Source organism: Artemia sp. Qi Xiang Cuo, chromosome 3 (genome assembly GCF_049724085.1).
Source record: "Artemia sp. Qi Xiang Cuo chromosome 3, ASM4972408v1, whole genome shotgun sequence".
Classification (NCBI taxonomy): Eukaryota; Metazoa; Arthropoda; class Branchiopoda; order Anostraca; family Artemiidae; genus Artemia; species Artemia sp. Qi Xiang Cuo.
In genome coordinates, this window is record NC_142796.1 from 8,428,635 (window position 1) to 8,562,620 (window position 133,986).

At 36.1% G+C, this 133,986-nt stretch overlaps 1 protein-coding gene across 1 annotated transcript; it reads left to right on the forward strand.

Moving 5' to 3' along the window:
• The first annotated feature begins 28,907 nt into the window (after window positions 1-28,907).
• Mtap (Methylthioadenosine phosphorylase) lies at window positions 28,908-98,963 on the forward strand. The gene is made up of 6 exons (XM_089086795.1): window positions 28,908-29,047; window positions 57,052-57,197; window positions 59,553-59,720; window positions 76,502-76,757; window positions 88,527-88,736; window positions 98,804-98,963. The coding sequence occupies exons 1-6, from the start codon at window positions 29,036-29,038 to the stop codon at window positions 98,855-98,857; spliced, it is 846 nt and encodes a 281-aa protein (XP_088942921.1). The 5' UTR covers window positions 28,908-29,035; the 3' UTR covers window positions 98,858-98,963.
• Window positions 98,964-133,986: the final 35,023 nt, after the last annotated feature.

Sequence of the window (133,986 nt, forward strand, 5' to 3'; positions counted from 1 at the left end):
ACTAGTGAAAGTTCCACCCTGGACAAAATGTGCAAAACTATTGAGTAACCATGTTCAATGTGCTGTAACATGTTTCCCTTTTTCCTTCTTGCAAGGAAACTCGTATTTACCTCACGTCATCCAGGCCAATGGTTGAACTAAACCTATTCTGAAAGTAAATAGAAAGTAAATATTTAATTTCATCTTCTTGATGTAGTAGAACTTATGCGAAGTTTTAACCCAAAATCCTTATGAGTTTATGTGGGTGTTTCTTTCCCTGTCGGCCATGCAGCTTCGGAAATCAAACCAAGCAGAGATCAATCGACTTTGCGTTTACTTTAAGGTTAAATTTGAGCATCAACTTTAATAAAAGAAGACACATTAATTGACCTTTAATGACAGCTGAATTTAATTTATATTATTTAGGCTATTTTCAACCTTTATTCGCAATTCTGGTGATTGACCATTCGAAGTGAAGATTTAAGTCAGGTATTTTTAAATTAGAAGATATGGAAGCATAGTGATTTTAGTCCTATATGCTGAAAGGTTACAAAGGACTAGTAAAAGTAGAAAAAAAAAATACTCGAGGACAAATTGGTACTAATATAAGTTTCTCAAACTATGCTTCAGGATTTTCAGTTTCTCCCTTCTGTAATTCAAGTGTGGCGTTAAATCAAGGAAAATTGCGGCTTATTCATAAATCTTGTTTTTTATTGATAGATATGACTGTATTGTGGCGGGGAGATTAGAAACATTTTTTTCAAATTATAAGTGAAATGCTTGAAAGACTATTTAAAGGTGCCAAAAAGTCCAGTAACAATGGAAGACTTGAAAAACCAAAGGCAACTAACAAATATATTCTACGAGGATAAAAAATTGTACATGTTTTCTATTTTAAAAAAATACGAGATAAAAAAATAGTACCAAAAGCTTTATAGTACCGAAAACAAAATTTCTAACATTTCTAACATTCTGAACTCATCTCCTTTGTTGGAGACAGAAAAATCACAAATTATTACTAGTTTAAGCTGGTGTGCGGCTACATTACAAGGAGTCGCCTTATATAATTCCTATAATTCGTATCCTGTATTTGACGGATATCCTCCTATAGGTAGTGTGTTTTAATCTCAACAATATTCTAAATCCTATGGGCAGTGCCTTTTTATTTCAAAATATTCTAAATCCTAGGTGCAATTAGTGTGTGTGCAATTATAGTGTTTTTTAATCTCAACAATATTCTAAATCCTATGGGCAGTGCCTTTTTATTTCAAAAATATTCTAAATCCTAGGTGCAATTCGTTTTACTCACATCAATGTTCCTTAGATGGTGCTATTACCATATTTTTACCAATGTGCATTGGCTACCATTCGCGCTAAGTTGCAATTTTCCTGTGGTATCACTTGACCGAATATGAAAGGGGTCGCGAGAGAAAATATTTTCTCTAAAAGTGGGGTAACTAGCACTAACTTTATACCTTATGAAACAGAGGTCATAACTCTTTACTGCCTTTTCAACCCGGCAATACTTATTTCCAAAGACACCACATTCTCTTAACTTATTTAAGGTTTTGACAACTCTCATTTGGGACCCTAGAAAAAGACCTGAGTGTATGAAAAGGATGACTTCACTAACTATTTTATTTTGGTAAAATAATCTTAAATTGACATGTCTATTTTCTTTTGCTGGTCCTTTCATTTGCTGGTTTCATTGTATACAATAAGCCAACCACGGGAACCAAATGGAGATCTCCTAGCCTTTTACAAAAAAGACTCTTTTCTTTCCTAAATTCGAGATTTCTGGTTCTGAGCTTTACCCGAAATATCAAATCTTGGAAACTTTTTCAAATATCCTTCGGCTCACCCCTCTTGGCGTCTAGATCCGTGGGTGTTCCGGACCCAGCCGAATTCTCTGTGCCAGCAATTTCTCCCCGAGTGCTGGTCTTTACAGGTCCCACCGCCAGAACTTGTGTTCCGTAGGACTCAGTTTCACTCCCCTCCAAAACTGTGCCGCCTTCGGTTCCACATGTGTTTGGACCAAATCTTCTTACTCTGGCCTCACCCAGTTTGCCATGAGTAGATCCTGAGGTCAAATATCTAACCCTACTGTGCCTTTTCCCTCTCATAGAAGGAAGATCCCCCCCTCAGCAGTCTTAGTACTGAGCTCATCCCTTTCCGGTCTTTTGTTAGTCCCTGGAATGCTTGAACTAACGAAAATTGACTCACATCCCTCAAAGAGCCTAGCCATCCCCGCCAGGCTTGACTGTTTTTATAACTTCCCCTTTTTATAACTTGCCCTTTTTCTTTGACTAGGAAGTAAGTCTGGTTTTTGCTTTAAGCAGACTCTGGGTAAACCTCTCGTTCTAAACGCCCCTTCTGAACGTATTAATTTCTATTTATAAACTTCTTTAGCCACAGTTTTTAAAGTAATAATCAATCAACTGGTAGCGCTATTAACGGAAGCAAATAGTTCAAATTGGTACTCAGAATTCGGTGACAACTTAATTTTATTATTAAATTCGATAAAAGAGGAGAAAACGTTGTAATTTCAGTTATAATATAAAACCTTCCCAATGGCTTCAGATTTGAATAGTCTTATATTGTGTGTGTGTCTATTGCTCCAGGAGGTTGCCTCTATTGTCCAAGCGACGTCACCGAGGAAAAGGATTATTTTAAGTTTAGGGGTACTGATATTGTAATTGAATAAATTACACTTAGGCACCTAGTTAAGGCCTGGGTCTGTGGTATTAGAAGATTTAAGTCTAAAGTATCAAATTAGGTAAAATCCTCTAATTTTGTTTAGAAATGGAAGTACCATTATTACGAGTTTTATTTGAATAGCTAAGGTACTTCGAAAAAAAAAAATCAAAGGCTAAAAAGTAAATCTTAATAAAAGGTGATTCAAAGATTCCTTCCTCATTTCTGCTCAAATCACTTCGGACATTGTATCCAAGACGATCGATAATATTAAGGGCAATGCCACCTCTTGCCATCTGTTTTTGGTTAAGCGTCTCCATCTTATATCTTGGAATATCTAGAAGAATATCTTTATTTGAATCCAGGAATGTTTAACATAATCGAATAATATCAGGATTTCAGCCACAAACGATCTGTTTCAGCTCATCAATAGACGAGCAAAGTCCCTGAATGTTAAGGTGAAGCACTTAGAAAATACCATCTTCTTTAGAGGAGGCAGAACCATTTAATTGCCAAACATACTAACCTTTAATAGCCGAATGTGGAATACTATTCTTCTGATTTCTACTTCCAACTGAATTAATAGTTATGCTTTAAATATGTGAAGGATTATTTTGTAACTCAACAAAACGTTCCCCCACAGAGTTGATACCGCCCAACCAAAAGAAGTTGTCATTTTACTTATGGTGGACGGTAGATCCGCTCTGAGAGCAAAATCAAAAGATCAAAGGCTGTCAACATCACAGCAGAGCTATGGTATCTCTGCAGAGGTAACGCTGAACACTTTTCTGCACACACGAAACTGAAAAACAAAAAAGAGAAACCGGAACAACTGAATCTGAAATAAGGAATAGTGGAGAGGAAAAAAATAAGGAAAAAAGTATAAAAATAATACAATAGCAATAAGAGAAAGTGAGAACAAGTAAGGAAAGATAAGCCAAAAAGGACAAACTAAGAGACAAACAAAATAAGGAAAGAGGATCACCAATTGATTCATTTGAAGATTAACGCACACACACACGCGGGAACATAATCATATTATAATAAATATAGCAATAGATATACCAAAAGGATACTAAAAACAAAGAAGGAACCAGATGAGATAATATGAGGAAATCCAACAACAAAAGTCAGGTTTCATTCCCAAGTTAAGGGATGATAGCGTTAGACGCACTAACAGAGATCTTAAATGGATCAAAACCGATACACTCCACACGCGTCAAGTTTTCGCTTTCAAATTTTTCTTAGAATCAAGCCAAATCTTAATCCCTTTCAAAATAACTGGTGGTTTTAGCTACTTTCAGTAATGGAATAGCAGAAGTGCGTAGGCTATATCCGTATACTAAAAGTTTTTTCCGGCGACGCGCTAGGTCTCGAGGTAAATCGTAACCGATACTTTTACGAGAGTTTTTGAGCTTTCCACAGTTCCGCATAATATTTATTATTATCAGTAATGCTTGTCAACGTGACAACAATCGTGTCAAACTTATTCATATTAGAAGACCTAGTAGAAGCCTCTGTCTGTCTGTAACTTTTTAAGCGATATCACTTCCCAAATGGAATAGTGTCAGTATTTGCCAACTTGATATTAGTCAAAAGCTCGCGAGCAGCAGTTTTAGCACTTTGCCCAAACACAACGAGAATCCCATAAAGTAGAATATTCTGACTTCTACTAACGAGCTCAGAATGCAGGCACATTTTTTATATCAAGTAACTCTGATTTCAAAACATAATTTTCCTGCCAAAATTGGGAGTTTTCCTGGGGGAGAGCACCAATTCCTTGTTTCAGACTCGCCACCAACTGCACTCGCTCTTGAAGTTTCTGATCAAAATAATCCTCCGTAATAGCCGTCAACTTCAGATTGCTTTATACTAACAATAAATTCCTGCAAATACGTTAAATCTCTTCTGAAAAAAAAACATTGACCAAAAACTTACTTACAAGGGCCCCTTGCAAGCCACTTCTTCTAAGAAATAAAAATTCAGAGGATGCTTTCAGACAAAGCGAAAAAGCAGCAATCACCTCTGATTACATTCATCGTTATTTCACTTGAAAAATATCCATAAACAGGTAATACATATGTAATTGGCTAATCACGTGCTTAGTCGAGCGTTGAAATATAGTTTAAATTAAGCCAATTCTTAATATTTTAGTTACTGTCATAAATAATTAATATAATCCATTTTTGATATTAACTTGATGAAAACAGAATGGATATGATAAATGAGAAAAATTTAGATGGAATATCTTAGGAACGGCTAACGCTATTAAGAGGAAAATGTCAGGAACTGCTGAGGGAGATATTACACTAAATCGTAAGATACCAGGTCCATCTGCAAAGATTGTTGCTAGGCCTAGAAGAGTTAGAAATCAGAAAGTTTTTGGTATTTAATGTTTTGGTGCTTTGAGACTTTTTGTTGTTTCTGCATTCATTTCACTTCCCAGTAGATGCTGACTGTGACCTTGACCCTCATGCCAATGAGGGACAATTTTGGGGATCGTAGAACCGGTAAGAATGCCAATGCCTTAGACTTTTAGGAGAAGAAGGGGCAAAAGATACGAGTCGTTGACAGCTCAGCCTAGAACCAACTGCGGCAATAAGTTTTTAGAGGATTGCCGTGGGAGATTTCTAGTAACCTTTGCTATCCAATCATAAACGGGGAGCTGGGAGACTTAGCAACAACCTCCAAATCATCTGCCATTGGAGAGTTCTAGTAGCCTCTACTATCCAATCTTAGACGATGAGCTTGGAGAGTTTAGCAGTAATCTCCAAATCAACTGTGCCAGCCCAGTGCAAGTTGGATATAGCTCTAATTCTCTGCAACTTCCCCAGAATTTGACAACGGAGAAGAAAAATACTGTGCCATGACTGAATATTAGTATCGTATATCAATTATTTCTTGAATAAAGTAGTTTTAGTGGCATCTTGAGTAAATACGAACTCTGCCTACCACGTTACCCAAGGTTTTGTCCTCATCGATACTTGATCACCCCCATTGGGTACCTATTAAACGGTATTTTCTGAGAAAAGTACCGCACATTTAAGATGGGCAGATGCTACCCACGGTGTTGTTGACTAATTTTCTTGGAAAATTTGCTTTACTAGCAGTTTGCTAAGCTGTCTCTATTTTCAAGACTTAAATTTATAACCGTGTCAGCCAACCTAGAGGCCCGTGCTAAAATTCTTGAAGCTTGGCAGGCATGATAAGTTCTAATATTTGCAAATGAGCTTCTCCTGTGCCTATTAACAACTAAATAAAACAATACCTATACTCGCTTACTCTCCACCATTTACTATAATTTCACATCCAGCCGACATTCATTCCTGGAGTTTAACTCTACAACATGGGTATCTTCAAACAAAAGCACAAAAAAAGAAAAGCAAAAAAAGACACAACATCAAAAAACACAAATGATGAGTCATCACCTCGACTTCAGGGCACTATTGTTGTAACACATTGACGTAGTAGGGCGCAAAGGAGTTCCAAAATCTTCGTCAAGTCAAGGAGTTTCAGATGTCAAGTGTGTAGGCGGACATTCTAACAGTTTTCTTCCCTGGGAGATTCAGGGATTTCTGTATAATAATAATCCAGATAATATGGAACATCGTTCTGACCTTGATAGAACGCTTAAAGTTGTCTTTTGCCCAGAAAGAAGTGTAGGACAAAAACTTCAACAATTGGTTGGAGAAAAGCCAAATGAGTCACACTGCCCTCAATTGATTGTAGAGTAGTTGGCAAAGCGAATGACTATTGCAAATCAGCCAACCAGATTGAGGTCAGTCACTTATATCTAATATTTTTTAAATCTGGTATCGTGAGCCGAGTAATAGAGCAACCATTACCTGATTGTAATAACGATGAACTACTATTGAACAAATTTGAACGTCCTATTGAAGTTTTAACTGCGGCAGTCAGCGGTCAAAATAATAGCCGAAACTTGTTACAAAGCCGAAGTCCCGTTACGTTCGAACAAACTAGAAGTCGTCATTCCAGGAATAAATTTAATTGTAGAAATAGCAATCGCCTTAAATGCTGGAATTGTAGGGGGTCTAAATAGACAATGGATTTTATAAGCCTCCAATGTGCGTCCACTGTGGCAAAACAGGGCACATATCGAAATATTTCCTAGCTTCCGCTCTAATAAAGCAACCACAAGTAAATCCTAAAAACTAGGTCATTCAACTTTACCGGTGGTCGAGTTAGATTTTACACTAAATCCTTCAAAAAACAGTACTTGTTGTGTGCGTTTGAGCTATTTTGATTCACAAATTTCCTATTTGAGTCAAAAACTATATTCGCTTTCTTACGACTCCTTTTCTTTTATATATGACTTAAAATTAAACGAGTCTGTTAACGTTTCGGCATGGGTCGATTTGGGTTATCAAATGTCATTTTCATCCGAAAACCTCTTCAACGGGTTACCTGGACAAATCTGAAAGAGAATTAAAACGTCATTTTCAGCTTTCAAATCACTTAGTAGAAACGTTTTGCCTGTTCTGGGAAAAGTCGGAATTCTAGCTGATATATCTGATGGAGTAAAGCAAGAGGAAACTCATTGCGAATTTCTTGTTATTAGTGAAACTAAGTTTTCTATAAAATTAGGCTAAGATCTCCAAAACTGCTTGGAAATTACTCTTGATACACGCCTGAGCCAAATCAATCTAGGCTTTGATAATCCACCACAAGAAAATTTTAGTTCATTTTTTTTCCGATAGCATTGGTGCTGCTTGTGAAAGAAATTTGTATATAGCTAAACAGATAAGAATATCACCAAACTCTTTAAGGGTAGCCAAAGTTCAGCCGAAATCTATTAATCCATTGTCTGTCGCTCATGGAGATTCTCTAATGTTCAATCCAGAATTATCTCTTACTACTAAATGTCGAGTGAAGTCAATAAGCGAATTGAATAATACTGAATTCTTAAAATACGCCAAAACTGAAAATTTAGTGGATGAGAATATTGATAAATTTAAAACTTTTATTTGTGAATTCGAAGATGTTTTGCTCGTACAGCTTATGCTATCAGTGACAATGATTTACATGAATTTGTTTTCCCATTTGATAAAACAGTTCCAATTAAAATCAAAACATAATTTTATGGCCATTTTCAATGTAATAATGATATATATGAAAGAAAAACATTGAGCTAAGATTATTGAATTGGGTAGATCACCATTCATCTCACCTGTTTTTTTCATTGACAAATCCAGTAAAGATGGAAAAGTCTTTTCAAAAGATCTTTGGAGTTAGGAAAACAGTAGGTTTCAGTTTATGTTAGCGAAGTCAATAAAGGAATCAAATATAGTCAGTGGAAGATCCGGAGAATCAAATAAGTTATTATTGAATGGCAGGAAAAGAAAACAATTTTCTACATTAGATATTAAACACTTTTTTTGTGCATATAATTTATCTGAAGAAAGTCGTCAAATGTTGTCTTTCAATGTTAAAGGTATATTGTACCGATTTTTAAAAGCATCAATGGGAGCTAAAAGCAGTCTTGGACAATTTTTTTAATTTTTAGGAACAGTTTTCAGAGATGTCCCTAGTAAAACAAGTGATTGAATAGACTCCACTGATTTTCTCAGTTGGTATGTAGATAACTTAAATATATATATATACAGAAAGTGATAATTTTAAAGATGATCTGTGAATTTTAAAGATGTTTTTGAAACTATTCAGAAATTCAACCTAAAACTCAATTGTTCAAAATGCTGTTTCTTCGCAACTTCTGTTAGCCTATTAGGATTCAAAGTCTCATACAAAGGAATCTCTCCTCAGGAATCGAGAATTGGACCGACTCGGGCGATGACGACATCTAAGGACGTATCAGACGTTCGTAGTTTCCTTGGGATGACTTCATTTTAAGTAATTTTTACTTTACCTTAACTAACAGACTAACAGCTTAACTAACATCTATAACCTATTAAGGTAATAGCTCATTACCTTAATGAATGAGCTATTGTCTAAGGGAAAGGACATGCGTGATTCGGGTTCGGTTCATCTTACGCGTATTAAACAAAAAGGGAGTAAATTATGGCTCGAGTGTAAAAAGTCTCCGTCTTCACAGTGGTTTAAGATAACATTCGTTTGGTGAGATTATTTTTATTACTTTATGTAATGTTTCTCCGTTCATAGGATCTATTATTTTTATTTCTTGTGAGGTTTTTTGTCCCTCTGTAGACTTATTATAAGTTTGTTTTATGTATTTTTTGTTTGTTTCTATTATTTTTATTTCTTGTGAGGTTTTTTGTCCCTCTGTAGCTTATTATAAGTTTATTTTCTTTCTTTTTTGCGTGTTTCTATTTATATGAAGTAATTGAGTACAATAATATTTTCTGTATCCGAATTTCATGTTACAATGAATAAGTTCAGTTTCTTTCTCTTGTTTCTATCTATTTTCAAGCAGTTTCGTTTTCTTTCATCATTATTTTCGAGTTCTTGCTGGTTCAGTTGTTTTTGCTACGTTAAGATACAGACGGTGTGCATTTTGCGTAAGTTTCTGCTAGTCCTGATCATAATTCTGATTATTTACATTGGATGATAATTGTATTTGGGATAGACTAAGAGACCAAGAGTCCAACCCTTTTGACTTTTCCATTTTCCAGAGCCATGATAATTTTTTTCGAAATGAGATAAATGATGGTGGGCTAATTAATTTTCCAAAAGGTAAATATAAATTACCTTCCGAAGTTTCTGATCTTCCCAGTACCGGTGTTGTGAGAACAGGATTTTTAAATTGTAGAGGTTTTTTTAGTTCACAGGATGATCTTGTCGATGTACTTCATAAGCTATCTTGTCATGTCGTTGGATTCTTTGAGACTTTTCTTATAGACACGGCTCCTCATGCTGCTTTTCCTGGATATCAATTTACTTTCAAAAACCGACTGACAAAGCGCCAAGGTGGTTTGGCAGTATTAGTTAAAGAAGGTATCTCTTTTCGACGCCTTGCAAATCTAGAAGGTTCTCATGATGAAATGCTTTTTGAAGTAACGGTAACTGAAATTAGTCTTGGAAAAAAAGATATAGTTTTTTGCGTAGTATACCGACCTCCTTCTCCAGTCAAGTCTTTCCTCTCTAAACTCCATGATTTTTTGCATCAACCTCATTTTCAAAATAAAGATGTTATCCTCTCCGGAGTTTTCAACATTAACCTTCTATACGCTTCAAATGACGCTTCTGTTTATTTATTGTCTTCTTGCTTTTCTGCATATCTGCTTCCTACTTACCTGATACCTTCAAGAATTTCACCTAGTTCTGCTTCTCTCATTGATAATATTTTTACATCCTTACCAATTAAAGCAAATTTTGCTGTTTTAAGTGATATTCATTTCCTGCTGGTTTCAGATTTAGCTTTTACTTATAAAATACCGCAGGTAAGTAAGGAACGTCAAGTACGGTTAATAAATAAAATAACAGTAAACCACCTGAATGAAAGCCTTGGTCTATTGGATTGGCAGGATGTAATATCCACGGAGGATAAATTTGTGGCAACTGATACTTTCCTAAGAAATTTCAATTGCTACTTTGATTCTAGTTGCCCATTTGTTACGAAGAAAATTTGCAGAGAAAAATTTCCTATAAGGCCCTGGATAACGTCTGGAATTTTGATATCAGTTAATAAAAAAAACCAGTTATTGAAAAAGCAGTTAAAGAATCCAACTGATTATAATATTACAAATTTTAAAATCTTCAAAAATAAATTAACCGCACTGATACGATTGTCGAAACATAGATATTATAAAGAGTCTTTCGAAGAAGTTCAAAATTCTCCTCGCTAAACGTGGTCTTTAATTAATTCTATTATAAAAAAACAAAGGAATTCTAAGTTTCCTGAAGTTATTAGTTTAGAAAATGGATCGACTACTAATAAATTGGAGAAAGTGGCTGATATTTTGAATACTTATTTCGCTAGTATAGGAGAGGAAATTGTTTGATCAGTAATGAACCAGTTTGATTCACGTAGTAATAAACAATTTTCTTCATACCTTCCATCTCCTCAAAGTAATTCAATTTTTCTTGCGCCTATTTCTCGGTCTGAAATAAAAAAAATAGTGTGTGATCTAAATCCAGGTAATTCAGCAGGAATTGACGGGTCTAGTTCTATAATTGTTAAAGAAATATTGTCTGCAGTAACTTTGCCATTACAGCACATAATTAATCTTTCATTTAAAACTGGAGTTTTCCCGTCTGCTTTTAAAGAAGCGAGGATAATTCCGATTCACAAATGTGATTTTCCTGAAAACCCATCAAACTACCGCCCTATTTCTATTTTGTCAGCATTTTCTAAAATATTTGAGAAGGCAATTTATAAGAGGTTCTATGACTTTCTTAAATCGTTAAATTTTTTCACAAATTCCCAGTTTGGTTTTAGGTCTGGACACAATACTGAACACGCTTCCATTGCTCTCATCCAATATATTCATGAATGCTTAGATAGAGGTGAAATTCCAGCAACAATATATTTAGATTTTAAAAAAGGATCCCACACAATATTCCATTGTATTCTGCTTCGTAAAATTGTGATAATTGTGAAGTGCGTGGACCGGCGTTGGATCTAGTTAAATCTTATCTTGGTAAGAGAAAGCAACGAATAAATGGAGGTAATTTTCTCTCTTTGCCTGTTCCTCAGTCCTCGACGGTTGGGTGCCTCAGGGCTCTGTCCTAGGTCCTCTGGGTTTTCTAGTTTATATAAATGATTTTCAACGCACTTTGGCAATCCCATGTCTCAGCACACATTTTACTGATGATACGGCGGTTTCAGTTTCTGAGAGGAATGATGAGGAGTTGGAGGCAAAACTTGATACTGCATTTTCTAATGTTCTTTAATGGTGTTCTGCAAATTTTATTGCTTTGAATTTATCAAAAACTAATTTCATAATTTACGGCAGGAAGTCAAATATATGCCCTCGCATTACCCGAGTTACTTCTTCAAAGTATCTATTATCAATATCTCGAGTGAAAGTGATAAAGTACCTTGGACTTATGATTGATGAAAGCTTATCTTTTAAAACACACATTCAAAATATACGCAAAAGATTTCAAGGTATGTTGGTTTAATACGGAGGTTGAAGCATTATTTGCCCTACTCTGCTTTACGAAGCATTTATTTTGCTCTGATTCAGTCTAATATTAATTATTGTTCTCTAGTATATTTATCTACATTTAAAATCCATATTAAATCAATACGGATTTTACAAAATAAAGCAGTAAGAATTCTCAACCATTTTATTTCATCGCCTATTTCACTTCCAAATAAGTCTTCTACAGCATCTTTATATACTTATCTAGATATACTTCCAGTTTCTCAACAATTTACTTTTGGAGCAATTATTTTCTAATTTAATTATGACATTAAGAAATTACCGCCACATTACATCCATTAAAATTTGTTCTCCTAATCACAAGATTTACTTCGTCACAACAGACGACAAAAAAAGAGTATGGACATTGACAAGTATAGTACTGAGAGATCTAAATTCGCCCCATTCAAGTTAATCGCTCGGTACTGGGATGCTAACAAGGATTTTATTGATAAATTTTCTTCTGTCCATTTAATAAAAAGGAATCTTAAATTTCATTTAGTTCAGGATTACTTTTAATTAAGCGTCTTTTTAATATGACTAAGTTATTTGTTTGGATTGTTGTTATAGGTGAATGTGGGCCTCTCGGCTATCTTTTAGTATGAATTTATATTTAATAATATTGATTTTTTTTATTTATATTTATATTTGGATCCTGGGCTAGGTACTACTTTCATATTATTGTTGTATTATTGTATCTTTGCCGTCGTAATTATCTTTGTATTTTTTATTGTATCCTTTTCTAGGCCTAGTTTTTCGAGCTTGTCTCCCCATGGGCCTATGTCAATTATATACATGTATATGTTAATAATAAAATGATTGAACTTGAACTTGAACAGAAGTTTTATGTCCTTTAGATCGCTAACTCACAAAAATGTAACAATTTTTTTTGGACCAGACGGGCTCAAAGCGTGATAAAGAAATAAAAACAGCATATCAGGGTTGCCACTCTGACCTGGAAGAATCTACTAAATTGGAGAGAAAAAATTTACTAGATCGCATCTGTTTTTACTAAATGCTCAAAAAAATTTTTGCACCATCAAGCATCGATTTTTAATATAGAAGGATAATTAGTACGATTTTCAGTCTTTTTTCCTTTTTTCTTCTTTTTTTCTCTTTTCCTCTTTTCTTTCGTTTTCATAGTATGATTGAAAATTCTGGAAACCTACAAGATCAAAAATCCTTTTTTTTGGATTATCTGGATGTACTACTGGATAGGCTTCATATTCCAGATGCGGTGTTTGCAAGACGTCAAACAACAGTCTGGAATCTTGGATTCAGGAAATTCTACTGGTGAAGCCCGGCTTTAAATTTATGAATGTCCTTCAGGTCATAAAATTCAGATATATTGAAAAAGTAAAAAACAATCAACGAAGACAAACAACTACAACTCATCACGAAGCAATTCAGGCGATGAAGGGCAAAGAATCTGAGGTGTGTTTGAAAGTGACGGCTTTTGAAATTTGTCCCCCAGTCACCGTTTTTAGGTTTGAAATCACCATCAAGCATCGATTTTTAATATAGGAGGATAATCAGTACGATTTTCGAAGTTTTTTTTCCTTTTTTCTTCTTTTTTTTCTCTTTTCCTCTTTTCTTTCGTTTTTATAGTATGATTGAAAATTCCGGAAACCTACAAGTTCAAAAATCCTTTTTTTGGATTATTTGGATGTATTACTGGATAGGCTTCATATTCCAGATGCGGTGTATGCAAGACGTCAAACAATAGTCTGGAATCTTGGATTCTGGAAATTCTTCTGGTGAAGTCCGGCTTTAAATTTATGAATGTCCTTCAGGTCATAAAATTCAGATATATTGAAAAAGTAAAAAACAATCAACGAAGACAAACAGCTACAACTCATCACGAAGCAATTCAGGCGATGAAGTGCTAAGAATCTGAGGTGTGTTTGAAAGTGACGGCTTTTGAAATTTGTCCCCCAGTTTCCGTTTTTAGGTTTGAAATCTAAACCCTTACATTTTACATTTTTAGGAGGAAATTTGCCAGTTTTAAAACACTAATTAGGCTGGTCTTTAAATTAGGGATAAGCTGCTTACAAAGATGTGTGGTAGATTTTAAAGCAATTAATTTATGATTTTTTTTAACTGATTTTGTCTGGATTCTTTCTCGTTCGTATTCTAGGGAATCAAACACCAATTTAATCTATGTCACTTCAAAACGGAAACGACGTAATCGGCTCCCGATTTAGTTGTAAAACTATGTAATTTAAAAAGTACACCTCAAATTGGACTAGGGCTGCCAAGAAAAAGAAAACTTATATAACATACAATAATTAGTTTAAAAAATACCATTTTGTCAATAGTCTTCAGGTCAGGTAAATCATACAAATTTAATAGTAAAAAAAAAACATGTAGTCATAATTAAAAAAGTCTCACTTAAAAATCTTTACTCGTCCTCGTCCTCATCCGAATTTAAAGCACCAACTAGTGTCAAATTCTGACTCAAGGGATCCACCTGTTTCCATTTCTTGGTAGCCCGAGTCAAATCGCTGGGGATCACCCTGTCATGGACTCCACTTGACGACCTGAGGACAAGTTGCTTTGTTTTCATAAGGGCTGAAACAGTTGAGATATTTAGCTTATTCCGATTTTTGGTTTTTATGACGGACAAAATCGAGAACTGTCTCTCTGCACCAGCGCATGAATGGGGCAAGCTGTAGAGAGTCACAGAGAACTTTGGCAAGTATGGAAACAGTTCATTTCCAGCAGCGTCTTTAAAAGGCGACAAAGCTTTCCAAAATTTGCACGGATTTTAGAGGTCCAACTGTGAAACGTGATGGAGAATCGTTTTCCTCCGTTGTATTAACTTAAACTCGAGATTGCGTTAATTGAACTTGCTCATAACGCAAGTTTATCGGATCAACCTATTTTGCCCCCCCCCTAAAATGTTTTATTTCAGATCAACCTATTTTATGCCCCCCCCCCCTAAAAAAATCCTGGATCCGCCCCTGTGCAGACTGAAACCATATGTCATCTCATTCAGAAGAGAAGAAGCACTCAAGTTCACAGCATTCACCTAACACAGTGGACAGCAGCCATTTTCAAACAGTTCGTGGTAACGAACTGTAAGTAAGGAGCGACCCGGCTCAATGGTAACCGAAACTCTAGAAAATGGTATTTTGATACGAATAGATACATCAAAAGAATCACATTTTAATGCTGATTTCAAATATACAAGTTTCATCAAGTTTAATCCTACCCATCAAAAGTTAGACGCCTGAGAAAATTTGGCTGATTTTCGAAAAAAGGGTGAAAAACCCCTAAAAGTTATAGAACCTTAATGAAAATCACATCATCATATTCCGCGTATCAGAGAACCCTACTGTAGAGGTTTCAAGCTCCCATCTACAAAAATGTGGAATTTTGCATTTTTTGCCAGAAGAAAGATCACGGGTGCGTGTTTATTTGTTGTTTTTTTTTGTTTTTTTCCCCAGGGGTGATCGTATCGAACCAGCTGTCCTAGAATATCATGGGAGGGCTCATTGGAATGGAAATTGAAAGTTCTAGTGCCCTTTTTAAGTGACCAAAAAAATGGAGGGCAACTAGGCCCCCTCCCACGCTCATTTTTTTCCCAAAGTCATCTGATCAAAATTTTTAGATAGCCATTTTGTTCAGCATGTTCGAAAATATTATAAGTATGTCTTTTAGGATGACTTAATCCCCCAAAGTTCCCGGGGGAGGGCTGAAAGTTATGAACTTTACCCAATGTTAACATATAGTATTGATTATTTGGAAGTATACAGACGTTTTCAGGGGAGATTTTTCCTAGTAGTGGGGGGGTGGGTGGGTCAGGGGTTATGTGGGAGGATCTTTCCATGAAGGAAGTTTTCATGGGGGAAGGGACATTGCTATGAAGGGGACGCCGGTCTTCCCAGCATTATTTAAAAAAGATCATAAATTTAATATAAAAAAACAAGTATTTCAACTGCAACAGCACCAACATCGAAACTTTAAACGAACAGAAAATATTACATATATAATTGGGTTCACCTCGTAGTCAATGCCTCGCTCTTTAAGCCAAAGATTTTTTAGTACTTTCATAAGAGCTATTTAGTCTAATTAACGGCCTTTGTGATTAAGCGGTCATTTCTAAAGAATTGGAACAAAAATTGGACTTTCGCTTAAAGAGCAAGTTATTGACTAGGGGGCGAACCCCCTAATAAATGTATTAAAAATATATGAATATAGAAGTTCGTTACGTAAGTTAATTCGTAAGTTACGTATATTTATTACTAATAAAAACGTTCGTAAATAAAATTGAACAAGTTTCGAGAAAGCCATTTAACTAAATAAAAGTAAATTAATATGAAAATTTTGTTTTAATTATTCATTTTCGGTGAGCCAAGATCAAAACCTGCATTTATTCAAAAACGTTCAAAAATTAAATAAAAAAAACAAGTTTTTTAAACTGAAAGTAAGTAGCGACATTAAAACATAAAACGAACAGAAATTATTCTGTATATGAAAGAGACTGTCCCCTCCTCAACACCTCGCTCTCTACGATAAAGTTTGACTCTGTCTCACAACTTTATTTTTTAAAACAATAAAAAAACTTTAGCGTAAAGAGCGAGGCGTTGAGGAGGGGACAGCCCCTTTCATATACAGAATAATTTCTGTTCGTTTTAAGTTTTAATTTCGCTCCTTACTTTCAGTTTAAAAAACTTGTTTTTTTTATTTAATTTAGTTAAGAGACTCAAATATAAACAATGGGACGATTATTTAATATCTGACAACAATAAATATTTATTAATGTATCAAACCTATATAGCTTTAGACCTTGACTCAATTACGAGTTGCCCCTACCCACAAATATTACTATTTACTTTAGTTCTTCCCTAGGATGAAAGGATGATAAACTTTCTATCTACAAGTAGAATGAATCATGTTCTGCAATTTTGAAAAAAAAGATGACTTTCACTGCTTTCAAAGTTTGGTAACTACAATTTTTTGGCATTTTATGGAGTGATAACTGTTTCTTATCGCGTATATATATATATATATATATATATATATATATATATATATATATATATATATATATATATATATATATATATATATATATATAATGTTACTTTTCTACTTAATTTTAATTTCTCTCAGCAGGATCCTTTTTCCTCAATAAAAATTTTCAGACTGAGGAGATTCACCTAAACACCTTGGGTAGTTTTTGTTTTGGGTGGCTTTTGTTTTGATTCTAATAGATTCCCAATCATCACAAATCCAAGTGTCATTACAGCTTCATTTTTAGTTGGTAAGATTTAATTCACAGAAAGATGATTTTGTGACTGCTTGTCTGTCTCTTTAAGAGACAGACAAGCAAAATTTGTAGATTATCATATATTTACGATAATCTTTTTCCCTGAATTCATTGAAAATAAAAAAAAATTTGTTTACTATAAATCATGACTTTTTACTAGTTTTTACTAGATTTTGGGAAATTTACTAGATCCTCTAAATTTACTAGATTTTTTTTACTAGATCTAGTAAAATCCTACTGACGGTGGCAACCCTGCAATATATGTATATTTGAAAATGATATTGGAAAACATCTTGACTTTTGGAAAATGAAATCTCAGTACTCTGGCTGCCGGATAATTGCTAGGGAGTTAACGGATGGCCAGGGTCGATATTCAGTAGTTTTTACGGCTTATGATTTACGGACACGATTAATCGAAGCAATTTGGTTTCATAAGTGGAATAAGGGATTATGATTTATGGACTATATTACTGTAAGTGAAAATAATTGATCCTGGAATTTGGGCGAAAGATAAACTTTTTTATAATCCAGTGTTGAATTTCATACAGAAAAATCTCGAACAAGGGATTTCCCACGATTCGATTAAAGATCATACTTTGGATTTTTTTTCGGCTACTGATGTGTTAGATGCGAGAAAGCTTTTCCTCCAGAAAGTGTTTCCGAGTGAAGTTCCACCCAGGCGATTTGGTAATAACGCCCAACCAAATAGTATTGCCGATATTATTGCAGCGTTTGAAAGATGCGACTCTGAAGATATAGATGTGCCGGACTTCGCGATAAGGAACGCGAGTGAAATCCCGTTAATTCCTGCATCGGCATATTCCATGCTTAGTAGTAAGGTAAACGCCTGTTTTAATGAATTACGCGCTTTGTCGGAAAAGCTTCAAACCCAGCCACCTCCCCCCCGCCACTCCCCCTTTAGTTGAAGATAAACCTACATATGCAGTAATTGTGAAAAATGTTCCTACCGATTTATGTGATCCTGGTTTGCGAAAAAATAAATTGGATACGCTTGAAGGTCGTGAAGGGATTCTTAGTCTAAAACCTGATAATCAGAATAAAAAATGGATCGTAGTTATTCGAGATAGGCAGTCAGCCGTATCCCTTGCCGCCTCAGCCTCTAAGAGCCTACTTAATGTTCAAACCAAGGTCCTTGATAAAAAAGCACTTGGTATTGTTCAGGGTATCCCTGAAAATGTATCAGAATCATCTCTAAAGGAAAGCATACCGGGATTAGTACGTGCTATAAAAATAGGACATTCAAAATGTTTTCGTTTGGAATTTCTGGATCAGTTAGCACTGAAAAATGCAATTAACCATGATCTCCAACTTGGATATGAGCTTTTTCGTGTTGAAATCTACCAAGAATTACCGCGTCGTTGTTTCCGGTGCCAAGGGGTAAATCACACTATTGCTAGATGCCCACGTTCTCCTGATTTACCAAAATGTTCCCGCTGTGCTGCGGCTCACGAAAACACCACGGACAACCCTTGCTCAGTTGCTCCTAAGTGCGCCAATTGCGGAGGAAATCATGTTTCTTACAGTATAAAATACTCGGTACTGAGAAATGCGCTTGCCAAGACAACATGATGACTTCTCCTACAGCCTTAAGTTTTGTTTCTCTGAACATTAATGGTACTAAAGATAAGAATCTGCAAATTGACGAGCTGCTAAATTTTGATGTTGTATTCCTACAGGAGCATCTACTTTCCAAAGTTAATACGAACAGTTTAAGGCGGTCTGCTACACATGATATATTTATTCGAGAAGCAAAAAAGACCCGCGGTCGCCCTTCCGGCGGCACCGCTATCTTCATTCGGTCGGGATATCAGCCTATGCAAATTTATTCTGATGCTAATATTCTAGCAATCCAGTGTAATAACATGGCTTTTGTAAATATGTATCTCCCATGCAATCATCGAAACACTCAGTCATTTACTGCTTTTGCTAAAGCTTGCCATAAACTAAAATCTCTTTTCATAAAATTTGTAGATAAAAATGTTGATTGAATCCTAGCCGGGGATATGAATACTGACATATTGACCTCATCTGATCCATCTGAACTTCTGCTAGAGTCTCTGCCAAGTGTCTATCATGTCGCTGCTAAGAACCTGGCTTATACTTGCATTCATAACCGAGGCTTCGTTAAATCCAACCTCGACCATATTATTGTGTCTAAGTCCGGTCTAATTAAATCCGAGGTGTTTTGTTGATGAAGATAAAATCAATGATGACCATCTCCCTATTTCGTGCCTAGTTGAGCCTCCTGATGTTCAAGCCCACTTTAAGGGTCCCCATTCAAAATGGTATTAAAAGCCCAATTGGAGTCGGATAAACGTTGAGAGGTATATTACTACTTTATGCACTCTACTCTCAACTATTAAAGTCCCGTTTCACTTGCTCCAGACTTCGATAAAGTGCCCCGATTCTATGGAAGACCTAAATTCGTATTATTACCAGATAGTGGCATGTCTAAAGTCGGCCAAAAAAGTTGCAGTTCCGATTGAGCACGTGCGTTCTGGGTATCGCAAGCCCCTGTGGAATATACATCCAGAAGTGAAAAAAGTAAAGAACCGCGCAAAGTTTTGGTTGCGATTGTGGAACGCTTGCGATCGACCCTCCTCCGGTGCTGTGTTTACAGTCAAGCAAAAAACGAAGAAAGAACACAAATCTTGCTTACGTAATGCAAGGCTCAACGCGTGGGACGCTCCAAATAGTAAAATGACTTGGAATAGAGTTATTAATAGCAGTAAGTGTTCTCCCCCACCTCAGTCGGAATTAAACCTTATGAATTTTGTGCGCCATTTTATTGACATATTTTCCGTATTTAATCAGTGTGTTCAGAAACATTTTTCTAATCTACTTAGTTCGGTCCTGCCAGTGTCTGTGTGTCAATATAGAGTCCCTGCGATAAGTATAAGTGATTTACATTGGGCACTGAAGAAAGTAAAAAGATCAGATTCTCCTGATTGTGATGGCCTATGCTTTGGGAATTTTGCTTATGATTGCCCATTATTGTTGAACCACCTCCAGTTATTATTCCAGATTTTTGTTGCTCAATCTCTGGTTCCTGATAGTTTTCTTTCCGGTAGTGTCACGCCTATACTTAAACGCGGTAAAGATCCAGATTCATGCTCGATTTATAGACCGATTACTTTATCTTGCTTTATGAGTAAGATTTCTGAGTATGTCTTTTTGCCTGAAATAACTTCTAAGTGCGATTTTTCGTCTTTTCAACTAGGATTTAGAAGAGGGGTTGGTTGCCCCCAGGCGCATCAATGCTCAGCTGGTTGTTAAAGGAAGCTTTTGCCCAGAAGCGTTCATTGTATTGCTGCACAGTAGACATTTCCGGGGCTTTTGATAATGTTGTTCATGCCCAGGCCTTGCATTCCCTTGCTTGTTCCGGAGTCAATTATTCAGTTATTTCTACATTGCGATATTGGTATGATAATTCTTATGTGCGTATTAAGTGGCTGTCAAATACTTTTGATTCAGTAGCTGTAAGGAAAGGTGTTCGACAGGGAGGAGTTTTATCTCCTTATATATTTAAATGTGTCCTCGCTACTTGTTTAAAACATCTATCTCCTACTGTGTTTTTTTGTGATATTGGTATAAGTTATATTGCATACGCCGACGATGTCCTTTTAGTTAGTTTTTCTCGTTGAGGGCTGGCTCAGAACTTCCGTAAGCTGTCTTCTCTACTTAGTGATATTGGCCTATCTGTTAATATGGGAAAGTGTGAGTTTATGTGTTTTAATAGTAGCTTTTCTGTATCTCCATTAAACCTCGGTTCGATTTCATTACCTTGTTTGGATAAATTCAAGTGGCTTAGTATATCTTTTTGCCCGTCCATTTCCGAAACTTGCTCTGAGTTGGTTACTAATGCATTAAATAATATTCGTGTGTCATATGGTAAGATATCTCCAAATAGAGGGCGTTACAACCGTAAGGGCCTAGCTCGGCTTTATAATAGTTTTTGCTCTCCAGGAGTAAATTTTCTATCTGGATTACACCACTTACCTAGGAAAAATGATTTACCGAGACTTAGAAGCGGTTACTTTAGATATTGTAAATATCTGATGTATTTACCCGGCCGTTTTAAAAAAAGAAATATTGTATCCCGTTATGGTGTCATTGGTGCTTGCGCGCGACTGGGCAGTGTGTCTTCTAATATGATTATGAATACTAGTAATGTTGTTTCTGTCACTGACTTCTTAGTTTTTTTTTTTCTTCGTGATATCGGTTAATTTGTATTTTTTTTTTTTTTTTTGATTTCGTAATTATGTTGTTATTTTTTCTTTTATATTTTGCATTACTCCGCAGTGTCATTTATAATGTTCATATGTGGGTCATAAATAAATTATTATTATTATACTCGCAGGGTATCCATTGTCATGAGCTTAGATTAGAGTCTCCCGGGCTAAAAATTGATACCAAGGAAGAAGGCACTTAAGTGGCTTCTAAAATACTACTACTACTACTACTAACAACTCACCGAAGCACCAAGCCACCTGAGGCCAACACAGCCACGCACGCTCCTTCTCCACCCCAATCTATTCAAAGCCTCCCTTTTTACACCCGCCCACGAAGTTCCCATTTCATTTAAATCTTTCTTTTTGACGTCCTCCCACCCCAGACGGGGACGACCTCCTTTTCGTTTAGCCCAAGATGGTTGGCCAAAAAGAACAATCTTCGGCAATCTGCCATCTTTCATACGCACAACGTGCCCTAACCACCTCAACCTTTCTTTCATTATAGCCTTAGAGTGCGGTATTGAACCACATTTTTCATATAGCCTATTGTTTGAAATACGGTCAGTCAGCCGGGTACCCAGAACACTTCTTAAGCAATTTCTCTGGAAAACATCTAGCAAATCTTCATCCGCTTTTCGGAGCGTCCATGCGTCAGAGCCATATTTGACCACTGTCATCACTGTAGCTTCTAATATTCTAATCTTGGTTTGCAGACTTATCTTCCTATTCTTCCAGACTTTTTTTAACTGTGAAAAAAAAACCTAAGCCTTGGCAATTCTATTTTTAACATCTTCACTGCTCCCACCATCTCTACTAATAATGCTACCATGGTGAGTGAAGTTGCCCACCTGATCAATCTTTTCATTACCCAACGTCACCTTTTCATCTTCACTTATTCCTAGCCTTAGTGACTTAGTCGTCCTAACATTAATTTTCGAACCAATTTTAGCTCCCCGAACTCGCAAAACCTCTAAAAACTCATTCATGTTCTTCATACTTTCTTCTAGAATGCTTAAATAAGCAGTATAATCCAGCTACAGGAAACATTTTCCTTCCGATTTGATTCAGTGGTCTCCCATTGCCTTTCCTGTGCTCCTTAAAACAAAGTCCATCAAAATAATCCATATAAAGGGGGATAGAACACAATCCTGCTTAACTTCTGATTTAATACAAAACCAGCTGATAACCTCATTTCCTACTTTAACCGCAGGCTTCTAAAATATGAACTGGTAATTCGTAATGGACTTATTTATGCAGCTGATAATAGTGGGGATAAAGGACGAGTAAATTCATATAGAATTTTGTTATTAAAAGAACTTGTATTCATCATTATCGCCTTGATTCATAACAAATTAAGCACTTAAGTGGCTTCTAAAATATGAACAGGTAATTCGTAATGGACTTATTTATGCAGTCGATAATAGCGGGGATAAAGGACGAGTAAATTCATATAGAATTTTGTTATTAAGAGAACTTGTATTCATCATTATCGCCTTGATTCATAACAAATTAAGCACTTAAGTGGCTTCTAAAATATGAACATGTAATTCGTAATGGACTTATTTATGCAGTCGATAGAAGTGAGAATAAAGGACGAGTAAATTCATATAGAATTTTGTTATTAAAAGAACTTGTATTCATCATTATCGCCTTGATTCATAACAAATTAAGCACTTAAGTGGCTTCTAAAATATGAACAGGTAATTCGTAATGGACTTATTTATGCAGTCGATAATAGCGGGGATAAAGGACGAGTAAATTCATATAGAATTTTGTTATTAAGAGAACTTGTATTCATCATTATCGCCTTGATTCATAACAAATTAAGCACTTAAGTGGCTTCTAAAATATGAACATGTAATTCGTAATGGACTTATTTATGCAGTCGATAGAAGTGGGAATAAAGGACAAGTAAATTCATATAGAATTTTGTTAGTAAGAGAACTTATATTCACCATTATTGCCTTGATTTATAACAAATTGATATTAGTTGAAAACGCTAGAGCGGGTACGCAAATATGCAGTTTTTGAAAGCTTACCGGCATTTGTACAAAATGATGTTACACATTTTAGTTTACGTCTCTGTAATAATATCAATGGTCCTACATTGACCAAACCTTTGGCTGAAAATATTCCTCCTTCACATATTTCATTCTTTTCATTGGCAGCACAGGGCCCATGTCATATGAACTTGCTATCGGGAATTTGTATGTTCTAATCACGGTAGAGCATTTTAGCAATTATATAATTGTAGCAGCTGTCCCAAACACCATTGCTTCAATTATTCGTAACTTCATTTTAAAATATATTCTTTCAAAATATGGTATCTTTGATATTATTTTATTTAATATCCATATGTCCTGTAGGTCAAAGGTCCTAAGTTCTATGGCAGAAAATCTTGGATTTGAAATTGGACATAGTTCACCTAGCATCCTCCGCCCAATGCCTTTGTTGAAAATAGTGTTAAAGCAGTTAAATCTACTTTGAAAACATGCGGTAATACCACTAAAAATGAATGGAATGAAACTGCCCCCTCTATTCGTTGTTCAAGTAAAAAAACGAACGTCCTCTTGTTCATGATAAATTGTCAGTAACTGAAGTGCATGATCGTAAAACGAAACTCAACTTAACAAAATTTGCTCAGAGTCAAATTATCAACATTAGTAACCTTCACTTCGACCTTGGAACAACTGACTTCGACGAAATTCATAGGTTTCTTGATAAAGAAATGATACCTTAAGAAGAGAGTATAAATAGCCTCAAAATCCATTTTGAGCAAAACAAACTTAAAAAGAAAATGAAATCACCACAGTCCATGAGTATTTGTATCATGAGTGGCGGTGCATTTATTTTTTTGACTCCTTGTCAGTGTTTCCACTATAAACCTCCTCAAAGTATGGAAACTATGGATCGATTATAGAGAAATGAAAAAGAATGGTTTCCGAAGAGTTGAACAGGGAGAAAATGAATAATAAAAAGGAAATAGCTTAAGGAAAAAGAGAAAAAACCGGATTTTAAAAAAATTAAAAAAGGAGGGGGAGAAATGTAAAGATTGTTGCTAGGCCTAGACGAATTAGATATCAGTGTAGTTTTGGTTTTTAGTGTTTCAGTGCTTTAAAGTTTTTGGTTGGTTTTCCCTTCCTTTCTTTTCTGAATGTCATTTAGGAGCTACGTTGGAGGTCGTGAAACCGGTACAACGCCCATACATAAACTTGGAAGAGAAAAGGAGGCCAAAGATATGACTCGTGGCCAATGCAGCCTTAGAACTAAGAGTGACAACAAGTGGTGAAGGGGTCGCCCTTAGAGAGCTCTAGTAATCTCCACTATTCAGTCATATACAGTGAGCCTGGAGAGTTTAATATTAACCTGAGGGATATTCATTAAAATAAAAACATACAATATTTATCTAGGTTTTCAAAACGGCATATCTTCAGTATTTCAAGAACAAATAGTGAAGGGTATCAAGTTGAAACATTCAAAGAATATTGACAGCGGTATTGAACCTAAAGAAACTATTTGCGCCCCAGCTTTTGATGGGCATAGCTCAGAAATAGCAGAAATTATTAAGTTTAAACTTCCAGGAATTGTCTATTCGGATGTTGAATACCAGCTATTTCGGTCACTGCATATGTGACCGAAATATCTGGTATTTTCTGTGAATTTCTATCACTGTTATCATCATCACTGTGTATTAAAAGGATTTTATCCCTATTTGAACTTTTATTTATCGTCATGGAAAGGCAGTGTGGTCTCCAAAATTATCTAGTTTTGGATATTAAGTTGAAACTATTAGGGAATGCTGAGGGATCTCAAATTTAATCAAAATAAACTGTGCTCATCCCGGTTGCCTAAGGCGCGTATTCTCAGGCTACAAATTTCTCAGGATAAGACTGCGGTATTTAGTTGAAACTTTAAGGGTATGTTGACATGAATCCAAATATAATATCCGTATTTAGGTTTTAAATTAATTTTGTGTAATACTTCAGAAACAGCTAACGATATTAAGTTGAAAATTTCGGAAAATGTTGACAGGATATTGAACTCAATGAAAAGACACTTTGTGCATACCTCTTGTAAATAGGGCATACCTGAAATACATCAGGAACGGCTAATGGCATTCATTATAAACTTAAGGGGATTTATGATATCATATTGAAATAAATCAAAAGATGTTATTTGCATCCCGGTTACCAAGCGTCGTCTGTGATATATTTAGAAAACAGCCAGGAAATTAAGTTTGAACTTCCACGGAATGATAAAAGGGATGTTAAACTCAATCAAAAAACCTATTGACTTTTAAATTGGTAGAATTATAGTTTTTCCGTGCCAAAATTAACAAATCCACTCTTCACTCTCATATTCTGCTTTCAGTCATGTGCAACTTTTAGATTTTTTTCCGGGGGGATTCTTTTGAGTACATTATCTCTAATTGTTATTGAATCAAAATGTTAGTTCAAGAACAGTTCCAAACCTTGATTTCCATTTGAACGAAATTTTTCCAATAATTATATTGAACTTAATCAAAGCCAACGCTTAGATAACTATGCAACTGAAGAATTCAGATTCGAATATGATATTTGAATTTTTATGCCAAAGACCTAAGAAACTGAAGTAAAATTCACTGTAATAAACAATAATAATGCTTTTACAATAATAACAAAACAACATAAATTTAAATTTAAAGAACAAATAAAACCGAAAGGAAACAGAAATTAAAATACAGGATCAAAGCAAACACAAAGGTTGCAGGTGCAGATATAGACGAATAAATAAATATTATAATTAGCAAAAATTACATTTAATATTAAAGTCAAACTTAAAACCCTTTCCTTTGCCCTAACCGTAAAAGTTCTGAAGCCTTTTGCGTCATTAGCGTTTTTACTGTAAAAAATATATTACTAGCATCTGTTTTAAGTTCATGAAATTGAAAACGAAATTTCTTATTAAATAAAATCTTGAATTGTTAAGATTTCCAGGAATAAATATCAACATGTATGAAATATTCAATTTATTTTCATTTCTTTTATTTTTCGTTGATGCTTTGAGACATTAAAGCACGCTGTTCAGAACGCATTCAATTTTCAAAAAAAAGCAAATGACACAATAAACTTTACAAAAATTTTACTAAAATTTAATGGGGGTTCTAATCCCCAAAACAGCGTAAGTAGGGCAATAGATATTAGCTTCTATCAAGTTGTATGGAGGACCCCTTCCCAACAAAGTCGGAATCATGTCAAAACAAAAAATGATAATAGCTGCGTTCGTTGTCGTCGTTCTATGGAAATCAAATCCTCGGTTTTACAATTAAGCCGTTTGTTTTCGCCGTTCTATGAAATGTTTCGCTTATAAGCCGTTCTTCGTTCTTAGTACCGTCGTTCTTAGAACGACGAACTCAGCCTCATACTCCGTTCAACAACTTTTGTTTTACTTTTGGGCGGCCAAGTTTTAAGATAAAAAAAACATGACAGAAAACAAGTTTATTGATATTTAATTTTGTAGATTTTGTTGATGGGGTCTTTCATCTAAAAAATGGTAGTGATTTGTTTTTCGTATATGTGGGACAGTTTTGAAATCTTCAGAAAGTTCTGGAAGCATTTTTGGGATAAATTGCTTTCCAAACTTACAAAAATTCTTTAGGGGTCACTTGGAAACATCATGGGAGGGATTTCTGGATATCTTAGATTACACCTAATACTAAGAAACTCCCGCTAACCCCAGGTTTCAATACCCTTAGGAATATGTTCAATTGTTCATACATCTTAAGCTTAAAATTTAGAAAGGAAATTCGGCTGATTAAGTGTTAGGCTAAGTGCCACAACTATGAGTATTGTCCATATTATGGAGTAAAAAATATTTTCTTAACATGTGTCCCTATGTGGAGTCCACTATTTAGGATTGCACCCCCATTTCAACTAATCTAATGTCTATGCCCATTCATAAGCATTCAAAAGCAAGAGTGCCCATTTGCACTCAATAGAACGGTGCAACAGTCAGTCAACAGTCACTTTCCTCTAGTAACTCTATTGCTTGTTTTGCTACATTCACAAGTATATTTTCCATTTTTGTTGTGCTGGTTGATTGAAATTTTATCTGTGACTTTGAAATTTTATCTGGCTAAGGAAAGCTCTTATAAGCCGTTTTTTCAGTTAAAACGAAGTTCTTAGAACGGCGAAATAAAACGCAATTTAAGAGTAACCCTTCGTTCCCACATGCTACGGATTGCGGAAAAACGAAATTCGATAACCGTATTCTCTTTGCGGAAAAATCGCAGATAATTTTCCGGAAAAACGCATTTTGAATGCGGAAAAATCGCATGCGGAATAAAGTCCAAGCTAGAACAAGTTATTATTTTATATTCTTCTTGGAATGATTCTATCTCCAACTGCAGCTGCTGCTGTCTTTGTTTTGCTTTGCAGAAGGAGAAAAAGGGTAACATATTTCACTATTATGATTAATTTTCTCCCAAGAATTGTCTATGCCAATAAGACAACAGTCTATCTTGCATATAGGCCTTTTGAAATCCAGGTCTCTAGGTCCTTCCCCTCCCTTTTTAGAAATTGTTTTGTGGATAACATAGACCGTAGTGCTCAGACGAAACCAAAAATGGAAATACCAAGTTTTCCTTATATGGATAACAGTGCATCCCCAAGTAGTAATTCTTTTTTAATTTATAGTAGTTATTTTTTAAGGTATAGCAATAACTACTGCAGTTCTGGTTTATTATGCAGTTTTTTCAACTGAAAGTGATGAGCAACATTAAATCTTAAAACGGAATTTTTCTTAGAATAATTCTATCTCCAACTGCTGCTACCGTTGTTTTGCTTCGTAGAAGGAGAAGAAGGGCAAAATATTTCACTATAATGGTTAACTTTCTCCCAAGAACTGTCGATGCCTATAAAACAACAGTCTATGTTGCGTATAGACCTTTTGAAATCCAGGTCCCTGGGTCCTTCCCCTCCCTTTTTAGAAATTGTTTTGTGGATGACATAGACGGTAGTGCTCAGACGAATCCAAAAACGGAAAGACTAAGTTTTCTTTATATGGATGACAATACATCCCCAATTCTTTTTAATTTATAGTAATTATTTTTTAATGTATAGCAACAAGTATTGCAGTTATAGTTTATTATGCAAAATTACCAAATGGTTTTCAACCATTATTGTACAAAGAATGACATTTAAAAAAAACAAGTTTTCCAACTGTAAGTAAGGAGCAACATAAAATTTGAAAACGAACCGAAATTACTACGCATATGAAGTGGGTCACAAATTAAAAAGAAAAACATAGAAAGGTTAAATTTTCTGGGTATGGATCACAGTGCACCCACAATTAGCAATTCTCTTTGTTCTTTGGATTTCTGTTTTGATATATGACAACAAATATTACAGTGAAATGGTAAAAGTATATACACAAAATCATTAAACAAAAAAAAACAAAAAAGAGCCATTATTTTTCACCATTATTGTATTTAAAATTAAATATAAAACGGATTTTTTTTTTCAACTGAAAGTAAGAAGCAACATCAAATCTTAAAACGAAAAGGATAATTGAGGAGGGCAACCCCCTTCTATTCAGGAGCGGGTTCCAGCCCTCTCGCATGCTTCGATTTTTATGCTAAAGTTTTACTGATCTTGCAATTTAATGGTTACTTTATAGATGGCAATAGACCTTTTCATTAGATATAAAGATGCTACTAAATCCAAGCAAACAATTTTGAATAGCCTAAGTGAGGAGCTAGAAGAAATTCAAAAATGAAAATAAAGGTATCTCATTCCTCAGTCCTCATCAGTTTATGTGAATATCCTAAAGGGCATCTTAGGGACTGAAACTAAGCTAGATAAGCTGCTTTTAAGACCAAAATCTTAGTAAATGCTGGAAGAGCTTTGCTAATCTGAAATGTAGGCTAGTCACTGTGAAACATGCAAGGCTATGTCTACTGGGATGGATCTCAAACATATTAGAATTTCTTTCCAGGCAGTGCCTTAAAAATGTGGTAACAGTCTATATTAGCAGGTCAAATGAACAAAACACTAATAATAAAAGAAGTACTTTTAGGTTCCCTACTTAGCCTAATGCCCTTTCCAGAAATATTTACATTTATGACAATGCACCACTCCCTTGGGTTCCCAGGTATAGCTCTAAATAATATGGTAATATTAGACAAACCACATTTTACTATCTTGGAATGTTGTTAGGTTAGGAAAAATAAAACTGTCAGGGATGGATCAACAGACTACAGGGTGTAAGCCTAGGACAGCCCCTTAACATAAGGGAATGGTAAATTTCTACAAAATCATATTATTTACTTACACATAAAGTGAATATACCACTCAATGCCTTTTTTTCTGCTGATTACAAATATAGTAATCATTTCTATTGGAAATGAATTTCAGCCCCCCCCCCTATATATGCCAATTCAGGGTATATATTTTTCTACAACCTAACCCTGAATTGGCATATATAGGGGGGGGGGCTGAAATTCATTTCCAATAGAAATGATTATTATATTTGTAATCAGCATAAAAAAGGCATCAAATGGTGTATTAACTTTATTCCTTACTCAATAATATGATTTGGTAGAAATTTAGCAAGGGAACATGTTAAGAAAACAATTCTTACATCATAATATACAGAATGCCTAGTTAACATACTTTGCATGGGTGAAAATGGTAAAATTCTACTTTAGCTACCTTTGGCTATCTTGGAATGGGGTTAGGTTAGGAAAATGAAACTTGTAGGGATAGTATACAGGCTAAAATATGTCCCAGGAAGGTATTTTGAAGTACCTACCTCCACTCCTTCTGCCTCTAGAGGGTCCTGAAATTTATCTACATGATGGGTCTATACATATTGAAAATCTGACAAAACAACATTTATCTTAATTTTCAGTTATCAGTTTCTTTTACTCTGGCTTTAGTTCTGAAAATGCAATTCCTTTTATTTGAGGGGAATTTGAAGCCAAATCAATGTTTTTTTCAAAATTTAGGAAATGTATTTGCGTATCTTTAAAACCTTATAAATTGGGATAGAGCAAAGTTGTGAAGCTGAAACAATTTTGTTTGCTTCATTTAAGCAGAAGATCTATTTTGCAAGGTTTCACTTTTATAACACACAGATTTTTAAATGTCATCAAAGGTCAGGGCCCTCTAGAGGGAGAAGGAGTGGAGGTAGGTACTTCAAAATACCTTCCAAGGACATATTTTAGCCTATAGACCCATCCCTGAAAGTTTCATTTTCATAACCTAACCCTTTTCCAAGATAGCTAAAGTAGAATTCCACTTGTGAAAACCTTTATCTTTGGTAAATTTCTTGGTGGCACTACAATTTAGCTAGGATAAAAGTGAAAACATCATTTGATGCCTTTTTATGCTCTTTCATAATTCATAATTGCTTCTTGGGCTAGTTGCATCTTGAGCCCTTAAAGGGGCACCAAAGGTGTTTCATTTTTGTAACCATACAAAGAAGTTATCAACACTAGTTAGGTTATTGAAAAGTGGTTAAAAACATATACCTAGTTCATAAATAAGTTGCTCAAAAGTAATATACTCCAAAAATACTAATTTATAACAATTCAAACCTCGTTTATTAGACAACTCAAATATAAACTGTCTTCCTACTGTTTTAAGTTTTTCAAATGCTGTTGACAAAAATAGCACTAAATTTTCCAATCCAAAACTTTGCTATCAACAATTCAGGGTATATTCCAGTTAAGGGTATTTATTTGCACATTGGGGGGGGGGGTAAGTTCATTGTAAATTTGCAGTGGGCCATATAATTTAGCTAGGGTGAAAGTGAAAACATCATTTGATGCTTTTTTATGCTCTTTCATAATTCATATAATTTGTCTAGTTTCAGTGGGTTTGAAGTTTCAACCCTGTGTTTGATGCACTGGATGCACAATGCTTGATGCACTAGACAAAAACAACCCATGTTTGCTCTTTCATAATTCATATAAAATACCTTTAGGGCCCTTTTAAGGGCCCAATATGCAATTAGCCCCAGAAGCAAAATTGAATTACAAAAGAGCATAAAAAAGGCATCAAATGATGTTTTCACTTTCATCCAAGCTAAATTTTAGTTCCACCTAGAAATTTACCTTATCTTCACTTCTTTCCTTGTATTTCCAGTTTTAAAAGGTCAATTTTTGAATTAACTTACTATTTAATTAGTATTGGTTTCAAAAACAAAAATTCTGATAATGCTAGTTTTATCAGAAGTTTGATGGGGTAAGGTACTTACTTGTACTCTTATTTGAACCAGGAGACTAGCTGTCTTCTTTTACTCCTTTTACTTAGCTGTCTCCATTTGACCTATTAAGAGTCTATTTTTGTGTTTTGACAAAATAAAACAGGCAATACATAAACAAGTTTCTTACCAATTCTCATTTTTAAGTTTACTTAATCAATTACAATATTTTCAAAATTATTGGGGGGGGGAGCAACTCCCCCATCCCCCTAATAGTTCCTCATTGATTTTTAGTTGGCATGTAAAGATCCAAATGGGCTGAAAATGGGGGGGGGAACAATGACAAAAACACCAATAAAAAATTTAAAGGAGTATAAAATATGGAATATAATGGTATTACTTTGCTTTAATCAAAATTTTTCCTTGTGAAGAATCCTTGATCAGGAATGGTACCTATTTAAACAAAATATTTGTCATTCAATTCTATTGCAATGGCATAGTCTAGGCTTATTTTGCACAGGACAAGGATGTAGGCAGGCCTACCCATAATGAGAAATAGGCTACAACACATCAAGATGGAGAACAACATATACATATGCTGTTGGTAAGATTCTCAACATGCTACTTTTTGCTATTTTGGGAAGTTGTTAGGTTAAGAAAAAATAAAACTTTCAGTAATGAATCCAGGGCCAAAAACATACTCTGGGAAGGTATTATCAAGCTTCTATTTTAACTGTTTTCTGATTTATGTCTTAGAAATGTGGTTACTCAACCTGTCTATAGTTATTAGAATTTAGACAAAACAATTTTATACCTTAATTTTGAGTTTCTTTTTCTCTGGTTTTAGTTTTTAAAAATGCAATCCCTGTTGTTTGAAAAAAAACGTTAAGCCATAGGCTATCATTGTTTTTTTTATGGATTTAGGAAATGTATTTGCAGATCTTTGAAACTTCAAAAATTTGGATTGAGCATATTTATGAAGCATAAAATATTTTTCTTGTTCTTTATTTTAGCAGAGTATCTATTTTGAAAGATTTCACTTTTATAAAACAAATTTTGGTATTTGTCTAGATAGCTACCTGGAGAGAAAGAAATATGTTGAGAGAAGAATTCTTACTTCACAATATGCAGAAAAATCACAGTTAACACATTTACCCCCCCCTCAATGAGCAAATATATAGCCCAAATTATATATTTTCAATGCATTCTGCCACCCATAGCTTGTTTTTCCAGTTTTTGTTTTGTCACAGTTGATTCAACTTACAGGTACACAGGTTGAAACAATCAAAATTTATTCAATTCTATGACAACAGCAGCAGCCCTCTTATCCCAACCCTTCAATATCAACAATATGTTTGCAGAAGGCAGAAGCTCTCCTAATACACCAGCTAGAGAAGATGGAACAAGTCAGCATGGCTGCTATGATAATTTCAACGTTCAACCACCAACTTTGCAAGATAATCAGCCTGTTATCATGAGACTTGAGAACCACAAAGCCTTAGGAATTAGCTCAATCCCAAGAGAAATCTTTGAAGTAGCTCTAAAACTTCAGAATTCTCTCCCTGGTATTATGAGATGGCAGATGGTCACATTCTGTTGGGTTCAGTTATGGATCTTAATTTGCTCTGAAGTGCAAATTAAGGTAATTAATTAAAGTAATGGTCAAAGGAAAACAATTTCAAGCCAGGAGAGGTCCCATTAACAAGAATGGCATTTAAACCCTACAATTGGCTCAAGGTTGTATTTGATGGTGTTCTCCCAGGATTTTGCCATAGCTGCGTTTTCAGGCTCACAAGGTTCAAACACAGGTTGTTCTTGTCTAGTTTCAAGTTTCTAGTTCCAGTGGGTTTGAAGTTTCAACCCATGTTTGATGCACTAGATGCACTAGACAAGAACAACCTGTGTTTGAAGATGGGTTGTTTACCACTCAGTGGGTTTGAACTTGGGTTGTTCTTGTTTAGTGCATCAAGTATTGTGCATCAGTGCAGCAAACACAGGGTTGAAACTTCGAACCCATTGAAACTAGACGAAAAACTAGAAACTTGAAACTAGATGAGAACAACCTGTGTTTGAACCCGTTGAGCCTGAAAACGCAGCTCTTGTCTCCACTCGCAGCTCTTGCCTCCACTTTTAGGCTTCTGCAGTGAGGCAATACCCAAAGTAGTTATTTTTATTCAATTCAAACTTGATTTGCATATTATTTTAAGTTTCACTCGTTTCAAGATTTATTTATTCATGTACATTAATATATATTGTATGTTTGTTCACATTGATTGTTTATTTAATTTCTGTTTGTTTTAAGTTTCATTTATACTTTAATAGCAAAATATTTGTTTTCGTTTTAAGCTTGATTTTTATATTTAATCTAAGCATTACTCGCTTTAAGATCTATTTATTCATTTGTATTATTACTTGTTGTATGTTTTTTGCTATGATTGTTTATTTAATTTCTTTTCGTTTTGGGTTCCATTTATTCTTTAATAGTAATTTCTGGTCGTTTTGAGTTTGAATTTTAACAGGTATTTGTATCTGCTGAGCTTAAGTTTAAAATGGCCTTTACTTTTCTTTGAAAAACTTATTTTTCGGAAAGTTTTTTTTAATTATTTTTTGTTTGTTTTTGATTGCAAAAAATTTCAAGTTTTTATGGCATGGGGGGGGGATACTTACTGTCCGATTATACTTGACTTTAAAAAACAGATCTAGAACTTTCAATTTAAATCGAATGAGGCTTTTTTCAAAGTCTATACAATTACCTTTTTGATAAAACCTTATATATGAACAATAGACAGCTTGCATAACTTGCGGACAGCGATTAACAACTATGAATGGATTGAAAAAATAGCTCCAATAAGGGGGTGTAGACCATTTCACTTGCTGACACAAAGGGATCACGACTGTTTGGAATTGACCTTAATAAGATTTTGTGTGCCAAAGCAATTTTGCATCTATCACAGAGTATGTATTTTAAGCTTATAATTGGATAATTATAATAGATTTCCTATGTGTTCTTCCCATACAAAACCCCTTTCCATAAGCTATAAACCCCCTTAATAAAATGGCTATCTCAAAATTTTGATTGAATGTGTTTGGGGGAATGATGAGCATGGGGAGGGGGGCTAGTTGCCCTCTCAATAACTTTCGACTATTAAAAAGGGCACTTTCCCTTTGAATTTCCAATCGAATGAGCCTGTTTTGAAGTTTCTACGACAACGCCTTCTATAAAAAACCTTATATGCCCCCAGGGCATAACTTAAAACCCTTGCCCTGAGGGTTATGGGGGAGTGTCCTCCTCAAAAACATATTTTCTATCTGGAAATCAAATATGCTGAACAAAATGGCTATTTCAAATTTTGATTGGATGTGTTTGGGGGAATGATGGCCATGGGGGGGGGGGGCTAGTTGCCCGCCAATCACTTTCGACTATTAAAAAGGCCACAAGCCCTTTGAATTTCCAATTGAATGAGCCTGTTTTGAAGTTTCTAAAACAACGCCTTCTATAAAACCTTATATGCCCACAGGGCATAACTTAAAACTCTTGCCCTGAGGGTTGTGGGGGAGTTTTCTCCTCAAAAATATATTTTCAATCTGCAAATCAACTATGCTGAACAAAATAGCCCAAATAACATCACTTTCAACTATTAAAAAGGGCACTAGCTCTTTGAATTTCTAATCAAATGAGCGGTTTTTGAAGTTTCTATGACAACGCCTTCTATATAAACTTTATATGCCCCCAGGGCATAACTTAAAACCCTTGCCCTGAGGGTTGTGGGGGATTGTCCTCCTCAAAAATATATTTTCTATCTGGAAATCAACTATGCTGAACAAAATGGCTATCTCAAAATTTTGTTTGGATGTGTTTGGTGGAATGATGGGTTTGGGAGGGGGGCTAGTTGACCTCCAATCGCTTTTGACTATTACAAGGGGCACTACCTCCTGGAACGTCTACTCGATGGAGCCTTTTTTGAAGTTGCTACAGCCCTATTGCCTATAACAAATATGTATGGCCACGAGGTATTGCTTACCATTCATCCCATGAGTGCATGGGGGGATTGCCCTACAGATATACCTGCTTCTGATCTGGAACTAAACTACCCTTAACAAAATAGCTATCTCATAATTTTGATTGGATGTGTTGGGGGGAATGAGGGGCGTGGGGGGGGGGGCTAGTTGCCCCCTATCACTTTCGACTATTAAAAAGGGCACTATCCCTTTGAATTTCCAATCAAATGAACCTTTTTTGAAGTTTCTCTGATAACGCCTTCTATGACAATTTTACAGGCACCTAGGATATGACTTAAAACTCGAACCTTGTAGTTTTGGGGCAGGTTTGATCCTCAAAACACGTTTTCAATCGGGACATCAACTACTAGGAACAACATGGCTGTCTAACATTTTTCATTGGATTTGTGTGGAGGACCATTGGGTGGGGGGGGGGGGGGGTTAGTTCCCCTCCAATCACTTTCGACTATTAAAAAGAGCACTAGCTTTTTGAATTTCCAATCGAATGAGTATTTTTTGAAGTTTCTACGACAACGCCTTCTATAAAAACCTTACATGCCCCCAGGGTATAACTTAAAACCCTTGCCCTGAAGGTTGTGGGGGAGTGTCCTCCTCAAAACATATTTTCCATCTGGAAATCAACTATGCTGAACAAAATGGCTATCTCAAAATTTTGATTGGATGTGTTTGGGGAAATGGTGGCCGTGGGGGGGGGGGCTAGTTGCCCTCCAATCACTTTCGACGATTAAAAAGGCCACAAGCCCTTTGAATTTCCAATTGAATGAGACTGTTTTGAAGTTTCTACAACAACGCCTTTTATAAAAACCTTATATGCCCCCAGGGCATAACTTAAAACTCTTGCCCTGAGGGTTGTGGGGGAGTTTTCTCCTCAAAAATATATTTTCTATCTGCAAATCAACTATGCTGAACAAAATAGACCAAATAACATCACTTTCAACTATTAAAAAGGGCACTAGCTCTTTGAATTTCTAATCAAATGAGCGGTTTTTGAAGTTTCTATGACAACGCCTTCTATATAAACCTTATATGCCCCCAGGGCATAACTTAAAACCCTTGCCCTGAGGGTTGTGGGGGAATGTCCTCCTCAAAATTATATTTTCTATCTGGAAATCAACTATGCTGAACAAAATGGCTATCTCAAAATTTTGATTGGATGTGTTTGGGGGAATGATGAGTGTGGGAGGGGGGCGAGTTGTCCTCCAATCACTTTCAACTCTTACAATGGGCCCTATTTCATTTATCTTCTACGTGAAGGAGCCTTTTTTGAAATTTATACGGTAACGTCTACTTTGTAAATCTTAGATGCCCCCAGAATATTATTTAAAACCCCGACCCAGAGAGTTGTTGGAGATTGTCCTCCTCAAAAACGTTATTCCTATCTGGAAATAGGCTACAATGAACAAAATGGCTATCTCAAAATTTTGATTTGATATGTTTGGGGGAATGAGGGGCGTGGGGGGGGGGCTAGTTGCCCCCCTATCACTTTCGACTATTAAAAAGGGCACTATCCCTTTGAATTTCCAATCAAATGAGCCTTTTTTGAAGTTTCTATGACAACGCCTTCTATAAAAACCTTATATGCACCTAGAGTATGACTTAAAACCCTTGCCTTGAGGTTTTTGAGGGAGTGTCCTCCTCAAAAACATGTTTTCTATGTGAAAATCAACTACGCTGAACAAAATGGCTATCTCACAATTTTGATTGGATGTGTTTGGGGGAATGATGTCTGTGGGGGGGGGGGTTAGTTCCCCTCCAATCACTTTCGACTATTAAAAAGGGCACTATCCCTTTGAATTTCCAATCGAATGAGCATGTTTTGAAGTTTCTACGACAACGCCTTCTGTGAAAACCTTATATGACCCCAGGGCATATCGTAAAACCCTTGCCCTGAGGGTTGTGGGGGAGTGTCCTCCTCAATAACATATTTTCTATCTGGAAATCAACTATGCTGAACAAAATGGCTATCTCAAAATTTTGATTGGATGTGTTTGGGGAAATGATGGGAGTGGGGGGGCTAGTTGTACTCCAATCACTTTCGACTATTAAAAAGAGCACTTGCTCTTTAATTTCTATCTGGAAATCAACTATGCTGAACAAAATGGCTATCTCAAAATTTTGATTGGATGTGTTTGGGGGAATAATGGGCGGGGGGGGGGGGCTAATAGCCCTCAAATCACTTTCGACTATTAAAAAGGGTACTAGCTTTTTGAATTTCCAATCAGATGAGTCTTTTTTGAAGTTTCTACGACAACGCCTTCTATAAAAACCTTAAATGCCCCCAGGGTATAACTTAAAACCCTTGCCCTGAAGGTTGTGGGGGAGTGTCCTCCTCAAAACATATTTTCCATCTGGAAATCAACTATGCTGAACAAAATGGCTATCTCAAAATTTTGATTGGATGTGTTTGGGGAAATGATGGGCGTGGGGGGGGGGGCTAGTTGCACTCCAATCACTTTCGACTATTAAAAAGAGCACTTGCTCTTTAATTTCCAATCGATTGAGCCTGTTTTGAAGTTTCTACGACAACGCCTTCTATAAAAACCTTATATGCCCCCAGGGCATAACTTAAAACCCTTGTCCTGAGAGTCGTGGGGGAGTGTTCTCCTCAAAAATATATTTTCTATCTGGAAATCAACTACGCTGAACAAAATGTCTATCTCAAAATTTTGATTGGATGTGTTTGGGGGAATAATGGGCGGGGGGGGGGCTACGTTCCCTCCAATTACTTTCGACTATTAAAAAGGGCACAAGCTTTTTGAATTTCCAATCGAATGAGCCTTTTTTGAAGTTTCTACAACAACGCCTTCTATAAAAACCTTATATGCCCCCAGGGCATAACTTAAAACCTTTGCCCTGAGGTTTGTGGGGGAGTCTCCTCCTCAAGAATATATTTCCTATCTGGACATCAACTATGCTGAACAAAATGGCTATCTTAAAATTTTGATTGGATGTTTTTGGGGAAATGATGGGCTTGGGGGGGGCTAGTTACACTCCAATCACTTTCGACTATTAAAAAGGGCACTATCCCTTTAATTTCCAATTGATTGAGCCCGTTTTGAAGTATATACGACAACACCTTCTATAAAAACCTTATATGCCCCCAGGGCATAACTTAAAACCCTTGCCCTGAGGGTTGTGGGGGAGTGTCCTCCGCAAAAACATATTTTCTATCTGGAAATAAACTATGCTGAGGAAAATGGCTATCTTAAAATTTTGATCGGATGTGTTTGGGGAATTGATGGGCACGTGGGGGGGGGCATAGTTGCCCTCCAATCACTTTTGAATCTTAAAAGGGATACTATAATTCTCAATTCCAAATTAAATAAACCCCCTTTGAAGTTTATGCGACGATCCTTTCCATAAGAAGTGCCTCTGGGAAAAAAAAAAATAATAATAAATAATTAAACATTGAAGCCGTATGTCCTTTCTATAGGCAACGCTATAGCGTTGCCTCTGATAGTGTTTTGCATTTGTATTCAAGGATAGAGCAAACAAGGGATTAATGCACTTGGCTTTTAGTTGTAATACTAATATCTCCCCTTTTTTAAAGCAGTCTGAAGGGTTTTGAAAACACAGAGGAGGCTACTGATATACTGGCACTGATTTCATCACTGTATCTGTGAATAATGTCTATGATTGAGCCTAGGCATTTAAGTTTTTGACTAACTTAATCCAGCAGTGATGCAATAGTAATAATAATAATTTATTTTTTAACCCACTAAAGTAACAAAAGCAGAGTATAAATAGAAGAAAAAAACATAAAAATGCATACAAAACGACTAAATACACAGTAAAACACTAAATACACAGTAAAACCACAGTAAAGCACTAAATTAATAAAGGAGGCGGACAAATCCATGATGAGCTGGGAGAGCCTTCACTGTCTGGGGGAGTCTATAATTCAGTATTAGAGATGAGTAAGATTCATTGTAGGTCACGACTTATGTCTTCTTAATACTGATCTTTAATGCAATTGGAACAGTGGCTACAGATACTCTTTGGAACATGTCTTGCATTTCTAGGAAAGAACTGCCTAGCAGTAAGACATCCTCCACATATTCCAAATTGGTGATGTTGATATCCAAGCTTATGTTAATTTCAATGGAGCCTTCCATAGTTTTCCTCAAAATCCAGTGAATTACAAAGTCGAAAAGCTCAGGGGAGAGGACACAACCTTATCTCGCACCAAATTCAGTAATATACCAAGAAAAGAGCTCCCCATTTACATGGATGTAGGCTCATGTGTATTTGTAGCATGCCTGGATTAGATGAACAATCTTGGACACTTCTCTATTTACTTGCATGGTTATCCAAATCCCATAATATACAGCCAAGTCAAATGTGGTGACAAAATCAATGAAGACTACTGTTGTTGTTTGCTTATGTTTGGCCCTGTGTTTGAGTATCTGTCTCAGCATGTGAGCTTATTGATGCATCCCATGCCTGCTCTGAATCCAGCTTGATTAGGTTGGGTTGTTGAGTTTTTTTACAGGTTTGAAGCAATTCTGGAGAACAATAGCAAAGATCTTCGCAGCTATGCTAATAAGGGATATACTGGATTAGTTTTGTAGTCAGTTCTTTAACACTTCTTGAATACAGAGATGATAACAGAGTCTTGCCAGTTGTGGGGGGTGGTTCTTTCATCTAAATCACATTGAAGAGATTCTGTAGTCTTAGAGCTACTTTAAAGATTTCTTTTGGGATTGAGTTAATTCCTAAGGCTTTGTTGTTCTCAAGTTTCATGATAACTGGCTGATTATCTTGCAAAGTTAGTGGTTGAACCTTGACATCATCATAGCAGCCATGCTGACTTGTTCCGTCTTCTCTAACTGGCCTCTTAGGAGAGTTTCTACTCTCTGCATACAATTTGTTGATATTGGAGGGTTCGGATAAGAGGGTTGCTGCTGTTGTCATAGAATTAATTAAATGTTCAAAGGGAGACATCCATCTCTCTGTAAATATATATATGGTATCTTAGCTTAGGTAAATATGGTGTAGGGAAAGAAAACAGTAATAGTTTCAGACTGCTGGAATTAATAGGTACTGTATAACAATTTAATATTTGGTCATAAAATGGCCTATAAGGATTTGCTGAATAGTCTTGTAGTCCCACAGGTACAGGCTTTGAAAATTGATCTTGATAACCATTTAGAGAACAAAATGAAACAACTGATAGTCAAAGACAGAGACGCAAGCTGAACCTTGTTGCTTTTAGAGTGTCAGCAAAACCAGATGATGGTCAGTTTATCCTGCAGTATTTGTCCCAAGATTATAACCTCCCTAAAATTTCCATCATAAATCCCCATTGCCTAGTTAACCAAAACTAACTCAAACTCACCCATCATTTTCTCTGTTGTGAACCTTGCAAAAAAGAAGCAAATTCGTCAGAAGTCTTATGAAACAAGAGGAACTGGCAAAATTTAGTTCAGAAATGACATATCCAAAACAGGACTAAAAGAGCAAAACTGTATGAAGAGATCAAAGCTCGGCATGCAAATGGTGAGATAGATATTTTGATTTGGGGTGACAAAATAGTATGAAAAAACTTTCTAACTCATTTCCCTCATACTCAGATGGAACTTTAAGTGGGTAGTCGAAACTTGTTCATAGTTTCTCTTCTAGTGCATTATTAAATGTGAATGATACTTTTGCTAGCAGGGAGCTGGACTACAGATTTTACAGTACTAAATCTGAACACTCTAATGGGAAGTTGGACAACAGTTTTTACAGTGCTAAACCTAAACAAACCATTGAGTTGCCGGATCCTAAAAGATCATTAACCTTCTCTGATAGTAGAAGCTGTGAGAGCATTAATTGCCTTTGCGTTATCTTCAGTAATGCTGACAGTCTAACTTCTAAGTTTCAAGAAATTAAGTGTGCTGTTGCATCAAGCACTTCAGACATTTACACCTTCTGTGAAGTGAGACCCAAAAGGACTACTATTCCTCTGACACAACAACATATACAGATACCAGGATACAAAATTGTTAGCAACCTATCAAAGCAGGAAGGAAGGGGAATTGTCCTATAATCCCAGAAACTTTCCAGGTAGGAAATATTAATATTGATTATGATTATGAGCTTTATTTAGAACAAGCGTGGATATCAATAAACCTCCCTGGTGAACCGCTTCATATTGGTACAATTTACAGAAGTCCAAGTTCCCCTAATTTAGAGAAGTTCCTCTACGAAGCTGTAAAATCAATTGATAGAAAAGTTGCACTGACAGAAAACCTTCTCGTAGTTGGGGATTTTAAACATACTGTCCATTCAATGTGCAATAGACTCGTTGCTAGGTTCACGTCAATTCAATAAGTAGGTAAGTATATTAGACCCAAGCACCTGAAAACAAAAATACAAAAGAACAACAACTTCTTAAGTAGCAAAACAATCAAATCTTTTCATCTCCCTTCTTTTCTTCATGTAATTCAACAATGAATTTTGTTATTGCTCAAATTCAACCAGGTCGAGGGTTTGACCTGACGCCCAGAACGAGTGACTGTCGCGCCTCTTCTGTAGCTATCCTGTTTTGCCTGAACTGGGTCTGTGGCCTCTGCTTCTTTCTCTTTAATACCTACCCTTGGTGTTGGAGGCTCTGCTGTAACGGGGCCTGCAGTCTCATGGGGATCGTCTATAGAATCGGGCACGTTTTCGGAAGGCGATGTGCTCATTGATACCCGGTGATCTTTGGCAGGTTGGGTTTGTGCTTGGCAAATTTCACTGTCATGCAGGTACGTCACGGTTTGGTCATGTCTTGGTTTAATGTGAATTCTGTTGCGGTGGAATGTTCCTCCTTCTTTGAGACAAACATAGTATGGATGAGGGTTGTCATTGGTTTTAAAAACCGTTGCCTTCTTCAAGGGTCCCTGGTCAATCAACTGGACCCACACTTTCTGCCCTGTTTTTAGCGGTTTTATGTTCCTAGCGTCTCGATTGTAGTACTTACTTTGGGCCTCTTGGGCCTTATTCCTCTGTTGTCTGAATCTGTCAAAATGGATAACCCCTGGCTGCAAGATCTGTGTGACACTGGGCAGGAGATATCTCAATTGGAATCCCATCATTATTTGAGCAAGGGTAAAACCATTGATGGGTGCATATCAGTACTCCAAGAGTGCCAAATACGGATCACTCTTGCTCTCAGCAGCTTTCATCAAAAGTCTTTTAACTGTTTGAGCACCCTTTTCACTCATGCTGTTGGACTGGGGATAATTGGGGCTTGAGGTGGAATGGATAATTCGCCAGTCTGTCATGAACTGCTCAAATTCTTTTCCACTGAACTGGGGGCTGTTGTCGGTTGTGATTTGCACAGGAATTCCATATTAGCTGAAATGAGATTTCAGATTGGTGATTACCTGCCGTGATGGGGTGTTTGTCAGGTGATCAACCTAAAAAAACCAACTCATATAATCAACAGTGACCATGTAATCTTGTCCGTTGAGCTGGAACAGGTCAACAGCTACGTGCTGGAAGGGGTAGTCTGGTATTTTGTGTGGGATCATTGGCTCCTTCTGTTGGCTTGGGGCAAACTTGGCACATACCTCACATTGGGTGACCATTCTCTCGATATTTCGTGTGATGCCTGGCCAGAATACAGAAGTTCTGGCCCTCTCTTTAGTCTTCCCAATTCCCAAATGAGAAGAGAGTAGTTGGTCTAATATTACCTGGTCTCATGCATCTTGGAATGACTATTTACTCTTCTTTTACAACAAAGCAATCGAGTTTTGTCAGCTTTTGGTGGTAATTCCAGAAGGCCCCAAGTTTTGTGTCTAGGTCCTTTTTATTGCTTGGCCTGCCTACTTGTATTGTCTGCACCCGGAGGTTCAGTATTTCGTCTTTTGCTGTTTCTTGGCGTGTTTGGACTAGCCTTTGACTTGCTATGGGTATAGTTTGAAGGACTGAATGAACCACAACTTCCAAGCCCACTTGTGACTCCATGTCTATATCTGCAAGGTGCAGGCGAGATAGGGCGTCCGCTACAGGAGTGTTCTTTCCAGACTTGTATCTCAGCTTGATGTCATACGGCAGAACAGCCAACATCATTCGCTGCAGCCTTCGAGGTGCCTTTTGTATGGTTTCCCAAAGATCAACTCCAGAGGCTTATGGTCTGTGGTCACACAGATTGTTCTTCCGAATAGATATTGGTGGAATCTTTTACAAGCAAATGTTATTCCAAGCATCTCTTTTTCCATTTGCGAGTAGCACTGCTCCATCTCACTTAGAGAGCGAGATGCAAAAACGATCGTTGCTCTGTCTGCTATCAGTTGGGCGCCCAGACCATGCTGGGAGGCATCTGTAATCACATCGATCTACTTGGCTTCTGCGTCGAAGTATGAGAGGTTTTGACAAGTTGCATCCTGAATCCCTTGACATCCTCATGGCTTACAGTCCATTCAAACTTCTGCTGTTTTGACCGGTCTCAAAGGGGTTTATTCAGAGTTGATAGGTTGGGGATGTATCTGGATAGGTAATTATACAGTCCTAACAATGTCTGTTGTTCTTCCTGGTTTCGGGATGCAGGCATGTTTTCTAATACCTTGGATATCACTGGATCTGGGGTGATGCCGCTCGTTGTTAATCTGTGTCCAAAGTAGGTGATGGAAGTAGAATTGACGACACACTTCTCTATTGAACCTCACTCCTTTGTCTCTTGCGGCTTGGAGTACTGCTCTCAGCTTGGCCTCATGTTCAGCATTGTTACGGCCACTGCCTGTAATATCAACGATCAGTCCAATGTCCAGTTCCCTAAAGACCCCCTCCATCTTTTGCTGGTATTTGTCTTGTGCCAAAATCAGTCCAATGGTGTTGAACGTTGTCAAATTGGAGGATGGTTCGTCCAACACCATTGACCAGTATCCATTTCGGGCATCCATCTTAAAGAATTTCTTGGCGCCTTTGCACTTTGCTGTTATTTCATTGAATAAGGTTATAGGGTAATGTGGTCTCTCAATTGCTCTGTTTAGGTCAACAGGGTCCAAAGAGATCATGAGTGACCCATCTGTATTTCTTACCTAGACCAACGAATTCACCCACTATGTTGGCTTGGTCACTTTCTCTATGACCCAAAGTGACTCCAGCCTTTCCAGTTCCTCTTTGGACTTAGCTTGCAGAGCAAACAGAATTTGCTTTGGTGACTGTACAGTTGGGATTGCACCCTCTTTCAGATGTATCTTGCAGGTTCCAGGCAGTGTTCTTATGCCCTCAAAAACCTCACTGAATTCATCTAAAAGGTTTTGTACTCCTGGTCTAATAGGGGCAGGATCAGCTGAAGCTGTTCACTTGAATCGTGGCTGAGGATGGGTTCTCTATCCGTGCAGACCACATGGAAAGTATGGGTCAGGAGGTTTTAGCTCTTGTACTGAATTTTTAGGTTGACCAACCCCAGTACCTTCATCTTTTCTCCAGTATAACTGGTCAGCACATCTGCAGTAGGCAGCATTGCTGGCTTTTTTTTGCCAATTTATCAAAGTCTTTCACTGGCGAAATGTCAGCCTCTGCACTGATGTTAATCCTGAGTGCAAGTTCAATATCATGCTCTACCAGCCTTGTTGGCGCATAAGGCTTTTCTGCCTTTTCTTCACTGGAAATGGACTCAATCATGGATTCCATCCCTTCTTCAGCTTCGCTTCAAGTTTGTGTACCGCCTTACTCTTGCACATTTTGGCAAATAGGTTCATTTTCCTGCACTTGGTGAACTGCTTCCCTTTTGCTGGGCATTTGTGGCTCCTTGAATATGGGCCTCCACAGAAATAACATGCCAGGGAATTTTTCTGTCTTTGAACTGCTTCCACCTCCTGTTTTATTGGAATCTGAGACTGTTTGCTGAGCATTAGTGCTTGGGTCTCTTGTACAGTTTCTTAGCTTGACTGCACTCAATTGCTCAAGCCAAAGTAAGTATGGCTCCCTCACTGAGCAGCCGCTCTTGAATTCAGCCATTCTTGACTCCAAAGACCAATTGATCTCGAACGAGCTGATCTTTCAGAGTGCTAAATTCACAGTCTTTTGCTAGCACTTTCAACTGAGTAACATACGATTCAATGGTCTCTCCGTCCTTTTAGTTTCTCTTGTGGAAAATGTATCTGGCAAGGATGGGGTTTGCACTTGATTGAATATAGTTCTCAAACTTATCCAGATAAACTTTCGGCTTATTTTAGTACGAGCATTTGACTGCATCTGTTTTTCCACTTAGTGGACCTGAGAATATGAGCTCAGAATGTCTTTTGAATTTTCTCCATTCGGATTTGAGATTGGGGCTTGACCATTTGATTATTGGAGCTGGTGTGCTATCCATGTTGAACTCTTAAAACTTCTGTTTCTGACACCATGCAATAGACTCGTCGCTAAGCTCACGTCAATTCAATAAGTAGGTAAGTATATTAGACCCAAGCACCTGAAAACAAAAATACAAATAAACAACAACTTCTTAAGTAACAAAACAATCACATCATTTCACAATGGACATATGGCTACTCTGGACAGAAATCAGTTGAGCTATTTCTTGAGTGCCTAGCTGACAATTCACTTAAAAGCTGTAAACTTGCCATCTAGGTACCAAGATGGCCTGCCACCGCTATTATTGGACCTTCTAATAGTCAGCGATCATGAACCATTATTAAATGTAGCCCCACTACCGCTCTTTGGTGCAAGCGATCACGCTGATACACAGTGCTCCCTTAGACTGTAGCCTGAAAAATCGGTTTTTACAAAGCATGTGTATAGAGATTACCGTCTAATCAGGCAAGAGTTGGCAGGGTGTGATTGGTCCTTTATCACTGAGGATGATGTTGATAAATCATGGAATATGATAAAGAAAATACTGCTAGAGGTCTCAGAGAAAAATACTACAGTAAAATATGCTCAAAAACCTAAAACACTGCCATTTATGACCAAAGAAATAAGGAGAGCAAGAAATGAAAAGAAAACGTTTTGGAGATTATATTAGCAGAATATATATAATAAGAATAATTACACAAAATATGTCAAGGCACGAAATCAAGACAAAAACCCATTTAGGATGCTATTTGAACAGCATGAGGAGGCTATAGCAGCAGCAAGCAAGCAAATCTGAAACGCTTTTGGGATTATGCTGCAGCCCATAAACCTGGCCGACACTTGGTTACACAACTAAAAGTCAATGACTGTGTAGTAGGCAACCCAGAAGAAATTGCTAGTGCTGTAAATAGACAGTTTACATCTGTATTTACTCTACCTGATAATGCCCCTCTTCCAACCCCTGATCAGCCAATTTCAGCACCTCATCAACCAAAAGGTTGATGCAGAGACATGCTTAAAAAAGTTGAACCTAAATAAATCCATGAGACCTAATGGTGTACACCCAAGGTTTCTAAAAGAATTGTATGTTGGACTATTGGACCCGCTAGCTCTAACTTTTCAAAAATTTCTTGATGAAAACTGTATCTCACAAGATTGTGAAACAGCACATATAACCCCCATACGCAAGGGGGTTAGCAAAGAGGACGCAAATAATCATAGGCCAATAAGCAGCAATGCAGCAGCTGGGAAGCTTCTACAAGGGACTGTTAACACTCCAATCTCGAAACACTTAAAAACCAATAAGCTATCTTCATCATGTCAACATGGCTTTAAGTCTGGTCAGTCGATTGGAACAAACTTGATTGATACTTACAATTATGTCACCAATCTTCTGGACCAGGGGTTTCCTGTTGACATTATACTGCTAGATTTGGCAAAGGCATTTGACAAAGTCTGCCATAAAAGACTTCAAATCAAGCTCTAAGCTATTGGGGTGAATAGGAGGTGGTAGAGTAGGTGAAGTAGTTCCTGACAGATATGAAACATGGTTACAATATTTGGAAGGGATGGAAGGACGTTTTTCTCTGAGGTGGCTGCTGTTGGAAGTGATATGCCCCAGGGCATAGTATCGGGTCTGATTATTCAATATATGTATAAATGATGTGCCAAAAATCATTAATAGCAAAGTAAGTCTCTATGCTGATGACTCGAAACTTATTGGTTGAGCAGACACAGCAGAAAATATTGAGTCAACACAACTCGACCTTGGTGCATTCACTCACTGGAGTAATATTTGGAAGCTTGAATTCAATACAGCAAAATGCAAGACTCCACCTTGGGAAGGAAAGGCTCTACACTCAGTACCTTTTGGATTGCTCAATCAAAAGAACATTCACTTGCAGATCTCCCAATGTTATTACTAAGCTGCATAAGAGTCTAGTTCGACTAAGGCTAGAATTTGGAATGTGTGTTGCATGCCCAATAAACATGACTGACCAAGCAGCAATGGAATCAGTCCAGAGGAGGGTAACAAAATGTATAATAGGCCTCTATGATGTCCCATATTCATCCGGTCTCCGCAAGCCCAGAATACCATCTCTAACGTATAGATGCAAACAAGGCGATGAGATAAAAGCTTACAAGCTTTTGAGTGCTGAGGATTCATTCCTGACCTTTTCAAACTGGACAATTCAAAGAGGACTCGTGGTCACCCTCATGAGTTTTTCCAGAAATGAGCAAATACCAGAGTAAGGTACAAATTCTTTTTCAAATAAGAGTTGTTTGCTTTTAGAATCCCCTCAGTGAAAAAACAGTGACATCTACCAGCATGAAGGTTTTCAAGTCATCAGTGGTTAGGAAGTGGTTCAATAAACCATCGACCACTGCTTGGGACCCCACAGAGGACTAACTATCAACACTGAAGCTGGCGGGCACAGGATTCATCGTATCGCTAGTAAATGTGATTTAAGATATAAGTTAACATGCTATTCACATGATGGTAAGAAAGCAGTTTACAAAATTATCGTAAACCGAAGACTGGTAGGATCAGTACAAGATACAAGGGCATATAGAAGTAGTTGTGGCTGGGGTTAATTTAGAGCTGAAGGAAGGGTACAGTAACTACCTTTGGGGAAGCTATGATCTTGATAGACTCCAGGATGAGAATTTGAGAGTAACTTTCAAGGAACAGTCAATTACTAAACTGGAAAGTTTAAAATTTGACATTGTGGAAGATGGATGGAATACTTTACTTGACTTAATGCTCCTGCTGGTGGTCCAGCGTAGAGAGACACGTGACTCTTCGCCTTCATTCGGAACGGTCTTGTGCAAGCGTGACTGCTTCTTGTATATCAGTGCCGATCATTGAGAGGTACTGGGTGAGGCTGTCCCTCCATCTAAACTTGGGCCTTCCGCGGGGGCGCTTCCAGCCATGCGCAGGGGGATCAAAATTGAAGAGAGTGGTGGCGGGTGTTTCTGCTGGCATGCGGACCAAATGGCCAAACCACCGTAGGGTTCGTGCAGCAACCTGACGAGAGGTGGGGGTCTGATCTGTTAGTGCCAGTAGTCGGGTGTTCGAGACGAAGTTGTCCCATTTGATCCCTTCAATACGTCTCAAGAACTTTGTTTCGGCCACGTCTATGGCATCACGAGCAGAAGCAGCAGCCGGCCAGGTCTCAGCACCGTAGAGAAGGACTTGGGTTACGGTGGTGTTGTAGATCCGCATTTTTGTTTTTCGGATGATGTTGGACTTTGACCACACTGAACGGCATAGTCGTGCCATCATTGATTCGGCTTTTCCGACGAGCGACTGAACTTCAGTTTCGACTGAGCCATTTTCCTTGATGACAGATGCAAGGGAGGTGAAAGACTTGACAACCTCGATGGTGTGCCCTGATACGTTGAATGCTGGTGAGTTGGTGGTGTTACCTGCGGAGTCAACGATCATTATTTTTGTTTTCTGCCAGCTAATATGTAGTCCCACTTTCAGGGCTTCTTCCGACAGTGTGTTGAGGGCTTCTTCGAGTTCAGCTGCAGAAGTGCATATCAGAGCAATATCATCAGTGAAGTCGCAATCGGCTAGAAACTCTATCGCCATACCTTAGTCCGAAGGGGAGCCGGTTCGTGGTTCAATCCATGACATAATCATTCATCGCGTTGAACAGCTTAGGAGCAGCAGTGCAGCCTTGCCGTACACTGCTATTTATTTCGAAGAGTTAGCTTCGACGACCACTAACCTGGACAAAGCTTTTTGTACCAGTTTATAGTGCCATGAACAGGCGAAAGTGTTTGTCCGGGAGACCTGCTCGTTCTAGTAACAGCCAGAGAGACTCACGGTCGACCGAATTGAAGGCTGCTTTAAAGTCAACAAAGGCGAGGTATGCTCTACGCTGGAACTCACGAGCTTTCTCGATGACCTGGCGTACGCTGAAGATCTGCTCGGTCGTGGATCTGTTTGGCATGAAACCTGCTTGCTGAATCTGGCGGCACTTACGGATGAACTGGGTACTTCTATCTATCAAAGTCATGGCAAATAATTTGCCGGGAACCGACAGGAGGGTGATTCCTCTGTAGTTAAAGCAATCACTTCCACTACCTTTACGCTTCCATAGAGGGAGGATTATCCCTTCCTTCCATGAAGGGATAATCCTCATGGATTATCCATGATGGAATAGTCTAAGAAAAATAGTTTGTGAAGTTGCTGATGGTGTCTTTGGGAAAAAAGTTAGAAACGCAGCTTGGAATATTAGTGGAATGCTTTATGTTTAATAGAGAGGAGGAGGAGATTGTACAAGAATTATCTGAATGATAGATCATATGGAAGCAAGAGAAATGCAAAGAATGTGGAGAAAGCATCAAAATGTAAACTAAGGAGGTGTGAAGTGGACAAGAATTATTAGGCTGATAGATCATATGAAAATAAGGAACGTAAAGAAAGTTGGAAAATCATGGAAATGTGATGTTATGGCGTCGGTAGGCTCCAGGACAAGAATTTGAGAGAAACTTCCCAGTTGAATACTAAACTGGAGAGTTTAAAATTTGACAATGTCGAAGATGGATGGAATATTTTAGGAAAACAATTAGTGAAGTGGCTGATGACGTCTTAGGGAAGAAACTTAGAAAAACAGCTAGTAATATTAGTGAAAATGCATTATGTTTAACAGAGAAAAAGAGGGGCTTGTACAAGAACTATCTGAGAGATAGATCATATGAAAATAAAGGGAATGTAAAGAAAGTGGAGAAAGCATTTCAATGCATTAAGGAAATGTGAAGTGGAAGCCATGGATAAAATTGCCGAAGATCTGGAAGATGCAGCTAGATGGCATAATAGTAAAATAGTGTACTTGTTTACTAATAAATTGAGAGGGGTTAGTCAATATGGACTTGTCCCAGCTAAAGATAGGAATGGGGCCACAATTAGTGATAGTGAAAGAGTTGAAAAGAAATAGGCAGAACATTTTGAGAATATGCTAAACCAGGATAGAGCTACAGGAAAAGAAGGAAGAACTTTATGACACTTTGGATGTTAAGGAAGAATTAGTGACAGTACTAAAAGGATTTTTTAAAAATGCAGTTTCAGCTGTTGATACTGTGGTAGATAATTTTTTTTTTCGAACATGGTGATTATGAGGTTAGAGATAAGCTAATGAAGATTATGAACATTATTTTAGAAAACTCTAATTCAATCTCCTCATGAGAAAGGTGATAATAGTGAAAGTGCTGATTATAGAGACATTAGCCTAGTTTCTGTAGGAAGTAAATTACTTAATGTGATGATACTTTTCAGACCTAGAGATGCTGTAGATAAAGTTCTGAGAGAAGAACAGTGTGGTTTTAAGAAGGGTACTGGATGGTTGACAAAACTTTCATTTTTAGACTAGTAATTGAGAAGCGCCAGAGTCATCAAATGTCTTTAGTCCTCAGTTTTATAAATTATGAGCAAGTGTTTGATTCAGCTGATAGAAGAGCTTTAGCAAAGAACCTTTCCTTTGTATGGTATACCAGGTAAATGCATCAAAGTGATTAGTGCTATGTACAGGAATAGCATTGCTGCAGTTAAGGTAGGAAATATGGTTAGCAGCTAGTTTTGTATTAAATTAGGAGTTAAACAGGGTTTTGTTCTATCCCCATTTATATGGATCATTTTGATGGACCCTGTCCTAAAGAGTGGAGCAAGGACAATGAGAGAACATAGAATCAAATGGGGAAGTAAAACTATCATAGACTTAGATTATACTGCTGATTTTAGCATCTGAGATGAAAATCTTTGCAAAATAAATGAAATTTTAGAGGTTTTGCAAGTTCAGGGTGTAAGAATAGGTTTGAGAATTAATATCAAGCCAACTAAGTCACTAAGTGTAAGAACAAGTGAAGGTTGAGAGGTAATATTGGGTAATGAGAATATTGATCATGGACAGCTTAATTTACCTAGGTAGTATCAAACAGTTCGTGGTAACGAACTGTAAGTAAGGAGCGACCCGGCTCAATGGTAACCGAAACTCTAAAAAACGGGATTTTGATACCAATAGATACATCAAAAGAATCAGATCTCAATTCTGATTTCAAATATATAAGTTTCATCAAGTTTAATCTTACCCATCAAAAGTTACGTGCCAGAGAATATTTGGCTGATTTTCGAAAACAGGAGTAAAGACACCCTAAAAATTATAGAACCTTAATAAAAATTACACCATAATATTCAGCGTATCAGAAAACGTTACTGTAGAGGTTTCAAGCTTCTATCTACAAAAATTTAAAATTTTACTTCTTTTAACCGAAGAAACATCACGGATGCGTGTTTATTTGTTTGTTTGTTTGTTTGTTTTTTGTTTTTTTTTTCCCAGGGGTGATCGTATCGACCCAGTGGTCCTATAATAAAGTGGGAGGGCTCATTGGAACGGAAATTAAACGTTATAGTGCCATTTTTAAGATAACCAAAAAAATGGAGGGTAACTAGGCCCCCTCCCACGCTCATTTTTTCCCCAAAGTCACCCGATCAAAATTTTGAGATAGCCATTTTGTTCAGCATGGTCGAAAATATGATAAAAATGTCTTTTAGGATGACTTGATCCCCCAAAGTCCCCAGGGGGAGGGCTGAAAGTTATGAACTTTACTCAATGTTAACATATAGTATTGGTTATTGGGAATTATACAGACTTTTTCAGAGGAGATTTGTTCTGGTAGTGGGGGGAAGGAGAGGGTCGGGGGCTATATGGAAGGATCTTTCCATGAAGGAAGTTTTCATGGGGGAAGGGACATTGCTATGAAGGGGGCGCCGGATTTCCCAGCATTATTAAAGAAAAAGATCAGGAATTAAATAAAAAAAAACAAGTTTTTCAACTGATCAACTGATTGTGATTAAGAGGTCATTTTTAAAGAACTGGAAAAAAAAATTCGAACTATAGTTTAAAGAGCAGGGTATTGACTAGGGGGCGAACTCCCTAATATACGTGTTAAAAATTTATGAATATAGAAGTTCGTTACGTAAGTTAATTCTAAGTTACGTATGTTTATTACTAATAAAAATGTTCGTAAATAAAATTAAACAAGTTTCGAGAAAGCCATTTAACCAAATATAATATGCAAATTTTGTTTTAATTATTCATGTACGGTGAGCCAAAATCAAAACCTGCATTAATTCAAAAACGTTCAAAAATTATAAAAAAAAAACAAGTTTTTTTAACTGAAAGTAAGGAACGACGTTAAAACTTAAAACGAACGGAAATTATTCCGTATATGAAGGGGGCTGTCCCCTTCTCAACGCCTCGCTCTTTACGCTAAAGTTTGACTTTCTCACAACTCTATTTTTTTAAACAATAAAAAAACTTTAGCGTAAAGAGCGAGGCGTTGAGGAGGGGACAGCCCCCTTCATATACGGAATAATTTCTGTTCGTTTTAAGTTTTAACGTCGTTCCTTACTTTCAGTTAAAAAAACTTGTTTTTTTTATTTAATTATTAGCAAAGATGACAGGTGCAGTGAAGATGTTACTAGCAGAATAGCAAATGTGCAGGCATTTTTTTTCTCAGTTGAAAAAAGTTTGGAAGAATAGGAAGATAAATTTGCAACCATGATTATAAAATTGGAAGCTACAGTGATGACAGTGGTTAAGTATGATTTGAAGCCCTGGCCCTCTAAAAAAACCGAGAAAGAGTTGGTATATATTTTCCATAGAAATTGCCTACGGATTGTTTAGGTACCCAACTGACTGATCATATATCAAAGAGGGAGCTGTATGAAAAATGTTGTTCAATCCTGCTTTCTATTGCTTTAACAAGAGAATTGGATGAGAAGGCTAGTGATAAATAAAAGTTCAAATAGGGATAAAATCCTTTTAAAAGACAGAGTTTCACAAACAGTGATAGTGTTCAAGTTAATTGAACATTGCTCTATCATATTTTAATAAATTATCATAGATAGAGTTCAGCCCAAATTCACCTGTGTCACGATTTCAGGTGAATTCGGGCTGCACTCTATCTATGATAATTTATTAAAATATGATAGAGTAAAGTTTAATTCACCCAATGTAGTTGACCTCTGTCCAAGTGTGATATCATTGAACGCTAGTGAACCGAATCCAAGAAGGTCAAAGAGGCTAGCTTCCGCCTTTGCTTTGAAAAGAATTAGAGCATTAAACAATATGTAGTTTTATTTTATTTCGTATATAAACTGTTGTTTTAAATTGTTTTAATTAAGTTTTTACTACTGATGACGGTCACTGCATATGTGACCGAAATATCTGGTATTTTTTGAGAATTTCTATCACTGTTTGTTAAATACTGTCTATTAAAAGGATTTTATCCCTATTTGAACTTTTATTTATCGTCATGGAAAGGCAGTGTGGTCTCCGAAATTTTCGATGGCTAGGTGATATTCTACAGATGAATGATTACAGATTGCCAAAGATTGTCCTTGTTCGTCAACCATCTAAGTTCAAACAAAAAGCAGGTCGTCCCCAAATGGGGCGAGAGGATGTCACAAGAAAAGAATGAAAGGAAGTAGGAACTTCTTGTGAGGGTGTAAAGAGGGTGGCTTTGAATAGATTGGGTTAAAGGAGAAGCTTACATTGGCCTCAGGAGGTTGGTGCCGCAGTGAGTTAGTAGTAATTGTAGAACCGTTTGAATGATGACACTGTTACATTGAAACTGATGATGCTATACCATTGGAAAAGTCATTTAAAGAAGGCTTGACAAGGATTAAATAAATTAGTGAAAATAAAACTCTGTACTGCTAATTAAGTAACAGCCACAAGGAAATCTCATTGACATCAAAATATTTTTTTAGAAAGCCATTGATTGATTTTGAGTATAATATTAAAAAGTTTGGGATACTTAAAATAACACAATTCTAGAATACGAAATAAATATAACAGTTGATGTATAACTTACTGTGCAATAAAACTAAAAGCTTTCACAAAATTAAGTAAGACTCCAGTCTGCAGTTTCTGGTCTTTTTACTTCTTGGAAAGTTCATTAGTTAGATAAATGAAACTTTTAGGAATTGATATACAGCCCACTATATGGCAAGCAAAGGCTTCTTGGAGATTATCGGAGGCTGATATTTCAGCGGATTCATGTAAACAAAAAAATCAAATTAAAAATTTTATAGAAAGTAATGAAATATAAACAATTTCAAGCCAACGTCCTGGATTATTTATGTAACTCTAAGGCATTGGTAAGACCACAAGTTGAATATGGAATGTCTTTGGCATTTCCTTCTTTCAAAAAAGATGAAGTCCTGGAAAAGATGCTACACAGAGTAACCAAGATGATCAACAGATTGCAACAAATGAGTTAGAAAGACCGCCTGCACCATCTTAAGCTCTTCAGAAAATGCGAAGATATGATTTTAGCCCACAAAGTTATAACTCTTCTTGCTCACTCCTTGCACTATGTGACTAGAGGACGTTCAAATAAACTTCAAAAGCAGCATTTTACCACTTCTTCAGCTAGAAAATATCCAACCTATGGAATCAGCTCTCAGAAGACACAGTGTCTACTGAATCAACAAACAGATTCAAATGCAACATTGAGTGGGAGTGGTTATATACTTAGGTTTCCAGGTTAGTTTTTCTAAGAATCTGCGTTTTCATATGCTTTATCAGGGAATTTGATTTCTTAACAATTAGAACACTAATTGTATATTGTCAGAATTGTAATTGTAATTGTCAGATAGCATTAGGCCAGTTTTCAGTTGAAAAATCCCAAAAGTGCAAATGGTAACTATAGGCAAAATTTATTCAAAGGAAGAGCTCTGCTGAAAGATTCAGTAGATCCTGATATGATTTTGATCCCCTGCTTTGGGGGTTTTCAAGTTTATTTCAATGTTTTTGAAACTCTGGCAGATATGCACCCCTATTTTTTAATGTTGAGAACCCTGAAAACGAACTTGAGTTGTTTCAATAAAAATATACTTTTTTTGGTCTATTCACAAAATAATCGTAAAAGATAATTTGTTATCTGTAATAATAGTAAAAATAAATTTGTTTATAATAAAACACAAATAAAGTTAGATCATGAGTAATATTTATTTGGATTAATAAGAAGGATGATATTGTTTGTGCTTCAATGAAAGATTGTCATAATTTTTGCCTCTGGTTGTTTATCTTAATCTGAAATTTGATTCCTCACTCAACAGCCTGTTTCTTGGACAGTTGGGCCCATCAAGCTCTCTTCTCGGATACCTAGGGGTTCTCATTGCACATTGGTCTTTTTCATTTGTCAAAACAAATTAATATGCAAATAAAAAATTCCCGCTTGGGTTCAAACCAGGGCCATTGTGCTTGTGCAACTGAATTTGTTCTCATTTGTAGTTGAACCTATTTATGTAAAAATAATAGGAGAGTATCATCAAATAAATCCTATCTAACCTTAAAATAAGAGCCCTCCTTGCTGAGTGGTTTGCGCGCTAGACTTGATTTTCTTGTCTATGAAAATAGGGGTTTGAGTCCAGTTGTTGCTGGTTATTTGATTTTGAACGAGGGTGGTGGCCTGGCTCTGTAAGCTCAGCCAAAGTCGACTCAGCTCTAAACAGGTAGCTGGAGAAATATGGGGAAGGTAAACAGGAAGGGCGTGCAAAAGCACAGGATGGTCCCCCCCCACTGGACTTCCTGTCTGAATGGCGATAAAACGAAAATCAGCACCACCAGTAGGGAAATGTGAAGTCCAATGCCGAATTCTTTTTTTTTAACCTTAAAATCAATTTCAGTTTTTTGTGGCATAGCTAGGGGGAGGTAGGGGGTCATACATATTTCCTTGGTAGTTGAAACGCCTGCCAATTGGAAACTAGCATAGCCCCTAAGTTCTGAAAAACCTACCCGTTTCTGTTTTTTTTTATAAAGTTAATTAATATGGCAACTGAAATGCTCGATTGTGCTAGCATACACAGTCCAAAACTGATGCTACTTGTATTCTGTCATCTGTATGGCAGAAGATGGACTCCTCAGAACGTCACTGACACCTACAAGGAACCTCATTAAGAAAAAAAAAAAAAGCTTTTTGTTACCTACCTGCAGGACCTGAAAAACACCACACACAATCCACCACCTTACTGGAAAGACATTTGGGGAGCAGTACATATAAGGGATAAATGGCAGCTCTTCCTGAGTGCCTCTGGTGACCCAGGAGGAAATCAGTTCCAATAACAGTTGCAAATGATTTACATTTAATTTCTAAATTTATTTTAACTTTAATTTAGGTACGGTTTAAAATTAAAGAACCACTAGGGCTGTATTTGATAAACCATCTTCAAAAGTTGTCAAAAATCATATCTAACCCGTTCAAATTTTTAATTCAGGTTGGAATCATTGGTGGTTCTGGGTTGTATTCCTTGGATTGTCTAGAGAATGCTCAAGACATGGAAGTGTCCACCCCATATGGAAGGCCATCTGATAAGATTTCTGTTGGAACAATTAATGGTATCAGCTGTGCTGTTCTGGCAAGGTGACCTAATTTATTATTTACACAATTCTGTTTATCTCTCTTTTTTTCTCACCTTTTTTGTTTTCTTTTTAAATCCCTAGACATTTTCTTGTATTCAGTTTATCAACCAATCAGTTTATTAAAATTACTATGGGAAAGGAAATAAAAATGTTTTCTCTCACCACTAGCTTCCAACAACCGTTTTTATTGAAGTGGCTTATTATACTAAATATGGACCTTAAGGGCTTTCAGTGTTAGCCTGGAAGTCGTATTGCCACATTCATAGAGCCAGACAGAAAAATCAACAAGAACAAGGCAACAAGAAAATTATTAGTATTAGACAGAGGCCAACAGGGAAGGAAACGTACATTATTTCAAAGGTTATACGTATAACTTTTCTATTACCTGGTGCTTTTGAGCAAGGCATTTCAAAAAATCAAACACAGACCTAACAAAAATGGTGGCAATTAATGTAATCAATTATTTGGTTTGGAGAATCCGACCAAAATAATTGGTTTGGACTGCTTCAAACACCTTTGGATACTATTGCTGTTGGCACGGAAGAAAAATCTCAAAGAGTTCGCAAACCACATGCTACCTGTAATTTATGATAAATTAATACGTCTTTGTGTATACTAAGTCAAGAATTATATTAAATATTTTGATCTGCTACACGATTCTCTTATACATATATTTTCGCTATCGAAAATATGCATGTCGTTTTATTTTAATATGTGTATATCATTAAACATTGCATTAATGTAGTATTTGGTGGACACAGTATGGCACCTAAGGGGAAAGGGGGAGCAAAGAAGTTTCCTTGTGTCTCAGAGAATTTGTCCTTGAGGTGTCAAATTGCAAAAAAAAATTATTGTTGCATGATTTCTAAAATCTCTGTTTAAATTATTAGGCCTAGTAATATAATAACTTAGCAATAATGAATTAATAGTTATTCCTGCAAAATAGTTTTTAAGTGTTGGAAGGAGCCACAAGTTTATGTCCATTCCTTTCAAATAACTTTTCAACATTTGGACTGTGTAAGAAATTGGTTTTATTCATGACCAAATTTCCACTGTGAATGCATACCCTCCTAAATGTGATGTTGGCCAGGAAATGGCTAAAAGTGCAAATTATGTTCTGGTCTTGAGAAGGTATGGGGGTAGTCAGCCCTACTCACGTTAATTTTTGCATGTTTTCGGTTTGACTCGGTTATTAATTGTAATTTCTGTTCGTTTTGAGTTTCATTTTATTTATTGATGGTGATTTGTGCTAGTTTTACGCTTGAGAGGTTATTTGATTTTATTTCTGCTCATTTTTTGCTTAGTGAAGCTCTTTACTTTTCTTTGAAAAGCTTGTTTTAGGGATTACGTTTTAAAATTAATATTATATAATAAAACTACTATTATGAATCTGCTATATCTATTAATGTTACTATTAAATTGATAATTAAGTTGAGTTCAAAGTACCATATATAATAGAAATATGCTTAAAATACTTGTTTTGCATATTATAGGCATGAAAGAGGCCATAAATTTTCGCCAAGCCTTGTCAACTATAGTCTCATCATTTGGGCAGTGCCAGAACTCGGTTGTACTATTAGAGTCAAAATTTCACTTAATATTTACCTGACATTTTTAGTTCATGCCATTTCCAAATGTCATGGTAATTTTTTTGGCAATGCACCTGTCCCCATGATATCCCAGGTATAGCTACAAGTAGCCCAGCTATAACTACAGTCTTGTCATTTGGGCAGTGCCAGAACTCGGTTGTACTCATTTTTTTCTCCACTACCTATTTAGGCGCTCTTAGCTATGACATTGACAAGAAATGGATAAGAACCCCTGCACTAGATAATATATATAAAAAAAAATTTGTTTGCAATCAGTAGGCTTAGGGGCTATGGACTATGAGTTATCACAATTTTGCAATTTCGCAAAATAATTTAGCAATAATAGAATACTAAATGATAGAACAACCTTAAAAAATATAAGAGTTTTCATGAAAAACTAACAGGGTAAGGGCAATAATGGCAACAGAATGGCAGGTGTTTTTGACTGAAGTCCACACTTTGCTCTTAGTATCAAAAGCTTAAATTAAAGAAACCCCAAAAAAAGTTCTCATCAAATCTGTATTTTCTGGGTATTCAGTCTTGCTTTCTAGGTTGTTGATTTATCATGCTTCGGGTTATTAGTTTTCTCTTACTTTTCCTTTTTTGTGCCGAGATGTAACTTACATTTGTAGTATAAGCTTTTTTTGCTGGCATTGCTTTATGCTGATATTTCTTGTCTTAAATTTGAGATTTTCTTGGATTTTTCTGATTCTACATCATTTGGCAACTTTTTTTTGTTAAGCTGCAATTTATTTTGCGTTTTATAGGCATGGAAGGGACCACAAATTTATGCCTAGTACTGTCAACTATCGTGCCAACATTTGGGCACTACGTGAACTCGGTTGTACTCATATAATTGCGTCAACGGCTTGTGGTTCACTTCGAGAAGATATAAAACCCGGTGAATTAGTTCTGCTAGATCAGTTCATTGATAGGTAAGTCTGAATTTTATTTTAAAAAGTCTTGACAAGTAGACAGAGAAAAAATATTAAACTTGGTGAATTTTGGCTTCTATAATAATGCACTGAGAGGAGCATCTTGACATTCCGTCTATGTCAGGACTTTACAAGAATATGCGCCAGCGTAGCTAATGCGGGAAAATTTTACCGTTTTGATGTAATTTAGAGGCCCTGGCACAGTGAATTACATTTGGAAGTTTTTTGGTACGGTCACGGTCAAACATCTCGGTACATTTTGGTTTACTTGCTCATTTTCGACTCAGTTATCTGTTCAAGTTTTAATTTATCAAAATTTTTCCAATTGTCGTGGCAAATTTTCTAACCTACTATTTCTATGGTAATAGTTAGTCTCTGGTATACAATTTTTGTCGTCAAACCAACTCAGTTTATTTCAAAGCGTTGGGAACGCTTATGCACTATCCTCGATTAGACGAACTAACGAAGCTCAGACGTGGCAGACCTTTATCGACTAGATATACTGGTCACATTCCGACTCGTTAGGGATAGCTACAGTAGGGAGTTTCCCTCAAAGAGTGCCTAAAAGAGAACTTTGTTCTACGGGTCATTGCCGTGTGGCCATGACTTTCCATGTCCATGAGACCATTACGAACTGTTAAAATGACCTTTCAGTAGAAGCTATCCCACAAGCACCGTCTTTTGGTTGTTTTAAGAGGAAGTATATAAATATTTCAAAACTAAGCGAAAAGATTAGTTGCCAGGACTAGCAGCACATCACGGATGATGGCACTGCTTAAAAAAAAAGAAGTTATTACAGGTAGTCTGTTGGAATAGTACTTCTTGACCAGTTTATTGATAGGTAAGTCTAAACGCTATTTAGGCAAGCGTTGACAGGTAAAAAGATAGAAGATTACGGAAAAGTACACTTGTTTCAATATTTTTAATTTGGGGCTACTTTGGATTTTTTGTTTGACCCAGACTGAAACTTGACATTTGTATGTAGAAGTTTCTGATCCTGCAAAAACTAAATACCTCCTGTTCTTTTTATGGCGCCAACTGGATCCATAGATGTTTCATGGAAATTCTATTTAACTAGTGGATCCCCTTTCCCTATTGGTCGTGAGGCTGCTGGAATGGAATCCTGGACTTCCAATTGCCAAGTAGGGGGTCGATCCAGTGCGCTACCGTAAGTCGAGCTTCAGATCTGTTCAATAGTAATGGCCTTGAGCAATCAGGAAATGTAAACGCCGCTAATTTGTCTTGTAGTAAGTCAATTCTATTGGTACCATTCATGCTGCAGTCTGTTTCTTTATATTTTTTATGCTAATAAATGGATGATTGATTGTAGGAGGGATCTGTTGATGGATTTTGAATGTAAGGTTTAAACGTTTCAGTGATTATTGAAGCCAACGTTTCTTTTCTCAATAAATAATTAGACGACTGGTTGATGGAGAAATGAATTCAATATTGACTTTTCCCTTAATGACTCATTGATTTTCTGCCTATGACTGTATTTAATCAAAATTATATTTTATTATAATTTGTCCTTTAAAGCGATCGGGTACTTTAAAGGATCACCTGAACGCGATGGGTACCTATTTCGTTAATAATACACTAATAATGATTGTTGCATATATATTTAAAATTAAGTTCAATCAGTTATGGCGAGAACGAATTGTCCTTTAAAGCCATCGGCACCCCATCGGGTACCTTAAAGCGATGGGGTACCTATCTCGTCCATTATAAACTTTTAGTTTGTGTTGCAAAACTATTTAGAATTGAGTTCAATCAGCGATTGCAAGATCGAATTGTACTTTAAAGCCATCGCAACTCCATCGGGTACTTGCCAGGATCACCTTAAAGCGATGGGTACCTCTTTCGTCAATAATATACTTTTAAAGTTCGTTTAAAAAGTCAGTTGTCTAGATTGCACTAAGTTTTTGCACGACCTAATTGTACCTTACAGCCACCTGCACACCATCGGGTGCTTGAAAGGATCACCTTAAATCGATGGGGTCCATATATCTTGCATAATAAACTTTTATTTTGTGTTGCCAAACTATTTAGAATTGATTGCAATAAGTTATGGCAAGACCGAATTGTCCCTTAACGCCATCGGCACCCCATTTGGTACGTTCATGGATCACCATAAATAGAGGGGTACCTATCTCTTTCATTATAAACTTTTAGTTTGTGTTGCAAAACTATTTAGAATTGATTGCAATCAGTTATGGCGAGACCGAATTGTCTCTGCCCGCCATTGGCGACACCTCGGGCTACAGTACGGATAACCAGGTAATGTCCAGCAAAAAAATTTTTTTTGTGTTGCCAAACTATTTATAAGTTAGTTAAATCTGTTATGACACTACAGAAGTTTCACTTGAAGGCATCGGCACCCCATCGGTTACATTAAAGGATCACCTGAAAGCGATTGGGTACCTATCTCGTCCATTATAAACTTTAAGTTTGTGTTGCCAAACTATTTAATATTGATTGCAATAAGTTATGGCAAGACCGAATTGTCCCTTAAAGCGATCGGTACCCTATCGTGTACTTGAAATGATCACCTGAAAACGAGGGGGAACCTATCTCGACCATTATATACTTTTAGTTTGTGTTGCAAAACTATTTAGAATTGATTTCAATAAATTATGGCAAGACCGAATTGTCCCTTAAAGCCATCGGTACCCTACCGTGTACATTAAAGGATCACATGAAAACGAAGGTGCACCTCTCTCGTCCATTATAAACTTTTATATTGTGTTGCAAAACTATTTAGAATTAATTGCAATCAATTTTGGCAAGACCGAATTGTCCCTGAAAGGCATCTGCACCCCATCGGGGCCATTCAACGATCACCTTAAAGCGAGTGGGTACCTATTTCGGCCATTATAAACTTTTAGTTTTTGTTGCAAAACTATTTAAAATTGATTGCAATAAGTTATGGCAATACCGAATTGTCCCTTAACGCGATCGGTACCCTAACGTGTCCTTTAAAGGATCACCTGAAAACGAAGGGGCACCTATCTCGTCCATTATACAATTATATTTTGTGTTGCAAAACTATTTAGAATTAATTCCAATCAATTATGGCAAGACAGAATTGTCCCTTACAGCCATCGGCACCCCCTCGGGTGCGTTTAAGGATAACAATATCTAGTTCCCTCATAAACTTTAAGTGGGTGTTGCCAAACTATTTATAATTGATTGCAATAAATTATGGCAAGACCGAATTGTCCCTTGAAGCCATCTGCAACCCATAGGGTGCTTTAAAGGATCACCTTAAAGCGATGGGTACCTATTTCGTTCGTAATAAACTTTTAATTTTTGTTGCCAAACTATTTAAAATTGATTGCAATAACTTATGACAAGACCGAAGTGTCCCATACCGCCATCTGCACCCCCTCGGGTGCGTTAAAGGATCACCCTGTCTGGTTCCTTCATAAAATTTTAGTTTTATAATTGATTGCAATAAATTATGGCAAGACCGAATTGTCCCTTGAAGCCATCTGCATTCCATCGGGTGCCTGCAAGGATCACCTTAAAGCGATGGGGTACCTATTTCGTCCATTATAAACTTATAGTTTGTGTTGCCAAACTATTTAAAATTGATTGCAATAAGTTATGGCAAGACCGAATTGTCCCTTAAAGACACCTGCACCCCATTTGGTGCCTTCAAGGATCACCTTAAAGCGATGGGGAACCTATCTCGTCCATTATAAACTTTTAGTTTTTGTTGAAAAACTATTTAGAATTAATTGCAATAAGTTATGGCAAGACCGAATTGTCCCTTAAAGCCACCGGCACTCCATTTGGTACATGCAAGGATCACCTTAAAGCGATGGGGTACCTATTTCGTCCATTATAAACTTTTAGTTTTTGTTGCCAAACTATTTAAAATTGATTGCAATCAGTTATGGCAATACCGAATTGTCCCTTAAAGCGATCGGCACCCTAGCGTGTACATGAAAGGAACACCTGAAAACGAGGGGGCACATATCTCGTCCATTATAAAATTATATTTTGTATTGCAACACTATTTAGAATTAATTGCAATCAATTATGGCAAGACTGAATTGTCCCTTAAAGCCATAGGCACCCCCACGGGTTCCTTAAAGGATAATCCTGTCTTGTTCCATTATAATATTTTACTTTGTGTTGCAAAACTATTTAGAATTAATTGCAATAATTTATGGCAAGACCGAATTGTCCCTTAAAGCCATCGCCATCCCCTTGGTTGCCTTAAAGGATCACCTTAAAGCGATGGGGTACCTATCTTGTCCATTATAAACTTTGAATTGGTGTAGCCAAACTATTTAGAATTAAGTTCAATCAGTTTGTGCAAGACCGAATTGTCCCTGACCGGCACCGGCATTCTACCTTGTACGTGACACGGACTCCAGAAAGCGATGGGTACATATTATGTTCATACTAAAAAAATAGTGTTTGTTGCAAAACTTTAAAATTAATTGCAATCAGTTATGGCAAGACCGAATTGTCCCTTAAAGCCACCGGCACCCCAACGGGTACCTTAAAGGATCACCTTAAAGCGATGGGGTACATATTTCGTCCGTTATAAAATTTTATTTTGTGTTGCAAATCTATTTAAAATTGATTTCAATAAGTTATGGCAAGACCGAATTGTACCTTAAAGTCACCTGCATTCCAACTGGTCCATTAAAGGGTCACCTTAAAGCGATGGGGAACCTATTTCGTCCATTATAAACTTTTAGTTTGTGTTGCCAAACTATTTAGAATTGATTGCAATAAGTTATGGCAAGACCGAATTGTCCCTTAAAGCCATCGGCACCCCATCGGGTACCTTAAAGGATCACCTTAAAGCGATGGGGTCACTCTCTTGTCAATTATCATAATAGAGTTGTTGGTGAATAAATAATTAGTAGAAAGTGATAGATGGTAGTACGATCCATCAGAGGCCCATACATCCATCTGCGACACCTTGGTTACCTTAAACGGTCACCCTATATAGTTCCCGCAAAATATTTTAGTTTGTGTTGCAAAACTATTTAGAATTGATTGCAATAAATTATGGCAAGACCGAATTGTCCCTTGAAGCCATCGGCACCCCATCGGGTACTTTAAAGGATCACCTTAAAACGATGGTGAACCTATCTCGTCCATTATAAAATTATATTTTGTATTGCAAAACTATTTAGAATTAATTGCAATCAATTAAGGCAAGACTGAATTATCTCTTAAAGACATCGGCACCCCATCGGGTCCCTTAAAGGATAACCATGTCTTGTTCCATAATAAACTGTTATTTGGTGTTGCAAAACTATTTAGAATTGATTGCAATAATTTCTGGCAAGACCGAAGTGTCCCTTCAAGCCATCGGCATCCCAGCGGGTGCATGAAAGGATCACCTTAAAGCGATGGGGTACCTATCTCGTCCGTTATAAACTTTTAGTTTGTGTTGCCAAACTAATTAGAATTGATTGCAATAAGTTATGGCAAGACCAAATTGTCCCTTAAAGCCATCGGCACCCCATCTGGTACCTTAAAGGATCACCTTAAAGCGATGGGGTACCTATCTCGTCCATTATAAACTTTTAGTTTTTGTTGCAAAACTAATTAAAATTAAGTGCAATAAATTATGTCAAGACCGAATTGTCCTTTAAAGTCATCGCCACTCCATTGGGTACCTTCAACGATCACCTTAAAGCGATGGGGTACCTATTTCGTCCATAATAAACTTATAATTTGTGTTGCCAATCTTTAAAATTGATTGCTATAATTTATGGCAAGACCAAATTGTCCCTTGAAGCCACCTGCACTCCATCTGGTGCATGAAACGATCACCTAAAAGCGATTGGGTACCTATTTCTTCCATTATAAACATTTATTTTTTGTTGCAAAACTCTTTAGAATTGATTGCAATAAGTTATGGCTATACCGAATTGTCCCTTAAAGCGATCGGTACCCCAACGTGTCCATTAAAGGATCACCTGAAAACGATGTGGCACCTATCTCGTCCATTATACAATTATATTTTGTATTGCAAAACTATTTAGAATTAATTGCAATCAATTATGGCAAGACCGAATTATCCCTTAAAGCCATCGGCACCCCCTCGGGTGCGTTAAAGGATAATCCTGTCTTGTTCCTGTATAAAATATTATGGTGTGTTGCGAAACTATTTAGACTTAATTGCAATCAGTTATGGCAAGACCGAATTGTCCCTTAAAGCCATCGGCACCCCAATGGGTACCTTAAAGGATCACCTTAAAGCGATGGGGTACCTATCTCGTCCATTATAAACTTTTAGTTTGTGTTGCAAAACTATTTAAAATTGATTGCAATAAGTTATGGCAAGACCGAATTGTCCCTTAAAGCCATCGGCACCCCAATTGGTCCCTTCAAGGGTCAACTTAAAGCGATGGGGTACCTATTTCGTCCATTATAAACTTTTAGTTTGTGTTGCAAATCTATTTAGAATTGATTGCTATAAATTATGGCAAGACCGAATTGTCCCTTAAAGCCATCGGCACCCCATCGGGTACTTGACACTATCACCTGACATAGATGGGTAACTCTTTTTGCCTTTATAAAAAATGTGTTTTCTTTTAAATACTCTTTAGAATTGATTCAAATCAGTGAGTACTATACCAAATTGTAACTTGAAGCCACCTGCATCCCACCGGGAACTTTCAACGAACACCAGAAAACGTTCTTGTAAAACTAGAGTCAATTATAAACTTTTAGTTTGTGTTGCAAAACTATTTAGAATTGATTGCAATAAGTTATGGCAAGACCGAATTATCCCTTAAAGCCATCGGCACCCCATCGGGTGCCTTAAAGGATCATCCTATCTTGTTCCATTATAAACTTTTATTATGTGTTGCAAAAGTATTTAGAATTGATTGCAATCAGTTATGGCAAGACCGAATTGTCCCTTAAAGCCATTGGCACCCCATCGGGTGCCTTAAAGGATCACAATATCTAGTCCATTAAAAACTTTCAGGTAGTGTTGCAAAACTATTTAGAATTGATTGCAATAAGTTATGGCAAGACCGAATTGTCCCTTAAAGGCATCGGCACCCCATCGGGTACCTTAAAGGATCACCTTAACGCGATGGGGTACCTATGTCGTCCATTATAAACTTTTAGTTTGTGTTGCAAAACTATTTAGAATTGATTGCAATAAGTTATGGCAAGACCGAATTGTCCCTTAAAGCCATCGGCACCCCATCGGGTACCTTAAAGGATCACCTTAAAGCGATGGGGTACCTATCTCGTCCATTATAAACTTTTAGTTTGTGTTGCCAAACTATTTAGAATTGATTGCAATAAGTTATGGCAAGACCGAATTGTCCCTTAAAGCCATCGGCACCCCATCGGGTACCTTAAAGGATAAGATAAGATAAGATTTATTGCTGAAAAATGGCTATCACAAGCCCAAAAGGGCCGAATTCGCACTTTAGCGTCAAATACAGCGAAAAAAGAACATCAAAAACAAACAATCAAACAACAACATAAAATTATAAAAGGGTCAATGTCAAATACGTAAAAACGTTAAAAACAAGAACAAAGTAAACTCATAAAATTATAAGGCAAATGTCAAGTCAGAAAAAATGCTCCCCCTCCGAAAAAAAAAAAAAAAAAAAAAAACATTGTAAAATTAACAAGGGGATAAAGTAGAATTAAAACAAAAAGATAAGTTAGTTAGTGACTTACAAACATAAATATAAAACCTCCAAATTTGCATAATGGGAATTAAAATTAATAACTATAAGGTAAAGAGTGAGTGAGGGGGGGGGGGGGGAGGCAGCGGAGATTCAGTGGTTGAAAATGTCAACTATGTAACGGATAAAAGTTCTTCTATATCTTTCAGTGCAAACTCTTAATGTGGCGAGAAGGGGGATTTTTGTTGACACAGAACGCGGGAGGCGGGGTCGAAGGGGTGAATATTGATCGGGGAAAAGGGGAGTTTTTCGAGGGTTATGAAGGGCATTGTTAGCAAAACTCAAGGTAATTTTTGCTCTCCTTTCCTTAAGGGAGACAAGGTTAGCTCTCCTAAGAAGGGAAATATAAGGTACTTTACCTTCATTGAAGATAATTCTTAGGCACCTTTTTTTTACTGCTTCTATTCTGTCCGACAATTCAATTGAAATGTCAGGATGCCAAACAGGATAGGCGCACTCAAGGGTTGGGCGAAAAAATAACAAAAACATCCTCAAACAGAGCAAGTTATAGCATTTAAATATTTTAAGGAGTTTCAGGAGGTAAAATACGGCATTTATATGTTTAATGATGTCATTAATATGACAATTCCACTTTAAGTCGCCAGAGATGGTAACACCCAGCAATATCATAGTGGTAACGGACATTTCAGGGGGGATTGGACAGGAGAAAGAAGGAGGAGTTTAAAGGAAATTAATAGTAAGAACAGTTGACTTTAAAGGGTTGACTTTCATATCATCAGTAAGAGCTTCGGCTGATATCGATTCCAAGATGTACATTGGGTTACTTTATGCATTTTTGCAACATGTCTCTAAGACAGTTAGATCATCAACGAATTTCCATCTATCCGGGAAATAAACACCAAGGTTGTTTATCATTGTAAGAAATAAAATTGGACCTAGGAGGGTTCCTTGGGGCACACCATTATAAATTGGGAGGGGATCAGAATATACATTCAGGTATTTCACGACTTGCGTTCTGTTAGAGAGGAAAGACGCAATTATTCTAGTTAAATAAGGGTCAACTTGAAAGTCTTTAGATACCTTTTCTAATAGTATATTGTGGTTGATTAAATCAAAAGCTTTTTGCAAGTCAACAGCGATAACATTGAGCCAGGTATTGGTTTTTTCGAGTGTGTTGCATATTGTGTCCATAAGGAGAACAAGAAAGTGGGTAGTAGATGTAGAGCGTAGGTTTCGGAATTGTCATTGGTCAACATTTGGGATTATTTTTACTTTCAACCACTCAGCTAAAAAGCTTTCATATAACTTCGAAAAAACTGGAGTAAGAGTAATGGGACGGACACCATTAAAATCTTGATTATAACCTTCCTTTTTTACGGGAGTAATAAAACCTAATTTCCCACAATTTGGAAATTTACCAGTAGAGGTAATTTCATTAAAAAGTAAGGACAAAGGCTCCGAGAGATTGTCGGCAAAGGCTTTAATTAGTACAATCGGAATGTCTAATGGACATGTACTACACTTTTTAATGTTCTTAATTTTTGCCTCCACATCCGAGGGCGAAATAACGGGAAAATTGAGAGAGCACAAATCATAAGGAGTGTCAAAAGAAAGGGGAGGGAGATTCTGAACTATGGAAGAAAGAAACCTGTTCAGATCATTGGCTGTAACCGAAGGGTCTTCTTGGAAATGGAAGTCTATATTATTATATGTTTTCCCACAAATTTTCTTTATTCTATTATACCTTTGTTTTGGCTTTGTCGAAAATAAATACTGGACTTTGCATTTGAAATATGAAGAAGCTGATTTACATATTGCTTTTTTTATATGTTTACGCAGTGAGTTCGCTTCGGATGTTTCAACACTCTTCAGTAGATTCCGTTTAATTTTAATTAGTTTTTTCAATTGGGTAGTAACGTATGTTTTATCATTAGAACATATTTTTACTTTTTTCACAGGGAAGGAATTTATGTATTTTGTTTAAATCATATTTTGGAATTCGGAGACTTTAAAATTAATGTCTTTTTTTCCTTTGAGGGCCAGCCAGTTTTCATTGGAAATCCAAGATCCAAATGTGTAATGGCCATCATTGGAAATTGGGCGATAAGAGAACTCAGTAACAGAAAAAGTATGATTAAAGCTATTGAGAGGCTTCGTTAATAAACAAAAATGGTAACTTCCTCCTAACGGGGGCAAGGGGACAGGAGGGGTATAGAAAGCCTGTATGTTGGTGCAAATCAAATCAAGGGTTGAATTTCCTTTTGTTGTTGGTATTTTTATTATTTGTTTTAAGTTTAGGGAACTCCAAAAGGGATTTAACTTTAGATTATTAGCATAACCTACTAAGAAAATGCCAGTGTTCGGGAATTTGCACAGGACAAAGTCGGCACTGCTATCCAGTTGTTGGTAGAATCGTTGTCTTGGTGCAGCGTTTTGATTTGGGGAATAATAGAAGCAGAAAAACAAAATAAAATTAAAGGGGCGTGGTAAAACTTTGGGTCTTACACTTACCCAAATGATTTCCTCGTAATCTGAAAGGTTGGGAGTATGAATTAATTTAGGAAAGAGATAATTATTTACAAATAATAGTATTCCACCTCCCTTTTTACCTAGGGGGTGATCATGGGGACGAAGTTTTATGAATTGGGAGTAGTTATTAATTTTCAATAAATCAGGGTTCTGTGCTTGAACCTCAGTTACGGAAATTACATAAGTTTTGTTTATTTGAAAGAGGGCCTCTATCTCGATCAATTTGTTGAAATTCAGGCTTTCAGCGTTCATAACAAGCAACTTTGGGAAAGTAAAACGGTTACTAAAGAGGGCATTTTTTTGTTTGTTAATTGTAGGAGGCAGTGGAGAGTGGGAGGACCGTGGATCTGGGAGAGGAGAGGCATCTTTTTCGGGATGAAGGCTGGGACTCATTTGAGAAGCAGGATTAAAAGGCGGGGCTGACCCGGCTTGAGAGAAAAGGAGGACAGCGGACAAATTATGGGGATATTATTAAGTAGGGATTTGGGGGGACATAAGTTAGAACTAAAACACTGGTTTACACTAGAGTCACGTAATTCGATGCTTCTATAACCCGAATGGATGGAAGTAGGGTCTTCTTTGTGGTGATAGAATACGGTGGGGGTCTTAAAGTCCCCGGAATATGCGGGTGGTGGTGCTTCAATGGACACTGGTGTGTTACATGACAGACTCGGTGACTCTCGTTTTTTGACAGAGTTTTATTGGCACTGTTGGAGGGGGAGAATTTGTTTTCTTTGAGCTGAACTGCTTGTAGTATCTCACTGACCTTTGATGTAAAGGTGGGAAGGTTTGATGTAAATCGTTTTTTAACAGGTTCAAACTGGGGAGAGAAGGAATTGGAAGGAGAGCTGACTTCGGGTTTAAATTTTTTTCCGCACTATTTAAGAGATATTTAAAATATTTGTACCCATATTGCAAGTGGATTTGGCAACATTCGCGAAAGCAAAGCCCACTTCTAAACCTTTTATACACCCTGGAATAAACGAGTTTCCACCCAGGAACACTAGATTAATTCTTCAAATAATAATTCTTGCACAAATGAAGGTATTTACACGACTCTTCATTCTTGCAAATCCCTCTCCAGGTATATTTGCATATACATTTATTAGCACTAACTTACTACTTGGATATTTCGTCACTAGAATTGAACTCACACCTAGCTTTACATGAGTAAATAGGTTCAATTGCAGAATGAACTTGACCTTGAACAATTGTGCGTGATAGGTGATTAAAACCAAGACAGCTTAATACTTTAAACACACAAACTTGTCTTTTTATCTTAGTTGAACCGGAAATCACTGGATTCGTATCTATAATTTTGTCGTGTACCTTGTCTTCTGTTAAATTTTGATTTTTGATGATGTTATCAGGAGCGACATTAGCATCAATAAGTCTTGTTTTAATATTGGTTTTTAACAGAAATTGGGGATTTCTCCTTTTCCTGGATTGGAAAAGACTGGGGGTTACCAATTCTAACACTTTTTAAAGTGGTCAGGGTGGATATTTCTGTAATAACGTTTTCAAGTTCAATCATCAATGATAATAACCGCTGCATTGGAGGGAGGAGGTTTCTTGTCTTAGGTGCAGTAGGGACATTGTTTAACAAGTTGGACTGGCAGGAAGCACAGGTCTTGAATACTGTAGCCTGGTCAGGGGTTTGGCAACTGAAATCAGTTGATTTTGAAACGAAATAGGTTTGGCAGGACACATCGGACGTGGTTGAGAGGGGACTGTCCTGGGGCATGGAACTGGTTTGGCAAGGAATTGATTTGAGAGACGAAAAGGGTGATGACCTCACTTCCTTCAAAACATTGACTAGGTCATTTCCCGATGGGTGACGTGGAGGTGTCATAAGGGTAGACGGGGTCTGGGTGGAACAACGCAAAGAGTCATCAAAGGGTACTACCTTGTCATTAGTATCTTCTTTTGTAGTACAATCTAGGCAAAGCCAATGTTTTGACCACTTAGAACGTTCTATACCGGAGCAATGTTCATGGAAGTAAAACTCACAGCTACTGCACTGAATAGAGTGAATAGTAACTCTTAATCTGCATTGCTGACATACTCTCTTTGCCATTTTTTGAACCGAAATGGGTTTTGATATATTATCGCTGATTAAAGATGAGTTAGCTAGGGTAACTGAATTAATTTATGTTCAAAGCTCTTAATTAATTCTGTCCAAAGTGAGTGAATGCAAAAAGGTGTTTCCACTCTGAAGACTAAATGAAGACCTTAATGATCACCTTAAAGCGATGGGGTACCTATCTCGTCCATTATAAACTTTTAGTTTGTGTTGCCAAACTATTTAGAATTGATTGCAATAAGTTATGGCAAGACCGAATTGTCCCTTAAAGCCATCGGCACCCCACCGGGTACTTTAAAGGATCACCTTAAAGCGATGGGGTACCTATCTCGTCCATTATAAACTTTTAGTTTGTGTTGCCAAACTATTTAGAATTGATTGCAATCAGTTTTGGCAAGACCGAAGTATCCCTTAAAGCCATCGGCACCCCATCGGGCGCCTTAAAGGATCACCCTATCTTGTCCATTATAAACTTTTAGTTTGTGTTGCAAAACTATTTAGAATTGATTGCAATAAGTTATGACAAGACCGAATTGTCTCTTAAAGCCATTGGCGCCCCCTCGGGTGCCTTAACGGATAATCAGGTCTAGTCCATTAAAAAATATTAGATTGTGTTGCAAAACTATTTAGAATTGAGTGCTATAAGTTATGGCAAGACCGAATTGTCCCTTAAAGGCAACGGCATCCCAACGGGTCCATTAAAGGATCACCTTAAAGCGATGGGGTACCTATCTCGTCCATTATAAACTTTTAGTTTGTGTTGCCAAACTATTTAGAATTGATTGCAATCAGTTATGTCAAGACCGAATTGTCCCTTAAAGCCATCGGCACCCCATCGGGTACCTTAAAGGATCACCCTATCTTGTCCATTATAAACTTTTAGTTTGTGTTGCAAAACTATTTAGAATTGATTGGGTGGTTTTGCCATAACTTATAGAGCTTGGATAAGAAATCCGAATAGACAACAGAAAATAAAAAGCTGACATCTGCTATTCCAGAAATCTTTGAAAACCATTAAACTTCTCCCGATTTGTGTAAGAAATAGAGATATTCAGATTTAATGATACTTACATCATCAGAAAGTATGCATTTTTATTATTATTACCAAATGGAGCAGTATTTTTTTTTAAGTTTACGAAAAGGCAGTCCCTAAAAATATTCCTGCACACATGCTATGAAATCGATAAAAATCAGTTCAAAAGAAATTACTTTTGGGCGGTTTAGAAGCTTCAGAAGTTCCCTGTAGTGCTACCCGCTTTGATTGAAAACCCTTGCCGACACTGGGAACTTAAAATTTCTTTGTTTTTTTCTATCAATTTTCATAGTCAAATTGCCGATTCATAGTAGATTTCGATGTCTGCTGGGAGAGTTTGCTTTTGGGTTCTTTTCTTTTTGTGGCGGCCAGTCAACGTTGAGGCTCGCAAACATAAGGTACCGTAAATGGAAGCGTTTGGAAGAATTCGTTTCTTATTAATTGTTTTTTTTTCTAGCAACTTCATATTAAAGGTGTGATCGTAGAAACTTGGGAGGAAACTCATTTTCTGCCTTCAATTCTATTATAAAACTAACCGGGGTCAATGGAGGTTGTGAGGTTGCACTTGTCCCCCCTCTCCGCCCCTGGGAAATGTTTCTGGTGTTCCTCATTTTAGGTACGGTTTTTCATAAATGTTGGCTGCTTGAAATATTCCATGTCAATAAGCCAAATACTGTGACCATATAACACATTTGCCATATCTGTAAATCTAACAATCTTCAATAAATCATGCTCAAATAATCAACGTTTTTACATTGTTTCCATTCCACTATCGTTAGATATAAGGACGCCGGCAAGAAGGATGGAGGAGGCAATGCCCCTCCCCCTGGGTAACAGGGGACATGGAGAATTAGAAATAGGAAATATTTGCACATAACTCTTTGTGCAAATAAAGCTCCTGGTTGCGCTGCCCTTCCCCTCCCTACCCCGGACAATTTTTATGGTGGTCTCATTGATACTTGGGGTACACTTTGTGATATATGTTGACTGCTTGAAATATTCAATTTCAATAAGTCAAATACTCTGACCAACTCTCCATAAAAGAGAATTGATAAGTGTAAACTCGATTGTATAGATTTTCCTGTTCAAAGGGTGTTTAGTTTTTAACTCTCGAAGTAATTTTTACTTCTGGATCTTTCAAAAGATAATTTGAGTTGACTGTTTTGATATATGGGGTGGTTGCTGAACTAAGCAACTCTCGAGCCCAAATGGGTGGGGTGACATTCATTTTCCTATAAATGTAAGAGAAACTACGCTAAGTGAATTGCATCGAAGCCAAGAGAGGCGGGCACTAAAATTTCTGAATCACTTACAGAAGTGAAAGCAGCAACAAAAATATCATAGCAAGAATATTAAAGTCTGAATAAATTATCTATACTGTATAACATATTTACCATATTTGTAAATCTAACATTCTTCAAATCACCGTACTCTTTTTTCTTTCTTTTTTTCTTTTTTTTTCATTCTTTCGAATTCATTATTGCTAGATACAATGGACGCCGGTTGCCTCCCCTGGGAGGCAGGAAGACATTGCTAAATGTATAAAAATAGAAACAGAGAAATAATTGTTAATATTTCTGGGTAAAAACGAAGCTACTGTTTGTGCCGGTCCCCCACCCCCCAGGGAATTCCCTGGGAAATTTTACCCAGTTTAGATACTATTTTTGATTCCTATTGACTGCTTGAAATATCCAATATTATTTAGCCAAATACCCTAGCTTACTCTCCAAAAAAAAGAGTTGACTAGAGTCAACTCGATTGCTTAGCTTTCCTTGTGTAAAGGGTGTTTAGTTTTTAATCCCTCTGAATAATCCCTGCTTCCTGAACTATGAAAACATAATGAGGGTTAACCATCAAACGCAGCCGTAGCTATCCATTGAAAAAAGCTGAAATTTCTATTCTGGAAGTTTTCATTATTTTGAAATGTGTTTTGCCGAACTAACTAAAGGCCAGTTTCCACTGTCCCGATTCTTAGTGACTATTAATAATAGCAATATTCCTTTAGTTCCTGGATAAAGATTTGTTGATTAACAAGGTTTTTGCGCTAATAATTTGTGGAAATATGCTAATTGGTTTGGAGGTTTGAAAATAAAAGCTTTCTATATAAATGAATATTTAGTACAGCACTTTAACTCTGTCCAACTGAAGAGTTACATTGTTGGAATTTGGTCTACCTTAGTTCTACCCTAGGATGGATGATAGGCTATCGTTAAAAAGTGAAGTTAATCATTTTTTATATATCTCTTGAAAAGTTATGCCAGCTTTACCTCTCACAGAGACTATCTGTCTTCGCTTTACTCTAATTAGCCATTGCTTGGTTCTGAAGTGTTTAATCACCTCCACCACGTTGATCAAATTCAAAATTGAACAAATCGGTTGGAAATAGCGGGAAACAGGGACAATTTTCCGATTTTTCAAAGTTAGTCTAAGACGATTCCTAAGGAAAAGCTTAAGTAATATTATAATTCTTGCTTGTTAAATGGATAGCTCTTAGAATAATAAATCCAATTATATATACGTCTTGTCCTTTTTGTGCAGGTTACAGCTGCAGACTTGTCGTGAAATCGCTTGTCTCAGGGGGAACCTATACCTTAAACCTCAAGCGGAATAATACGATACAAAACTGAAACGTAAAATTTATCTATAATTTAAGAATAGATTAAACCTCTGCTATTTGCTACCCCAGAGAGGTTTGGATTTACAATTTTTACCAGAGAGGCTTTGGCTTTCCTTTTTATAGTATCATTGCCACGAAAATATGGTGGCTTGCTCATAATTCCTTCTTAAATGAAGAAATTCATATGCTTTATTTTTATTCTTCAGTTTGATTTATTGCCCAAATCCTTTTATTTCTTGCAATTTTTATTTACTTGCTTGATACTGCATCCCAGTTTTTTCTCTTGCTGTCTGCTGCAACGCTAGGATAGGAGTAAAATTTTGTGAAATAGAGCCGAACTGATAATATTTCATTTCACTGTCGCCATGTGGGCTAGCTTTGGTTAGGTCTGTACTTAACCAAAACCTTTCCTAACCTAACCTTTCCTGAGAAGATCTCTCAACTATTGGTACCAGGACTGTCAGCAGGGGGCCTTCGAGCCTACCCTCCTCTTCTTAAATTTTCACTCATAATTTTACATATGTTTATATGTTTTCCACATAATTTACTTCGCTATATTTAAGTCTGCCTCTTTGGGGAAGAGGGCTTAATAGGCTACTCCCCCCATCCAGCTGTCGATTTACCTGCTATTTTGCGTAATTATGTTTGTTGATGCTGCGTATAGCCTATTGATATTCCCACCATAAAGGGTTTCCTTTTATAGTCTTACTAAGTTTATCTGCATACAAGGTCTGGGAGACGGTGATATGGAGACCTGTCCAAAGACTCATCTAAAGTACGCTCCTCTAGGAAAAAAAAATGGAAAGCTTTTGAGGGAAGCGTCCTTGACCACTTATTTGTCCTGGCCACTTATTTGTTTTGTTTTTACAGGACAACAAAACGTGAGCAGACTTTCTACGATTGTGCTCCAACATCACCTCGTGGTGTATGTCATGCACCAATGGATGAGCCCTTTTGTACAAAGACGAGACAAATCCTTTTTGAAACTGCTCAAGAATTAGGGATTAAAGTACATGCCAAAGGAACTTGTGTGACAATTGAAGGACCACGATTCTCTTCGAAAGCGGAAAGTCACTTATTTAGGCATTGGCACGCAGATGTTGTTAATATGACGACGGTTCCTGAGGTATAAATATTTCGATCCAGTAAACTAGTGTGGTCAAAGAATGGTTTAACATGAAGAAAGGGATAAAGAACCAACTTCGCCGGCTCTTACCATAGCAAAACCAGTGGGGAGGGGGAGTAAATACTAAGTAAAAATGGTGATTTGGGGAGAAGGGCACGGTTTGACATTAATTTAACCTGATATTTTTTTTAAACAGGCTTTTATCAAGAAAAGTAAAGAGCATACGTCTGCTACTACCAACTCACTGCAGCACCAAGAAACCTGAGGCCAACACAGCTGCGCACGCTCCTCCTCCATCTTAATTTATTTATAACCTCCCTCTTGACACCCTTCCAATAAGTTCCAACTTCCCTTAAATATTTCTTTATGACCTCCCTCCATCCCATTTGGGGACGACTTGCTTTTCGTTTGGCCGAAGAGGATGATCATTGGTAATCTAACATCTTCTATCAGCAGAACGCATCCTGGCTATCTCAATTTTCTTTCGTTATAGCCCTAGAAAGCAAGATAGAACCACATTTTTCGTGCAGTTTTCTGTTTGAAATACTGTCAGTCAGACTTGTACACAAAAGAATTCGTAGACAAATCCTTTAGAAAAATATCTAAAAACCCTTCTCCGTGTTTCGGAGTGCCCAAGTTTTAGAACCACATTTGATTATTGCCATCAGCTTCCAGTATTCTAATTTTCGTTTGGGGATTTATCTTCCTTTTCTTTCGACCTTTTTTTCAATTCTGAAAAACAAAATCTAAAACGAACAGAAATAAAGTTTAGTTCTTTGGGATGAATACTTTAAAAAATGACATTCTTGGGCCAAAATTTTGCGTGTGAACACAAGTATATGAGATTATTTTAGAACTAGCATAAACATTGAACTCACATGAGTTGGAATATGCCCTAACTAATTGGAATGCTTACTTTATTTTATATGCCCTAACTAATTGGAATGCTTACTTTATTTTATACTGTACTTGCAAGTTAGGCCACTTAGAAATATTTTGTCGTCTGCCTCCCATTGTTCCCTTCTTCAACTCTCCGAAAAGTTCGACTCGGTGCACCCAAGCCGTTGGATTTTGGTGAACGATTTTGTAGTTCATTTTCCAAGAACTAATGGCTCTAAGTTTCAAACTAATTAGGGGTAAATAGTTATTTGATCCTTTCTACCCTTACCCCTAAAAACCCTTCTTGGCCTTGTGAATAATCAACAAAACTTTGTAGCCAATCGGACACCAAAGATCAAACGTTCCCTTCTTTTTCTACTATAACACATATCTGTAACAATTGACAATTTGCTTCATATCGCCCCTTTTCTCATTGGCTACGATGGCCATGTCATCGCCGGAGGCATATTCATCGGGCCTTTTTACTATTCTGGTCAAAATTACTGTAATAATTTTGATCCGATACTGTGAGGAGTTACGAGGGTGGCAAATAAGAGCAAGGGAGGGGACAGGTTGCCCTTCAATCACTTTTTACCCTTATAGAGTGCATTAGAACTTCCTATCTCCAATCCAGTAGCCCCCTCCCAATTTTTTATGGCCGTGCCTTTCAATCGAAGTTATTGGAAAAAAGCAACATATGGATGACAAATGGGTCTTTATTATAGGATACGCCAGAGCATTTCCTCTGATTTACATTTATGCTATGAAATTTTTGGTTGAAAACCAAATGTTAGTGGTTTTCGAAGAAAATCTCAAACAATCTGTATTTTCGTAAAAACTCCTTTTATTAAGAAAAAAAGGGTTGTATATTGTCGGAATTTTTCAGCTCCCTCACATTATAAAACTAAGAATGAACTTTGAAATAAACTAATAGGCTTAATATTTTTTATCTTTATTCAAATTTTTTGTTTAATATTGAAAAGAAAAAAAAATCTTAGATAGAATGATACGTCAGAATATGTCAAAGGATTAACGTGTAACCTTGAATAACATTCTTTGCTCTAAGTATTGTATGCCTATCACATTCATTTTTGGGAATTTCGAGTTTAGAAGAAAATGTCAGTGTTTTAGGAAGAAACTCGAATCTTTTCACATTAAAAAAAGCATCACTTATTATTTTTTTTCAAATATTGGCACTTCTCGGGAATTTTACTTCAGATACACCCCCCCCCCTACCCTTCTTAAAATAAAAAATTGAAAACTTCAAAACTAGCAATCTTAAAAATTATTCATTTGATACAGTATAAATGAACATTTTTAAATGCGAGTCTTTTTTTTCCTTGTTGAAGCAATTAAAATTAAAGCAATTAGATTGAAATAAATGGAAGCAATTAAATTGAAAATTAATGGATTTCTTTAGATCTGGCTGTATTAGCTAGTCTTTGTTATGTAAACTAGTAACTAGTAAATGTAAACTAGTCCTTGTTAAACTGCTCTGGGCGTTTAAAATAAAATATAGAAATTATTTTTTACAATAGGGCGCTTGAAGGAGCATCAGCATCATTTTCATTTCAATGTTCTGATTATGTAGATTTTGACAAGTTTGGGTTGTTATTTATTTTCAATAAAATTCAACATTTTAAGTGTAAATAACGGATGGGATTGAACAGTGTCGTTTCACAAGTTCATGGAAATTCTTCACCCGAGAGCCGCCAGGTACAAAAGTGGCCTAAGGCATTAAAAGCCTGTTTTCGATAATATGTTGTCTTAATGGCTTTGGCTTAATGGCTTTAATGGCAAGAAAACAGAAACCGCAAGTATCAGTGAAAATCGAATCTATCGCAACTAAGATGCAACTGAATGGCTAATATCATATAATTAAAGCTAGAAATATAATATTCTTTGTTGCCTTTTCGGGGTTTGTTTTTAAAAAGTACAATGATTTGGTGAAGCTGAATTCATTTACCTGCTCAGGTAGAGACCAAATTCTAAGGTAAAATTATTTTCGAACAATCATGCCTCTTTTTCATAAGATATTCTGATTGGTCCTAAATGAAGTTGTCTTGACACCAATGTCTGGACAAAGTAAGAAAAAAGGTTAATAATGAATAAATAATAACCAGCAATTCTCAGAACTGATTAAAAAACAAGTAGAAAAATATAGCGACGAAGACCACGCTGCCTTTCCATAACAAACAACAAAGGCACGAAGAACAATAGGGAAATCTTTTTGCAAGATAGTGGAGATAATTTTAATGAATATTTCGGCCCTATGTCCAAGGGCCATCCTCAGCAAGACAAAAATATATAGAGAAAAAACACTCACAACAACATGCGACCAATAAAACCAAAAATTAAAAATTTTTCAACGCAGTCCTAGCATCCTTACTTCAGCTAAGTTCAACCAGGACTTATAAAAAGTAAGGTAAAACAAGGCGATTCAATGAGATGAAAGAAAAACAATTTAAAAACACGTTCTTATTGCTAATCCAGCCTTTTTGGCAGCTAACCTCAAAGGTCTTTTTGTGATCGGTTCTGTGTTAATGTCTATTGGTTTTTTAAAGTATTTTGTAAAGATAAAGATAAAGACTAAATTCTGGTAAAGATAAAATCCCAGTTACTCGCCAAAGAGGGGTCTATCAATTACCATGCGATTGTGGCAAATACTATGTAGGTAGAACACCCCAGAATTTAGAAAAGCACATACAACAGCATAAAGATGATATAGTCAAAGCTCTAAATTCTAATATTTCCACAATTTCGTTTGATTCTGCATTAGGCAGCCATATTTTTGATAATCCTAGCCACAATATACTTTTTGATGAATCCGCCCTTATTAGCAATGACCTAGGCATAAAGCAGGTAGTCCGAGAATCAATTGAAATAGACTTAAGATTAATATTAATATTTCCTTAAATAGCGACTTAGGGGAATATACACTAAATGCTCTATACACAAATTTAATTAAAATGATTTTACAAAATATTTTAAAAAACCAATTGACATTAACACAGAACCGTTCACAAAAAGACCTTTGAGGTTAGCTGCCAAAAAGGCTGGATTAGCAATAAGTACGTGTTTTTCAATTGTTTTTCTTTCATTTCATTGAATCGCCTTGTTTTACTTTACTTTTTATCAGTCCTGGTTGAACTTCGTTGAAGTAAGGATGCTGGGACTACTTTAAAAAAAATTTAATTTTTTGTTCTATTGGTTGCATGTTGTTGTGAGTCTTCTTTCTTTTATATATTTTTGTCTTGCTGAGGACGGCCCTTGGACATAGGGCCAAAAAATATTCATTAAAATTATCTCCACTGTCTTGTAAAAAGATTTCCCTATTATTCCTCGTGCTTTTGTTGTTTGTTAGAAAGATATAAGTAAATATAAACAAAACAAATCAATAAAAATAACTAAAATATCATATGTATAAATAATATCAAGGCCGTATCCAGGATTTTTTTTTTTTTAGAGCGAGGGGGGGGGGCACATAGAAAAATCAAAAATCGCAATCGAAAATTTGTTTATATGCATATTTTTATACTTTTACGAGTCGGATGAAAATTTCGGGGGGGGGGAGATGACCAGAGACACCAGGGAACGGGGCTTCAGGTAAGGGCTCAAATTTGGAAGGTTTCATTGTTTTGCTTCTTTAGGAAAGCGCCAATCAATTTTACGACGCCTTCAATGGAACTGCCTTCAAAACATTCGAAACAGTCATCTGTCATTTTGTCTATATTGCTTGATTTGAGCTGCAGAAGTCTTGTGAAGGAGCAAGCCTACCTCTTGGTGGTTGTACAAATTGTGATTAAACAAAACTGTGATTTTGAACAATGCCTTTCACTTTTCATTATTTGTGCTCACTACTTCTATGTTTGGAAATTTGAGCAACAAACATCTGTCATCTTGTCTACATTGCTCGAGTTGAGGGGCAGAAGTTATGTGAAGGAGCAAGCCTACCTCTTGGTGGTTGTACAAATTGTGATTAAACAAAACTGTGATTTTGAACAATGCCTTTCACTTTTCATTATTTGTGCTCACTACTTCTATGTTTGGAAATTTGAGCAACAAACATCTGTCATCTTGTCTACATTGCTCGAGTTGAGGGGCAGAAGTTATGTGAAGGAGCAAGCCTACCTCTTGGTGGTTGCACAAATTGAGATTAAACAGAACTATGATTTTGAACAATGCCCTTCACTTTTCATTATTTGTGCTCACTACTTCTATCTTAGGAAATTTGAGCAATGAAAAGCCCAGTGTTTTTCTAAGAAAATCCAAAGTCTGTTTAATTTCCCATAAGATCGCTTATTTTTAAGGCAAAAAATTCTTGGCCCTCTTTATAGTCTATTTTCATCGACCTCCAATGTGAAAATATAACTTATTAACAAAACTTGAAATACAAAAACAAATTTGTGTGTAGATTTTTTTTCGTTCTTTCTTTCTCTTATTCTGTAGCCCCTCACTTCCCTCCTCTAGAGGGCTAAACTATAAAAAAATCAAAATGTTTCATTTTCAGCCTTAGATTTTAATCTCAAAACTCTAATAAGATAATAGACGATAAATTTATAAAATACTATCTCGTCCGTCGTACGTTGCTGTTATCTAAAAAGAAATAAAATTCCTTAAAAATTTTCTCCTGGATAATTCTCCCGCAAAAATTATCCCCCTCCCCACGAAAATCTCCCCATAGACAATTTCCCGTTCTTTAGGGAATCAAGTCCTTTAATCGAAAAACATGATAATGCACTGAATCGATAAAGACGAACATTGATTTTTTAAAACGTCATGCTTTCCAGAGTAGAGTTAATCCCAAACTGCAGAAATTTGTCCTTTACCCTATATTTATATCAATTACCTAGTTTATTTCTTTTGATTAGTGTGCAAAGAGTCGGAAAAATATATACCAATCAAATTCATTTTAATATAGGAAATCACCTACCCCCTCTCAAGTGGAATTTCCCCGTAGAAAATCCCCTCTGGAAAATTCTCCCCACGCGTAAAATAATAATAGTAGCTTATTTTTAAATTTGAAAACTATTAGGTTTAATATTTGTTTTATTAACGTTGAATTATTTAGATTTTTGATGTAAAAAAGAAATTAGTACTAAAATGTTGATATTATGTAACAGGATGAATTAACGAAACTTTTGAATACCAAATTCAGACAATTTATTGAAAAGACATTTTACAATTTTGGAAGTGTGGTAGGTGACTGTTCATAATTAACCAGTATAAACATATATATACGTGAAAGATTAGAATGGAAGAGGAGCGTGCGTAGCTGTTCTGGTTTCAGGTAGTTTGGTGCTTCGGTCAGTTTATAGTAGTAGTAGTAGTAGTAGATTCTAGTTTAAAAGAACAATGCAGTGGAAATGCACTTCCGCAGAAGTAGCTGGGGTAAAATGAACATTCAAACAAGTTGATCATTTTCAAAGGAAGTGATTGTTTTCTTTCAAGTTCAGTGGGCTTATTGACAAATTTAAACATAAATCACACATAATCAAAAATTAAACATAATCCAAATCCTAAGTCGTATTTTGACATTCCTGGACGCAGAGAACCACGACATATGCATAGTAAACATAATATGCAGAGTGTTCAATTCTCCTACTCTCAGAGCAGTTAGCAGTTGCACTCAGAGCACCTTACCCATTTAACTCGTTTGTATCTTGTTACTATTTTGCTCATTTGCACTTACTATTGTTACATACTTATTGTCTATGTGTCCCAATGGTGTAATGATAACGTTGTATAATTTTCTTTTTTTTCTTTCTTGTTATCTTAAAAACAAAAGAATATGCTTGACAATTAATTGTTCTCTGTGAATTGAATTATATTAGCAAAAGAGCTAGCCCATGTTACACTGCTATGGATCCTAGCAAGAATTTACAAGGTCTTTTTTTAATAAGGTCCTTAAGAATTGTTTATTAGACTACAAACTTAGGATCAGGCGCAGAAGATTTTGACGAAATTCTTAAAGGACAAAATGTTTTCTATGAGGTTTTTCTGAAAGAGTGTGATGATTTTTTATTTAAATTTTTTTTCAACACAAACCAATTCAGGTTGGTAGAATTTCTCGATCTTGTGAAAGGAAAACCTAGTTTTCCTTTCACAGGAAGAAAATAATAAAGAGATCATAAAACAAATGTTAGATTAGGACATTAGAAATGACTGATCAAAGCCCGCCATCTACAACAGCCCTGGAAATTGCATCAAACGTATATTTAGATCGAATGAAACAGCTTTGAATTAGGACAGCCATATACCTATATACACCCTCTGCTAATTCCTCAGAGGTAACCAGTCTGGCAAGGCATGCTTCTCTGACAGCAGTGTTTCTACTTCTACCGACTTTTTGGGAGATCTACCGAGTTAACAATCAGGGTGGCGAACATATTTGATGTTCTATTTGATGTTCGTACCCATAAATAATTGACTATTACAGGGGTCGTACAAAGGTCCCTAAGTCCCTAAAAAAAGTCCCTATTTCTGTTCATCTTTTTTTCTTTTTTTTTAATGTAGTCCTTCATTGCCTACCAGGGGCGTCCTGAGGGTCATTTTATTGGGGGGGGGGGTGATCTTCGTAAATTTTACAGAATCGCTACCTGATATATGCCAACTTTTCTGCAGAAATCAAGAATTTTGCTGAATTTGGGTCGATTTTGCAAAATTTTACCGAATGCTAAAAAAGTTGGGAATGGCGCCCCTCCCCCTCGGTACACCCCTGTTGCCTACAACAAACATGCCTTTAGCCAGTGCCAGGTAGTTCTTGTCTCTCACCCCGCCATCTAAGAGTCATAGTGCGTAGCAGGGGGTTTTGTTGCGCCATCTACTTTCAATTATTTAGTATTGACGTTGCGTAGATAGATAGATAGTTGCATCCAAGGCATCACATCAGTGAGGAGGTTTTGTAGGGTAGGTGGCAAATAGCTTCCGTTGCTGACATTGCCCAGGCTGAATCTTAGTTGCGTTTGATTTAACAAAAGGTATTTAACTGACAAGTCTACTTTTTTCGCTTTTAGCATTTTATTTGACATAAAATTAACTGAGAAAGTTAGTTTGAACTTCTTGCCAGAAATTCTTAGTAGATATCTAAGAACAAAGAATTCTTAATAGTAGCGTCATTGTTAACTTTTTAGTCAACTAAGAATCCGGTAGTGAAATAAAACGTTCAAAGTTAACTTAAGAATTACAAATAAAACGGCAAAATCTACTTATTTGTCTTATTAGTTAACTAGTAAAGTAAATCGAACAAGGCTCTTGTAAAGGGTGGTGAGGTCATAATTGCCATTGGGCCGCCGTGCAAAAAGTGGGATAGCAAAGTAACAATGCTCCTATGCAGTTTTCAAATTTGTTGGCAGATTTTATCTGAAAATACCATTTTTACATATAAAAATAATTTTTGCTCGAAGAAAGGCTATCAAAACACAAGTTATGGTGCATAAAGTGTTGGTAGATTTTGGAAGCCTGTCGAATTCTGCTACTGGTAGGCAGAAGCTTTGGAACTTTTCTTTACCTGACTCCCCCTCCCAAACACTAAAGTATATAACCCAAATTATATATTTCCCATGAGCTTTTCTGGATATTTATTTTGTCTCAGCTGGTTCAGTTTACAGGTATACGGTTTTAAACAAGAGTGATGCTAACAACCTAAAATAAATATGGCAATTTTCAAAAGATTTGTAAATTGTTCTTTTAATTGGGTCATGATGAATCAATGCCTCTGGATTTTATAACTTCAACAAAATGGAATTATAATCAAATAGCGAGTTTTTCAACGGTAGTTGCTAAATAAACGAAACACACTCAAGAAATATGCTTAGGTTAGATCTCACAAAACCGGTTTCACAGCATACAAAGACAAGGGACGTGTGATAGAATGCATTGGATTTATAAAATACGGGCTATATATTTGCACATTGTGGGGGGGGGGGCATGCAAAAAGTGGGGAGCGTAGTAGCAATGCTACTTGACAGTTTTCTTGGCCTAGTAAAATTTGTTGGCAGATTTTATCTGAAAATACCAGTGCTTTGACTAATCCCCGAATTTTTGGGGATTTCCCCAATATCTGTCTTCTCGAAAAAAAATTCGTTCGCCAAAAATCCCCTTTAGTTCAGGGTTGCCACCCCTAGTGATTTATCACTAGTGACAATCCACACCTAGTAACTATCACTTTCACTTAACTTGACATAATTTTTTCACTATTTTCCAAATTTTTTGTCTCAATTATTTATTAAATATAAAAAAAAACAGAAATAGATCATTGAATTACTTACCTTTCTTCTCATGCTAGTAAATGCATAATGTTTAGGTTCTAGGTGTTTTACTAAAAAAACACTTAGCACTTGGAAAAAAAACACTGAAATGAAACATTACATCTACTTTATTCTGTTTGTTTTTTGTTTTTTTACCCCCCCCCTCCTTATGTGCAAATACAGCCCAAATTATATATATTCCATATATTCTGTTTCTTATCTTTGTTTTGTCTCTCGCTAAGCTGAGAAAAACTAACGAAGTAACCGGTTTGTTCTCAAGTTTTACACAGCATAAACGTGAATGAGTGGCGCATAATAAACAAGTACCAAAACTCTTTCCCCCAACGGAAATTAAAAATATTAAACTCAAATAAAGTTCTAAAATTTTGAAAGCCTTATTTTCCACGGGGGGTATTTTCCGAGGGGAGGGGGTAATTTCCAGGGGGTGGTATTTTCCACGGGGGGTATTTTCTGCGGAGGTATTTTCCATGGGGGAGGGGGTAATCGCCTGGGGTGTAAACGCCGGCCACCTAATGTTTATAAGACTACAGGCTACTATTTCATCAATCTCGTGACTAGGAGTAAAGAATGTTTTTTGAACACCTTTCTTTGTTCAGTGTAATTTTGAGATTTCAAAGAGTTACTTTCATAGACGTATTATTAAATAGACACCCTTACCGCATGGGATTTTGCGAGTTCCTTGCGCTTTTTCTTCTTTGCCTCCAGTACACGCATTAAAGACCGAGAGTTGCATGAGAAACAGGTTTTTGTCTGTCTTGTCTCTGCCTTATTAGTTGTTTGCTCACTCCGCATCACTTTTCACACGATTTGATACCCAAGAGACAAGTATGAGCTCTTGAGAATACATGCGCAAGAAAAAAAAACATTTGAACGTCGGTTAAAATTTCTTGAAACGCCAAAACTGCCCAAGTAGTCCTTGAGAAAATTTTTCAACATTGAAACAAAAAGTTTTTTTGCGGTTGCAGAGTACTAAGTTAGTGTTATTCGGTTTTATAAGACTCGGTAGGGGAAAATCCAAATATTTGACCTGGGGGTTTGAAATCGTGAAACGGGGTAGTAAATTGTGGGAAAAAGAACTACAGGTCCGGATATCTACTTTAAAGATGCCTGAAACTGTATGCCATACAGGTAACAGCAAACCCAGGTTTTTCAGTAGCTTAAAGACTTGGTCACTAATGGACTGCTCGAGAAGCTGCTATGGTAAAAAGAACGCAGTACAGTAGACTGTTAGGACAGCAGCGATAAGGCAGTCTTTATCAGCTGCTTGACTAAACGAGTTAGTCTGTATAGCCGTGTTTAGCTTTTTCCATGAGCTTCCAAGGATTGTTGACTTATGGTTTCTTTCATGTTAACCGGAAGGTCACGACGGGTACTGTTCTTTGGTTTGCTAACCTGGTTACTGAAATGCCGTCCCGATCTGGTGCCTATTTCGGTCTTAGGAAGGTCCCTAAGTCTATATACACCCTCTGCTAATTCCTCAGAGGTAACCAGTCTGGCAAGGCAAGATTCTCTGACAGCAGTGTTTCTACTTCTACCGACTTTTTGGGAGATTAATTTAAAAACTTTTTCCACAAAATAAGTTTTTAAAGAAAAGTAAAGAACTCCATTAAACAGAAAATGAGCAAAAATAAAATCAAATAATCTACCAAGCGTGAAATACCACAAATCAGCATCGATAAATAAATGAAACCCAAAACGAACAGAAATTACAATAAATAACCGAGTCAAACTCAAAACGAACAGAAATTAACATAAGTTGGGCGCAAAACCCCCATGCCTTCCCAAGGCCAAAACAAAATTTGCACTTTACTGAAAAAATACAAATGAATGTGCATTGTCAGTTTAATATACATATACTGATATTTAGTAATCAAAATGTTAAAATTATTTGATTTATTAAAGTTATAAAAGTAAAAACACCGGTTTATCGGTACATCGTAAATTAGAATAAAAAAAGCTTTATGTGTTTGTAAGAAAATCCCAAATCCTTTAATTCAACAAAAATTGTCCTGTTTTCTAATTTTCAATTTTGTTCCTCATCGAAATGTCTTATCATTGGTTTCCTTCGTGAAATTAGAAATTAATTTGAAATGAATTTGTATTATTTGTCTTTTTTCTTTATTTCCTTTTTATCATTTTATGTATCTTTTTATACAGATTATATGTATCATTTTCCGTATTTATCTTAGGAAACTTTGGTTGAAGAGTGGTTCAGGAATCGCAAGCACTCGTAAGAGGTAAGGGGGGGGGGTACGCCAAGCATTTGATTTTAATGCTTGGTTTAAAATTTCAGAAGAAGCTTTTTCTCTTTTTTTTTCTTTGGTGCCTCATGGATTTTTTTCATCCACCCTCCCCCCCCCCTCGGGAAATTGAAAATTTCCTAAACGAGCTTATTCTTAATTAGTTTTAATTCATTAAACATAATTTATTATTTTTATTTCATATTTATTCTTTAATTTATGTTTTTTAAACTGAGTAATTTTTCATTCATAATTTATTTCATATATTCTTGAATTCGTTTTAATTCATATTTATTCTTTTATTGTTTTAGCTCATACGTTGCGGTTTTTACATCTTTTTTTACATTTGAATTGAAATTAATATGCTTTATTTTGATCAGGTTGTGCTAGCAAAAGAAGCCGGTCTGTGTTACGCTGCTGTGGCTTTGCCCACTGATTATGATTGTTGGCGAGAGAGCGAAGAAAACGTCAATGCCGACCTTGTCTTAAAAACCTTTGCTGAAAACGTATCAAAAGTCACGCGCATTTTTATTGCTGCACTTCCGAAAATTGCACAACAAGACTGGACTCAGTATATTACAGATCTCAAGGTTTGTTTTAATTATTTTTTTTTATTAAATATTTTATTTTGTTTTACTTTTATTTATTATTTTTTCTCTTACTTATTAAAATCATCAAAAAATTCTTGGATTCAAATCGTCCTTGAATGAGGGGGGGAAATCTAGGAGGGCAACAATTTTAAGGGGTCATTTCAACCTGAAATAAACATTATTGTCGTATTCAATTTCGTAATATATTTTGAGACTTTATTTTTATATAGGTCGTTCTACTATTTTGGATATTTTTGTTTTGCGTTTGGTTCTATTTTCGTCATGGTTTTATTTGGCTTCGGTTTGGTTCAGGATGTTTTTAATAATTTTTATTATCATAAATAGGTTCAAAGAGTATGGGTAACTTTTAAATGTGGAAACCTACGGTAGGGTCTGCGGAAAAATCATGAACGCCATCTAGGCTCTGGTGTCTCTTGGCATTTTTTCAAGCGTACTAATTGTGTATTTCTCAAAAACTCAGATCAGACACTTATTGCGCCTTTTCCCATTGGTCACTTTTTTTCAAATAGATTTAAAGCTAGAGAAGTAACGTTGACGATATCAAGAAACGGAAAATGGATATAGATTATATAATTTGGGCTATATATTTGCATATTGGGGGGCACGGGTGGGATAAAATAAAGTGAAGCACTTCTAGGAATGATATAAGTAAATATTTTAGAATTTTTAGAGCTGTTTTCAGAATTGTATACTGTTTTCTTCTGAAGAGGAGTGATTGCAAGTCATCACTGCAGTCATTGCAAGTGATTGCAGTTGTTGTTTACACTAACTCTGCTTTGTTTTTACACCAAGAAATGCCAAATGCTTGATGGTGTTGGTGATTTTTGCTGACGCTAGTGCCAGTGCCGACTCTCGCAAGTAAACTCTACTCCTTGGCAGGGCCGTATCCAGGATTTTTTTTGGGGGGTGTTTTACACAAGGATTTTTTTCGGGGAGGGTGTTGGGGGGGGGGGGTAAACAAAAAAAACGTCAAAAAACGCATAACAAATTTGTTCATATCCATTTTTGTTATGTTTTTACGAGTTAGACAATCATTTCGGTGGGGGGGGTCAAACCCCCTACACCCCCCCCCCCCGGATACGGCCTTGCTACTTCGCTAGGTTTTTAGAAAAGGCAATCAAGAAGCAGTAATTGTATCGCCTCCAGTTAGTATTCCTTATTTCAAGCAAAACTCTGAATTGTTTAAGGAACATACTTAAAAAAGATAGTAGTTTTATCAGTACACAACATGAGGTTTTTATTTATTGTAAACCGGATTGTGTCTACCGTGAATGCTGTTTTTTAACTTTTCTTCCGTGAAAATTCAAACATTACCAATCTGCTGAATAATAAAGACAAGTTTAAATTCCTATACTGTTTTGTGTTACTTATACTTTGCTGATCTTTTTCTTTTTGATATTGTGCTCGTTTTTACCAAGACGGTACAACTGATTTGTTGAGCTAGGTTGATTGTAACAATGGAGCTATGGTTGATCTTTTTGATATGGTGCTCGCTATTACCAAAACGGTACAACTGATTTGTTGAGCTTGGTTGATTGTAACAATGGAGCTATGGTTGATCTTTTTGATATGGTGCTCGCTGTTACCAAAACGGTACAACTGATTCGTTCAGTTTCGTTGATTGTAACAATGGATCAATGGTTATCTTTTAAGTAATTTGTTTTTCCAATCGGTTGTCCAAAAAAACAAAATTTCCTGGGAGTTTTTGGCTTCTACCAGTCTTATTTGCTCTAGCCTAAGGGCAATTATTTAGGGCAACGAATAGATTAAGGGCAATTATACATAAACCAAATGAGTTAATTCGGTTTATGAAATTTTTCTCTATTGACTCTTTGGAAATTATAAAACTGAAATATTTGCTAGCTCCTTTGTTTTGATATCATTTTTTTTTTTTTTTTTTTTTTTTTTTTTTTTTTTTTTTTATGAAGTTCAAACCTCCAGCTTATAATAAATGCAAATGAATGGGAAAACGATAACGATTTGCATGAAGATATCTTTTTCTGCAAGCCAATAAGTCATGGAACTGCTGAGATAATTTTAATATTGAATGGCTACCTTTAAATATAGGCCTATATTGGTAAAAACCATTTAATTTCCAAAAACCAGCGGCTTTTTTATTAGTCAGAGCAGAAATTCAATGAAAATATCCCTGGCAGGCACTTCCGCCAAACTGACGTCAATGCTATTTGATCACAAATCAAATACTGCTTTTTTTTTTTTTTTTTTTTTTTTTTTTTTTTTTAGCTACTGCCAAAACGAGACAGCTGATTTGTTGAGCTAGGTTGATTGTAACAATGGAGCTATGGCTGAATTTTAAGTAATTTGCTTTTCCAATTGGTTGTCTAAAAGTGAATATTTTCTGGGAATTTTTGCCTTCTAGCAGTCGTGTTTCTTCTAGCTTAAGGGCAAATATGTTGGGCAATGAATAGGTTAAGGGCAATTATATAAGCGAAGGGTAAGTTATGTCATATAACCAAATGAATTGATATATGTAATCTTTTCTCTATTGACTTTAGAAATTACAAAACTAATGTTTGTAATTTCCTTTGTTTTGGCTTTGTTTTTGTTTTGGCAGTTTTCTTGATACCACATATTTTGTTTTCTTCTTTTTTTTCGTTTTTGCTTTTTCAATTTTATTTTTCTGTTGTTCTTTTTTTTCTTTTAACGATACTATTCTTATTCAATACTAATCCTATTATTTTGTTTTGTTTTTCCAATTGTTTTGTTTTTCTTCAGTATATTCTTTGTTCTTTTTTTTCGTATGATTAAATCAGTACTTTTCTGTGAATAATTCTGAATACTCACGAACAGTGAATTTTTCAAATAATTTAATTCAGTCTAAAATTTGCTTTTCACTACTGGTTCCCTTAGCAATCACAAACGCCGAATTATTTTATCAGTATAAAGCTCATTATGTAAATTTGTGCAGATCTAATTGGCTCTAATGCCACACCTGACCCCGATGTCACTGATTTTACAGCAAAAGAAATTAAAGCTGCAATCGGAAAGCTAAAGAACAACAAAGTGCCCGGAGTATGTGGCCTGACATTAGAACTCCTGAAGAATGGTGATCCATCCATGAGCTTCTAGCTGCAAGTGCTGTTTAATACTGTTCGGTCCTCTGAAATGGTCCCATCAGACTGAAAGACAGGCTTACTTTCGCCAGTCTACAAGGGGAAAGAAAGCAGAGCACAATGTAACAACTATCTTGGCATAACACTGCTCTTGGCCGTCAAACTCTTCGCCATGCTGCTCCTCGAGCGGTAAATCCATACAATTAGACATCTAATAGAGAAAACTCTAGAATATAAAAGAAAGGCATACATTGTCTCGGTCGATTTTTGATCCGCTTTCGATACTGTCGATAGACAGTCAATGTGGCTGATCCTTCAGCCTGCTGGTGGACCTAAGAAAATTGTTAGTCTGTTTAAAGAGCTCTACAATGAGACCGAAAGGGCTGTCATTGTAAATGGCCTGCTCCCATCTAAGCATGGGCACTGTTTCTGTTTTCTGTTTCTGTTCTGTTTTTAAAGTACCTGTTTCTGTTCTGTTTTTACAAAAAAAACAGAAACAGATGACCTGTTTTTTATTTACCTGTTCTGTTCTGTTTTTTTTTTATAATAACTATTTTGTCCTTTTTCTGTTTTTTTTATAACTGTTTTTCTTCTGTTCTTGATTTTACTTGATTGATTCGAGAATGAGATTTTAAGAAATTTCGAACTTACAAAATAGTGTTTTAAATCGTAATTTGAAATTTTGAAGAAGCATGGTTACGCCCCATACAGTTTTTGGAATTGGAGCGTTAATATAAAGTAAAAGTGGCAGTAAAATGATGGCACTCAGTGTGTCTAACATATCAAATGTGCTGCTAGATTGTTTAAGCTAGGCAAAATTAGGGCTTAGGAGTCAGATGAGAGTATGTAGGTGTGTAAATGGGAGAACGGTAAAGGTGCAGTTTTGTTCCACTAAAACAACTTATTTTTTAGTGTATATTATTCAGTCAATTGAGCAGCAAAGTTGCACAGATACTGTCCAGGATAAGCAGGATACAAACAAATCACTTATTACTGTGTATTCTGGTTCTATTGGTAGGGCCTCTGTATCCTACATTACATGGGAAGTAATCTGCACCTTTAACCGGGAAAACTTTAGTTCAACGGTTTTTAATGGAATTTATGCTGCTAGATAACAGTGACTTGCTATGACTTGCTAAAAGGTCTCCAGGGACCTTATGAGAGGAGATCGCGGGCCGCGTCTGGCCCACATACTAGCCTATACATGATAAATGCCGATTATTAATTGCAAATTTTCTTAAATGTTTAGTCAGAGAGGAATGTAAATGTATTGAATCTTGTCCAGTAGAAATATATGTTTTTGCTGGCACTTTTTATTGTATCAACATGACAACGTATACTTTTTCAAGATGCCAAATATACTTTTTCTACCATCTCTAAATATAATCAATGGAAACCCTTTCAGGGAAAAGCCTAGTGGGCCAAAAAGCCCTACTGGGCCATGGTTAATACACAATACATTTCAAAAATAATAAATGAAAATAACCTTATAATACTGTATATTATTATACTGTGCTGCAAATTGTCTAAGTTTTTAGAAAACCGTAGTTAGGAGCTGTCATTTTGCTTTTATTTGCCGACAGGTTTTCTTGGCTCATTGTGCAAACGAAACCGCTCAGGGGGAAATTTGCCCCTTTCCCCTAATTACGCTACTGAGGTGGAAGAGGTCGGATATTTGGCTGGAGGTGCAATTTTCAAAATGGTACTGGAGGGTGCTTCTAATTTTGTGAAAAATCCTAAAATCAACCTTTGTTTTAAGACAAGCATGATGTCATTTTTTTATGACGACTTGGATGTTCCAAGACATCTCTCTGGGTACCCTACGGAAAAAAGGAAGCAAAGGAAGTATTAGGTGCTACTTCTGAAGAACGTCTCTAAAGGCTAAGGGAGTCTCTGCCATGAAATTTATATATTATCTTAAAAGGAAGCACACAATTGATATGCACAAAGATAAAGTATACGCGGCTGGTGCAGAAAATAACAAACCCAAACCAACTAAAAAAATATGTCAAGTCAGGGTGCTTCCCTTGAGGGAGCTCCAGATAGTAAAGCAAGTGACACACAGGGCAATGGATTAGTGAAATCTGGAATAAGAAGAGCAGAGATACGATGTTTTTTTGTTTCCAATTGATCAAAACAAGCTGGTCTGCGGATGCTCTGCTGCAAAACCCTGTTTAAGTACAAATTGCCACTTTCTACGTTTGATAAACCAGATTTGAAACAGCTTATTTAAAAAAACAACAACAGGGGGCTTGAAAGCACTATTGGGGGGAACCGTCCATCGTCACACAAGTTTTGCTGCCAGAAAAAAGAAGTTAAGAAGGCTGCTTTAAGATCTGCCACTCAGATTACCTTGATTTTTCACTGCTGGTCAGCAAAAGGATCCGGCTTTATAGGTGTCACTGCCTATTATCCCAGGAAGATGAAAAATAAGCAGAGGTTGCACTATATCTTTCGCATTTCAAGAGGCATAAGCATTGTCATACAACTACTAACATCCTTTCAGCAATCCAAGTTGCAATCAGGAAGTTTTCAATGACAGATAAGATGTTCCACGTTGTGGCTGATTCTGGGAACAATGTCACCGAAGCCTGTAGGATATGAACCCTTTCCTGAACTTCATGTTCTTAACATTGTCTTCATTCATCTGTTACACGCGTTCTTGGATTTTTGTCCACTCGAAACTTAGCCAATGACATCCCTGTAGAAGATTGCTTGGAATCCTTTGATGAAGTCGAAGATGTCGATCCAACTTTAGAAAACGATTCAGACGGTATTTCTGTTCCTTGTTCTGAAAACTCCAGAAATGAAGATACACCTGCTGAAGAAACCGAATAAACTGATGCAGTGTCTAAAGAAGAGGGCGGTGAAAGTAATGGAGAAAAGGGTGGGAGTCTGTCAAAAAATGAGGTTGCAACACAGGCTATCCGATCCGAAGACACGTTGCACCAGCTCAAACATTGATAGTCGAGGTTGTCACTACCCCTTTTCCTTTGGGAATGGACCATGAAAACTTGTCTAAATAATCAAAAGCATGCCCACTCGTATTCTTAAAACAAAAGTTTGATGTAGTAACATTTTCCATAATGAAGCAAATGTATGGGTTGGAGAAAGTATTTTCTGTCGCAAAGCAAAAGAAATTTTCGAAGTAAGTTATCAAAAAGTACAATTGTTTTTATATTGCATCCCTTTGAAAACCTATTAAGAGAAGAGAATACTTAAAGAAAGTATTGTGTAGCAAAGACTAGCAAAGGGTCTAAGTTTCTTTGAAATTCAGAATTTGAGAAATTTCATTTTACATGTTTACTTAAGAATGAATTCGGTGGAGGGCCTAGAACATTATTTTCTAGCGCAAAGCGCCGTAAAAATATACAAAGTACCCCTAAACCATGAATTTTACTTTTGATTTGTATCTCGCACAAATTGGCTAGGAAATAATTAATCTTAAAAAGATGTTTTAAGCTGCGAGGCAACGAAAATTTTTGACTTGGTGGTAAGAAGTGTCATTTTCCTGTGCATTTTTCTTCTTTCATACGTTGTTGCAGATGGCTACCAAACATCAGGATGGGCGGAAGGGGAAAGCATGGTCTGGAGGGGGAGACTGTCCCCCGCCAAGGTAACTATGGGCTCTGCTTAAACACTTTGAGTTGACTGCGCAATTTGACGACGAAAATTACTTTATTTTCAAAACGTCTCAAATAATTAGTATACATCTCTGGGAAATTCGAGGAGATTCTGTATAAACATAAAAGCGCATTTTTGGAAAAAAGGAACGGGAAAATGGAAGAAAATAACTATAAAAAAAGGATGGCGATGTTGTGTGCCTAGACAGTTTTTCACCCCTTTATTAAAAAACTGTTCTTTTTGGCAAAAAAATGCTGCAATAGTACCGATAATAAACCAAAACTTATCATTTACAATTTTTCTTCTTCTTTAAGCTTTAGGTGTTCAAAAATCAGCTATTTAATCAGCTGCTTTTTGAACGAAAACAGCTGTTTTCTGATTTTACCAAAAAAACAGAACAGAAAAAGAAACAGTTCTTCTGTTTTTTTGGTGACCTGTTCTGTTTCTGTTCTGTTTCATTCAAGCCCTGTTTATTTTTTTCCTGTTTCTTCAGAAAAACAGAACAGTGCCCATGCTTACTCCCATCATGTTTTCAAATTACAAACTGTGTTCGGCAAGGCCGCGCTGCTGCCCCCGAACTCTTCAAATGTGTCATGGACTATAATATCAACTAAACGCTAGTGGCATATCCCTTTGGCATCGTTTTTGCTGGATGAGTTTTGTTGAATGTTGACTTCGCTGACGATGTTGCATTAGTATGTGAAAATCTCTGTGGTGTCCAAACTGCCCTGGAAATGCTAACATCCCATGTAAAAAAAAAAAATTGGTTTAAATGTACACTAAACTAAGACCAAATTAATGCCTGTGGACAAGCCACCATGCAGCCCCCTGACATCTATAGAAGTATGTGGCCAAAATGTTGAGATAGTCAAGGAGTTTACCTATCTTGATTCAATTGTCTGCTAAATGGAAATCTAGATGCAGAAATATCAGCAAGGGTCTCAAAGGCGAGTACTGTTTTAGTCATCAGAACGTCTTAAGTCACGTGAACTACTTTTCCAAGGCCTGAGACATTGGAGAAACAGTCTTTAAAAACAATGTCAATCGTTTCTTATTTTTCAATCGTCCTTCATATAAAGATCATGGAAGAATTGCCTTCCTGCATGAATACAATTTTCAGGAATAAATCGACGAATAAAATTAGTGCCATGACAGCAGTGTTCTACTGCTTCCCTATTTCGAAGAGTTGGAAGATCATATGAAAATAACGAAAAAAAATAATTTGGTTTAAATACATTTTAAGCCATATGAACTACTTGCCAAGGCCTGAGGCATTGGAGAAACAGTCTATAAAAACAATATCAGTCGTTTCTCACTTTTTAAATGTCCTTCAGATAAAACTCATGGAAGATTTGTTTGCCTTCTTGAATGCAATTTTCAGGAATAAATCGATGAATCAAATTAGAGCTATGACTGCCGTTTCAACTCAGTGGCGTAGGAAAGGGCTGTGGGGGGACTCCGGGTGCTATCCTTGTTGGGGGTGACATTTGATCTAAAAGGCTGTTTTTCTTCTGTTGTTCGATTTTACTTCTCAGTTGGTTATCTTCACAAAACGTTGCTTTCAGATTTTTTTTTTATCATCTCCTATTCGTTTAAATATGGATCGCAGCGATAGTAGCTTGAATTTTTCGTTTTTTGTTTTAGCATAACTACTTTAATAACTGATTGATAATTTTGCCATATAATAATAATAATAATTATTACAACACTGATGCTATAATAATGTTAATAGGACTACTTTGCTTAAGAATTTTATATTTTGTTTATACTTTATTATATTAAGTTATTTACATTAAAATGTTTGCGTACAAATGCTTTAAAACGCGCAACTTGTTTTTCCTTTCACTTCTTTGCTTCCCTAATGTAAAGACTTTAACTGAGTTCTGTTGATTGTATGATTAACAGTTTGGAAAAAAATCTAAAAGGGGGGGGGGGGCAATTTGAAATTCCACCCGGGGTGTCAGTACCTTTCTACGTCACTATTTTTAATGCTTCCCTACTTTTAAAGGTTGGGAGATCATCAGAAAAATAAGGAAACAAATCTAATTTGGTTTAAAACATGTATTGAGTCATTTGAACAAGGTCTGAGGATCCTGTGCCAAGATCTGAGGCATGGGGGAAACAGTCTGTAATTTTTTTTTCCCTGAAGTTAGCATAAGTATAGATATACTATTTTTAACCCATCTATCTAAGTAAGGAAATCATTGATATTGGAATCACCTTCTTGGGGTGGAAATCACAAGATTAGGAATCATCTAATTCGGGTGGGACCTAATTCTGGTAGGAGACCCCTGAATTCATGTAGTACGAGAATATTTGGTGTAAAAATACGGAACAGTTGGGTTTTGGGATTTAAATCCCCTTCTTCTGACATTTGGTTAGTAGATCCATACGGATCATTGGCTAGTAGATCCATACGGACCTTTGGTTAGTAGATCCACACGGACCTTTGGTTAAAATATCCATACAGACCTTTGCTTAGTAGATCCATGCGGACCTTCGGTTAATAGATTCATACGGACCTTCGGTTAGTAGATCCATTCGGAACTTTGGTTAGTAGATCCATACGAACGCAGATGTTTGGTTAGTAGATCCATAAGGACCTTTGCTTATTAGACCCATGTACCTTCAGTTAGTACCTCCATTCGTACATTTGGTTAGTAGATCCACGCAGACCTTTCGTAAGTAGATCCATACGGACTTATGATCAGTAGATCCATACGGACCTTTGGTTAGTAGATCCATACGGACCTCTGCTTAGTGGATCCACACGGATCTTTGGTTAGTACGTCGAGCTTTGGTTTGTAGATCCATTCATGTAGCGCAAGAATTGTCTGTGTATATAAAAAGGAAAGAAAATAACATAAAAAATGGAAAGGAAATAAAATTGCATATAAAGTATATAAAGATCATATTTTCATATGCTTTATAAAAAATTTTACAGTCTATAAAAATTGTTTATGTAAGCACATCCTTTATTTTAAATTGTATGTAAAAGTATTATAAATCATATAAAATTTAAGAAAGTATACAAAAATTGTATATAAAAAGGAAAGAATTTTCTGTATATAAAGAAATGTAATAAGAAAGAATAGATATTGGAAGTTGGAGGTACCTCTGTGTGATCTAATTCGTGTATTAGATCCTGAAAGACCTGTTGAAGTAGCACAGGAATTTTTTGAGTTAGCGAGAACCTAGTCTCAAATTTATATAATTTTTTAGGTTTTTTTCCATTAAAAGTGTTTGCGATTGTATTTGATTCCTATTCTGGTGCTTTAAAATTCTATTACATCCAATAAAAGTAGGTTCAACAGAAAGCTTTCTTTCTGAATCTAATTTTTCTTTCAGGCGAAAATTCTCTCCAGTGTTGTCATTCACAAGTCTGTGGTTTTAGAAAAGTAAGGATGGACCTGGTTTAAACCAATTTGCTTCGTAATGATTGTGTTTTACCTTGACCACATTTTGAAATATAAGGAATCGAAAAGTAATCTTTTCAATTAGAGTCAATGTAGCTATCAACTAGATTTACCCATCTCAGGAGTGCCAATCTAGGAAACTTAAGGGTGAGGGACACAAATTTTTCTTAATTTTTTAATGAAGCAAAAAAAAAGGTATTTTTTGGAATCTAGGAGAAAGGGCACTGTTGGTTCTTTTGATCTTTCCAAGGAAAATGCTCCCTAAAACATTTTTTTTTCAAAATAAGCCCCCCTCCCCCCCTTTGGTGTCCCGAGCTTATCTTTTTTGTTCTGGCTAAAGAACTTAGAATACTAATTATATCAAATTTTACTATTTTAAGCGATTTCTACTTCTCTTTTCTCAGGTTGACCAATCCTCACAACCCATGGGGCAAGGGTTGTAACTTCTGCAGGTTGCCCATTGTCAACATATAAGGGTTTTGTGGAAGGGGTGGTTGTATTAACTTTTGACAGGACTCATTCGGTTTAAAACCAGAAGTTCTACTTCCTATTTTAAGAGTCGAAAGTGATCAAAGGGCATCCAGCCTCCTCCCCCCCCCAACCCCTTTTTCTTCAAATTTATCCAGTCAAAATTTTAAGATAGCCAAATTTAGAAAATAGTCCAATGACCAAATAACTTTGCTTTCAGGCTTGAATTTTCTCCCCAAGTGGTGCTCCTAACTTATCTGTTTTGTTCAGAATTTAGCATACTAATAGAATTCAGAATCCGGGATTGATTAGTTTAAGCGACTTCTCTTTAATAATAATTTAATAATTATTTATTTATAACCCATTGCACAAACAATGTGAAAAATAGTGGAGTAAAGAGAAAAAGGAAAGAAACAAAATAAACACACACAGCACTTAAAGTAAGCCCTTTGTCTTTTCTTTCTGGATAGAGCACGGTAAACATAAGCTCTGTTATGTAGCCAACAGAGCTTTTATATTTTAGCAGGATGCAAAATATAGTTGAAAAAAAATATAAAATAGAAAATTTATACTTATTTACACTATAGCCCAAAGAGTATAGTTAACTTGTAAAAGTAGAAACTGGTGTTAATGTCGACGCCAAACGTAGATCAGTGTCATCTAGCGTTTGGCGTTTCTTCAAATTTTTGTTCAGCGTAAAGATAAGGAAAATTAATGTAATTGGTGTAAGTGGCAAAATTAGTGCTGTAATAAGTGCCTGATCTCAGTTTCTTAAAGAAAAACGACTGATAAGCGTGAACAAAAGCCAAGAAACGCCAAACGCTAGATGGCGTTGATATTTTGTCGACGCAAGTGCCATTTTCCACTCTTATAAGTCACCCAAATTTTTTGCTATAGCCCATAACGGTAGGCAATTCCCGTGTTACCAATTACGTACATTATGCCCACTGGAAACATTTTTTTTTTTTTTGCTTAATTTTGCTCATATTTTGAGTCTAGTAATAAATGGTAAGGAAACAAGAGATCCGTTTAGATAAGGTTCAGGGAACCATCCTCTCCCCACTTTTGGGGCTTTTATATCGAATAGACAGACGTCAAACGTGGAAAAGAATCTTGAAAATTGTTGTAGAATGATTCTTTTTCTGGGGTAACGTCTCTTGATGGTTCCTAACCTTCCATTCTCTAAAGATAACTGAAATTATGTTCTGATTTCAAAGGCTAAGCTATGAAGATTTTACTGATCGATGCTCCCTCAGAAATAAGTATATGATTATATTCTTACTGCAGCGTTATCGATTGCAGTTATATTCTGTGATAATTGAAGCAATGCTTGTAGTAATTATCCCTGGGAAGGGGGGGGTGCAAATGCCTAAAACCTTGGTGGACAAACGTTCTTTAATTGTTGAATTATTACCTCTATGAATGCGTGGATACGAATTTAGTTCATAAATGCAAAGAGAAATAATGAATTTCAGCTATATTGGGCTTTCGGTCGAAGCCCTTGTTTCCCCCCATGAAGAAAAGACGCACGGAAATCTTGGTGTTATGTGATTTTTGACATGATCCAAAATAAAGCGATTTTTTAAGAAAGACAAGAAATGATTATAGTACCAAATTAATCAAAATAAAAGTAATTAAGAAAATCATTTTTTTTTCAATCCACCATTTAAAATTGATTTGATTACATTAAATAACTATGAGAGCAAAGTAGCCAGAGATATCATGGGCCGAAAAGGGGTTTAGTTGGAATTAATTTCATTTAGAGCTCAAAAACTCAAAAAGTCATTCTTGAAGAAAATAATTTTTTTTAGCATGCTTGGAATTTGACATGAAAATATAGTCTTGGAGTAAAACATTTTACTATAGCTAAAAAGTATACCAAAATTTCTTGTTGAAATAGTCAGAAATTGTGGATTTATCATTTGGTCTGCGCTTCTTGAAAAAATAAAAATGTCATTTTGGTGTTGTGTGTCTCAGGCTTGAATAGAGCTTAGCATTTTAAGTATTGCTGAAAATAGCTGTGTTTTGGTATTTTACTGACAATGTGAATAGCAAGATGCCAAATAGAAACACAGCCTTTGGCCTTTACCCTGATGCTCGAATCCCCCGGTATTTACTGTCCATAAACTTAATAAATTGCTCTTATCAGGTTATTCTTTCGACTTTAACGTAGTCAAAAATCAGCTAAAGATGATTAACTTTTCCAAAAAAATCGGATAAATTGCTGTAAGATCTTGTTGTAAAATCGAAAAGGCGAAATTCTTGCCTAAGCAGGTATAGTATGAACTTTGATAAAAAACTGTTTTAATCTTTTTGACGCCCTGGTTGCCTCGCATGAAGCTGCCAAGATTATGATTAGTTTGGGAAGAACGAGAAAAATCATAATACGTCGTTTATATTTTAAGAAGTGTTTTTGAATTCCCACAGCGCATCAAAGTAATTTGCACTTTCGCTGATTGGACCTTGTTGAAGTATCTGTAACAATCACTTTTTAGTTCTGAAAATGTAACCAAATCTCAGTAGTCCTTTTAGGAAGAAATGGAAACCGAGCTAATGTCGAAAACATATTTAAGGAAAATTTGTGAAAAGGACTTGGTTGTGAGTATTTTGTCCTCGATCTATTTATGAAGTTAACTTCTCTCTATGCACATCTTTGGTAGTTACACTCCAGAACGAATTCAATCAAATTTTAATGTTTCCCAAGATGAAGTTTGCTGCCCTTGTAAATGAAAAAAAAAAATCCTCTGTTAGGCTATGGAAATTCTTTAAATTAGATAAAAGGCTTATTGAATTAATTTTTTCCTAGGCTATTTATATTTTGACATGTGATCTGTTTTGAAATGTTTGAAACTCAAGTTTGTAAAAATCTAGCTAACACCATCTGTCGAGAAACTTCAAAGGGTGCTTCATATTAAACTCGTATCAGGGTTGTCGTCCCTAGCAATTTATCTCTTCGGTGATTTCTATTTTTTCTGGCCAAGTAGCTTTATTATTAGTAATCTTTCTAGAGTAAAGAATACTGCTAAAATTCAACAGAAAAAAATAGTAAGTTTACGATTGAACTAGCACATTTTGAAGTTTCTATGACAGCGCTTTCTATAAAAATCTCATATGCCCCCAGGGCATAACTTAAAACAGTTGCCCTGAGGGATGGGGGGGGTTGTCATCCTCAAAGACCTAATTTCCAGAACTTTCAGCTACGTTGAACAAAATGGCTACCTCAAAATTTTGATTGGTTGTGTTTGGGGAAACGTTAGGCGTGAAAGGGGGTTAGTTGCCCTCCAATTACTTTCGACTATTAAATTGGGCACTAGCCCTTTCAATTTCCAATCGAATGAGCCCTTTTTGAAGTTTCTACGACAACGCTTTCTGTAAAAACCATATATGCCCCCAGGGTATAAATTACAACCCTTGCCCTGAGGAGTGTGGGGGGAGTGTTATCCTCAAAAGCATACTTTCCGGACCTTTCAACTACGTTGAACAAAATGCCTGTCTCAAAATTATGATTTGATGTGTTCGGGGGGGGGGGGGTAGTTGTCCTCCAATCACTTTCGACTATTAAAAAAGGCACTAGTCCTTTCAGTTTCCGATCGAATGAGCCATTTTCGAAGTTTCTACGACAACACGATGCCCCGGGGCATAACTTACAACCCTTGCCCTGAGGGCTGTGAGGGGGTTGTCATCCTCAAAGACATAATTTCTGGACCTTTCAACGACGTTGAACAAAATGGCTATCTCAAAATTTTTATTAGATGTGTATGGAGAAATGGTGGGCATGAGAGGTCGGTTAGTTGCCCTCCAATCACTTTCAACTATTAAAAAGGCACTATCCCTTTCAATTTCCAATCGAATGAGCCCTTTTGGAAATTTCTATAAAAACCTCATATGCCACCAGGGCATAACTTACAACAGTTGCCCTGAGGGGTGTGGGGGGTTTGTCATCCTCAAAGACCTAATTCCCAGAACTTTCAACTTTGTTGAACAAAATTTCTATCTTAAAATTTTGATTGGATGTGTTTCGGGAAATGATGGGCGTGAAAGGGGGTTAGTTGCCCTCCAATCTCTTCCGACTATTATATTAGGTAGGCCTACTAGCTCTTTCAATCTCCAATCGAATGAGCCCTTTTTGAAGTTTCTATGACAACGCTTTCTGTAAAAACCTTATATGCCCCCAGGGTATAACTTACAGACCTTGCCCTGAGGGCTGTGGGGGGAGTGTCATCCTCAAAAGTATAATTTCCGGACCTTTCAACTACGTTGAACAAAATGCCTGTCTTAAAGTTTTGATTTGATGTGTTCGGGGAAATGGTGGGCGTGAGGGGGGGGGTAGTTGCCCTCCAACCACTTTCGACTGTTGAAAACGGCACTAGCCCTTTCAGTTTCGGATCGAACGAGCCCTTTTTGAAGTTTCTACGACAACACTTTTTATAAACACCTTATATGCCCCCAGGGCATAACTTACAACCCTTGCCTTGGGGGCTGTGAGGGGGTTGTCATCCTCAAAGATATAATTTCTGGACCTTTCAACTACGTTTAACAAAATAGCTGTCTCAAAATTTTTATTGGATGTGTATGGGGAAATGGTGGGCATGAGAGGTCGGTCAGTTGCCCTCTAATCACTTTCGACTACTGAAAAGGCACTAGACCTTTCAATTTCCAATCGAATGAGCCCTTTTGGAAGTTTCTACGACAACAGATACTATAAAAACCTTATATGCCCCCAGGCCATAACTTTTGGCATAATTTCCGGACTTTTCAACTCCGTTGAACAAAATGAATATCTCAAAATTTTGATTGGATGTGTTTGGGGAAATGGTGGACGTGGGAGGGTTGTTAGTTGCCCTCCAATGACTTTTGACTATTAAAAAGAGCACAAGCACATCCAATTTCCAATCGAATGAGCCCTTTTAAAAGTTTCTACGACAGCTCTTTCGATACGAAGTGCCGTGGTCTAAAAGATAAAACGAAAAATAATACATTGTGCCAACATCGTTCTTTACTTAGACAGCGCTATTGCGCTTCCTGTGATATTTTTGAAAAACTCAACATATGGAATTTATCCATGCAGGGCAGTGTTTCTGATATTTTTTATGTAGAAAAGAAAATTGATGCAATGGTAAAAAAGATCGCTCTTTAAAAAAAAACAAAAAAAAAAACAGAAAATAACAACTGCGAGCCGTTTGAAACATCACATACGTTTTTGCAAGATATTGAGAAAAACATATCTGATTTGATGGAACTCGAGACTCAAATGAGCCAGCAGTTGAATGCATGGAAGATTCGCATAAGAGAGTTCTTTTCACCTTTGGAGTAACAGTTAGACTTGAAACGTGACCCCTTTAATGGTGATGCTATGGCCACTAACCTGACTACCTTTCAGAAGGAGCAAATCATTGAAGTCTCATGTGATCCCGCGCTGAAAAGTAAATATTTGACTGCTGGTACTATATTGTTATATATTGTATTGTTATTCAATAAGGTTATATATTGGTACTATATTGTAGAGGCCGTCCTAGCCGAGTGGATTGGTGCGCTGGATTTTGGATTCATTGTCCGAGAGGGCGAGGGTTCGAATCTTAGTGTATCCAATTATTTGGTTTGGGACGGGGTTCAATGGCGTGGCTCTGTAAGCTCAGACAGAATCGGCCCAGATCTAAATGGGTACCTGGAAAAATCTGGGGAAGGTAAACAGGAAGGGTGTGCAAAAGCCCAGGATCGTTGGCCCCCAACCCCCATTGCATCTTCTGGCTGAAGGGCCAAGACACGGAGATCAGTACTGCCGGTAGCGACTGTAAAGTTCAATGCCATATTCTTTACCTTTTTTTACTATATTGTTAGATTTTTGGATCGGTATTGGGAAGGAATGCAAAGAACTGTCCAGCACTGCTGTTAAATTTCTAAGGTTTTCCGCCATTGTGAAAATGGTTTTTTAAGTCTAACTTATCTTAAAAGTAAATCTAGAAACAAATTAAATGTTGAAGATGGTTCAAGATCGTATTTATCTAAGTTAAAACCCAATTTTGATAAAATATGTAAAGAGAAACAAGCTCATGCTTCTCGCTAATCTCGTTGAAAGTAAGCGCTTTTTGTGCTTTAAATTTTGTGTGTGTTTGTTTTTAAATAAAAAATAAAAAATGTTTGTAAAACATACATGTTTGTTTTTACTTAAACATGTTCCGTAATTAAGTTTAAAAGTATAAGGCTTTTATATTTTTTAATATTTTAGCAATAGTTTACTTAATACCGGTAACGGAGAAGGAGTGCCTTAAAGGTTTTGTGGTTGGAAAGGGTTACAGTGTCTAAATAAGTTTAATACGAGAACCATTGTCTACAGTGTCTAATAAGAGAATCACTGGCTTAGGGTATACAAAAAGGAACTATGTGCGTACTGAAACTACTACTTGTACTGCTACTACTACTACTAAGGCTGAGGTTATACAGTAAAACTTTTGGGAAATGTTGACGGGGATGTTGAACTAAATCAAAACAAAATATATGCATGCAGCTGGTCATTAAGGTGCGTGAGAAATATCTCAGGAACGGCGTAGAACATTAATATGCAACCTTTGGAACATGTTGAGAGAAATGACGAACTTACCATAAGATACTGTTTGCATATTACTCCAACTGCTATTGCTACTACTTGTAGTGTTAAAACTTCAACTACTTATTGTATTTGTAACCACAGTTGCCACCAGATATTGGTGCGGAAACGATGCTGCACCACTTATTTGGAGGGGAAAGCCTCGCTAGCGCAAAATATTGTAATGGAATATCTCGTGGTCACCACTTCTGTACCATAACTATAGGCAATAGAGTATGTTAAAACCTTAATACGGTATACCCTGATCCAGGGTATGATAACATGATCGAACGGTCAAACGGTCAACTTTCTAGGCCAAGGGTACCACCACTTGGTCTCCTCTAATATCTCTAGCTATCTCTTTGGAGGGTAAAGGGCTCCCTAGTGCCGGTACTTCTCGCAAACTTTTAATCGCGCAAATTAAATCATCATTAAATCTGAATTGGACTCCAGTATCCACCATCTTTGACTGCATTTCTTTATTGTAGTTCCATTTAATTTGTCTTTTCTCCCTTTTGTTTTCATTTCTTTTGCCGTAGTATAGAATTAATTATCATCAAATGTGCATTGAATTCCGACATTTTGTTTTTCATATTGTACTAAGATTTCTCAAACTTTACGAGGAAAACCACGAACAATGAATTTATTCTTGTTTTTCTCGGGTACAATCAGTGCTTTATTTTCGCATATACTTGACGGCGTCTCATATTTGGTACATGGGATTTGAAGTTTACTATTTCCTGAAAATTTTCCCGGAAAATCATTTTCGCGCGTCTTATTTTCAATGGTATGTGGCCTTTTTACTTCCGATCCCCATTTTCCGGATTACCAACATTTCGAACTGCAACATCAAACATTAAGTCTTTTAGACAAGGTGGCTTAGCCTCCAATTTGTTTTATGGGCCGGTCCACCTTTCTCCCTTGTCAACGAAATTACATGTTTTTCCGTCTTGGTATTTGATATATGATTATTTTCTGGTAATCTCTCACTCATTGACATTCCCTTACGGGCTTCGCAAGTAAGGGTTTCCATACGAGTCTGATGATATATTTTACTAGCTTGACTAGCTTTTTCAATTTTATCCATATGAGCCTGATGATATATTTCATAGGCTTGACTATCTTTTCAATTTGATCTATCTCATCCTGTATTTTTTTTATATACTCTCGGTTTTTTCTCTCTCTACTTCTTCTACGGACCTCTCTGGCTTTTCTTTCAGCCTCTCCTTTCTGCTCTCTAGCTATTCTATCTTTCTCTCTTTCGTTTCTATCTTCTTCCTCTTTTCGCTCTCTGGCTATTCTTTCTTCCTTCATGAAATTTAATATATATTGTGTCATATCTACAGGACTACCTTTTCGTGACCCCCTGCTTGATCTTGAGCTCGTACTTCTTTGATTTTCTCCGTCTTTATGCCTTCTTAATTCATTTTCTGAGTCAGTTCGTTCCATATTTCTTCCTTCCGTATCTGTATTATATCTGACCGACATTATTTCAAACTAAAAAATCAGCTATTATTTCAACTCAGATGAAAATTCCTTCTCGAATGGTCCAATTAGCTTACGGTTTTATCTCGTGATAAATTATTATCTCTCAAATAGCCGATTATTTTCGCACGCTAATTAGCTGCGCGATATAATCGCAAAATTTTACTTTATTCTAACTAGGCAACGCCCATTCAGATCTTCGTACTCTTTTTAATTGATTCCGTGTTTCTGCGATTTTTTATATGTACTCACAATAGGCTACAGTGCAGGCTAAATTAAATCGTCATTTTGGAAAACGCGGATTCTTTTACTATCAGTGTTATTGATAGGTCCTTTAGTTGCTGCCACCCCTATTCGATGTGGTAACCACGGTTGCCACCAGATATTGGCGCGGAAATGGTGCTGCACCTCTTATTTGGAGGCGAAAGTCTTGCTAGTAGAAAGGAGGGTACCAGTCCCATCCCTCACCCCTGCTGCCATCTACAATTTAGTTTAATGCTGACGGGGCACCAAATATGGGCATGGAATCCCCAGGGAGAATGATTGCATAATCGAAGTGGGTCAATGACCTCTTTTTCCAAGGTCGATATATTTGTTGTTGTTGTTGTTTTGGCCAAGTGCACGCTAGGGGCAAATGTTAAGATCCAGGAATAGGAAACAGGAACACGTGTTTCCTTCTAGACCAATCAGAGGGCTGGTTACATATTAGCAGCGGAGGTTTGCAGAGAATATGAGGAAAGGATTTTTGCAATAGTTTCTATTAGTCTGTGAATAGAATTCAATGGAGTAAGAACAGTTTGACTTTACTCATTTGGATATATATTTGTGTTGATTATGATGACGATTGGAATGTTTACTCTATTAGAAGTTGATAGTGGAGTTGATGGCAATAATACAAGAGCACCAAATATTGCGGTGGAAATCACGAGAGGATCACGGCTTTGTCTGCAATGGGAGGAAGTATATGCAAGATATGTGATATCCTTAAGCGAATTTAAAATGGTGGATCAATTATGTTTCGCAGCAAAAGTTGATACAGCACATGTGAATAGACTTCAATGTGGTTTAAGTGCATTAGTGAAGCATATCAAAGACAATAAACTGTACCACTAATTGTACATGCTTAGCATTATTATTGTTGTAATTATTCATTAAAATCTTTTCAAAATCGAAAACGTTCCCTTTCGTGTTATGTTAAGTTAGATCGAACAAAACTGGGTCAGCGTAGAATCAGCAGTCATAGTGAATTGATTGAAAAACAAAATTTGAGAGAGAGAATTAGATCAAATTTAGTGTTTATGGAAAAGCAATTGATTTTGGATGATGATTTTCTCGAATTATCTCTTCAACGTAGGATATTTTCTCGGGGAACACTTGAAAATATAATGAAAACTGATTCTCCCCCATTGGACTATTGTATGAAACTTTTAAGATGTGATTCAAATGCTTTCAAGACACATATAGTTTTCAGTAAAGCGCCAATGACGCAGTAGGTCTTAGACTTTTACAGTGAAAGAAGGAGGCAATACCCAAACTCTTGTTTGTAGTGATTCTTGCTCGTTTCAAGCTTGATTTGCATATTCAATTTAAGTTTCACTCGTTTTAAGTTTTATTTATTCACTTACATTTATATCTATTCTATGTTTGTTTGCATTGACTGTTTATTTAATTTCTGTTTGTTTTAAGTTTAATTTATATTTCAATAGCAAAGTATTTTTTTTTCGTTTTAAGCTTGATTTTATATTCAAACTAAGCATTACTCGCTTTGAGATCTATTTATTCATTTATACTATTACTTGTTGTGTGTTTTTTGCTATGATTGTTTATTTAATTTCTATTCGTTTTGGGTTTCATTTATTCCTTAATAGTAATTTCTGGTCGTTTTGAGATTGACTTTTCACAGGTATTTGTATTTGCTGAGCTTAAGTTTAAAATGGCCTTTACTTTTCTTTGGAAAACTTATTTTTTGGATTTTTTTAAAAATTAATTTTACATTAAAAGACGATGATTGGAATAAAAAACCATTGTATAAATTTGAGTTAATTAGCTACTCGATTTTATTTTATTTCGTCTCTTACTATTTCAAAGAAGAAAAAGCATTAGGCTTTTTCCTGTTTGTAATCAGGTTGGTAATGGTTAATGGTGAGACAGTTAGTTGTAACGAACAGTATAGTAAGAGTTAATCGTCTCAATAGTAGCCGAAACTCTAAAAAACGGAATTTTGATACCAATAGATACATAAAATATATCAAATTCTTATGTTTTACATTAAGGAATGAACTGTAGTCCGTAGTAACTGAAGTAATTAAAGGAATCATTATATAGATGATTATTTTAATAATTTTTCTTAATAAATTACCATAAGTAAAAATTTCCCATACCAAAAATGGAACTCGAGCCAACTGGGCGAGAGCCAGCTATCAAACAGTTCGTGGTAACGTATAGTAAGAGTGACTTGTCTCAATAGTAACCGAAACTCTAAAAAATGGAATTTTAATATCTATAAATGTCTCAAAAGAATCTGATTTTTATGCTGATTTAAATTTTTTCATCAAGTTTAGTTGTACTCATCAAAAGTTACGAGTCTGGGAAAATTTGCCCTATTTTCTAAAAAAGAAGACAACAACCCCCAAAATTCAAAGAATCTTAATGAAAATCACACTATCAGTTTCAGCGTATCAGATAATCTTACTGTAGAGGCTTCAAGCTCCTATCTGCAAAAATGTGGAATTTGCATATTTTTTGCACGAAGAAAGATAACGGATGCGTGTTTTTTTGTGTGTTTTTTCTTTTCCCCAGGGGTGATTGTATTGACCCAGTGGTCCTATAATGTCATTATAGGGCGCATTCAACCGGAAATTAAATTTTCTAGGGCCTTTTTTAATTAAAAAACAAAAAAATAAAAATAGATCCACTTTTTACAAAAAAAACTAAATTTTTGATGTATTTTCATACTGCAGTCTTTTCAAAGATATTTTACATTAGCGAACGAACTGTAGCCCATAGTAACATATTAAAAAACGAGCTTTAGCCTATACGAACTGAAATGTTTAATATAAATAGTATAACTAAAGTCACTTTGAAAAGTTGCCTCTGTGGTGTAGTACCATTTCTGACTGATTTTGCTACCTGATTTCCTATGGTTCATTCATATTTTCTTTATTATTTAGCTAAGAGGTAGCCAAACCAAGTTTTTTTTAACTTTAAGTTTAAGAGATATTACTTTAAATTCAATATATTAAAAATTATCTCCGACGGGGATTCGAACCTCGATCTCCTGCGTGATAGGCAGGGATACTCAACATTGTACTATCTGAGAATTATAATATATAAGTTACGCATATATTTCGTGGTAACGAACTGTATAGTTAGTGCGACCCGTCTCAATAGTAACAGAAATTCTAAAAAACGGAATTTTAATATCAATAGATACATCAAAAGAATCAGATATTTATGGTGATTTTAAAAATAGAAGTTTTATCAAGAGTATGTATACCCATTAAAAGTTACGAGACTGAGACAATTTGCCTTATTTTCAAAAAAAGGGGACAAAAGCCGTACCCAGGATTATTTTTCGTAAGGGTTTTTACTTAAAGATTTTTTTCTGAGGGGGGGGGGAAGTTGACAAAAAACCTAAAAACGCATACAAAATTTGTTTAAACCAAGGTTCTATGGTGTAAGGTTAGGACTGAGGACTTTGAATCCTGAGATCCAAGTTCAAATGTCGGTGGAACCTCTTTATATCTACGTAGGTAGCTTACTTATGCTACCGTGTAAGTCTAACTTATAATGAACTATCTAATCCTTTAAGTTACAAGACATCTGCTTATAATAAAAAATGATTTAAAACAAACTATCGCTTTACTCTTTTTTAGAAACCTGAATTACAAACAGGATAAAGCCTAAGGCTTTTTCTTAGTTGGAATAGTAAGACACGATCCTCAGTATGGCACCATACCCCAGATAAGCAACATTCAAAAGATGCTTGTATAATCTTTTCTTTTAGTCACTATGCACTGTAGTTTTTCCTTTGCTAGGTGTCAGCTATATCCATTAAAACTTATATAGTCCCCATTTATAATGAGCTATATCGACCCATTATGTACGTCTTATATTATCTTGTCGATAGATAATCGTGTATAAATATTGCATTCACTTATTACTTCATATATGGTTACTATCTACGACTATGACGTAATTCATAAGATCAGCCATAAAAATTCAGCTTTTAGAGGAAAAATTGATTATATTTAAAATGAAAAAAAAATTAAAAATGGCACTAGATCTATGAATTTCCTTTAAAATGAGCCATTGAACAACTCTCTATGATGTTCCAGTGCCAAGCTATCTGTGGAAAAGATTAAAGAAACAAGATGCCCTTTAGGCAGAATCTTGTAGTAGCTACCACTTTTCTTGATTTTCCAGCCAATATATTTCCCTTGTTGTTCAAGCCAAGGGAAATCAAGTTTCTTATGACAAGGCGGTTCTAATGGTGTACTTTTTGTTTTGATCTGGGTCTTTTTTAGGAGTTATAGGTTATTATATTTCTTAACATTGGACGTGATTGCCTCTTACTTGGTTTCTAGCTACCGCTGCAACCCGGTTAAGGTATGGTAAATTTTTGCTGATGAGGATTTCTTAAGGAATATAATTAAAATAATCATGCATATAATGATTTCTTTTATTACTTCAGTTACTATGGGCTAATGTTCGTTCCTTAATGTAATAATATGTTGGATTAAAGCAATATCTTTTAAATTTAAATTTAAAAAAAGAAACTCTTTTAATACATCCTAGCTAAAATAATGAATATAAAATTAATGAACCACAGGGTTCAGTTTCTTTGGGATTCAGTTTCTCGTCTTATGAAAACAGAAATTACGGTTTCTTTGTTTAAAAAGGAAAATACTTTGTCTTTATTATAGTATGTTTAGTGTGAAATTAAAAACAGAAAAAGCCTATGGCTTTTTCTTTATTCTTTTGATCCTGAGATCCGAGTTCAAATCTCGGTAAATCCTTTCCATAAAATATAGCTTAGCCTACTTATTATACCATTTAGATTTCTGCCGCAATTCCTTATTTTCAAAATTAAATTTGTTACTATTGGCTAAAGTTAGTTCTTTACCTTATGGTAAAAATGTATTTTATTATGATAATTATTTTTGTAACTTACAAAAGGTTTTTATATACATCAATGTCCTTTAAAATGAGCCTTTGCACAGCTCAATATTATGACCACGAACTGTTTGATTCAATACTTCAGTTACAATGGGTTACAATGGTTACAAATGGGTCGTTCTTTAATGTAATTTTAATACAACCTAACAAAAAATAAAAATAATTTTAAGATTTTCATGTATTTTTCTAGTGTAGCAATATAAGTTTTATGGCCGTCCTAATAGCGGTAATGAAGATTGATCGCGTCAAGTCTAAAATTATACCTTAAAACTGCGAACTTACACCTTATAAGTTCTCCGATGGCGCCGCTTATAGCGCTAAAGATTGTGCCATCGAGCCCTGCGCCACAACAATGGGGAGTGAAGTAAATTTATAACCGCGCCACCCTCAATTATTGAGAGAAAATAACATGTGTAGCCATATAAATGTAACCTCTTTACTTCGAGCGATCTGGGGATCGGATTCCCTGGGAACGTCCTTGGAGATTTGCGAACTAATTACCTGTTATCAGACTAGATGCAGACACATAAAATGAAATAAACACAGGTAAAAAACAATAGATTTGTTGAGACTTACATGTTTAGGTGAACAGCAGTGAGTCACTTCAAGCGACAACAATGGTGACTGAGATACAACATGAAAGAATTGCCAAGCTTGAATGGCGAAAAAATTCTATCTGAATGGTCCTGATGCTGATTTACCAATCTATTCAAAAAGCACTTTTACCCCACTATCAAACGTAGCTCTTTAGTCTTGCGCTGTAAGAACTGGCTCACCATTGGCCCAAGTGGCCCAAGGATGCGAACCCTTCGTCCAATAATCTTTCTTAACTATTTTTGATGATTTAGACATTCACACGGTTCTTATCGTTTAAACTTCCTTAGAAATATTGTGCGTAGCAACTTTTTTATTGCTCACTGTCATAGCGAAATCCAAAGCTTGGATAGCGCCCTTCTTTGTCTGAGGCTAACTGCAGTTTTTTTCTTTGCTGATTAAGGACTTTTTCATTTTTGAAACTAGGTTTAACTTAATTATAGGAAGTCAGAACTATCTTTATAAAGAAGGAACTTTATTTTGGTATTTTAAATACATCGCATTTTACTCACGGTACATATTACCCTTCCTATCAAGTAATGACGTCCCGTCATTAGTACTTGCTTGCCTTTGGGCTTTTAAAATGTTCGGCATTTATTAACTATTTCTTCTACATAATTATTTTTTATTTATGTTATGGCTTAATCAGGAGTGCTAAAAATTTTCTCTATTACTTTTCTTTTTCTTTTTTTTTCTACATCCCTATCTAAAATTCATCTACCGGACTAAGATTATTCATGGTTCTAGGCTAGCTAATATACTAAAGATTTTTTTTTCTACATCTAACACTAATTACTTTTACATTTCCAACAAGGTTAGGGCTATTCTACCTTTACATAAGATTTTTTTTTGAATTCACTTTTTACAAGGCTTTTTTTTATTTTGCTGTCTATATGGCACACTACATTCTCTCTACGCTACACTAAATTAACAGCTCGATAACTCTACGCATAACTCAATCTGGACATCTAACACTCCATACAAAAACGATTTAAAATACACAATATTGGGCTTACCATATTCACTGGTAAAATTAAAACACTTTCACTGCAGATGTTTGCTACGCAACGTTATTGATAGGATATTGGAATTTTTGAATTATCGAAGTTATTAAGAAGTAACATATTTAAATTCCCATCTTTTCATCACCTTCGAGTCTTTTTAGCGTACTCAATCCTTCTGTTGTAAATTATTTTCCTTCACTCTTTTCGTCTTGGCAAAATTTTTGAAGCACTGACGTTATGGTTTCTTCATGGGACAGTTCAAGCACGATTGTGTTCGCACGACAAGCTTTCTCTAATTGTCAACTGGGAAATGATGCTTCCAACTACAGGTGTTGGAATTTGCTATCAGGGTTCGTTCTCACCTGCTTTTTGATAGTTCATAGGGTGCCTTATCATTAAGGGGTCGCACACTGGAAGTGCGTTTATTTTCTTCTCACCAGATCACTTTTGGAATGTTTTGAAGCACATAGAGAGTGTGTTTTCCCTTAAAATTGTTCATTTTTCTCATATAAAATTTTTAGCTCGTGGCTTGCGTCTATTAACCCTTGCCGTAATTCCTAGGTTGATCACGGGGGAATTGAAGTTTGGGTTTGGAACAGGTAGACATCAAACTATAGGGACTCCTTCAACATATTGTCTTTAACTTGTGGGAGGAGTATATTGTCACTGAGGGGTTGGTCACTGGGGTTAATTTTGGTTTCCAGGTCCATTGTTCAGAAATTATCTCGTAACACTCATGGGATAACAGAGATATGAACTTTCCACACAGAGGGGATAGGATGGATTTCGAGTGATGGTCGAAAGGGATTCGACGCGTGAGTCTGTGGCACATAAATAGTTTTTGGGGTCGTCAAGTATCATGACTATACGGTCATATGGTATATGGATCCATAATGATTATAAAAGGCGACATTTGTGTACTTATATCTTGTACTGGTCGATGGGGTTCTCCGAATTTATGTGATTATATAGTTCGATAAAGCACTGGATACTGAGATTCAAATATAATGTTACCTGATACGTAATATGGTTTGTGGTCGAAGAAACAATGATCAAAGGTAACTGTTGTTTTCGTAGACGAAGCTGGGATGAAAATTGACTGGAGTCTATGGTGAGTACTCTTCGTTGGTTGAGATATGATGAAAATAGATGCTACTAGGTTGTATCTGCACTGGGCAACTCATTGTAATGATCGATATCCAATATGTCAATCCACTTCCTGTAATAAAAATAACGAGGCAGGATCACACGTTCTTTAAAGTAAATACTCATAGTACAAATAAGTCACGTATCGATTGGGTACATGAATTTTACGCTATGAGACAGGGTTAAACAAATACACTAATATTAGTACAGAAAACGAAATTTTTTTTATCGTGTTGGTTATAATAAAACGACATGATTCCCATTGGGAAATTCAATACATAGAAGTTTCTTCGAAGTTGTTGTAGCCTAACGACGATATAAAAGATTAATTCTTTAACTTTATGCTTTCTAATATACACTACTACATACACTTTATTTTAACTTCTTTCAACACTTAGCTAATTTTACATTAGATTTGAAATAATCATTTAAACAGAGTTTATGCTACGTGATTAAATTTTGAGGTCTAATTTTACAACATATTTCATGCCTGCATTGTTCACGCACGTCCGTGCTGTTTAAGAAACGCATGTTGCAGCGTCATAAACACACGGTTTTACGTAAACGATACTACAATGAGGGAACAAGACATATCAAGGACAACTGGAGACCTCTACACCCGCTCGTTTTCTAATGTCTTCCCTTTTTCTTGGCGTAGTCATTCTCAGAGGTTTCTGGGTTTCACCTCTACATTTCAGCTGTTTCCCCGTGTTCTTCTCTGGGTTTTCGCCTTCTTAGTCTCAGAATTTTTCCGTAATTACAAGTCAATAGGGTTCTTACGGTCAAGGAAGTCGCGAATACGAAAAATACGGCCAATAGTATGTTCCACCAGAAATTGGTCGATTCTTTGAGTTCGTTCGTGTTTCTTTCTAGTCTTGTTACTTGTTGAAAAAAGGTCTCGATGGGTTTGGGGTCCAATTTCATAAAGATCTTCCATGCGTCATGGCTAGCTAGCAATGAATTTTCATGCTTGAATATTACTCCATGTTTTACAATGTCTTGGGCCACTGCGTGAACAACGAGGATTATGATGATATTCTTAAGCATCATCTTATTTTTTGTTTTTAGAATTAATTTATTATTAATTTTACCCATTTTTTGCAAAATTCGTTCGTTTACTGCTTTGTTATTATTATATTTTTTTTCAAACGCACTTTAATTTTTACTTAGGTTATTTCTTATTATGTAATCATTTTGTGGCATTGGCCAAAGAGAACTGATTTGTAGGCGTAAAACAGAATAAATATTTTAGGATTAGATAGGTTAGGAAAGTAAAGTTAGGACTTCCGAGCTTTATTCTGGTCGTGATATACCTCTTTGACTGGTTGAGATATAACTTTAAAGCGTAGCTAATAATCGCTATACAATTTAATTTTACATTATATTTCTCGAGTAAGAAACACATGAATAGGCAAGCGTGCAGCAAATAATTACACTGGTATCCTATTTTATGTGTAGGCCTAAAATAATTATAATCTGCACTAAGACAAAACATTTCATATAGTTAGACGCTTCTGTACTGGTGATTTCTTGTTTTGGATAATATCAATCTTGGTTAGGACATGGGTTGATTTTTCATAAAAAATCCAAGGGCGAGCACGCCCACATCAGGTTGAAGGCTGAATAGGCTTTGAGTTCATCCCCGGGTTTCCCACAAAACATGGTCCAGCACCACATGTCGGTCTCAGTAGACCATGAGCTTCCTACCGTTGGTTATTTTCTGTTCCCACCTTTCTCTCTGATCACCAATGTTTTGACATCACTCTTTTTTTCATTAATATTGACTTGGTTAACTTTACTTGCACACTGTTAAATTTATTATGGTGTTAAATTTATTATATTTGAAATTTGTCTTTACATTAATTAGGGATATTTCCATCTGTCAGGTTTTTTAACCGTTCTGCCTGACTGGGTCGTTATTTTCTCTTGTGTTTCTTGCGGTTTTTTCTTTTTTGTTTTTGCTAGCGAGATAAGATCAAATTTTTTGTTTTTTTTTTTCAAAAATTATTGCCCTTTTAATTTCGTTTGTTTCGCGTGTGCGGCTGCTGAAGCCGGTCTTGATTTCCCTATTTCTTTAACTACTATATGGTCTGATTCGCCGTCAGACTCTTCGGAACTAGTTTCCGATGAATCCGGATTAGAATTTTTAGGTTGGCACTTTTTGAGGTATCACCTGCCCTTCCTTCGTAAATTTCTACTCCTCTGAAAGTAGAAGGTTTATTCTCTAAGTCCTCGCTTTGAGTTTTCAACTTGGGAGATTTGAAAGATTCTTGAGAGTTTTGAGAGGAATCAAAAGTTTTTGCGGGGTTTCTCCACTGTTTGAAAGCCATGTCTTCAGGGGGATGGGGCATTTTTTGCACTAAGGTTTCCCTCCATGAAGTCCACTGTTTAGGTTTGACCCTGGACACAGTTATATCATGAAATTGACCATGCTGGTCATCCTTGGGAGTTTTATTCTTGGGCAATGTACTTTGACTCGTTTTTATGGGAAAATTTATTAAAACCATTGCTTCTCGCAGGTTTATTTTAGTTGAATCTTTGGGGGGAGTTTTCTTTACCGTAATACAGGGGGTTTCTACAGCTCTGTTTAATTCCTCCTGCAATGACAAGGGTCTTTCTATCGGTGTTGCAGGGGAAATCATATCGTCTGGAAATCTTTTGGGGGGACATGGGCTCGAAATTCTATCGGTGAAAAATTGGGTTTTTGGAGATATTGTATAGTCTAATTCTCCTGCGCTCGCCGATGAATAACTTTTTGGATCTTTTGGCGTTTTTATTTCAGGAAAAAATCCTGGTATTAGGGATTTTTTCTTTGGAATAACTAGATTTTTCATAGCTAAAAATTCTTCAAAATTTTCCTCATTACTGTCATTCTCGAAATAGTCTTGCTTGAAATTAAAGGATTTTAGCTCTGCCAATCTTGATCTAGGGGGCTCATTTTCTGCATCTGACGAATCAGTAGAGGAGGGGTGTGATACCCATCTCTCTGGAAATTTGGCTCTTTTTATTCGGCTAACATGCGCCTTGTAAGTTCTTCCACTATCGGGGTTTTCTATTTTAAAAGTATAATCGTTATCGTACTTTTTGATTATTCTGTACGGTCCAGAATATTTGTTGGAAAGTTTTTTGCCTTCCGTTTTTGCCTCGTTCTTTAGGTAGACGCAGTCTCCTATCTTAAAATCTATATTCCCCTTGACTTTGGGTTGGTTTCTTAGCTCTTGGTTTATTTTACATTTTTCCAACTCTTCCCTAACTATTTTATAAGTTTTCCTTATCCTATTTATGAATTCTTGTTTGTAATCTTCCGAGCTATTATGATACTGCCCAGATTCAATAATCTCATTATACGGGATTCTAAAATCACGACCAAAAAGTAAATAAAATGGATTGTCTTTGGTTGTTTCTGAATAAGCAGTGTTGATTACGTTAGTTAAATAAGGTAAGAATTGATACCAGTCGTTCCTACTGCCTTTTTGATAAAAACTTAATACGTGCGAAAATATTTATGCCTATTTTCTATCTTACCATTAGCTTTTGGGTGGTACGGAGATGTCATCATTTTCTCTGTATTTAGAAAACTCATTAAATCTTTTGTTACTTTTGAAAGAAAATTGCCTGCCTTGTCACTTAAAACCTTATTTGGAACACCAAATTGTAAAAATAATTTCGCTAACGCCTTACTGGTGGCATAAGCACCTTGATTTTTTAATGCTTTTGCAAAAGTAAATCCTGAAAAATGGTCTATAACTGAAAGAATACAAGTATGGCCTCTGCTAGAAACAGGCAAGCCTCCGCTCATTCCGTATAAGTCAAATGAGATAATATCGAAGGGGTACTTTGCTACCAGGACCCGACCCTCTGGAAAATTAGGATAAGCGTCAGTGATTTATCTCAAGTTAGACGGTTTGCATGTGCTTACAAATTCTTTTAGGTTTTGTCATCGCCGACAACACGTAAAAAAATTGTTTCAATTTATTTAACGTTTTTAATACTCCTAAATGTCTACCTATATCTGAATGAAAACTTTCAAATGCAGGTGCTATTAAGTTTTGTGGTAATACAGGTATTATTGAAGTTTGATTTCTTTTTGTCTCAGCAGTCATGAATCTACGCAGTATTTCTTCATCAAGATCATAGTAAACATTATCTTTCTATTTTACAAGTTTTTTTAATTTATCCGGTAACGCATCGTTATTCAAAAAAAAATTAATAAGCGCCGAACACCTTTCGTCCTTTTTTTGCTTTCTTTTTATTCTTTCAAAAGACAAGGACCCATGGTTAATAATATTTTCTTTTACCGTGTGCTTGACTTTGTTTTTCTTACATCCATGTTTGCTCTTAGCATTGACAGCGTTAACTTCATTTTCTTCAGCTTCCAACGGAATATTTTCTGGGTATCTACTCAAAAAAGTCACAAGCTGCATTTTGTTTCCTTTTAAATGTTCAAATTCGAAATTTAGGTCTTGGATTTTCATAATCCATCTAGCTAGAATGCCCATGGGGTTTTTAAATGTGCGCAGGTACTGCAAGCTTTTATATTCTGATCGTAGTATAAATTTTCTACCAATTAAATAGTGTCTAAATTTGTCCAAGTGGTGGATTATAGATAATAATTCTAAGTTTGTGGCGGAATAAATACTTTCACCTTTTGATAAAGTTCTACTCGAATAGCATATAACTTTTTCTATTTTTTTTATTAGAAGGTCCTTGTAAAGGATCAGGGTTTCCCATGGGAATTATTTGCGAAAGAATAGCCCCAGCGCCTTTTGAACTAGCATCGGTTGTGACCACAAATTCTCCGTTTTCGAGATCAGGAAGTGATAATATTGGTTCAGAAGTGAGCGCCTTTTTGAGACGGTCTAGGGAAGTTTGAGCTTCCTGGGACCAGGTAACATTTTGGGAGTTCCCTTTAGTTAATTCCGTGAGGGGTTTTGCAATTTGGGCGTAATTGAGTAAGAATTTTCTAAAGTGGCCAGTAAGACCTTAAATTCCCCTTAGTTCTTTCATAATTCTGGGGGGTTTTAGGTTTTCAACACATTTTATTTTATCCGGGTCTGGGGATATTTCTCCTTGTGTTAGTACTACTCCTAAAATTTTAATTTTGGGTCGAAATAAATTTACTTTCTCAGGTCGGCATTTTAAATTGCCCTGTCTTAATTTGTCGAACACCTTAGCTAACGTTGCTAAGTGTTGTTCAGCATTTTTTTCCACGCATATGACATCGTCGACAAAATGACTGATATTCTTTAATCCTCTTAACAGGTGTAATAGGGGTCTACATAGCGCGCTTGAACTTTTTTTAAGTCCAAATGGTACCCTTAAGTATTCATATGAACCACATTCAGATGCTGAAAATGCAGTTTTATGGACATCTTTTTCGGCTATTTTCACTTGGTGGTAGCCTTGGGTAAGGTCCAAAGAAGTAAAAATTTTGTTTTTGCTTGAAATTGAGTCAAGAATTTCATCTATTCTTGGTAGAGGAAATTTATCGCTAACTACTTGTTTGTTAAGGGCTCTATAGTCTACTACAAGTCTAAGATCACCATTCTTTTTTGGTATTAAGATCACCGGTGCACTATACGGGCTTATACTTGGGCGTATAATTTCATTTTTTTTCTAATTCATGAATTTTATTTTTTAACCATTCTTTGTGCTTATATGGCACACGATATGGCTGTTTCGCTACAGGATTACCAGTCGTTAAAATAGAGTGTTCATAAAACGGTATCAGCCCGATGTCATCTTCAGATGCAGAGAATACATCCTTAAAATTCCAAAATAATTCGCATAATTTTTTCTTAAGTTCCAAGTCCGTAATATGATCCATATTAAATTTGTTTAAGAATTGCGATTTAGTTAAAGAGTACCTGTTATTTGAGGTTTTAATGCTGTTAACTAGGTTTCTTTTAGAATTTTCCCATCTATTTAAATCATTCTCTGATAAAACTTGAATTTGAACTAAACACATCCCCTTTTTTATTGTAATTGTATCATTTTCGTGGTTATTAGTTACCCAAATAAAACCTTCTTCTTTGTCATAAGATATAATCTGTTCCTCGCATAACAGATTTTCGGGTATTTCAGATGGGGTCGCAAACCATATTTCGGATTTGCTAACCACTGGCTCAATCATCTGTGATGTTTGAATTTTTTGCATCGTTTTGGGAGGGACTTTTGTTTTCCTTATCGCGAATCCGTAATATTTCTCTTTATTTTCATTGTTTATTAGATTCATACTGGCGCTATTTTGCGCCATTGCGGCATCTTGTGGCGTCAAGTTGGGTTTTACTATGTTTTTCCATAATTCCACTATTTTCTTGATTTCGTTTGACCTGTACTGTCGCATATCTCCTATTTTTATTTTTGCAGATTCAATACTTTTATTATTTAAATTTACTTCATCTCTGCAATGTCTTTCAGAATAATTGATCAAATTTCTAATTAGGCCATGTCCTTTTTGCGAGACATGAGGTTCAAAATATTGCGACATTATACCGTCAGAAATTTTGTTTACTGTTACGTTGTCTTCGTAACCTCTGTTACGATTTCTTAAGGTAGAAATTTCTTCCCCTACCTTAGCTGGGTAGACAAGCCTCTCGTTTGCTATGTCTGATAGTACTCTATTGGACCTTAAAAAATTTTCGCCTATAATTGCTTCATACGGGAAGTTATCGCATATTATAAAATTTGTCTGGAAGATCCTATTGTCTCTTTTTACGTTTAGGCAAATTGAACCTCTTGCATCCAATTTATGCCCTGTCACACTAGTTAAAGTGGGATTATTAGGGTTCTTCTGTCGCCTAATATGCAGAGGCAACATATTAAATACCCATGAGTTTATGATACTTATCGTTGCACCAGAGTCAATCAAAGCTTTAAAATAAACATTTTCTACACAAAAATCATTAAATATAGGTAACCTGTTATTAATATCACTACAAGACGGCACTACCATTGTTTTGGACCTATTAAATATTTCGGGCACCCTCTGGGTCCAATTTATATTTCTGAGGGGCCTGAAACGTTTCCCTGAGTATTTATTTCATGTGTCGGTGCCTGTAATAGATATTCAGACGTATGAGTTTCCGTAGGCATATCTAATTGATTTACGTCTGTCTGCCTTCGCCATATATTATTATGGTAACGTGGATGTCCTCTGTTAGTGCCGCTTGCTGGCACTGATTGCCAATGCCGTTGGCTTGCAAAATTTTCATTTCCCATCGGCAAATTTTCGTGATTTCTGTATAGCATTCTCGCATTATATTGGCTTTGGCGAGTATTTGGGTTTTCAAATCGGTAATTAATTTGTCTTTTGGGGGGAGGGTTATACAAGTTTGGTTGGTACGTGTTGTAAGGTACTGATTGACGCAATCCCCCCTGGTTATAGCCTAGTGCACGACCGGTGCTAAAATGTGTTCTTCCGAAAAAATGGTTGCCGTAATTTTGCGTATTACCGACAGCAATTCTTGGTATGCGATTGGGGACATAACGGCACTCTCTCGCGATATGCCCAACACGATTACAAATATAGCACCTTATTATTGTAGGGTTATTTTCGTAATTGGATTGTTTGACAGGCTGAAAACGTACTGTTTTCTGCCTAGCAGGTTCTTGCGTTTTGTTTCTTTGTGGTACTGGGGAGTTATCCCTTGAAAAGAAATTGGGGGACGCCTGATCGCCCTTGAAGTTTATGTTCGCATTTGAATCGCCTAGGCTATTTATTTTTGCTTTACTGTGATTTGCGACCATCGTATCGACTTCGATCAATCGCTCCACCTCCTGAACTGCGAGATCCAACGTCTGAATATTTTTGGATATTACCACTCTATATAGTTTTGGGGGTAGCCCTTGCAAATAGGTATTTAGTGTGACTTTTTCATACAGTTGTCCAGTACCTGTTCCGTATTTTGCCTCTACCGAAATGCGTATATTATCAAGATATTCTCTTATATTTTGTGAATAGTCGAAGCACACCGTTCCGTGTTTTAATTTATTTATGGAACTGGTTTCTATAAATCTATCTTTAAATGCTTTTAACAATTTGTCCACCGTATTTATTGGCAAGTTGGCGTTATTGCCTATGGTATGTTCAATCTGTATTAGAAAGGTTAAGGCCTGGCCTTTTAATCGTAGTAGGAGCATGTCGACTAACGCTTCTAGCTCTGTTTTTGTTAGTTGTACAAACTGGGCCAATTGGATATTAAATTCGTCAATATCGGATTGACCAGTGTACTCCGGGATAGGTTTTGCTATTTCTATATTTTTCGCGACCAACTTCTGCACCATTAATAAATCGTTAAGGTCGTCCGACATTTTTTTTTCGAATCAATTCAAAATAGATTTATTTTTTCACTTAACCTATTTTGGGGGAGGCTATTATCTCCTATGAGATATTTTAAAGGGTTTCCTGTCGTAGCTTAGCGGTTATAGGCCTAATCACTTTACTTATATGTCTGTATCTCTCCAATAATTAAATTCAAATTATTTATAAAGTTTTATAGCGTAATTAGTTCGCAAGTTTTCCTCCAATTTCCGACCGCCCCATTTGTAGCAATATAAGTTTTATGGCCGTCCTAATAGTGGTAATGAAGATTGATCGCGTCAAGTCTAAAATTATACCTTAAAACTGCGAACTTACACCTTATAAGTTCTCCGATGGTGCCGCTTATAGCGCCAAAGATTGTGCCATCGAGCCCTGCGCCACAACAATGGGGAGTGAAGTAAATTTATAACCGCGCCACCCTCAATTATTGAGAGAAAATAACATGTGTAGCCATATAAATGTGACCTGTTTACTTCGAGCGATCTGGGGATCAGATTCCCTGGGAACGTCCTTGGAGATTTGCGAACTAATTACCTGTTATCAGACTAGATGCAGACATATAAAATGAAATAAACACAGGTAAAAACAATAGATTTATTGAGACTTACATGTTTAGGTGAACAGCAGTGAGTCACTTCAAGCGACAACAATGGTGACTGAGATACACCATGAAAGAATTGCCAAGCTTGAATGGCGAAAATATTCTATCTGAATGGTCCTGATTCTGATTTACCAATCTCTTCAAAAAGCACTTTTACCCCACTATCAAACGTAGCTCTTTAGTCTTGCGCTGTAAGAACTGGCTCACCATTGACCCAAGTAGCCCAAGGATGTGAACCCTTCGTCCAATAATCTTTCTTAACTATTTTTGATGATTTAGAAATTCACACGGTTCTTATCGTTTAAACTTCCTTAGAAATATTGTGCGTAGCACCTTTGTTATTGCTCCCTGTCTTAGCGAAATCCAAAGCTTGGATAGCGCCGTTCTTTGTCTGAGGCTAACTGCAGTTTTTTCTCTTTGCTGATTAAGGACTTTTCATTTTTGAAACTAGGTTTAACTTAATTATAGGAAGTCGGAATTATCTTTAGAAAGAAGGAACTTTATTTTGGTATTTTAAATACATCACATTTTACTCACGGTACACTAGTTTAAATTAACAGATTAAAATTATTGCTCAGAGACCATAAATATTTTTGCATTTTTTAAATTTAGCGATTCTGAACCGAAAACTAAAATAAAATAAAAATGGATTTTTTCAATTTTTATGTAACGTCATTCATTGCGTCATTGCGGTTATTAGTACACAATCGGTGTTAGATATTACGTCACGTCACTTAATACTTCATAATTGGTAATGATTGCTTACAAAATCAAATATCTTTGAACAGACCGCAGTATGAAAAGAACCAAAAATGCAGTTTTCTTGTAAAAAGGGATTCTATTTTTTTTATTAAAAAAGGCATTAGAACTATCAATTTCCGTTCAAATAAGCCCTCTCGCAACATTCTAGGACCTCTGGGTCGATACGATACGGTTAGGGAGGTTCGAACACCCCCCCCCTCTGGGTATGGCCTTGAAAAAGACCCCTTAAAAATCATAGAATCTTAATGAAAATCATACCATCAGATTCAGCGTAGCAGAGGATTTTACTGCAGAGGTTTCAAGCTCCTATATGCAAAAATGTGGAATTTTGTATGTTTCGCCAGAAGAAAGATCGCAGATGCGTGTTTTTTTCCCAGGGGTGACCGTATCGACCCAGAGGTGCTAGAATGTTGCGAGAGAGCTTATTTGAACGGAAATTGATAGTTCTAATGCCTTTTTTAATAAAAAAAAGAATCCCTTTTTACAAAAAAACTGCATTTTTGGTTCTTTTCATACTGCGGTCTATTCAAAGATATTTGATTTTGTAAGCAATCATTACCAATTATGAAGTAATAAGTGACGTGACGTAATATCTAACACCGATTGTGTACTAATAACCGCAATGACGCAATGAATGACGTTACATAAAAATTGAAAAAATCCATTTTTATTTTATTTTAGTTTTCGGTTCAGAATCGCTAAATTTAAAAAATGCAAAAATATTTATGGTCTCTGAGCAATAATTTTAATCTGTTAATTTAAACTAGTGTACCGTGAGTAAAATGTGATGTATTTAAAATACCAAAATAAAGTTCCTTCTTTCTAAAGATAATTCCGACTTCCTATAATTAAGTTAAACCTAGTTTCAAAAATGAAAAGTCCTTAATCAGCAAAGAAAAAAAACAGCAAAGAAAAAAAAATATTAAATCTAAATGCCTAAGCATTAACCTGCAAGCTCATGAAATTTTGTTTTCAACGTCAAAATACACAGCAGTGACAAATCCATGCAGCAGCGTTTCCCTCTCTCATTTTTCTTGGGTACAGTTTTTTTAGTTTTCTTTTAAATTTATACGCATTAGTTGATAAAAAAAAGTCCTCCAAATTCTGCGTAACCTTCTTCTTCTTATCTTTAAATGTATTTATCATCCATCAATGAAGGTAATGCCTGTGCTCCAGGTATTACTCTCTGCATTACCTTCAATAGCTATACTAAAAAAAGTTTTTTTCTTACTATTTATAAGTATAAGTTCGTGCTCCATTTCTTCCTTGGTACGTCACGAACGTACCACGGACGTCGTTGGGAACAAAAGACTGGCTGAAGATTGCAGAAGAGGCTGCTGCTGACAAATCGTGTTGGACTACGTCAGTCATCTCATCGTCCATTGGTGTTGGGAAGGATGGGTCATCGTCTGGTTCCCGCCAAAAGTAAAGTAAAACTTCCCTGGTGAATATACAAATGTGTTGCTTTCATTAAGAAAGGATATAAGTAATTTTTTGGAGGTAAATGTCCAAGCAGATTTATATATAAGAAAAAGAGCATCAAATTTATATTTCAAGTTTAATTACTATAAATTTTTTAAGTTAGGTTAGGTTAAGTTAGGTTAGGCTAGGTTAGCCTACGTACGCGCGCCTCCTTAGGCTAACCAAGCCTAAGCTAACTTAACCTAACCTAACTTAATCTAACCTAACCTAACCTAATCATACACCTAACTTTTCGCATGTCTCTCACCTAACCTAAGCTAACCTAAGAAAAGCGTACAACTCTTGTACGCTAACCCCAACTCTTGCATTTCAACGACAGAAATTCAAAATGAACTTTGAAAAATCAAGAAAATGTTACTGTGACAAGGTAAACCACAACCAAACACTACTGAAATATTCCAACTCGTGCATTTCAACGAAAGAAATTCAAAATGAACTTTGAAAAATCAAGAGAATGTAACTGTTACAAGGTAAATCACAACAAAACACTACTGAAATATTCCAACTCTTGCATTTAAAATAAATAAATTCAAAATGATTTTTGAAAAATAAAGAAAATGTAACTGTGACAATGTAAACCACAACCAAACTACTGAAATATTTCAACTCTTGCATTTCAATGAAAGAAATTCAAATTAAACTTTGAAAAATCAAGAAAGTGTAACTGCGACAAGGTAAACCACAACGAAACACTTCTGAAATATTCCAACTCCTGCATTTCAACGAAAGAAATTCAAAATAAACTTATAAAAATTAAGAAAAAGTAACTGTGACAAGGAAAACCACAACCCAACTCTACGGAAATATTTCAACTCTTGCTTTTCAAAGAATGAAAATTACAATGAAATTTTAAAAATCCAGAAAATGTAAGTGTGACAAGGTGAACCACAAACAAACAATACTGAAATATTCCAACTCTTTCAATTCAACGAAAAAAATTCAATATAAACTTATAAAAATCAAGAAAATTTAACAGTGACAAGGTAAACCACTACCAAACACTACTAAAATATTCTAATTCTTGCATTTAAATAAAAGAAATTCAAAATGAACTTTTAAAAATAAAGAAAATGTAACGGTGATAAGATCAACCACCACTAAACACAACTGAAATATTAAAACTCTGCCATTTCAAAGATATAAAATCAAAATGAACTTTGAAAAATAAAGAAAATGTAACACTGACTAGGTAAACCACAACAAGACACTACTGATATAATCCAACTCTTAAATTTCAACTAAAACATTTCAAAATGAACTTTGAAAAATCAATAGAATGCAAGTGTGACAAGGTTAAACACAAACAAACACTACTGAAATATTACAAGACGTTCATATAATAAACAGAAGTTCAAAATTGACATTGAGAAAGAAAGAGAATTTAACTCTGTAACCGTGATCCAAAGCAAAACACAACTTAAAGATTCCAACTCTTTCATTTAAACGAAATAAATTCCAAATTAACCTCGAAAAATCCAGAGAGTATGACTCTGATACGGTAAATTAGTACCAAACACTACGGACATAGTACAACTAATGCTTTTCATAGGAATACATTCAAAATGAAAAATTAAAAATAAGTACAATTGAACTGTGACAAGGTAAACATTATTGAAACACTATTGAAATATTCCAACTCATGCATTTCAATTAACTAAATTCGATATGAAACTTGAAAAATCAAGATAATGTAACTCTGACACGGTAATCCACAACCAACCACAACTGAAATATTCTAACTCTTACATTTCAGTGAAATAAACTCAAAAAGACCTTTTAAAAATCAGGAAAATGTAACTCTGATATGGTAATCCGCAACGAAAAACTACTGAAATATTCCATCTCGTAAATGTCAACTAAAAAAGCTCTAAATGAAAATTGAAAAAGCATTAACATTTGAATAGGGAACGGTAAACAACACACAAACACTAGTGAAATGGTACAACCCGTGCATTTCAACGGATTAAATTCAAAATAAACTTTTAAAAATAAATATAATGTTAATCTGACAGTGTTAACTTCACTTAAACACTACTTGAATATTAAAACTCTTTAGTTTAACTTAAGTATACTATAATCAAATTTTAAAATTAAATAGAATGTACCTGTTACAAGTTAACCACAAACAAAAAAAACTTAAAAATTCCATCTCTTTCATTAAAAAGAAAAAAGTTCAAATGAAAATTTAAAAAACAAGAAAATGCACAAGTGACATGATACACCGCGATAAAACACTACAGAAATCTTCCAACTCTTTCATTTCAATGAAAGAAGTTCAAAATAAACAAAGGAACTTACATAGACTGTATCTGTGACAATGTTAACAAAAATCAAACACTACTAAAATATTCCAAATCTTTCATTTCAACGATATAAAGTCAAAATGAGATTTTAAAAATAAATAGAATTAAAAAGTGACAATTTATACAACATCGAAACAAACAACAAAAATAAAATAAATATAAATACAAATAAAGAAAATAATAAATAAATATTAAAAATTAATAAATTTTAACAACTACATGGTAAACCACAACCACACACTACTTAAATATTCCAACTCGTGCATTTCGACAAAATAATTTCAAATGATCTTTTAAAAATCAAAAAAATGTGACTGTGACAAGGTAAAACAAAAACATACACTACTGAAATATTCCAACACTTGCATTTCAAAGAAAGAAATTCAAAATGAAATTTGAAAAATCATGAAATTGTAACTGTGACACGGTAAACCACAACAAAACACTACTGAAATATTCCAACTCTTGCATTTCAACTAACAAAATTCAAAATCAACTTTGAAAAATCGAGAAAATTTAACAGTGACACTGTAAACCGCAAAAAAACATTACTGAAATATTCAAACTCTTGCATTTCAAAGAAAGAAACTCAAAATGAACTTTTAAAAATCAGGAAAATGTAACTGTGACATGGTAAACCACAACCAAAAACTACTGACATATTCCAACTCTTGCATTTCAAAGTAAGAAATTCAAAGTGAACTTTGAAAAATCAAGAAAATGTAACTGTGACAAGGTAAACCACAAACAAATACTACTGAAATTTTACAACTCTTGCATTTCAAAGAAAGAAATTCAAAATGAACTTTGAAAAATCAAGAAAATGTAACTGTGACAAGGTAAACCGTAACCAAACACTACTGAAATGATCCAACTCTTGCATTTTAATAAAAAAAATTAAAAATGAACTTTGAAAAATCAAGAGAATGTAATCTTGACAAAGTAAACCTCAACGAAACACTACTGAAATAGTCCAACTCTTGCTTTTCAACGTAAGAAATTGAAAATGAACTTTTAAAAAACAAAAGAATGTAACTGTGACAAGGTAAACAACAACCAAACCCTATTGAAATATTCGAACTCTTGCATCTCAATGAAAGAAATTCAAAATGAACTTTGAAAAATCAAGAAAATGTAAATGTTACAATTTAAACCACAACGAAACACTATTGAAATATTCCAACTCTTGCATTTCAACTAAAGAAATTAAAACTGAACTTTGAAAAATTAAGTGAATGTAACTGTGACAAGGTAAAACACAACCAAACACTACTGAAATATTCCAATTCTTTCATTTCAACAAATGAAATTCAAAATTAACTTTGAAAAATTAAGTGAATGTAACTGTGACAGGGTAAACTACAACAACACACTGCTGAAATATTGCAACTCTTGCATTTCAACGAAAAAAATTCAAAATAAACTTTGAAAAATAAAGAAAATGTAACTGTGACAAGTTAAACCACAACGAAACACTACTGAAATATTCCAACTCTTGCATTTCAATGAAAGTAATTCAAAATGAACTTTGAAAAATCAAGAATATGTAACTGTGACACGGTAAACCACAACAAAATACTACTGAAATATTCCAACTCTTGAATTTAAATGAAAGAAATTCGAAATGAACTTTGAAAAATCGAGAAAATGTAACTGTGACAAGGTAAACCACAACCAAACACTACTGAAATATTCCAACTCTTGCATTTCAACGAAGGAAATTCAATATGAACTTTGAAAAATCAAGAAGATGTAACTGTGACAGGGTAAACTACAACAGCACACTACTGAAATATTCCAACTCTTGCATTTCAACGAAAGAAATTCAAAATGAACTTTGAAAAATCAAGGGAATGTAACTCTGATACGGTAAACCACAACCAAACACAACTGAAATATTGCATCTCTTGCATTTCAAAGAAAGAAATTCAAAATAAACTTTGAAAAATCAAGAAAATATAAGTGTGACAAGGTAAACCACACCGAAACACTATGGAAATATTCCGAGTCTTGAATATCAATGTAAGAAATTCAAAATAAACTTTGCAAAATCAGGAAAATGTAACTTTGACAAGGTAAACCACAACCAAACATTACTGAAACATTCCAACTCTTTCATTTCAGCGACGGCAATTCAAAATCAACTTTGAAAAATCAGGAAAATTTAACTGTGACAAGGTAAACCACAACCAAACACTACTTAAATATTCCAACTCTTGCATTTCAACGAATTAAATTCAAAATTAACTTTGAAAATTCAAGATATTTTTACATTGTCAATGAAACAAATAACATAAAACTTCTTTTAGAGTAATTCAATATATTTAATACGTAAGTAAAAAAATATTTAAATTTTTTAATCACTAAAATTTATCTCTGACAATGTTAATCATAACCAAACACTACTGACATATTCCAGCTCTTGCATTTCAATGAAAGAAATTTAAAATGAACTTTGAAAAATCAAGAAAATATGACTGTGACAAGGTAAACTACAACAACACACTACTGAAATATTCCAACTCTTGCCTTTCAACAAAGGAAATTCAAAATGAACTTTGAAAAATCAAGAAAATGTAACTGTGACAAGGTAAACCACAACCAAACACTACTGAAATATTCAAAATCTTGCATTTAAATGAAAGAAATTAAAAATGAACTTTGAAAAATCAAGAAAATGTAACTGTTACAAGGTAAACCAAACACTACTAAAATATTCAAACTCTTGCATTTCAATTAAAGAAATTCAAAATGAAATTTGAAAAATAAAGAAAATGTAACTGTGACAAGGTAAACCACAACTAAACACTACTGAAATATTCCAACTCTTGCATTTCAACTAAAGAAATTCAAAATGAACTTTGAAAAATCAGACCTTTGGAGGGGGGAGGGGCCGGGGGGAGGGGGTCGTTCTGTGTCTCAATGCACAAAAAAAGTATAAAAAATGGGGGAGGGAAGGGGAGGGGAGGAGGGGAGGGGAGGAGGAGGTGGGAGGAGGAGGAGGAGGAGGGGAGGGGAGGGGAGGAGGAGGGAGGAGATGGAGGGAGAGGGGCCCCTTTGGGGGGCCAAAGGGGGGAGGGCCCTTTGGGCCCCGGGGGGGGTCTGAGGAGGGCGTTTGGGGGGCTGGGGCTCTTTGGGAGCTTGGGGGACCTTTGGGGACCGGAGGCTTCCTTCGGGGTTGGGTAGGGGGATTGGAAGCCTTTGGGGTTGTGGTAGAGGACCTCACAACACTGTTCAAATGAAACTTGTGTATTATAACGACCACAGAGTTTCACCCTCAAATTCTCTTCTAAAACCTTTCCTAAAATCTTCTTTTAAAATGTCTCTAACTGTTTAGCCGAAATAATTCCATAACCTGTCTAAAACAGTTTCGCCCAAATAATCCCTAAACGTAATTCAGCGTGTTCCTTTTGTTTTTGGCATCTCTGCGCTAATGCATTTCAAATTAATTAGAAACCTGATTCCCGCGCTAAAACAATTCATCGCTAAGATGTTTCTTGGAGAACTGTTTCCATGGCGTTTGGTTATTAATATCTTTTGGAGTTCGATCAAAAGATTTGTTTCCGAGGCAAAGACATTAATAACTTGGATCTATTCCTGGAGAAATGTTGACAGTACCTGTCAGACATTATTAAACTTTGCCTGGAAACAATTTGATTAATGACTGACAGCACAGGTGTTCCAAATTCTCAATCGATTACGCAATCATTTTCAGAAATCCATCTCCCCTAGGGACTCTATGCTCAAATATGGTGTACTGATAGGAGATACATTCTTTTGATAGACGAATTTTGTACTGTCACGACTGGTACCCCCCCTTCTACTACTGTCTAGTGAGAAAAATTGCCATCTGACACTAAATCAGAATGGTGACTACTGTTTCGGTTAATCTTAGAAGTAGAAGTTTCTTGCGAAAAGAAATTTATGGTAACTTCGGAAAAGAGCCTGAAACCCCTTGAAAATGGCGTCAAATCGAAAAAAAGTTCACCATTAGAATCTGCATGTTCCAAAACCTTATGTAGAATGGTTACAGTTCCCCAACATGAACACCAAGTAAAATTAAATTTTGGCATGGGTAGCACTGATCTGTCTCCCTTTTTTTTTTCTTTTTTTTTCTAGAAGGACTAGGGGGTAGCCAGAGCATAATAAAGAGGTGTGTAATAGCTCATTCGAAAGGGAATTAAATTTTTAAGTGCCATTTTTAAGTGAACAAAAAGAATTGAGGGTAAATAGCCCCCCCTCCCTACAGGTCCCCTCTCCCACAAGTAGTCCTATAAAAATTTTGAGATAGCCATTTTGTTTAACATAGTTCAAAGGTCCAATATATATGGTTTTGATAATGATGTGGCCCTCCATAGTCCCTGGGGAGGGGCTGTATGGGGTATCGGGCGTATCGATATCTCACGTATCGGTATCGTGTGTATTGGTATCGCATGTATCGTATCGGGAATATCGGTATCCGCTGTTGTTTTTTTTCAGTCATTTTCTAGGCTCATTTTTCAAAGCATGTCCCGGCAAGGTATCATGGTTGCAGCGGCAGCTACAACCTAGTAAAGAGTGAACCACAGCCCATAGTAACCGAAAGTTAAAAAACACGTTTTCAAAAAAACTGCCTAGTGAAAAAAAATCCCATCTGACAATGACTCAGGAACGTTAACTGTTATTTTGGTCCGTCTTAAAAGTAAAGGATTATTGCGAAAAGAATTTTATGATGATTTCAAAAAAGTCTCACACCCCTCGAAAATGGCGTCAGATCAAAATGAAAAGTGTACCATTGGAATCAGTGCTAGCCATGCAAAAAGGTCATTTTACTTGGTGTTCAAGGTGGGGGACTGTAATTATCCTACACAAGGTTTTGGACCATTCTGATTCCAACGGTGCACTTTTTATTTCGATTTGACGCAATTTTCAAGGGATTTCAGGCTCTTTTTCGAAATTACCATAAATTTCTTTTCGCAAGAAACTTTTACTTCTAAGATTAACCGAAATAATAGTTACCATTTCTGATTTAGTGTCAGATGGCAATTTTTCCTCTTAGACAGTTTTTCGAAAACACGTTTTTCAACTTTTGATTGCTATGGGCTGGGGTTCGCTCTTTACTAGGTTGCAGCGGCCGCTGCAACCATGATACCTATCTGGGACATGCTTTAAAAAATAAGCCTAGAAAATGACTAAAAAACAACAGC

Coding starts and splice junctions, on each gene's coding strand:
- Mtap (XM_089086795.1), top strand. Junction 76,758..88,526: donor ATATGACGACGGTTCCTGAG/GTATAAATATTT, acceptor TATTTTGATCAG/GTTGTGCTAGCAAAAGAAGC. Junction 88,737..98,803: donor AGTATATTACAGATCTCAAG/GTTTGTTTTAAT, acceptor TTTTTCTTTCAG/GCGAAAATTCTCTCCAGTGT.